Source organism: Callorhinus ursinus, unplaced genomic scaffold (assembly GCF_003265705.2).
Source record: "Callorhinus ursinus isolate GAN/ISIS: 27379988/994484 unplaced genomic scaffold, GSC_fseal_2.0 scaffold1, whole genome shotgun sequence".
Taxonomy (NCBI): Eukaryota; Metazoa; Chordata; class Mammalia; order Carnivora; family Otariidae; genus Callorhinus; species Callorhinus ursinus.
The window spans coordinates 64,046,610-64,177,831 of NW_027397063.1; the positions used below are offsets into that span (position 1 = coordinate 64,046,610).

General features: G+C 39.8%; 2 protein-coding genes across 8 annotated transcripts; both read left to right on the forward strand.

Annotated features, from left to right (window-relative positions):
• Window positions 1-15,277: 15,277 nt before the first annotated feature.
• ATP13A3 (ATPase 13A3) lies at window positions 15,278-110,851 on the forward strand. 7 transcript variants are annotated; one of them, XM_073895386.1, is made up of 35 exons: window positions 15,278-15,759; window positions 16,516-16,559; window positions 44,267-44,365; window positions 45,377-45,550; window positions 47,850-48,032; window positions 48,320-48,390; window positions 50,058-50,138; window positions 51,294-51,363; window positions 52,690-52,824; window positions 53,286-53,358; window positions 55,954-56,085; window positions 57,228-57,407; window positions 57,527-57,684; window positions 58,654-58,842; window positions 60,555-60,616; window positions 61,113-61,145; window positions 64,068-64,218; window positions 75,081-75,197; window positions 75,821-75,838; window positions 75,931-76,084; window positions 76,181-76,301; window positions 81,225-81,349; window positions 82,923-83,098; window positions 84,043-84,165; window positions 84,245-84,324; window positions 84,873-84,915; window positions 85,003-85,112; window positions 85,408-85,504; window positions 86,401-86,473; window positions 87,938-88,115; window positions 89,857-90,044; window positions 95,001-95,089; window positions 98,503-98,583; window positions 100,103-100,192; window positions 107,415-110,851. In XM_073895386.1, exons 3-35 carry the CDS (start codon window positions 44,315-44,317, stop codon window positions 107,610-107,612), a joined length of 3,804 nt encoding a protein of 1,267 aa, XP_073751487.1. In that variant the 5' UTR covers window positions 15,278-15,759; window positions 16,516-16,559; window positions 44,267-44,314; the 3' UTR covers window positions 107,613-110,851. The 7 variants fall into 7 exon arrangements, with proteins under 7 accessions (XP_073751487.1, XP_073751498.1, XP_025732239.1 ...); XM_073895397.1 differs by lacking the exon at window positions 100,103-100,192; XM_025876454.2 differs by lacking the exon at window positions 61,113-61,145.
• A 2,967-nt stretch (window positions 110,852-113,818) lies between these two features.
• On the forward strand, window positions 113,819-116,954 carry GP5 (glycoprotein V platelet). The gene is given in 3 exon segments (XM_025876493.2): window positions 113,819-113,861; window positions 114,831-116,512; window positions 116,515-116,954. Coding segments are annotated over 2 exon segments (1,722 nt in total). The 5' UTR covers window positions 113,819-113,861; window positions 114,831-114,832; the 3' UTR covers window positions 116,557-116,954.
• Window positions 116,955-131,222: the final 14,268 nt, after the last annotated feature.

Here is a 131,222-nt window from a genome sequence, read left to right on the forward strand (position 1 = left end):
TGCTGGTTCTTGGAGCAAGCAGAGTGGAAACCTGGGGATCAGATTTATTTTTTTATTTTTTATTTTTTTTTAAAGATTTTATTTATTTGACAGAGAGAGACACAGCGAGAGAGGGAACACAAGCAGGGGGAGAGGGAGAGGGAGAAGCAGGCTTCCCGCTGGGAGCAGGGAGCCCGATGCGGGGCTCGATCCCAGGACCCTGGGATCATGACCTGAGCCCAAGGCAGACGCTTAACGACTGAGCCACCCAGGTGCCCCTGGGGATCAGATTTAGACTTTGCTTCCCTTTCTACCACCAAGTTAATTCAGCTTGGGCAAGGCCTCTTTCAGAGCTGCCGTCACCAGGGTTGAATGAGATCATCCCTAAGGCTCCTTTCAGTTCAAAGATCCTATGCCTTTGGGCAGCCATTTCCAACATGTGCCTTGAGCAGCCAGAAAATGTCTCCAAGTCCAAGAATCTCACACTGCAGCCACGAGACCTAAAATCCCCAGACAAGCCTCAAGGCCTTTCTGGAGTCTTGGGTCCCCTTTGAAAAAGATCAAATAGGAGCTATAGAATGTCTCCCTAGAGAAAGGTAGAGCCCCATCTGTACAAAGAATGTTGTTCACAGCTATAGGGGGTTCATGGGGTTCTTGAAGCATCATCATGTGCACCCCACCCAAAGTGATGTGTGGGTTACTCTAAAATCAGTGCATCAAGGAGCCTTGTTAATGTCCCTTTGACTTTCTATTATGAAAATATGTCATACATTCAGAGAAATGGAAAGAATAGTACAACAAACTCCTTCATGGCTTCCATTTACATTTATTTATTTATTTATTTATAAAAAGATTTTATTTATCTATTTGACAGAGAGAGAGACAGCGAGGGAACACAAGCAGGGGAAGTGGGAGAGGGAGAAGCAGGCTTCCCGCCGAGCAGGGAGCCCGATGCGGGGCTCGATCCCAGGACCCTGGGATCATGACCTGAGCTGAAGGCAGATGCTTAACAACTGAGCCACCCAGGCGCCCCTTCCATTTACATTTTTAAAATGTTAATATTTTACTGTATTTTCTCTATCTATCTATCTATCATCTATCTTGTTTTGCTATCATCAACCCATTTAAAAATTGCAGATATCATGGCACTTTATCCCAAAATACTTTCCACCTGTATCTCTTAAAAATAAGAACAACACCGTTATCGCATCTAAGAAAACTAAAACTGATTCCACAATCTTATATCTAGTCCAAACTCAAAATTCTCTTCATTCTAAGAATTCCTTTTATATATTACCAGGATTCCAATCAAAGTTCACACATTGCATTGGATTGTTATGTTTTGTTGGTCTATTTTATTCTAAAACACTCCCTCCATGGTTTTGTTTTTTGATTGTTTATTTTCAAGATACTGACTTTTTGAAGGAGTTCAGACCAGTTGTCTTATAGAATGTTCCCACTTCTGGATTTGATTGATTGTTCCCTACCAGTGTCTAACTCATTCCTCCATCCCCTGCGTTCTCTGTAAACAGGAAGTTGGATCTAATGGAAATTTGTGAGTTTTAATTAAAGTATGACATCATCTGGGAAGGGGTAATCTGTTTTCTCAGCATTGACTGGATTAAACGTTATTTTAATTGTTGGCGCTTTGTAAACCCATCTTTAACCTTATAGAACACCATCCCTGATGTTTATCCACCTAGAGCAGGATAGCAGTGATATGTGGACAGAAAGGGAGAGAGGGGCACCTTTTCCTAGCAGTGAGGGGAGCAGCATAAATTTGGAGTTTGGCCCTGAAGGTGATCATTTTCACTCTTCAGTTTCCTCCTCAAAAAATTGGAATAATAATAATTTCCTTTTTAATGGATCATTGGGCTCAAATGACATAATAGATCAGAAAATTATTTCCTTGTAAAATGGAAGCAGATCTGCTTTAGGAATTCACCCCAAGTGAAGAGATGTCCTAGATTTATCTCAAGTAAGTGATCAAAGTATGAATCTATGTATCTATCTGTGTATGTATCTATGTATCTATGTAACTGTCTATTTATCATCTATCCATCTGGAGTGATGAATTTCTGATACTTCTCAAGAGTTACTGGAAAGAGTGGTGGGGTCAGTTTTTTCCAATGATGGTTTAATGGCAGTAGTTCTCAGTTGAGAGCAATTTTGCACTCCAGAGGACATCTGGCAATGTGTCAATACATTTTGGCTGCTGACATTTAGTGGTTGGAGGCCGAAGGTGACCCTACATATCCTATAATGCACACAGCAACCTCCCACCCAACCCCCCCTTCCAAATTGTCTAGCTCAAAATGTCAGTAGCGCCAATATAGAAAAACCCTGATTTAATGTGAGGCACAATTAAATATTGAACCTTAGTCCAAAATCCTGGACGAATCCTTCAAATAAATATTGGGATTTGAGGTGACTTACACCAAAATTCCATGCAATCAAATCGCAAATTATGAATAGAAGAAGAAAAAAGTGGAGATAAAAATGTTAATTATTTCAATCAACATAATTGCTATGGTTCAACTGAGTTTCCTTCCAAGCTAAAAAGAAATTAAAATCAGTTGTGTAGTTTTGATTATTAGAAAAGATAATTCCTAAGGGACATTCCTTTTCCTAAAATAAGCTATAACATCAAATTTTCAAGGAAAAATAGTGGTGTGATGGTGGGATGGGCAATGTTCTCATTATTTGTGCAAAAAAGTGCAGAAGTAAGTTCTATGTGGCTATTATAAACTACAGGCAAAATATTCAGATGAAACTTTGTGAGGGTGATTGTGGGCAGTAAATTAATATGATTCCACTTGGAGCCTTCTGATGGTCTAATTCAACGAAAGAATTGAATTATGCTACCTGGGGGAATATAAGCTTTACGTAAAGTGCTGCTGAACCATGGCCTGTAGCCCTTATTATGTTATTTAAAACTCTGTAAATATACTATTTCTTTTGACATAACATCTTTATTAAGATATTACTCACATGCCATAAAAATCACCCTTTTAAAGTATACAGGCCAGTGGTTTATAGCATGTTCAGAGTGGTAAAACCATCACCACTATATGACCACGGAATATTTTTATGATCCCCAAAGGAAACCCTGTAGACATCAGCAGTCACTCCCTATTTACCCTTTCCCTTGGTCCTGGCAACCCACCGTTGGTCTACTTTTTATCTCTATGGACTTGCCTGCACTGCATATATCATAGACAAGGAATTGGGGGCATCTAGATGGCTCAGTCTGTTAAGTGACTGACTCTTGGTTTTGGCTCAGGTAGTGATCTCAGGGTTGTGGGATGAGCCCTGGGTAGGGCTCTGGGCTCTGTGCTCAGGGCAGAGTCTGCTGGAGATTATCTTTCCCTCCCTCCCCCACCGTTGCTCCCCTCCCTGGCACCCCAAAGCACTCTCTCTCTTAAATAAATACAATGTTTAAAAAAAAAAAAAAAGAAAAGGAATCATATGATGTGTGGCCTTTTGTGACTGACTTCTTTTACTTAGCATGATGTTTTCAAGGTTCATCCATGTTGCAACATGTATCCATATTTCGTTTTTTTAATTGCCAAAGAATACTCCATTGTATGGATATAATATATTTTATTTATCAGTTGATGAACATTTGGATTGTTTTCACTTTTTGGTTATTATAAATAATGCTGCTATGAACTTTGGCATGAATGTTTTTATCATGAAAAGGTATTGAATTTTGTCAAATATCTTCTCTGCGTCTATTGTGGTGATCATGTGGTTTTTGTCCTTTATCCTACTAACATGGTATATTACATTTACTGATTTTCCTATTTTTTTAAGATTTTATTTATTTATTTGACAGATAGAGAGACAGTGAGAGCAGGAACACAAGCAGAGGGAGTGGGAGAGGGAGAAGCAGGCTTCCTGCTGAGCAGGGAGCCCGATGTGGGACTCGATCCCAGGACCCTGGGATCATGACCTGAGCCGAAGGCAGATGCTTAACGACTGAGCCACCCAGGCGCCCCCTATTTTTTTTTTTTTTTGAGTGACAACTTGGTTAAGCTATAGCTCCAGTTATTCAATAAAACACTAATCTAGGTGTTGCTATGAAGGTATTTTGTAGATGTTATTAATTCCAGAATCCATTGACTTTAAGTAAAGGAGATTTATCATAAAGAATATGGGTGGGCCTAATTCAGGCATTTGAAAGGCCTTAAGAGTAGAGCTGAGGCTTCCCTATAGAAGAAACTCCATCTAGGGCGCCTGGGTGGCTCAGTTGGTTAAGCGACTGCCTTCGGCTCAGGTCATGATCCTGGAGTCCCAGGATCAAGTCCCGTATCGGGCTCCCTGCTCGGCAGGGTGTCTGCTTCTCCCTTGGACCCTCCCCCATCTCATGCTCTCTCTCTCTATCTCATTCTCTCTCTCAAATAAATAAATAAAATCTTTAAAAAAAAAAAAAGAAAGAAACTCCATCTAAAAGTGCCCGTCTGTCGGTGCTGGGGACTAGCCCTGCAGATTTCAGCCTTGCCAGCCAGCCCCCACAATCATGTCAGCAAAATGCTTGCAATAAATCTTTCAATGTATGTCAATATAGTCTTCTTCCACTGACTCTAATTCTCTGATTGATTCCTGACTCTTACAAGGAGGTCTGAATTTATTGAAAAATATGTTCAGAATTCTAAACCTCCTTCTCCTGCTTTTAAGGGTATAGGATAATTTATTTGATATTTATTGAGTGGTACTACCTGTTGGTTATTGTTCTAGTTTCTGGGGCTATAGGAAGGAATAGGATCAAGAAATTTCCTATCTTCAAGAAGGTTACATACCAACAATAGCAGTTACTGACCACCTACTACTCTGGCCACATGTTGTGGGTAATAAAAAGGTGTATATGACTTTGCCTTCTCTCTTGGAGCTTGTAAATTAGTCTGTGAATATTTAGATTGGTATGGAGGAAGGTGGAGCTAGGCATGATTTTTATTTGTAGGAACACATACTTTCTTTTTTTAAATTAATTAATTTATTTCGGTGGGGGACGGGCAGACGGAGAGGGAGAGAGAGAGTCTCAAGCAAACATTGAGCTGAGCGTGGAGCCCAACGTGGGGCTCGATCTCAGGACCCTGAGCTGATCTCAAGACCTGAGCTGAAATCAAGACTCGGACTCTCAACTGACTGAGCCACCCAGGTGCCCCCTGAGTCTTCTTTAAATGTATGTATATATAAAAAAATGAAATTAAGTTTATAAATTTATTTAAATATACCTTAAAGAAATCACACAGCTTACAAAATTATAAAGGGAATGTTTAGTAAAGCCCCAAGAGGTTTTGCTTTGGTTGTCTTTACTGGTAATAATGAGTGACTTAAATGTATTTAAGGAGTGTAGTGACAAAGAACAGTGTGGAAATAGCGACACGTTTCTGGTGTTCTCCACCTTGAAGTCTTCCTCTCTCTCATTTTGTGCAGCTGTGTGGAGTTTGCAGAACTTCGAGCTGTTTGGACTGTGCTTCCTAGGCTGTATTAGATTACAGGTGACCTCATAGGGGAGGCGTGTTTTGGATCAACTCACTTTTGGAAATGTTTATGAAAGAAATTCTTTGGCAATGGGACTTTCACACAGGAGCTCAACCAGGGTCTCCTTAATTTACCCATTCCAGTGACGCATCTCTGCTTTGAGGAAAAAAAAAAAAACCTCAACCAGATGAGCACATGGGTTCTTTTTCTCTCTGACTATAAGGAAGCAACTGTTTTTTCAGCAGACAGAAGGTAACAGACAGCCTTCTGGTGATCTTGAGGTATTGACCCAAGGTTTATAGTGAAATGAAAATTTACCGACCCGAGTGGGGCAATCAGGCGCCCGTCTGACCTACAGTCCTTTCACTGAACAATTCTTTTTTGGTGCCAGGAGCCCAAAGGAAACAGTCGACCAAATGTAGCTGGGCTTGTTCCTCATTTACTCTGGTAGCCAGAACTATTAGCCCAAAACAGGTCACAAGTCACTAGCAGTCCCTGAGAGACTCATAGGAAGTAGCTGCAAAGGTCAGGGGAAGTTTTTAATGACTGTCCAGGAGGCCGGTGTGATAGGCTTTGAGAAACTTCTCTGCTTGGCATTTGGAAAGGACCATGTGGTGGAGATCCTTGGAGACAGAAAAACAGGTGTGGAGTTGTGAGCCTGAGGCTGGATCCTGTAAAAGAGGTGCCTTTGCTCTTCTGTACAAAAAGCCCAGGTCAGGGCACCTGGGTGGCTCAGATGGTTATGCGTCTGCCTTTGGCTCGGGTCATGATCCTAGGGTCCTGGGATCGAGCCCCACATCGGGCTGCCTGCTTGGCAGGGAACCTGCTTCTCCCTCCTCTCCCTCTGCCTGCCGCTCCCCCTGCTTGTGCTCTCTCTCTCTTTCTGTCAAATAAATAAATAAAATCTTTAAAAAACAACACCCCCCCCCAAGCCCATGTCTATAGAGGGGAATCATCTTGCAAGACTCAAGGGATGATCATGAGGGATTTCCAGCATTAACTTTGGAAACCTGAAACAATATCCCCAAGTGAAGAGTTGGGGTTGGGTTGAACAATCTGTGAAGTAATTCCAACCCTGAGATGCTGGGTTCTCATGAAGTCAGGTACATGTTTTTATAATACACATTTTCATGGATCATTTGTTACTGAAGCTTATATTTTAATGGGACTTCACTGATACAATTGTTATAGTACAAATGTTCAGGTGCAGTTACAGTCTTGACATGATTTTTCTACTTGTCTTATTGGCCCAGAACACAATTTCAGAACCAGCTTGACCCTGGGGACCACAGTCTCACCCCATTCAAACAGGCAGGATACTATAGAGCAGGGGTCAGACAACTTTTTTTTTCTTTAATTATTATGTTATGTTAATCACCATACATTACATCATTAGTTTTTGATGTAGTGTTCCATGATTCATTGTTTGTGTATAACACCCAGAACTCCATGCAGAGTGTTCCCTCTTTAATACCCATCACCAGGCTCACCCATCCTCCCACCCCCCTCCCCTCTAGAACCCTCAGTTTGCTTGTCAGAGTCCATCGAGGTCAGACAACTTTTTTTGTAAAGGGCCAGATAGTAAATATTTTGGGCTTTGCAGGTCATATGGGCTTTGTCATGACTAGTCAACTCTCCTATTGTATCACAAAAGCAGCCACAGATAATATGTAAATGAATGAGCATGGCTATGTTCCAATAAAACTATTTATAAAAACAGGCTGGCTTTGACTTGGCATTCTAGAGCGTAAAAGCACGGACTCTGGAGCAGATTCAGATCCCACCTCTATTACTTGCTAGTTCTGTGACCTTAGAGAACTTAGTTAACTTCTCTGTACTTTGGTCTTTTCATCTCTAAATTCATCATAGTATTTACCCCACAAAGATTAAATGAGTGTATTTAAAGTACTAAACAGTGTCTAGCAGATAGTAAATGCTGTTTAAATGTTTGTTAGATAATCAACCATCCTGTGAGGTGGGTAATGTCATTCCCATTAAAATTGAAATTCCAAGAAATAAATACATTACTGCTGAGAAGGCTAAGCCTTGAACACAGTTTTCCCATCTCCGATACAATTGCTCTTTTGTCATCAGAGATGAGATGGTTACATCTAAACACAGGGAAATTCCCTGTAATAGCAGATGAGGCAGGTCTTGTCCCTAAAGGGCTGTTTGTATTTTTCCTCTCTCCCCATCCACATGAGAAGTTCCTGTAAGCAGCAATGTGCTAGAGCTGGTTTGTGTTGGCTCATTAGAGCAGATTGCTAAGTTTTCAGGAATTTTGTGAGCAGCTCAAACTGTTGATAGCCTGAAACTGGCCATAGTGGGAGTATTTACACCAGGAAATTGGCAGGTGCTACAAATCCGGGCTTTTTTCCTCTTGGAGGACTGGTTTGCTAGCACATGACTGACTATATGCCATCAGTGAGCACTCTCCAGCAAGGGCCCTATGTTCCAAACAGTGAGTTAGTAAATAATATTCAGTGTCATGGTGACCTACTAGATCCTAGGGCAACATGGCCTGAGAAAAATGTGGGGCCCCTGGCTTTTGCTTCATGGCAGAGGCAAAAAAGATTATATACTCTGCTTAGCAATAGTAACAAGTCAGTAGGGATGCCTGGGTGGCTCAGTTGGTTAAGCGTCTGTCTTTGGCTCAGGTCATGATCCCAGGGTCCTGGGATTAAGTCCCACATCGGGCTCCCTGCTCAGCAGGGAGCCTGCTTCTCCCTCTACCTGCTGTTCCCCCTGCTTGTGCTCTCTCTCTCTCTGACGAATAAATAAAATCTTAAAAAAAAAAAAGAAACAAGTCAGTGGTAGCCCCTGGACTCTGATTTCTAGACATTTGACTCACAGCTCTGTTCCCTGTTCCTGTTCCAACACATACACACACACACACACACACACACACACACACACACACACACACACACATGCCTGCATGGTTCCAGCTAAATGGGGACAGAATAGCTTAGGTGGAGCTTGTTAGGCAAACATCATAATCAAATAACTTTTTTTTTTTGAAGTAGGCTCCATGTCCACCATGGAGCCCAATGCCAGGGCCTGAACTCAGAATCCTAAGATTAAGACCTGAGCTAAGATCAAGTGTCAGACGCTCAGTTGACTGAACCACTCAGGCGCCGCATTGAAGAACTTTTAATGGACACTTTTTCTAGGAAAGTCAGTGAGTGCTGTGGTATTTTGTTTCAGTCTTTCTTAAGGTGAAATCTTCCTAATCTAAACATGTGTCCTCTAACCTTTTGGGGAAGCATCAGAGGAGATACAAAAGAGAGCTGGAGTCAGTCAGAAGGACAATTAGACAAGTCACTTCCTCTTGTGAAGTTGTGAAGCTAATTTTTCATCTCTATAAAATGGGAATCATAACCATTTCACTGCTAGTCTGACAGTGGTTGTGAAAAGCAAGAATCATTTGCTATCTATTACCTGGAATTTTTGTCACTGAATACTGTCATGTGCTGGGGCCTCGGCTAAGGGCTGAGGATCCAGAGATGGGTTAGTTAGGTCCTTGCTTACAAGGAAGTCAGAGTCTGGGTGCTTAATCAGATAATCCAAAGTGTCTGGATCTTAGAGGATGAATCACTATGGTTTCATTTGGTCTTATTGGCAAAAAGTTTGGCCTATATCGGGAGCCAAGTTGCCTGGGTGGAATCCTGGCTGTCCTGTTGTTTCCTAGCTCTGTGAACCTGAGTGAGTTATTTCACACCTTTTCCTATTCTGTAAAATGTGATTTTATGCTTTCCTCAATTTCATTTGTAACCATAGAGATGATACTAGTACCTACTTCCTGGGATTGCTCTAAAGATTAAATGAGATAATCCATGTAAAATTTCCCCAGTTCCTTCACCTATAAAAAATACAGATAATAGTAACTACGACTTTTAGTATTGGCAATGTTGTTATGATCAAATCACACATGAAAGTGTTTAGAAGTATAGAAACAAAAATATGAATACAACATAAACAAACAGAAGATAGAAACTCTGAACAGATACTTATTCAAGGTTGTAAATGTGATTAAAAAAAAAAAGAAAAAGAAAAAGATGCACAGAAGAGGGATTCTTAGCCTGGGATTCAGGAAAGGCATTTGAGAGAGATGATTTTTTTTTTTAAAGATTTATTTATTTATTTATTTGAGAGAACGAGAATGAGAGAGAGAGAGAGTACATGAGGGGGGGAGGGTCAGAGGGAGAAGCCGACTCCCCGCTGAGCAGGGAGCCCGATGCGGGACTCGATCCCGGCACTCCAGGATCATGGCCTAGAGCTGAAGGCAGTTGCCCAACCAACTGAGCCACCCAGGCGCCCCTAGAGAGATGATTTTTTTTTTATTTTTAAAGATTTTTATTTATTTATTTAACAGAGAGAGAGAGAGAGAGAGCTCAAGTAGGCAGAGCAGCAGACAGAGGGAGAGGGAGAAGCAGGTTCTCTGCCGAGCAGGGAGCCTGATGCGGGGCTCAACCCCAGGATCCTGGGATCATGACCTGAGCCGAAGGCAGCCGCTTAACTGACTGAGCCACCCAGGCGCCCCTGGAGAGATGATTTTTGAGATTGTGAATTCATCCACTCATTCATTCATTCATTCATTCATTCATCTGACTATAAAATTTGATTACCATATGCCAGGCTTCAGCTACTGCGGGGTATGTAGTGATAAATGAAATCAACTCAGTCTCCGCCGGTAGCGGCACCAAGAGATGGCTTGGGAGGGATATTTTATGTACCCCTTCCCCATAATTCCCAATGTCCTCTCCTCCATTTACAAAAACGGACAACTAATACTCTGTCACTCTTAATTAAGTGCCACACAAACATAGTCTTGGGACAAACCCTCATTTCCTCTTCCAAAAAGATTGCCACTTTTAAGCTCCTTCTAGAAAAATTCTGGAGCTACAGCTGGTCCTCATCTTCACAGAACTTGAAGTCTGGTAAGAGAGACGGTGTTAAATACATACATAAACTCACATGTAATTACATTGTGTAATTAACGCTATTGATTAACATTGTGATAATGGTTATAAAGAAAATAAGTGGAGGTTATCAGAACATAAAGAATGAGTAGCCAGGGAAGACCTTTTTCAAGAACTGATGTATACCTAAGCCAAGAGCGGAATTTGTAAGAGCTAGCGAGATGAGGGAAAAAGGGAAGAGAAAGAAAGAACAGGTTTTGCAAAGGCCCTGAGGCAGGAAAGAGTTTGGACTGTTTGGGGAACTGAAAGAAGGCATACTGTGGTTGGAATGAGGTAAGGTGGGGAAGCAGATGTGGGGTAAGAGGAGGGTAGAGGAGTGCCAGTGAAGGACGAGCAATAGGCAGACCACATGCAACACTGGACCTTGTAGGTCAAGGAAATTCACATTTTATTCTCTGTGAAACGGGAAGCAATTGGAAGCCTTCATCAAGAGCTGTGCTCCGAGTCACACACAGTGATAAACTCTGGCTGCTGTGTGAGAAGGGGTTGGAAAGGAGTGAAGGGTGAAAAGTAGGGAAACTGGCTGGAGGCTAAGGCAGTATCCCAGGTGAGAGATGGAGGTGGCTCTTGGGTTATTCTAAGAGCAGTAGAAATGGAGAGATGTGGAAGACTTTGAAATGGACTTGGTATTGGATTGGAAAGAATGACTCCCAGGTTTCTGGTTTGAGCACTGGATGGGTAACTGTCTTTTGCTACGGTTGAGAAACCTGGGAAAAAGGCTGGTTTGGGGAATAAGGGCAAGAGTTGAGTTTTGGATAAGTGGCTTTATGAGGTAGGAGTGAGACATCGTGTGAGGATGATAGGACGTATAGCCCAGGGACTCTGAAGAGAGCCGTGGGTTACAGGTATATGGTTGAGAATTATTAAGGTGCACGCAGATGTTAGCTACAGCCATGAGGGAGAGGCCACAAAGGGAGTTGCATGTGGATCAGTGTTCTTTTCCTTTTTTGGGTCCCAGACACCTTTAAGAAGCTGATGAAAGCTATACTTACTTCTTCCTTTAAAAGTTTTTGCATTGAAATTTAAGGAATTTATAGACTCCTTGAAGCCCATTAACAACTCTTGTGAAGTTGATAGATGACAAATTAAACAAAGAGACGATAAAACTTGTGTAGAGACATGCACCCAGACTGAGCCCGGGGGACCAGCACCGTTTAGAGGTAGGTTAGAGGAAGCACCCACTCACTATAGGTTGACAGGGGGTAACCAAAAGGGAGGGGTGATTCCAGAAGGGAGTTAGGGAAACTAAGAGAAAAACGTTTCAAGAATAGGAGTTAGGGGCGCCTGGGTGGCTCAGTCGTTAAGCGTCTGCCTTTGGCTCAGGTCGTGATCCCAGGGTCCTGGGATCGAGCCCCTCATTGGGCTCCCTGCTCTGCGGGAAGCCTGCTTCTCCCTCTCCCACTCCCCCTGCTCGTGTTCCCTCTCTCGCTGTGTCTTTCTCTGTCAAATAAATAAAATCTTAAAAAAAAAAAAAGAATAGGAGATAAATCCTGAAGATAAGGTCTGAAAAGCGTCAGCTAGAGTTGGCAACAGGACTATACGTGTGAAGGGTGAGCTCTCTTGGGAGCAGGCACTGGCCCTCTGCCAAAACTGGAGTGAGGGAGAGCCACTGGATGCGGTTAACGTGTGGGTGTTTCCTCTTGGTGGTCCGAATGGTGAGGTAACGGTAATTGGGGGAGGCAAGCAGGATCGGGTATGGAGGGTGGAGGAGATGCCTCATAGTCCCTGTGGAAGGTGAAGTTAGAGCTTACAGGGACGCTGTGATCGTGGGTTGGGTCTTAGCAGGATCAGAGGAGGGAGTGGCTGGGCCCCGTGTGAGCGGCTGCTGGGCCCAGAATCATCATACGTGGAGAATCAGCAAGCCTCCCAGTACTTCTCAGGACTTGCTCCACTCTTTTTCTACTCTACTTGGCCTTCTCCTCCTTTCCTGGCTCTCTTTTCCCTCAGCCCATAAACATGCTCAAGCCTTTCCTAGTGACTCAGCATCTCCTCCAGTCAGTGTCCAAATTCTCTTCTTTCATCCCCAGGACATCTGTAGCAGAGAATTTCTTGAAACGTTCAATTGCTTTTTGTCTTCTTATAGTTTTTCCTTGCCCGGCTGTGTGTTGCCTTGCCCTGGGAATTTTGGCTGCTTCTTGAGGTCCATGATGGGGTCTTTGAAAAGCCTCAATGCATTGACAGGTTCATGCCAGATGCCTTGGAGGTACACAGGCAGCCAGAAGCCAGGGGAACTTCTGCAGCATTTTCTTTTTTAAAAGATTTTATTTATTTATTTGACAGAGAGAGACACAGCAAAAGAGGGAACATAAGCAGGGGGAGTGGGAGAGGGAGAAGCAGGCTCCCCGCCGAGCAGGGAGCCCAATGAGGGGCTCGATCCCAGGACCCTGAGATCATGACCTGAGCCAAAGGCAGACGCTTAACCGACTGAGCCACCCAGGCGCCCCTTCTGCAGCATTTTCAATGAGAGCACGTTTCAGGTAGTTCACTCTGGAGGCTGAGTGCAGGGTGAGTTTGTGTGAAGTCCGCTGTCAGGAGGCTGCTACAAAGGATGGCTGGAACCGCGCTGGTGGGAATGGAGGTAGGGATTGGAGGCTTATTGAGGAGGTGAAATAGATACGACTGGGTTACTGGATAAGGCAAAGGGCTGAATCAAGATTTCCAACTTTCTCGTTCTGATGACAGTAGGTGGTTGTAGGGATAGCTTAGGGAGAGGCCACTATGGAGCTAGTGGATGCGCTCAGTCTCTCCAACATGCTGAGTCTGGGGTACTTGTGTGATGTATCTAGATAGAGCTGCCAGGCAGGCAGGCAGGCGGGGATTTGGGTCTAATTTTTGTGAAAGAGGTCTGGGCTGGACATGGCTGACCCGGTAGTTGAAAACGTGAGGATGGAGGCAATCCCAGGAGAGTGGAGTGAGAGGAGCTATGGGGCTTATAGGGAATCTTGCATGTAAGGTGCTGACTCACGGTTGGTGTCACTTAAGGATGTCACCAGAGGAGGCACGGGCCTTACTTACGGAGACATGAAGAATTGGGAGAGTGCACTCCTTTGGAATCCAAGATAGTATTGAGATTCCAGAAGGTGAGAGTGATCTGGAGGTGTCAAAAGTAGCAGAGAGATCCAGAGAGATAGGCCAGAGGAGTACCAGCCCACTTTGGGAAAATGAAGGTCAGAGGTTACTCTTGCCTGAGCAGGGTTAGGGAAGGGTGTGTGTGTCGCGGCCGGGGGGGGGGGGGGGGGGAAGAAGCCAGACTGCCAAATGTTGAGAAATGAGGATGCGGGGGAGGTGGCAGGGGGTGCTGTGGGACAGGAGGGCACACACACACCGTTGGAGAGGCCTGCAACCTGCATGAGAGGCGGAGAAGCACTTGGAAGCTAACAGGAGAGGGCAGGAGAGGAGGGCTGGCACCAGAGTTTGGTTTTCAGACTTGGGAGACCTGAACTCGTTTAAAGGCCAAGGGGAGTGCTCGCTTCTGCAGCACATACACTAAAGGCTGAGGGGAAACAGCCTGGAGCCAAAGAGCCAGGAGAGGTGGGGGGAGGAGGCGTTGAGGGCTCAATCTCACCAAGTTAGCTTCTTAGAATTTGCCAACCCTTCCACACCCCTTATCTCCTGTAATCATTTGAATACTGTGAGGCTTGAAACAAACGGTGAGACTGTGCCCAGGGGTTGTGAAGAGAGATGTGGATCCGCTAGGAGCAGTGTGCTGTCTACACCACGTGAGGAAAAATGCGTGGAAACTGTTCAGCTCCACACAGCTTAGGGGGCCAGAAGCAGCGTGTTCCTGGCTCCCAGTGAGGTGACATCTGCGCCATGGACCAGATGAGGTGTCAGCATATGTCCCGGACCCGGGGCAGTAGCCCCAGGAAAGTGTCACCATGTGCTAGAACCAGAGCCTAAATGCTTTCCCGCTTCCTGGGAGGTGTCTCTTAAGTGAGGTGGACCAGGGGTGGGGCAGGGGTGCTACCTTCCCTTTCTCATGTTTAAGCAGCTAAGAGTTCTGTTAGCCGCAAGGCGTAACAATAATAACCCTGATGGCCGAGCTTCAAGGGCGCGGGCGCGGCAGGCTCTGGCAGAGCACGAGGCAGCAGGTGGCGCCTCCAGTGCGCGTCGCTGAAGGGACACCGCGAAAACCAAACGCGCGATTTGTATATCCGGCCGGGGCCCTGCGCCGAGGGGGAAGTATTTAATCTGCCTCCAGCGCCATCGGAAGAAACTCCTTTAGGCCAGAGACAGTGGGGTGGGCGCCTGGAAGCTTTCTCTCGCGTATGCTTCCCAGTCCTCCGCCCGAGGCCGGGTGCGCTGAGCTCCTTGTCAAAGGCGAATTACAGTTTTTTGTTTGTTTTTGGATGGGGGTGGTATTGCTGTTAAGGAATGAAGGACTTAAAGCTGGGATCTGGCTTCCTCTCCGTTGTAGCACAAGTTTCCTCCTTGATCTTGACTCTGGGCAAGTCTGTTCTAGGTCCCTCACTGGTCCTCAGTTTCCCTGTTCATTAAATGGGGATTTGTACCATGATCTTGTTTTTGCACGGCCAGGGTGGCAAATTCAACCTCCTCCAGGCCAAAAAAAACCACCGTGCTCCGTTGGTATGAATCACTCACGCAATTAACTCCTTTTAATCGTCAGCACCCAGCACCCAGCTATTTTGAAAGGTCCTCTCCTGCCCTTTTTTTCCTTCGCGGGTCTAAGGGGCTAAAGGCGAGGTGGGCAGGGCCTGCCCCATGGCCCCGCCCGTCTCCGCTGGCCCCGCCCCCCGACGTCCCCTCTGCGCCCCTTCGCGCTCGGCGCTGGGATGAGGCAACCACGTGACCTCACATCCGGGCGCGGGAGTCCTGAGCTTGCAGCGCGCGCTCCCCCGCCCGCCGGCTCTCCCCGCAGCGTGATCCGGGCGCCACGGCGGAGGGGAGGGGGGTTCGCTTCGTCGCTGGCGGCGGGAGGCCGTTTAGGAGTGCACACCGCCCCCCTCCCCTGCCCGCCCACCCCCGCCACCCTCCCTTGTTCTCGCTGTGTCCCGGCTGTACGCCGCCGCCGCCGCGGGCGCTGAGAAGGAGAGCGCGGACGCCCCTGTGCCCGGCTCGGCCGGGGCCTGGCCGCGGCGCCTCCCTCCCCTCACCCCGAACGCAGCGCGCGGCGGCGGCGGCGGCGCCTCGAATCCGAGCGACCCGCGGCCGCCGGCGCCCGCCGAGGGCGATGGGGCTGGGCTGAGGCGAGGCGGCGGCGGCGACAGCGGCGGGCCCGGGCCCCGGCCCCCCGCGGTCCCTCGGCTGCTCCGGCCCGGAGGCCGCCAAGGAGACGGCGCAGCGGCGGCGGGTGAGTGGTCGGGTTTTCCCGCGGCGCCGGGGGGACCGGGTGAGCGGGGCGTGGAGTAGGTGGGTCGTGGTGGTGATGGTGGGGGGTTGAAGGAGGTGAAGGGTGTTGTCAGGTACCAGCTGAGCTTCTGGTCGGCTCCTTGGGCCAGAATCCCGCATCACTTCCCAGGGGAGGTGCGTGGAGTGGGGAGGGGAGCGCTTAAGACCGCGGAATGTCTGCCTGGGACAGGTGAGGCGAGAAAAAGGGATCCACGTTGTGGGTGCGAAGGCCTGGTTTGGACACACTGCTTGCGTTGGGACTGGGGAGTGGGATAGTGGTCCAGCCCTTTTGGAAAGTCCGGGAGATGGTGTGGTCGAAGGGCAGGACGCTTGATGTGTTAATGCGGATGCTGCCTAAAGGCATCTTGAGTTCGTCCTTAACCTCGGGAGTAGTAAGAGCTTCTTGACATCACCGCATTTTATGGATGACTAAGTGAGGCCCAGAGAGGAAAAGTCACTTCTTTTAATTGGTTAAGGCCTCTCACTTTGACTCTGTTAAGTGAGGACTAGGAAAACCCCGGGGTCCTCTCCTCCAATACTTGAGTGCCACTCTCTTTATGGCCTTTACTTCTCCCCATTGCCTTCACAGGTTTAGTGGATGTATATTTAGCGGGGTTGTGGCCAGGGGAATGGATTGGGGATTGACAGTAACTCAGTTCGGGGCTTCCCAGTTTGGAAAGCTTTTGTGACAGGTGTTTATCATTTCCTCTTCCCATAGATCTGACAGAAACATCCTTGGATCTTGGTGTCTGGACATAGGAGGTATGAATCACTCACGCAATTAACTCCTTTTAATCGTCAGTGTCTTAGAGCTATATTTAGTGGTTACATTAGTGCAAAATGAATGGGTATGGAGTCGTAAAACTAGAAACAGAAACCTAGGTTCCCTACGTACGATTCTGAACTAAATAAGTAGAACATTTGTGTAATGACTATTTTAGTTCTGTGAGTCAGGAAGTTAGAATTTTTTTTTTAAATCCAAGAAATGCAGGAACGTTAAAGATGATTGCAAAATGAATACTGTTTTCTAAAGGCTTTGTTGCTAAAGTGAAGGTGTTCTGATTTCCTTGTCTTTTAAGGGGTGATTTCAGAGTTCAAAGTGCTCTGCCTTAGGTTAGATCTCAGCCTCCTACCAGGGCACATACATTTTGTTACACAGGAGTACGCGTGGAATTCTTTTCTCAAGAGGGTTGTTGCTTTGCCCAATAGGCTACAGTTGCCAGAATAAGTGTATGTGGATATCCCATTCTGGTTTAGCAACCCTTTCTTAAATGCAGATCAGTTCCTGGAAGTTCCAAATAGTACCTATTATTAATAATTGTTATGAAAGTTTACATTTGCTACTGTCCTTTTGCATTATCCACTGCTAGATCAGGTGAGCCTGAGACAGCTAAGTGAGATTTTTGAACATTGTTAGAAGCACAGCAAAGCTTGTATTTGCTCAGGACATCGGGTAGGAAAAGCGATGATGCTGGTTGCCTCAGTTTATAAGTAGTATAGTTATAAATGAAAATATGAAGTAGCCGTTTATTTTGAAAATACAGTTGACAGGCTTCAATTTGATGCAGTGTTCAAATTATGTAGTAGGAGGGCTGATTTCTTTGCCCGGGTCAACCAGAATGCTTTATTTGGGGTATGCTTGGTAATTAAAAGTTTAATTTATAACTGATTTGAGATAAATATAATAAATTCCTACATAGAGAGGAAAATAGTTTTACGGTAATTAGAACAAAGCTTTGTTAAGCCTGAATATCTAAACATTGTCTTCTGATAAGTTTCTGTGTGGTTTTGCTTATTAGATTTTGGAGCTAAAATACTTTTCTTCGTTTAGTTAGCCCTTAATAGTTCTCTTATTTAGGTAACATCAGTTTCCCACCTATGTCATATTTCAAATATGGATTCTTATATGGATAATAATTGTGTGTTGGTAGCTACAACATAATGTATTAGAAAAAGCGTGGACTTGGGAAATCAGACTGGAGTTTGATTTTTGACTTTTCGTAACTAGCTGTTTGACTTGGACCAGTGCTAATAGTTATTGAGTAAGCTTATTACATAGTAGGCTTTGGATTAAACACTTAACATGGATTATCTCATTTAAACCATATTTTACAGATGAGGAAACTTGAGGTTCAGAGATGTTAAGTTGCCCAGAGTCATACACAGCTGACTTGGTAAACCTAGAAATAGAAACTGCTTGTCACGTACAGTAACAGAGAGCTAAGATTCGGGCTGTCTTCAAAGTCCCTTATGTTGTAAGTTGCTTAACTTCCCTGATCATCAGCATCATCATCTTCTAATTCTTTTTTATTGAAAATGAATACTAATACTTATCTCAGAGAGTTTTGAGGATTAGCTGAGAACTTATGTCCTCCCTTTCCCCCTTCTATTCCATATACTAAATCAAGCTCTGCTTGTATAACATGGTGGTCTTGTAACCACTGTGAATATGAGGTTTTAAAATGTGAGTATATTTTATTCCCAAGATTAATAGTCCTAGGAGATGGGCCATGATCAGTGATATGGGGGCATCCTGTGAGACTTTGTCTTTATTCTGTATTTTTTCCCAGTGGTCTGGGTGATGGTGGAAATAAGAACTTTATACTTGAATGACAATGTGATGGTTGTAATTAGTAAAAATCTGGGAAGACAGAAGTAGAATTTTAAAATGATCTTGATTACTTGGTTTATCTAATGCTGGATTCTGTCCACTGGTATACTTGGTAACCTAAACTAACTATATAACTTAGTAAGTGGAAGACTTTGTGAATGGAACATAAGTTGAATAGGAGTTAGCAGCTTATCACTTAATGAAAGATAACACTCTTAAAACAATTTATAGTGGTATGCTAAAAGAAGATACATCTGGTGCTTGACATCTACCTGATACATCAGCAGAAGGTTTGTTCCAGTGATGAAATGCATTCTGAATGTGCTGTATAGCCATCTGGTTAAATCTCCAACCCAGAGATAGCTGATGGGATTTAATCTTTGGTTTTGGGACATAGTTTGTGTGAAATGAAGGTAAGTGAACTATGGAGAGAATAAATCTGTAGTCACTAAAACCATGTTCTAATTATTAACCCATCTAACTAGTCCGGGAAACATGCAAGAAGCAAGGAAATAATTGTTAGAGTCTTACTTGAATTTTGTTGACTTCATATTTTGAGATAGAGAAATAAGAGGACATTGGAATTAGAACACATCTTTTAAGAGGGGTGCCTGGGTGGCTCAGTCGTTAAGAGTCTGCCTTCAGCTCAGGTCATGATCCCAGGGTCCTGGGATGGAGCCCTGTATCGGGCTCCCTGCTCCGCGGGAAGCCTGCTTCTCCCTCTCCCACTCCCCCTGCTTGTGTTCCCTCTCTCCCTGTCTCTCTCTCTGTCAAATGGATAAAATCTTTAAAAAAAAAAGAACACATCTTTTAAGATTTATGTAAAAAAGCAAAAGGTTCTGGGTTTATTTAATCTGGAGAAAAGTAGGTAATATCTGTATGGTAGAATGTCCTGGACCTAATGGTAACTAGTGATTATATAAGCTATGAAACATTTGTATTAGTGGGGTGCCTGGGTGGCTCAGTTGGTTAGGCATCCAACTCTTGATTTCGGCTCAGGTTGAGCCCTTTGTTGGGCTCTCTCTCTAATTAAAAAAAAAAAAAGTAATAAAAAAACACAAGATTTGTATTAGTAAGATTAAAAATAGAGGTGCTGTGAAATGTCATGAATGAATGGTAATAAAAAATTATCACTTTTGTAATCGTGAGTTAAAAAACGGCATTAGTAAGTAGGGAGAAGAATGGAATGAAGGAAAGGGAGAGTTGATCAGGTAATCAAATGTCTGAGAATAAAGAAAGTTGAGGGTGTGGATTGCTGAAGAGTTTCCATAGAACAGTTCTCCAGAGAGAACTGTCCCAACACCAGATCTGGTAACATCTTAGACCCAAAGCCTCATAATGGGGCCTTTGTTAGGTCTGAGTTGTAAAACATTAACTCAAATAGCAAACTTTAAGACTGCCAAATTAAAAAAAGGAGTTATGTACTACAAGGCATCTCCCCAGGGAAAGAGGCCATATAGACCTTTGAGAACAGAGCTCCACAGAGACATGTTTCTTTGAAGGTACAGGTGAAGATACATCTTTTGCATTCCTGTCACCCAAGACCACTAATACTAGTATGAACTAAGAATGCAATAAAAAGTACCGTGTGTTTGGGGCACCTGGGTGGCTCAGTCGTTAAACGTCTGCCTTTGGCTCAGGTCATGATCCCAGGGTCCTGGGATTGAGCCCCCTCCCTGCTCAGCGGGGAGCCTGCTTTTCCCTCTCCCACTCCCCCTGCTTGTGTTCCCTCTCTCGCTGTGTCTGTCTCTGTCACATAAATTAAAAAAATAAAGAAATAAAAATAATCCAAAGGCCAGAGAAGTAAAATAAAATCTCAAATTTTCCTTTTAAAGAAAAGATGTAGACACATTTCACTAACCAGTATTTTCTATTGTTTTATTAATTATTTTTAATTTTTTATCATTTATTATTTTTTACTAACCAGTATTTTTAAATGAAAATAAGGCACATAAAATTCCATTAAATCAACCTAATTACACATATTTTTACATTTTATAATGTGACCAGGGAGAAAGAGAATGGATAACAGTAACACAGAGGATGGGGGAATGACACACCCAGAGACAGAAAGGGAAAGACAGAAATACAAATAAAATGTACATTAGAGATACATGAGGTTAACAGCTTGAGCCTTTTAGGACGTTGTTCCCGAAGATGCAAAATCATGGTATCTTTCTGTGAAAAGCCTGAATACAACATTATGTCCTTACTGCCTGCTGCTCTAGTTAAAATAAAACAGGCGGCAGTCCTCAGTCCTGCCCCCACACATTCTCCTCTCTCTCCCCCCTCCCCCCACATACACACACTCACGATACTTGTTTTGAATATGGTAAATGTTATTAAACCAGTAATAGTATATTACCATTTATTGAGCCTCTTATCCTCACAGTTCTCTAAGGTAGCTTTTATTCCCTCCATTCGTCAAATGAAGAAACTAAAAAAGGTTAAGTGACTTAAACCCGACTACAGAGCTAGTAAGTGATGAGGCTGGAGCTCAAAGTCCCTTGTATATGGCTCTGAAGCCCACATGTTAACCACTATACCATGCCCACTCCCGAGGCATCTTTGGCCACCATTACTTTTTTTTTTTTTTAAAGACTGGTGTTTTTTACTGTGCTATCCCAAGAGTAATGTTAAGGTTCAGGTACTTTAAATTTCATGAAAAACATCAACAACTTACTTAGTTTTATTTATCTGTTATTTTATTTTTAAGTAAACTCTGCACCCAAGGTGGGGCTCAAACTCACAACCGCAAGATCAAGTCTCATGCTCTAGTGACTGAACTAGCCAGGTGCCCCTGTAGCTCTTTCAAAATAATTCAGATTTTGGGCGCCTGGGTGGCTCAGTTGGTTGGGCGACTGCCTTCGGCTCGGGTCGTGATCCTGGAGTCCCAGGATCGAGTCCCGCATCGGGCTCCCTGCTCAGCGGGGAGCCTGTTTCTCCCTCTGACCCACCCCCCTCTTGTGTACTCTCTCTCTCTCTCATTCTCGCTCTCTCAAATAAATAAATCTTTAAAAAAAAATGCAGATTTTACTAGGAGTAGGGAAGACATTAACTAACATTGAATACAGCTGAGTATCAATCCAGAATTATACAAAGTACAAATGGTTCCCCAATACTCCCAACTTTATTACCTAGCCTTTTAATTATGCTAGATTCTTTGTGTGGTATAAAATACCCAATGTAACCCTGGAGAAATAACAGATTTTCATAGATATCTAATTTCTTTCTCCATTATTCACATTGTGGACTCTCATCATACATGCATTTAACTATACCCATTCAACTATCTGTGCTACATGAAAAAAGAAAAACGAGAAAAAAATACTTTAAATAATGATGGCAGGATGCCTGCCTTTACATCCTTGTCCCAGAGAATGCAATGAAGACTATAAATTTGCTGTTCCTCAGCCAGTCTGTAGTCCCATTCACCTGTCAAAAGATATCTTGCATAGCCAGTTATGATCCAGCTCACCAAAAAAGTAACCTATTCTAAAAGCTGGAGGAAAAACTGGCTGTTGGAATTGAAAAACAGTGTGTCAGTTAAGAACCAGTTTTCAAACTGGTATCTTCGTAAGGGACCTTTTCAACAGTAATTTTGACTATACAGGATTTCTACCTTAAATGAGAATTTAGGCCCAAAGCCCCCACATAAAAGGTGATTACACTTTACCCAGCTCTTTAGATGACAAAGAATTAGGAACTCAAACATTTGTCTTGTATATCAAAATAAGTTAATTAGTAATGCATTATTCATCCTATTTCACAAATGGGAAAAAGCAGAGCAACAGGGATGCTGTTAGAAGAAGGCACACTTGGGGCGCCTGGGTGGCTTCAGTCAGTTATGCGTCTGCCTTTGGCTCAGGCTGTGGTTCTGGAGTCCCGGAATCGAGCCCCGCATCAGGCTCCCTGCTCAGAGGGGAGTCTGCTTCTCCCTCTCTCTCTCTGCTCCTCCCCGCCCCCATGGTCGCGTGCTCTCTCTCAATCACTGTCTCTCTCAAATAAATCTTTTTAAAAAAGAAGAAGGCAGGCTAGACATATGGGAACTGTTCCATGACTTATTAAAAATGTAATAAAAGTCTGTCATGTGGGGCGCCTGGGTGGCTCAGTCGGTTAAGCATCTGCCTTTGGCCCAGGTCATGATCCCTGGGTCCTGAGATGGAGCCCCACATCAGGCACTCTGCTCAGTGGGGAGCCTGCTTCTCCCTCTCCCTTTGCCCCTCCCCCTATTCGAGCTCTCTTTCTCTCTGTCTAATAAATAAATAAAATCTTAAAAAAAAAGTCTGTCACGTAATCAAAAGCAATCCTTAACATTGGTTCTCAGTAGAAAAAAGAAAAAAACAGTGAGTTCTGAGATGAGCCATTACCACAGTACAAAACAAAGGCAAAAGTGGAAAGACAAAATCTACTAACAGTAGTTACTGACAAAAACTGTCTAACCCCAGATCCTTTACTGGCATGCTATTGCTTACTCTCCACACGTTTCCTTTTCTGTAAAAAGAAGGGACTAATCTATCACCTGTGACAATTCACGATTATTGTTTTCCAGTCTCACACTTCATTATTTCTTTTTTTTTTTTTTAAATATTATATTTATTTATTTGAGAGAGAGAATGAGATAGAGAGAGTACATGAGAGGGGGGAGGGTCAGAGGGAGAAGCAGACTCCCTGCTGAGCAGGGAGCCCGATGCGGGACTCGATCCCGGGACTCCAGGATCATGACCTGAGCTGAAGGCAGTCGCTTAACCAACTGAGCCACCCAGGCGCCCCACACTTCATTATTTCAATGTCCAACTCTCAAATTCCTTGTGAAGAAAATAGGTAAAAACTAAAATAGGAGTCAATTAATATAGCTTGCTCTCAGAGGTAGAACTGTCTTTCATATCACCACCCAAAAACAGTTACAAATATTTTTATTTTTTTCAAGATTTTATTTTTTTTAACTATTTATTTATTTGAGTGAGTGAGAGAGAGAACATGAAAGGGAGGGGGCTGGGGGGAGAAGCAGACACCCCACTGAGGGGGAGCCCGATGTGGGACTCGATCCCGGGACTCCAGGATCATGACCTGAGCCGAAGGCAGTCGCTTAACCAACTGAGCCACCCAGGCGCCCCAAGATTTTATTTTTAAGTAATCTCTACACCCAACCCGGAACTCAGACTTACAACCCCAAGATCAAGAGTCGCATACTCCACCAACTGAGCCAGACAGGCATCCTCAAATATTTTTATTTAAAACTTTTGAGAAGGTCTACATAAATCATCAAGTTCCACATCGTGTAATCGGTAAATTCTGCTTTACATAGTTAACTCACTTTTCTCAGCAATTCAGTTTCTTACCTAACTACTATCTGCGTATCAACAGATCATTTAAAAGCAAGATCCACAGGGAGTGAGAGAGCAAAACAGAAATTTCAATTAAGAGATTGATTACAACTCAGTTCATACACATACACAAATAGACTTTAAACACAGGGTACTTTTTTTTTTTTAAGATTTGATTTATTTATTTGACAAAGAGAGTAAGAGAGGGAACACAAGCAGGGGGAGTGGGAAAGGGAGAAACAGGCTTCCCGCTGAGCAGGGAGCCGGATGCAGGACTCAATCCCAGGATCCTGGGATCATGACCCGAGCCCAAGGCAGATGCTGTGAGCCACCCAGGTGCCCCTGGATTGATTTCTTTAAATGTGGGTCACCAGTTCTTCAAAGACCAAAGAGTTTTCATCCATCTCTAGATTATGCCTTAACTTCCCTTTTTTTTGTAAGATTTTATTTATTTGAGACAGAGAGCGTGCATGTGCGCACGTGTGAGCGAGTGTGCGCACAGAGAGGGAGAAGCGGACTCCTTGCTGAGCAGAGAGCCCGACTGGACTGACATGGGGCTCCATCCTAGAACTCTGGGCACCCAGGTGCCCCAGTGCCTTAACTTTTTTTTTTTTTTTTAAAGATTTTCTTTATTTATTTCACAGAGAGCGAGAGCAGGAACACAAGCGGGGGGAGTGGGAGAGGGAGAAGCAGGCTTCCCGCTGAGCAGGGAGCCCAATGCAGGGCTGGATCCCAGGACCCTGGGATCATGACCTGAGCCGAAGGCAGACGCTTAACAACTGAGCCACCCAGGCGCCCCAGTGCCTTAACTTCTTAAGCCATCAGTTTTCTAAGCTCATTTATAATTTAGTTTCAGCTGTGATTTCCTAAAGTGTCCCTTAAAAAAATTTTTTTTTGCCTTACTGTTTCACCAAGCGTAAGAGATGCAATCCTTATTTACATGTCAATTATAATAATGTGATTCAGTTTGCTAAGTTAAATATAAGGTACTGCAGTCAAGTTGCCTAATTTTGTCTGGAGCACTTAAATTATTTGAAAGAATAGACTAGGGGCACCTGGGTGGCTCAGTCAGTTAAGCGTCTGCCTTTGGATCAGGTCATGATCCTGGGATCGAGCCCCATATCGGGCTCCCTGCTCAGCGGGGAGTCTGCTGCTCCCTCTACCCCTACCTCCCCACCCCACTGGGTGCGCACACAAAAATAAATAAAATCTTTAAAAAAATTTGAAAGAGTAGACTAACCTAACAAATTCTCAGTTAAAATAGATTTTTATTTCATGGATCCTTTTGATATGAAAATAAGCTTTTTATAGTTGTTACCACTGCCTTAGAGTTCATTGATGAATGAATTTTAGCTAACCCATGGTTTTTTTCTGTTCAGTTTTTGGTGAGAAGAACAGAATAAAGTGCTTAATTTAGTTAGGTTCAGAAGCATCTTAATGTGTTTTTTTTCCCCGAATCCTTTCTTACCTCTGATACAGCCCATGGTGAATGACCTTTTTTCATGTTCCCTTAAAAGTTGTGGCAGTTACCAATTATTTTGGTACATAAGAGTTGTGATTTTTATAGGCAGGCAGGAAGGAAGGAAGCTTGGTTAGGGCCTCTTGGTTAGGCCTCAGGATTGTGGTGGCGGATTTAACGATTCAGTACTTTTTTAGTTCCTGTATGTGCCAAGCACAGGGCTAGATGTTGGATATATGTTGATGAATGAGTTTTGCCATCTTGAAGGTAAACAGTCTAGCAGGTGAACACAGTGCTCCTGCACTGTACAAGTCCTGAAGACACCATTCACACTGTATTCTTTGGAATGTGGCCCTGTGGTGTGGGCTTTAGTCTCTTTCAGTTGAAAAAAGTTCAGAATCTCTATCCCATGCACGTTAATTCGTATCTTTATCCTATCAGGCAAGGCCCTTCATCATAATCTGATCCTGTCCCAGGTTTTTAGCTCCCATTTCTAGCTGTTCCCTAGAGGCTACCCTGTGCTCTAGCTGGTTTAACTTGTATTCATGACATTTTCTAGGATTTCTCACCCACTACTTTTTTTTTAATTTTTATTTTAATTCTGGTTAGTTAACGTACAGTGTTATATTAGTTTCAGGTTTACAGTATAGTGATTCAACAGTTCCATACATCATTTGGTGTTCCTCATGGCAAGTACACTCCTTCATGCCCATCAGCTCTTTAACCCATCCCCCCAGCCGCCTCCTCTCATCTCAGTACTTCGGTGTGTGGTAATTCCTCTGCTTGGATTCCATCCCTCTGTTATTTTCCCTCTTTTTGCTGCCTGTTTGCCTGATGAACTTCACACCTTTCAGGTCTTAGATCAAGGGATATGATCTCCAGCATTTAGCACAGTACTTGTCACATGTAGACAGTGACTTTTTTTTTTAAAGATTTTATTTATTTATTTGTGAGAGAGAGAGAGAGCACACGTCGGGGGGGGAGGGGGGGCAGAGGGAGAGGGAGAAGCAGGCTTCCACCAGAGCGTGGAGCCCAATGCGGGACTCGATCCCAGGACCCTGAAATCATGACCTGAGCTGAAGGCAGACACTTAACTGACTGAGCCACCCACATGCCCCAGACGTTGACTTTCTAAAACATGACTTTTTATGAAATCAGATATGGTGATAAGCCATAATGATTTTTGCTAAATGCTAATTTAATATTTACACATTTATCCTGAATTATTAGGACACTTGGACAACATTGGTTTTTTTCAACTAATTTGCCTTTTCCTAAATCCAGCAATGGTATAGGGTATATTTGAAGATCCTACCTGGCTAGGATAAGGGCACTGTTTTAAGTTCATTGGAGAACATGTTAGTGAGACTTTCCAGAATGATGAAAAATTGGTCATAAATGGTCTTTCAGCTGAACAAAGCTTTTCAATCCAAGAATGGGTGACCTAAAGGATGGCAGTAGCACTAGTTCCAGTTCTCTTTCTGCCGGTAGTGCCCGGTGCTGCTGCTGTGCAGGAGTGGATGTAGTGGAGAGGTGAGAACCCTTGAGGGAAGCCCAGGCAGGAATACTCCGAGACCTTTCCATGGTAAAACTACGATGCCCACTTGCCACATCTCCTCTGTACTTTTTTTGTTTTGTTTTGTTATTTGGAGATTTATCTTCTATTTCTCAGCTTTGAGAAGTTATAATTTATTTATGTATTTTTTTAAAGATTTTATTTATTTATTTAATTGACAGAGACAGCGAGAGAGGGAACACAAGCGGGGGGAGTGGGAGAGGGAGAAGCAGGCTCCCCACCGAGCAGGGAGCCCGATGCGGGACTCGATCCCAGGACCCGGGGATCACGACCTGAGCCGAAGGCAGACGCTTAACCAACTGAGCCACCCAGGCGCCCCTAACTTACTTATGTAGGTATTTCTGAACAGAATGACTCTTCATGAAGAAGTAGTGGTTGATACTGAAGAACGTGGTGTTGTAGATGGGGGGTGTGCAAGGTTACATGAAGTCACCATGGGACCTGGGAGAGAGCTGGTACTGAGAGAGTTGGAAAAGCACTGGGATGAGTGTGGGAGCCTGCCAAAGACAAAATGTACTTGGTTGTGAAATTTAACCCAGAAAAACAGGAAGGATTTTACCCTTCCCTCACACCCCTTGTTTTGCTCTGTCTCCTTCATTCTCCTCCATTGCTGGGTGCTTGCCTGGTTTTCAGCCTTTAAGGTTTTTAGTCTGTAAGTCCAACATTGTGGGACAAATGTTCTGATTCTTACAAGGAGAGACAAAGATGGGAGCTATCCTCTGCTGGACGGTAGAAAGGACAGTCAAAGCATGGTGGAGAACATACTTGCCCAGGGTCTGGAAGGACTTGTAAGAATTTTTCAACCAGACTGTTAGGGAAGGGCATTCTTGGCAGAAGGAACAATGTATGTAAAGGAATGGAGTCAAGAAACAGTAGCCCTTAGAGGAACTACAATTGTGTTCTATATAGATGGGATGTGAGGTTTGTAAGAGGTGAATGATAACCATTGGTGAAAGGCAGGTGGTGTTGACAACTAGGAAGGGCCACATTCTGAGGAGTATTACATGTCTTCCACTTAGTTGTAACTTTGTCCTTGGAGCCCAACTGGGCCTTTCTTCTACTTTACTTCCCCATGGTAGGGAAACACATAGAATTGTGCATTTTAAGACTTTTCAGTTTTTTTTTTTTAAAGATTTTATTTATTTATTTGAGAGAGACGGGGAGAAAGAACATGAGCAGAGGGGAGAGGGAGAGGGAGAAGCAGACTCCCCGCTGAGCAGGGAGCCTGAACCGGGACTCGATCCCAGGACGCCGAAATCACGACCTGAGCTGAAGTCAGATGCTCAACTGACTGAGCCATGCAGGTGCCCCTAGACTTTTCAGTGTCTTGCTAGTAAGAGGATTGTTCAATTTGCTTAATCCAGTGTATTTCTTCAATTTACATGAGCAGGGGATGCCTTTTTAAAATTTTTATTTTGGAGGGGCTCTTACCAGTTTGGGAAATGCTGCTGCAGACAATGGGAAGCTATTCAAATTTAAAGCAGGGAAATGATCATGTCTGGATTATATAATGATATGAATGAGGGAGACTAGAGGGGGCATCAGGACCTGAGTTGAGGGCAGTGCCAATGGAGATAGGGCTTGGTGAAGTGGGTGTGAGAAAGGTAGAAATGATGACTAAGTGCCTCCTTGTGGATAGGAAGGAGTCTAGGATGACTTCCAAAGTCCTGGCGTGTAATTTTAGCAAATCATATTCATTTAAGGAGTAGAGGGAATAGTTCGTGTTAGGGGGTGGGATTGGAAGAAAGATAAAATGAATCTATTGAATTTTAGTTGTATGTAAACATGTATGGTTGATGTTTAAATCTGTGGGTCAGGAGCTGGAGAGAGATTAGTGCCAAAAATACTGATTGGCAGCTATTGGTAGCTTTCACCATAGATGGGTCAGTGGAGCCCCTCCTGGCCCTTTGTGTTGTTATAAAGAGAGAAGGCCAGAGAATATTAATAATTAAGTAGTGGGCAGAGGATGTGGTGGCTTGGGGAATATTAATAATTAAGAAGTAGGCAGAGGAAGTTAAAAACTTCGTTACCTGGCTGCCTGCCCCATGACCCAGGCTACTGTAATATGAAGTATAATTTAGCAGAATTGTGGGAGGTAAAAAGGTCATTGTGGGCCATCTTGGGAACCTAGTCAGTACGTCAACTACATTTGACTTTCAAATGAATTTTTGAGAAATAGACCCTTGAAAGATGGTGCTGTCTGCATGCTAATTCCTTAATTTGTTTGTAAGGCTTTTTGATATAAAGTCACCCCATGCTTGACTTTGTGGGAAAGTAAAAAAATGCTAATTTTGGTCAAGTGAAGATTATTTTTTTTCCTGTTTTTAAAAGATGATATTGATTGAAAACTGGTAAGTAGAGTAGGAAAGGCCTGTAAAAGTGTTTTGTAAACTAAAAATTCCTCTATTAATGTCAGTTACTTTTGTTATGTTTGGCATAGTACCCAAATGCATTGATTTTTTTTTTTTTTTTAAATCCTGGATAGTGGATTACAGAATGACCATAGGAAATGAGAAAGTTCAGATTTCTATGATGATTGTACCATGAGTAAGGCCATTATCCTCCTCAGCAGCAATTTTAAAGTGTGTTTTTGAAGTATTTGTTGAATGCAGATGTTAAGGGCTTTTCACTTCCTTTCTATGCTGAGTCAACATGGGTAGGTTTCAAATTGCGGAAAAGGAGTAAAAGTGGAAAGACAAATTTACGTAATTTTAAAAAGGTGATCGAAGTGCCTATCAATTATAATTGTAAATTAGCAGGATTGCACTTTTTGTACAGAATTGCTTCCTAGTGATTTTGTGCTTCCTTTGTGGTCAGGTTCAGGTCTTCATAATGTCTGGAAGAATAAAATGTGAACCATAGTGTAGTACAGATGATGAGTAAAACTGATTTTGCTTTCTTGCCAGCACAATACAGTAATCCTGAAGTGAACCATGCTGAGTTAATAAAGAAAAATTATTTTGGGTTTTGCTGTTAATAAGTAAAATGAACATCCCTGGATTCTGTGTGTAACTTCTTAACATACTACAAGACTTAGAATATAATTTTCCGTAATGTTTTCTTCCCGCTCCTCCCCCCACTTCTTGACTATTCCCTACCCACCCCCACCCCTTCTCCTCCAAGCCCTTCCTCCGCACCTTGCTGCTCTGTTTGGGTACCTGTCTGTGCACACTATTACTTTTTGTGCAGCTACAGTGTAATCTTTTTGAATACCTTTAATCAACAATTTCAACTCAGCACTGTAATACCAACAAAGTTTGCTCAGCTGAAATGACACAGTACTATGAAAAGTGAGACCAACTTCAAGCAGTGCATGCAATGACCACTGCATAATAATGGTCACCTGCCAATAGCAACTATAAGATTTTATCTAAACTATATCCTGGTTTCTGTGCAAACATGTGGATAGTATGAGTCTTAGAATTGGTGACTTGAAATTTTATTTATTATTATTATTAGTTTTTAAAGTAAGCCCTACACCCAGTGTGGGGCTTGAACTTAAGACCCCAAGTTCAAGAGCCGTATGCTCCAGGCATGCTCTACCAACCGAGCCAGCCAGGTGCCCCTGAATGTTTAAATTTAAATTTTATTTATTTATCTTTTTTAAATTTAAAATTCAGTTAGCCAACGTACGGTACATCTAGTTTTTGGTGTAGTGTTCAGTGATTTATTAGTTGTGTATAATAGCCATTGCTCATCACGTCATGTGCCCTCCTTAATGCCCATCACCCAGTTACCCCATCCCTCCCCTAAATTTTAATTTTAAATTGCTGATTGAAATGTCAAGTTACTAGGGATTTGGATTAACAGTATTACATTTTAGAAGAAATAATCACTACTTTGCATTAAAATGGAAGAAACATTCATTCATATATTACTTAACAAAAATCCTTTTTAAAAGTGTAGCTTTTATTTGGGCAGTTAAGCTCACTTACCAATTTGGGTTGTTTATACAAGCTGTTGTTAGAACTCTAGATTTGTCAATTCCTTACTGTATTAAATGCCAGAGAACACTTTCTTTAGTGCTTGCTTTAAAACTTGTTTCAGTTAGGTTTTTCTGCTTGTAAGTACTCCTCTCTACCCCCAAAGCACAAAACTCATATTCTCTATTTCATGAATTTGAAGAAACAGTTAATGGTAACATGTATGTATATGTACATGTGACATGCCTTTCTAATTGGGATTGTTGGATCAAAGTGTTAGAGTATTAAATTCTAATATACTGTTGGTTTTCCAAAAAGGTAGTACAGATTCACTCTTTTTTTTTCCCCCCTTTTTTTTGGAGGGGGCAGTGGGGGAAAGAGAGACAATCTTTTTTTTTTTTTTTAAAGATTTTATTTATTTATTTGAGAGAGAGAGAGAACGAGAGATAGAAAGCACGAGAGGGAAGAGGGTCAGAGGGAGAAGCAGACTCCCTGCTGAGCAGGAAGCCTGATGTGGGACTCGATCCCGGGACTCCAGGATCATGACCTGAGCCGAAGGCAGTTGCTTAACCAACTGAGCCACCCAGGCGCCCCAAAAGAGAGACAATCTTAAGCAGGCTCCACATCCAGCATAGAGTTTGATGTGGGGTTCAATCTCATGACTGACCCTGAGATCATAACCTGAGCCTAAATCAGGAGTCGGATGCTTAACCAGCTGAACCACACATGTGCCCCCAGATTCATTCTTAACAGCAGTGTATAAGGGTGCTCCTTTTTTTTTTCCAGTTTAATGGGCAAGTAGTGTTTTACCACATAATTTTATACTTTACCTCATCTTGTTCTCTAATAGGTTCATGTGCTCTTTAAATGTTACTCTTCTCCCCTCCCTTGCTTCACAACATTATAAGATCCCTAAATTCTAATTTCAGACAATTGTGAACTTGGGAGTGATCTTTGTAAAGGCAATAACATACCTGCCTTCTCTCCCCTCCATCACCATTATCATTTGTTTTGTGTTTGTGTCTTATTTTTCCATTGAGACACCTGAAACAGAGGCTGTATTATTTAGCCAACTCCTGCTTTCCCAGATTAGTACCTCCAGTCATACTAAACAAAAAAGTCTTAAAACTTCCCATAACCACTTTTGATCAGCTTTTCTATTAAGGCTACTGAAAACTGTCAGCCCTTTTCCTTACCAATGTTGGAACATCACCTAGTGGTGAGAGAGTGCAACAGCAAGATGCGTACAGAGGCAGTACTTAATGTAGGTAAAAACTTTCATGGTTGGAATGAATCATACAGACTATTACAACTGTCTCATTTCAGTGGAGAAGAAATTGAAACCATGTCAGGTGAAGGAACTTGCAAAATAGTTCATGTTGAATTGCCTTTTAAAAAACAAGTTAAAGCTGACTCTTGAGTTGTGTGCTCGTTCTTTGTGTGTGTGTGTGTGTGTGTGTTTGGGGGTAAAGTAGTTTATCTCCTACAGTTGCTAATATAGTAATGAACATGGCATATATGCTTACTTAACGCTTGTAGATGGATTAATTTTTTTTAGATGGATTAATTTGATTAAATAACTTAGGATTTGCTGCTATTTTATGCTGTGTCAATGGCTACTGCTTTTCCTCAGTGGAGCCAAAATGTGGAGGGGATGTAAAAGTAAATATAATCACATTCTCGCTTTCTAGAAATGTATTTGTTAAGGGGGCCTTCAAAATGACCACTTTATCTTGCCTGGGGTAAAAAAAACCTAATTGAGAGAGATCCAGAGAATCAGGAGAATGGTTTGATAGAGCACCATGAAGTGTTTTGCAGGTTCCTACAAGTTCACACCCAAGGTTGGCCATGCATTGTAGAATTAGAAGTTTATACATATGCTCAGCCTACCTTCTTTCTTTAACTATTTTAAAATATTATTACATGTAGATGGTAAAAAACATTGAAAAAGCACTAAAGTCTCTTCCTTCACTCTCACTCTGCAATACACTGCCACCACTAGTAGCCACTGTCTCCATTTGTTTTGGTTTTTGATTATCTTAGGGGTAGATGCCAGTTTTCTTTCTAGGCCTTTTTTGATAATGCCTGTTTTGAATATTCAATCTGTAGGACTGGTCTTATTGCAGTGATCCTATCTACTATTTCCTATTGCCTGCTGCAGCACTTTTCATAATAGATGCTAAGATTTTGAAATCAGTTTATCAGTTATAACACTTTTGTAACTCTCAGTTCTTGAATATGAAGTTTTGAAAAGTTATATACATGAGGAAGATTTAAGAGGAAATTTAAAAGTTTTAAGATCAAAGTAGCTTCGGGGCGCCTGGGTGGCTCAGTTGGTTAAGCGACTGCCTTCGGCTCAGGTCATGATCCTGGAGTCCCGGGATCGAGTCCCACATTGGGCTCCCTGATCGGCGGGGAGTCTGCTTCTCCCTCTGACCCTCTTCCCTCTTGTGCTCTCTGTCTCTCATTCTCTCTCTCTCAAATAAATAAATAAAATCTTTAAAAAAAAAAAAGATCAAAGTAGCTTCAATTAAATAAATCTCTCATTCATGTAAGTAGACATTTTAAAAATGCAAACACTGTATTATGTTGTATTTAAAACAATTTTTACAGTTTCCATATTTACAGAGCAAAAGTTAAAACATAGATACCAGTTGTCACTTCAGAGCTACTTTTTCCCATTTTTACTAATTAAATACTCTGCAATTGATTAATAACTCAAAGCCACTGTTTTGCCTAATGATGACACACTTACCACATGGAGTTTTCTCTGAATAAAAGAGGGTTGATTTGTTAAATAGAGTATTTAGTAAAAGTGATAAAAATGTATGTAAATAAGTACGCTGTAGTGTGGGCTGAGTTGAGCTCTTAATGTTTCTAATATTGATCCTAAGACAGATAATTACATTATTTTTCCTAATTATAACTTATTTTGTTTTAGCTATCGCATTGTTTTGTAACATACAAAAAAGTGTCATACAAAGACTGCACTTTACAAATGTAAATAGTCTTGGTTTGGTGTATATTGGATACAATGGTCTTCCTTAAGCCTAAACACAGAAACAAAAGCATGTATTATAAGAGAAAGTTCAAGATGGGAAGTGATAAAATGGGTATTCACTAGAGCTTTGTTAAAATTTAGCTGGTATCCTTGTAAAATTTCCATGTATTCATTAAATTATATTATGTCATTCTTATTGTTAGGAGCTGACTTGAAGTGTTAAGTTTTGCCCTCATAAATAGTTGTGACAGTTTGGTTTCTGTAGTTAGGAGATCGAGTTTTTTAAAAACTTCTTTTACACAAATACCTGTATAGCTATTAAAATTGAAGTTGTTCAGTGAGTAGATTAAGGATTTTAGATGTATTAGGGTATTTTCTATTTCAAAGGGAGAACTTGCTTTTTTTTTTAAGATTTTTAAAAATTTATTTGACAGAGAGAGACACAACGATAGAGGGAACACAGCAGGGGGAGTGAGAGAGGGAGAAGCAGGCTTCCCAGCAGAGCAGGGAGCCCGATGTGGGGCTGGATCCCAGGACCCTGGGATCATGACCTGAGCTGAAGGCAGACGCTTAACGACGTTGCCACCCAGGCGCCCCGGAGAACTGCTTTTGAATTGCAGGTTATCTTAGTTGCTGTGGATGCTACAGATTTGACAATGAAATAATATTCAGAGTGCTGGCTGAACTGTTTATACTTCAGGATCTTTAAAAAACCTTTTGCTGAGTGGTCCTTAAAGATGGGTTTGTCAAATTTTTATTTAACACGAGTAGGCATGTTTAAGTCTCAGGAAAAACATCTAGAACTACAGAGCCAAGTAGGATGATTCATTCTGTCTTTCAACTGTGCAGGGTGGCCCAAAAAGTTTTTATTTATTTATTTATTTATTTATTTATTTTTATTTCAGAGAGAGAAAAAAAAAAAGTGAGCGCATGCGCTAGCTAGCAGTGGGGAGGGGCCGGGGTACAAGGTCTTAAGCCGACTCTGCGCTGAGCGAGCTGGATGTTGGGCTCCATCCCATGACCTTGAGATCAGGACCTGAGCTGAAACCAAGAGTTAGACACTTGACTGTGCCCCGTGCACCACAAAGTGGCCCCAAAACCTAATGCAGTTTTAATTTCTAAAACTGCAGAGTTATGTTACAAACTTATAAAAAACATTAAGAATTTCTTTTAGAATAACTTAGTTTTGTGAATTTTGAGTAATACATTTTTAATTTTAGTTTTTTACTTCCATCTCTTTGAACTTGGCAAATACTGAAGTAAAAAACTAAAAATATGTTATTCAAAATAGCTTTCCTTGAAGTTTTACTCGAGTTTTACGAAATTACCAACTTTGTAATTCTGGGTACATACGTGGAATATCCTTAAAGAAAACCTCCCACACACATACTATTATAAAACTGTTGTTCCAACTAATAAGAAATTCAGGTTTGAAGCAAAGATGGCTTAGAGGTTTGGGGATTTCTGTGCCTGTTAGGCCAACTCCTCTTGTTTTAGGAAATGAGATATGACTAACTCTTATCCTAGAGCACTACAGGTGATTCTTAGTAATTATATAATGTGAAAAAAATAAGTAAACTTCCAAGAATTCGCATTTGATTAGTGAGATTTATTCCTGATAGCTTCACTTTGTCCTGTGCTGCTGTTTTTACTCACATAAAAAATCATGTTCATTGTAAATGCAAGGAAGGGTTTGGTTAAGCACAATAGCCTATGAGCTCCTTGCTATTTAGATAACATCAAGGCTGAGGCATGCACTGTGGAATTGGGACTTCAGTGTGCTCGCTAGATGTGACTTACTCAATAGTAGCTCTACCAGTGGCACAAGGGTATATCTTCTGAGAACCCATTTAAAGTCAGTGAATTTAAAAATCCTAAATTTTAATATCTTAATCATTTTGAAAACAGTTCAAAAAGAGTCAAAACAATATTTGGCTGAAAATTCTCATCTGAATGGATTTTTATGCTTAGTTTTATTTTTATCAATAGCCAGCTTTTGAAAGTGCTGCTGATACAGCAGTTGGGAAGAATGATGATATAGTGCTTTTGGTAAGAAAAATTTCTTTAATTTGTTTCCTGTGATCTAGAAATTGATTTGATTAAAAAACATACACTCCTGCAAGCTACGATAGTTATATTCTGAAAGTTAAATGGATTTTAGAAGTTTGATATTAATGCTTCAAATGTTCTAATTAGATATATGGTAGAATAGCTTAATATGTGTTTTTATCTTTGATAGGCAATATAATTTAAAATATATTTATAGATTTTTATCCTTATAGAGTCATAGAAATATTAGAGGCTTTCTATTATGTACAAGTTTTTAAAATTTAAATATACATTTATAATATATATTTTAAATGTAAGCTGTTGGAATTATTGTCTCATTGGATTTTATTAAAAGTTTATGTGAAAGTCTTGGTGAAGTCTTGATAATTTCCTGTGTGGTATAGTATGCTTAAAGAGAATAATAACTGATGGTTTTTAGAACAACTTTTTATTTAAATTATTTAAATTATTTTTAATGCCTCAACTTTGGTAAAATTTGGTAAGACAATAATTTGCCTTAAAAAGTAAGCTAAATTTTAGAGCAGTAACACTTAAAAAAAGAGTAATGAGATAAAATGGTCAAGAATTGAATTTATAAGAGTATGAAAAATAGATTGTTATAGGCAATGTATAATAGCTCCTTTAAAAATTACTGCAGTATTTTTTTGCTGTGGTCACTTTTTAACTCTAGAAGATGAGTTGATAATGTAGCTGTTTTAGACTGAGGTGAGCTCTGTCAAGATCTCTTTGGGGAAAAGGTTTTAAATAATTGTAAGTACATGAAGTTAATGAACACATTGAATATTAATGATAATTTTTCTAAAATTATAAAAACATGCTTATTCATCTAATACATTCTTCATTGAAAAATTAGGATTTACAAAAGTGGGGAAGTACATCTCTATTTCTAGGCAATGGATAAAAGACAAAAGTGAAGAAGAATGAGAGTCAAAACTCAGCAGTAAGAGACTATGGATAATGCCTGGTATATGATGTTGGGTCAGTGGATTTGGGATTTATAGAGGCAGATTTATGGCCTTTGGTGCCAGTAATGAGTATCTTCTGAAAATGTTTTTCTATATAAAATCTTCAGATGGGTGACTTTTATTTATTTCAGAACATTTTCGGGTGCCTGGGTGGCTCAGTTGGTTAAGCGACTGCCTTTGGCTCACGTCATGATCCTGGAGTCCCGGGATCGAGTCGCGCATCGGGCTCCCTGCTCAGTGGAGAGTCTGCTTCTCCCTCTGACCCTTGCCCCTCTTGTGCTCTCTCTCTCTCTCATTCTCGCTCTCTCAAATAAATAAAATCTTTAAAAAAAATAACATTTTCTATTACAATTTTTACATGTTAAAAAACAGTAGGAAGATTAGTATAATAATGAACTCTCATGTACCTACTACACTCAGGTTTTAACTCAGGTGTGGCAGTTACTAACTTGTGGCCATCCCATGACTGATAAAAATGGGGGTTTTTTAATTTTTAAATTTTTTTATTTGGAAGTAAGTTCAAACCTGTAGAAAAGTTGATGTATTGGTGTAAAGTGTTCATTAAGTTCCTTGATGATATTTCTGATATCTGCAGAATCTGTAGTAATGTCACCTCTCTTATTTCTGATATTGGTAATCTGTACCTTCTCCCCCCGCCCCGACTTTGAGTCTGACTAGAAATAATCACTTTTGTTGATCTCAAAAAAAAAAAAAGCCTTTGGTTTCATTGATTTTTACTCCATTTTACTGTTTTTTATTTCATTGATTTCTACTGTGAATTTCTCTTCAGGGCTTACTATGGGTGTAATTTGCTGTTCTTTTTCCACTTTTTTAAGGTTGATGCTGAAGTCAGGATTTTAGGCATTTCTTCTCTTCAGATTTTGGAATTAGTGCTATAAATAATTTCTAAATACTGTGTTAGCTGCATCCCACAAATTTTGATATATCTTCATTTTTTATTCAGTTCAGAATATTTCATAATTTCCCTGTTGATTTCTGACTCATGGATTTTTTTTAGAAGTGTATTTTGTTTCCAGATATTAAAGCTTTTCTACTTATCTTTTTGTTATTGGTTTCTGATTTAATTCCATTGTTTTTAGAACTTAACTTAGTATGACTTGAATCTGTTTTATGTCCTGGAATGTCATCTTTCTTGGTAAATGTTTTGTGCACGTGTTAAAAGAATGTATATTTTGGGGCGCCTGGGTAGCTCAGTTGGTTAGGCAACTGCTTTTGGCTCAGGTCATGATCCTGGAGTCCCGGGATCGAGTCCCGCATTGGGCTCCCTGCTTAGCTGGGAGTCTGCTTCTCCCTCTGACCCTCACCCCTCTCATTCTCTTTCTCTCAAAAAATAAATAAAATAAAAAAGAAAGAATGTATATTTTGCTGCAGATGAGTAGAGTGTTCTGTAAATATCAATTGGGACCAAATTGATTGATAATGTTGTTCAGATCTTCTATGTCCTTTGTGTATTTTGAAGATCTGTTAAATATATACATGTATAGGATTATTGTTTTATGTCTATCACGTTGACCCCTTTGTCTTTATGACATGACTTTATCCCTGGTAATATTCTTTTTTTTTTTTTTTAAATCCTTGGTAATATTCTTTGCTTTGAAATCTACTTTGCCTGATATTAGTACGGTTATTCCAGCTTTAATTTGAATAGTACTTGCATGGTATATTTTGTTTTAACTTTTAGCCTACTGTGCCTTTATTTTAGGTTGCATTTCTTATAGGCAACATATAATTGTCTGTAGTCTTGCTTTTTTTTTTAAGATTTTATTTATTATTTTAGAGAGAGAGAGCGAGCAGAGGGAGGGGCAAAGGGAAAGGGAGAGACTCTCAAGCAGATTCTCTAATGAGCACGGAGCCCAAGGCAGGGCTGAATCTTACCACCTTGAGATCATGACCTGAGCTGAAATCAAGAGTCAGACACTTAACCAACTGAGCCACCCAGGTGCCCCTGCAGCCTTGCTTTCGAAAAATAAAACTACAATCTCTGCCTTTTAATTACTGTTGAGACTGTTCATATTTAATGTGATTATTGATATTGTTAGGTTTAAATCAGCCATCTTGCTATTTGTTTTCTCTTTGTCTCATCTCTAGTTTCCATTTTCCTCCTTTTTTTTTTTGCCTGTTACAACAGTTTAGTATTTTTTATGGTTCCATTTAATCATCTTTGTTGATTTTTTTAGTTGTGACTCTGTTTTATTGGAATGGTTACGTTAGAGTTAATAGTATACATTTCTAACTTACTAAAGTTTACCTGCAAGTAATACTAAACTCATTCACATATAGTATAAGATCCTTAAAAGAGTATACTTCCATTTCTTCGTGCTGTTTGTACTACTGTTATGTATATTTACCCACATATATACCATGTCTGATGTCTTTCATTCCTTCGTGGAGATCCGTATTTCCATTTCCATTTTTCTACCTGAGGACTTCCTTTAACATTTTCTTTTTATGGTGTAGGTTTGCTCATGATGATTTTTTTTCAGGTTTTGTGTCTAAAAAAGTGTTTATTTTACCTTTGATTTTGGAAGATATTTTTGCTGGGTATAGAATTCTCTAAATATTTTTTTCTCAGTGCTTCAAAGATGTTGCTCAGCTGTTCTCACCTGCATTATCTTTAGCAAGAAATCTGATGTCATTCTTACCTATCTTCCTTTGTATATGTAACACATCATTTCCTCTGGCTCCTTTTAAGATATTTTTCATCACTGCCTTTTGTTTTTGAAAGATTTTATTTACTTGACAGAGAGAGCACAAACGGGGAGCTGCAGGCAAAGGGAGAGGGAGAAGCAGGCTCCCTGCTGAGCAGAGAGCCCAGTGTGGAACTCCATCTCAGGACCCTGGGATCATGACCTGAGCCAAAGGCAGACACTTAACCGACTGAGCCACCTAGGCGCCCTTCATCACTGCTTTTGAGCTGTTTGATAATGACATGCCTTGGTGTAATTTTTCATTGTTCATTTGCTTAGTATTGGACGTTTTGGATCTGTAGGCTTATAGGGTTTTTCATCTTATTTGGAAAAATTTTGGCCATTATATCATCACATATTTTTGGTTCTTCCTAACTTACATGTATATTAGGGTACTTGAAGTTGTCTCATGGTGTACTGATGTTATGTGCTTTTCTCCCTTTTAGTCTTTTTTTCTGTTCATTTTTCTTTTTTTCTTTAAAGATTTTATTTATTTATTTGAGAGAGAGAATGAGATAGAGAGAGCATGAGAGAGGGGAGGGTCAGAGGGAGAAGCCGACTCACTGCTGAGCAGGGAGCCTGACGCGGGACTCGATCCCGGGACTCCAGGATCATGACCTGAGCCGAAGGCAGTCGCTTAACCAACTGAGCCACCCAGGTGCCCTCTGTTCATTTTTCATTTTGAATATTTCTGTTATTTTGTTTGCTTAACCAACTGAGCCACCCAGGTGCCCTCTGTTCATTTTTCATTTTGAATATTTCTGTTATTTTGTCTTCAGGTTCATTAATTTTTCTTCTGCCATATTTAATCTGCTGTTAATCTCATCTAGTAAATTTTTTGTCTCAGATACTGTACTTTTATAGTCAAGTTGGTTTTTTTTTATATCTTTCATGTCTGTACTTAATGTGTTCAGTCTCTCCTCTTGCTTTTTGAACATATGGACTACAGTTAACAACAGCTGTTTTAATGTCCTTGTTGACCAGGTTTATTATTTGTGTCAGTTTTTGGTCTTTTTCTACTGATTAATTTTTCTCATGGGTTTTCTCTTCATACCTTTTAAGTTTTAATTGGATGTCAGATATTGTTACTTAATTGGGACTAGGTATTTTGTGTTCTTATAAATTCCTTGAGCTTTATTTTGTGAAGCTGTTATTCGGGAACAATTTATTATTTCATTTTTTTTTTAAGATTTTATTTATTGGCACAGCTGGGTGACTCAGTTGGTTAAGCATCTGCCTTTGCCTCAGGTCATGATCCCAGGGTCCTAGGCTTGAGTCCCGCATTGGTGTCCTTGCTCAGCAGGGAGCCTGCTTCTCCCTCTGCCCTCCCACTCCCCCTGGTTGTGCTTCCCCATCCTCTGACAAATAAAATCTTTTTTTTTTAAGATTTTATTTATTTATTTATTTGAGAGAGAGAATGAGAGAGAGAGAGTACATGAGAGGGGGGAAGGTCAGAGGGAGAAGCAGACTCCCTGCCGGGCAGGGAGCCCAATCCAGGACTCGATGCTGGGACTCCAGGATCGTGACCTGAGCTGAAGACAGTCGCTTAACCAACTGAGCCACCCAGGTGCCTCAATAAATAAAATCTTAAAAAAAAAAAAGATTTTATTTATTTGAGAGAAAGAGAGAGAGCACACATTCTGGGGGAGAGGCAAAAGGAGAGCGAGAAGCAGATCCCCCATGGAGCAGGGAGCCCAACACAGGGCTGGATCCCAGAACCCTGGGATCATGACCTGAGCCAAAGGCAGCTGCTTAACTGACTGAGCCACCCAGGCACCCCTATTATTTCATGTCTTAAGAGTTTTGTTATGTAGGACCAGAGTAGCTTTTAGCTTAGGGCTAATTTGATCCCACTACTGAAGCAACACCCCTCTGAGCGCTCTTCCTGAATCCTTGTGATTAATGAGGTTTTCCACTGTGGGTTGGTAGGAAGGAACAGGCATTCTTCTCAGCTCTGTGTAAGCCCTGATGAGTTTTTCCTCTTAATCCTTTTGGTTGGTGCTTTCTCTGGCCTTCAATAGTTTCCTCACACACGTGTGCTGAGGTACTCAGCTGGAGACTTGAGGGGGACCATCTGGATATTTTCGGTGTTCTTTCTCTGTACCAATGTCTTTACTGATAATCTGCCTTGCAGACCTGCCTACTTTGGTGTCTCCCCAGACTTAGTCAACAATAGCTGATCTTTTCTGCAGGGAAAGAGGTTGGGCTTGCTCATTCTCCCAGTAGTCTATAGCAGTAGGTAATGGCTCTTGAGAATAACTGCCACCTCAAGTCATATTGATTTGATGAATCAGGCTTACCATGGTGGAATGACTCCAGTAATATGCTTCATAGCTGTAATACTCCCCTAGACTGAGAAGCAATTTTTACTAAATTCCTCACAGGGTTTTGTACGATGATGTGGCTTATTTTGGGGATGTTGGACCAGATACCTCTAAGACTTCATTTCCAAGATGGCGTGTGTGTGTGTGTGTGTGTGTGTGTGTGTGTGTGATATGTTACATATAATGTATTATTAATATACATAATATATGTAACATAACTTTATATTACACACACACACACATATGTATATGTAATCAAAGTTTTGTGTTTTATTTCTGTAGAAATGCCACTCAGCCCTGACCCCCATCCCCAGGGCTACCAGAAGGTACAGAAGCTTCGAGTGCTGGTGCAGGAAGCATCAGTATTTTTTACTGGTCATTTTGTTGATGATATAAATCAAGAGATTTCAGTACTCTTATATATGGATTTGTTTAAAAAAATTCTTTTTATTAAAGATTCTATTTATTTTTTTAAAGATTTATTTATTTGAGAGAGAGAGAATGAGAGATAGAGAGCACAAGAGGGAAGAGGGTCAGAGGGAGAAGCAGACTCCCTGCCGAGCAGGGAGCCCGATGTGGGACTCGATCCCGGGACTCCAGGATCATGACCTGAGCCGAAGGCAGTTGCTTAACCAACTGAGCCACCCAGGTGCCCAAGATTCTATTTATTTATTAGTGAGAGAGAGAAAGCACAAGTAGGGGGAGCGGCAGGCAGAGGGAGAAGCAGGCTCCTCGCCGAGCAGGGAACCCGATGTGAGACTCAATCCCAGGACCCCAAGATCACGACCTGAGCCGAAGGCAGACGCTTAACCGACTGAGCCACCCAGGCGTCCCTAGATTTGTTTAAAATTCTGCAATTGGTTTTACTTGGCTATTTAACTCATTTCATGTAAACCTTAAATAACTATGGCTATCTTAGCACAAAATCTTCCTTACTTCATTTATTCAGCAACTACTTTCTAAGTGTCTGTCATGTGTCAGACCTGTGCTACATACTGGATAGACAAGTAGAAAGATGGCATCTGGAATGAGAGCAGTGTAATATTCCCACTGTGTTCTGCAGAGATCAGCCTAGCCTACAGCAGTGGCTATTTGGTCTCAGACTTTTATTTTTTTTTAAATCAGATAATGTGGGTTTTTTTTTTAATATTTCAGCTTTGTTCCTTTTTTGTTTTTTTAAAGATTTTACTTATTTATTTGAGAGAGAATGAGAGATAGAGAGCACGAGAGGGAAGAGGGTCAGAGGGAGAAGCCGACTCCCCGCCGAGCCGGGAGCCCGATGCGGGACTCGATCCCGGGACTCCAGGATCATGACCTGAGCCGAAGGCAGTCGCTTAACCAACTGAGCCACCCAGGTGCCCCTGGTCTCAGACATTTTTATAACCTTGAAAATTATTGTGACCTCTGAAGAGCTTTTGTTTATGTGAGTTATATCTGTTGATACCATATTAATTAAAACTGATATATCTTTAAGCATATTAACTCAATATTAATAAACCATAACAGTAATAAGCTTATTACAGATTAAATAATACTTTTCTGAAAAATACCTATTTTCCAAAAACAACAAAGATCACAAGGAAACTGGCATTGTTTTACATTTTGCAAATCTCTTTAATGTGTGGCTGAATGTCTAATATTTGAAGCTAGCATCTTTTTAAAAGGATTTTATTTATTTATTTGAGAGAGAGAGACAGTGTGAGTGAGAGAGCGCACAAGCCAGGGTGGGGAGAGGCAGAGGGAAAAACAGACTCAGGGAGCCTGATGTGGGGCTCCATCCCAGGACCCTGGGATCATGACCTGAGCCGAAGGCAGACGCTTAATGAACTGAGCCACTGAGGCGCCCCTCCAGTCTCCTTTTTTTAATACAGGAAAAAAATTTGTCAATGAGCTCAATGAATTTTCTCCTAGACAAGCATCATGGGTAGTCAAACAATTAGAAGATTGCTTAGTGGACTTGGAATCAGAATGGGGGAGTGATCTCTAATAAGGGTACACCTGCTTTAGGAATTGACTCTTGGCCAGGGATTACCATTCATGTAAAAGGTGCTCAGTAAATATTTGTTGGATGATTAATTTAATAATCATGGAGAGGTTTTGGGGTTGGTTTCACTGCTGGTGCTTTACCTTTTCACTATACTTCAAGCAATAAATTGAGTTGTGTGAAGAACTTTTACCTCAAGATGGTTAAACTAGATTTGTTATCTGAGTCTGGGGAATGAAAAGGGAAGATTATGTAGTAGTTTCTCGCAGAACTTAAATTGTTTTGTACCAAGGCTATTGCTAGTATAAGTTAATTGATGAAGTATGCCAGGTTTTGTGATGGTATATATCAGAACTAGCACACTATTGAAAATGTAATTAAAACCAGTCAGCACTTTAGTGAGTACTTAAATATCAGTTAAACTTTGATACATATATCACAACAAAGTCTTACAGTATGAAGTTATATAGTCTACTAAGATACAACAGAATTCCCTAATATTTGTTCTTCTTTCCCGTCAGTTGTCTTCAACTGTTCTGAAGCACAAGACCTATCAAACCACTGTAGATATGGACAAAGAAGAAAGGAAGACTATCAACCAGGGTCAAGAAGATGAAATGGTAACCGGTTTTTATAACTTATTTGTCAAGTGTGAAGAATTTATCTTTGTAATTTATTACTCCAGGGAAGTAGAAAAGTACACAAAACAACAACAAAACACTAAATCAATGTGCTTTCCTCATCCCAACTGCATTTTTGAATTGGGATTATGTAACATCTCTATTTGTTGGTTTTAGTATAATTCCTGTTTGAACTGTAATACTTAGAGGAGAGTAGTATGCTTCATTTTTATTTGACAATTTAAGTTATGTTAGTTAATGTTTTAAATATAATCCCAAATGTAAGATTTCTAATTCTGATTTATAAAAAATGTAAAAAAAACCCCAACTTTTCAGCTCTTTGTGTGTAGAAGGGGGGAGATAAGGTTGTCAGGTATAATATAAGATACCCCATTAAATGTGAATTTCAGATAATCAAGGAATAATTTTTTTATATAAGCATGTCCCCAAATATAGCATAGGGCAAGCAGAATTAATTTTTTATGGAAATTTAAATTTAACTAGGCCCTCTGCATTTTCATTTGCTAAATTTGGTGACCCTTGTGTTATGGTGGGGGAGGCAGTAACTGAAACAGTTGAAATAATTGGCCTCAAGAAGTCAAATTGATCAGTCACAGTCGTATTGAGACAGTTAGCTAAACATTTGGGAGAAAAAGTTAAAACTTACTTCATCTAAATGCAGTGTGATATTATGGCTTATGTCCTGGAACAGAAATAAGACAGTGGAAAAACTAGTGAAATTCTAATAGACACTAGGTTTAGTTAGTAGTAATGTACCAGTGTCAATCTCTTGATTTTGACAAATGTACCAAGTTAACAGGGCAAACCAGAGGAAGGGTATACAGGAACTTTCTGCAAATCTAAAATCATTCCAAAATTAAAAGTTTATTAAAAAAAAAGCCTACCTTTTATATGATAAGACTGTTAATACTTACCGGGAAAACAAAAAATTTTGGCAGTTACCTCTCCTATCATTTGATATTCAATTGTATGATCACCGTGTCCATGCAGGAGATTTATGGCTATAATTTGTGTCGCTGGAAGCTTGCCATAGTTTCTCTAGGAGTGGTTTGCACTGGTGGCTTTCTCCTCCTCCTCCTCTACTGGATGCCCGAATGGCGGGTGAAGGCGACCTGTATTAGAGCTGCAATTAGAGACTGTGAAGTGGTGCTGCTGAGGACTACTGTAAGTCTTTGTATTTACTGGGAGCTGATTATTCAAAAAGTAATATAATGCTTTTGTGTGTACTTGGTTCAAAATAATATATGAGGAGAATATCACTGATGGATATAATCAGGAATACTAATCCTAAAAGCACTTGTGTTCTAAGTGATAGTGATTAGAATATAAAAGAATCGTAAGGATGATTGTATCAACCCCTTCCTTTTATAATTCTTGATGCACTGAGAGATTAGGTGCTTGTCTTTCAAGGTCACCAGCCAGTTTGAGGACTGTATCAGATCTGTTACTCACTAGACCAACTGCCTTTCTACTATGTCATATTGTTGCTTCTCTGTTTTTTTTTTTTTTATCTTAATTGGAAGCATTTTATCAGAGGCTTTACATTTTTTTCCTTTTTTTTTTGAAGAAATCGTTTTTATTGAGGTATGATTGACATATGACATTTATTAATTTCAGGTATACAACATAATGATTCAATATTTGTGTAGATTGCAGAATAATCACAATAACTGCAGTTAACATCTGTTACCGTACACAGTTAACAGAAATTTTTTTTTCATGTGATGAGAACTTCTAAGATCTATTCTCTTAGCAACTTCAGATATACTCTACAGTATTGTTAACTATAGTCACCGTGCTGTACGTTAGATCCCCTTTTGACCTTTACCCATCTCACCCTCCCTCAACCCTTACCTCTGGCAACCATTTAATCTGTTGTCTTTATGAGTTCGTTTTGGGGTTTTTTTGTTGCATATATATTTTAATTGAAGTAGAGTTGCCGTAAAATATTATATTAGTTTCAGGTAGACTACCTAATGACTTGACATTTATATACATTATAAAATGCTCACCACAGTAAGTGTAGTGACCATCTGTCACCAAAGTTATTATATTACTATATTCCCTGTGCTGTACTTTTCATCCCCATGACCTAATTCTGTTATGCTGGAAGTTTGTACGTTTTTTTCCCTTTCACCTATTTCACCCATTCCTCCTTCCCCCTCCCTTTTGACAACCACCAGTTTGTTTTCTGTATTTATGAGTCTGTTTCTGTTTTTGTTTGTTTTGTTTTTGGTATTTGTTTTGGTTTTTGTTGTAGTATTTGTCTTTTTCCTTTTGACTTATTTCACTTAGCATAATACCATCTAGGTCCATCCAGTTGTTGCAAATGACAAGATTTTATTCTTTTTTTTTTTTAAGAGTTTTTATTTATTTATTTAGAGAGAAAATGGGGGAGAGAGAGCACATGAGAGGGACGAGGGTCAGAGGGAGAAGCAGACTCCCTGCTGAGCAGGGAGCCCGATGCAGGACTCAATCCTGGGACTCCAGGATCATGACCCGAGCCAAAGGCAGTCGCTTAACCAACTGAGCCACCCAGGTGCCCCAAGATTTTATTCTTTTTTATGAATGAGTGGTATTCCATTGTAAATATATATACCACATCTTTATCTGTGGATCAGTGGGCACTTAGCTTGCTTCCCTATCTTCTTGGCTCTTGTGAATAATGCTGCAGTAAACATAGGGGTGCATATATCTTTCTGAATTTGTGTTTTTGCTTTCTTTGGGTGAATACCTACCTGCAAGTGGATTACTGGGTCTCTTAGTATTTCTATTTTTAATTTTTTGAGGAACCTCCATATTGTTTTCCTTAGTGGCTGCACCAGTTTGCATTCCTACCCACAGTGCAGCAGGGTTCTCTTTTCTCCACACCTTTACCAGCACGAGTGACGACTTTTCTTTTTTGATACTAGCCATTCTGACTGCTGCAAGGTGATATCTCACAGTGGTTTTGATTTGCATTTGTCTGATGATTCATGGTATTGAGCATCTTTTGTTACTTGGCCATCTTTATGTCTTTGGAAACAGGTCTATTCCATCCTCTGCCCATTTTTTAATTGTGTTTTTGTTGTTGTTACTGAATTATATGAATTCTTTATATATTCTGGATATTAGCCCCTTATCAGATATATCTTTTACATGTATCTTCTCCCATTCAGTAGGTTGCCTTTTCATTTTGCTGATGGTTTCCTCAGAGGCTTTAATTTCTAGTCTCAGTATGTTGATGGTTAAATTAAGAAATTACTCATGATCTTGCATGGGATATTGTATTAGTGAAGTATGTCATAAAATGGTCAATGGAAAGCATTTATACATCTTCATGAAATGGTTTAACATTTAGTGAGTAGGAAGTGATGCTTTCTCAGAGACAAATCAATAATATGTAAAGAATGGGAATTAAAAGTGTATATAGGCCGTTATGCAATATACATAATAGACTTTTTATCCCTTTCTGTCTTGTAAGGATGAATTCAGAATGTGGTTTTGTGCAAAAATTCGCTTTCTTTCTCTGGAAACTCACCCATTTTTGAGCCCCAAATCTGTGACTAATAAAGTTTCAAATGGCCATGCTGTTCATCTAACTGAAAATTTGGCTGAAGAGAATAGGCATGAAATGAGTAAATATTCACAGACTCAACCACAGCAGGTATTGTGATCTTAATGTCAAAGTTTCTTTGAAAACCAGAATTCTTACATTTTATGCCATCATAGCCTATAATTTTGTGCATGCAGTTATTTTTGTTTGGGATAAATTTATACACATATAAAATATCTATTACTATATATAACACAGTTTAGGTACACTAGAAGAAGCAGATTGCATTTGTATGTGATCACTTTAATTTTAATAGATAATATATTTGTGTTAGTAAACTTAATCATAAACAAGTGATGATAATGTTTTTTGATGTAACATTTATGTGTGTTCTTCAGGTCCGTTTTTTCACCCACCACAGTGTAAAATACTTCTGGAATGATACCCTTCACAATTTTGATTTTTTAAAGTAAGTATTTTTCTTTTGTTTGGATTATATAATGAATGTCTTGAAAATGTTCTAGCTAAAAAAGAATTAATTGTAGTGTTACATAAAATCAAAGAGGTATTTATTGCATAACTTTTATTCACTTATTAACAACTCTCTAGTGTTACTTGAATACTTATTAACCATTATAGGATAAATCCTACTTGTAACTTGTACCTTGGCAAAATTTACATTAAAGTTTGAAACAGTTGATTCTCCAAATCCACTCTGAGTCTGAGTTCTTTTCTTTTTGTGGGTTCATCTCAAAGTGAATTTCGAGTACACTTTATAGCCTGTCAGAATATCTGAATTCTCATTTCCCAACTTGCTGACTGTTCCATCTATTTGTCCTTGAGGGATGCAGTAATAGACAAATAGAAATTTAACTTTACTGTGTGGATTAAGATTCAGACATTGTCAAATGTGTTAAGCCTTGAGTATGACAAATTGGAGGAATCCCTTAAGCTTTATTTTTTGTGGAGGCTTCAAGTTATGTGAGTATAGATTAATTAGGATTCTATTTTTATTGCTATTGTTAAAGTGATTATTATAAACACTCATTAAGTATCATTACTTGAATGCTGAAGGAATTCTTAATATTAGCAATACAAAGAGAATCACCTTATGAACATTTAAAATATTCATGCCTGGATTTTTTTCCTCAGACACTAAAGAATTGGAATATTCTGGAATAGCCCTGGGCATTTCTACATGCCTAGTTCTGAAGACCATTCCTAATTAAGAACTGTTGCCTTATAGAACACTGCCAGTGACCTGCCATTTTGTTTTTTAAAAAAAGACTTGGAGCTGATCCTTGCTGCTTTTGGAGAAGTTACCAACTAAAGTGGGGAAAAAATGTCAAACCTGTTTGCCATGTGGTGTTTGCCAACTGTAGAAACTTACAGAATTTAAACTTATCCCAATGATAGCTGTTAATTATGGAGCTTAGTTTTTCTAACTGAAAAAAGTGGAAAAGGATTGGAGTTCAGTGATGTACAAGACTCTCTTTAGAGTTCTATGGCCAGTATCTCAGTAAAAATAAGCATAATTAAGACATTTTGGGGGAAAAGTAGATCTGTTGGTTGAATCCAGTTAGAATTGTTACAGATTTTAGGCAATGCCCGTGACTCATAAATTCTGTACTTCTCTCCTAGGTTTATATTAGAACAGGGACAGATTTAGATGCTTTTGTAGAAAGAAAAATCAATGAATAGGATTTCTTAGCATGAAGCTTAAAAAATTGAAGAGGGAAAACTATATAGATAAAAAGAAAAAAATTATTTTTAGTTCGGAATTCTCAAGTTAGTCATACTTTAGTTTTATTAGTTTAATTATTAGTTCTTACAGCTTTGGTACAGAATTAAAGGATAATAATATTATTATATAAACTTGAGTATTTAGAGCCATCTTATCATGTGATAGATACATTGGATAATTTAGAATTTTGCATATTTGAGACTTAGAACTTTCATTATTGTTTATCTTAGGAATTTGAGATTTAAAAATTCTCATTCATTATCTCAGTTTTTGTTAAGGGTTTCTATTTGTAAGGAAGTCACGCTTTAAAATCAGGAATATAGAAAAATGAGGCATTAAGACATTTGGATATTTTAAACTTTGTTTAAAGTAAAAACTTTGGATTTATTTAGGGGACTGGATGAAGGTGTTTCTTGTACGTCAATTTATGAAAAGCATAGTGCAGGACTGACAAAAGGGATGCATGCCTACAGGTAATTTTTATCCAACTAAAGTTAGATCTGTTATCAAAATTCCTAAATAAAGTAGTATATATAGTCCACCCTTTTACCATATAGTTGTACATATTAACAGGTATTTATTATAGACATAGTAGTTGACAACTTACTCATGTTTTATTTGGGTAAGACTGTCTCTTGGTTTAAGAATTACAAAAATGTTAAAGCTGGAATTTTGAAGTTGATATCCCTGAAAATATACCATATTTCATCAATTCTGAGGTGCACATTTTCCCACATTTTAACATATTTAAAGGAGGGATGTGTCATATTGGGTGGAGTGTTATCCTTTACTTGAGAGCATTTTTATCTTGATGGCATATAAAATAATGAGTATGTCTTACAATTGATAGCATCTTAGATTTTCTGAAATGTATTGGGAATTGTAAGCATGAGCTAAAAATTTACCACAATGAGTATTTGTAAATTGGAATGCATAATCTTTATCATGTTATTCTTTGCTACAGTATAAAAATATACCAGTGTATTACATATTTTGAGAATAAATGTCATTTTCAGATTAAATTGGCAGTTTTTTTATACTCCTGTAGCATGTTTTTTCAACAGGTTAGGATATTAAAAAATTAATTCATTCAGACTTATACGTCATAAAAGGCAAGAATTGCTCATTACTCTTTCATATTGAAAGTACTACCAGGAGTTTAAGTTGGAAGGATTTAAACAAGTTTTTGAAAGCATTTTTTTTTAAAAAGTCAAATGTACAGTTGTTTTTGAAATAAATATTCTTAGTGTAGTATTCTCATTAGAAAAATAGTACAGGACCCCTCAAATATATTTTAGTCTCTTGCAAAAATTAGTTGCAGTTCAAAATTTTTGATTCCTGCCGTGTTCAAGGATGAAAAAGAAGGCGTTTGCAGACAGGGTTATTACAGACTAGTGGGAAAGATACTTGTCACACAAAAAGATATGAGGCTATCCAGTATTGACTACTTTAAGTACTGTAGGTAGAGAATTGAACTGTAGAAGACAAGTATGTAGAAACATGAATGTTTAAGTTCCAGATTTAAGAGCAGTCTGTGGTTTGAACCTTATCTAATGAAATGCCATCCCTAAATTATACTATTATTGTATAATATAATGTAACACCATTATTATGTTTTCCTGTTATAGAAAATTGCTTTATGGAGTAAATGAAATTACTGTGAAAGTGCCTTCTGTTTTTAAGCTTCTAATTAAGGAGGTAAGACAACATTTGTGATCAATAGAGTTGTCAATTTGAAAAGAGCCATGATTTAAGTAATATATTCTTGGTTTTCTTTTTCTTAGTTTCTGCCTCACTCTTTTTTTTTAATTGAAATGTAAAGGTAGTAACTCTGGTAGAGAAATAATTTGGGGGCCTAAATTACCTTTTTTTTTTTTTTTTTTAAGATTTTATGTATTTGATAGAGACACAGCGAGAGAGGGAACACAAGCAGCGGAAGTAGCAGAGGGAGAGGGAGAAGCAGACCCTCCGCTGAGCAGGGAGCCCTGTGGAGGGCTCGATCCCAGGACCCTGGGATCATGACCTGAGCCGAAGGCAGACGCTTAATAACTGAGCCACCCAGGCGCCCCCTAAATTACCTTTTTATTAATTACCTTATTAATTTGTTTTGCTTTTCTTGTCTGTAGAGTTTTTTTTACTCTCAGTATGTTGCACATGTAAATCTTGCCCTATCTTACAGATGTATACACCTGTCTTTTCTCTTTTCTTCAATTTTTTTAAACAATTTATCATATTTATTCTTAGAAAGTCTAGTTTGTAATATAATTCCGTCAGTAACTATCTTTGATCATTAGAAAACCTTTCCGCTGTTCTTTTATCTTTAAAATTGGAGTAAGTTCTTTCAAATTATCTTGTTTAATTTTAAAGTAAAATGGGACTGTATATGTGAAAGTGCTTTGAAAAGCATACAAGCATCAGTTTTAAGACATTTGGGGGAAGTTATTGAAATTGGTAGAATATTATGAAATTTGGCTAAACAAAGTCCATTGCCAGGATTCCCTTATCTCTTTTTCTTGTTTAGGTTTTAATCCTTAATTATTTCCATAGAGAATGCAAAACAGTGTAACTTGTTATCTCATATTTGTCTTCCCTGTAGACTCCAGTGAACCTTTGACTTATAGGATAATTGGTATTTGGAGTTCATAATAAGTAAACATTTGTTCCATTTAATTAAGAGTTTTATATCCTTTAGTAGCCCAGTAATTATTGGAAGTAAATGTACTTTATTGCTAAAGCAGAGTGAAGAACAGCTAAATACACATATTTTAGCTATTTCTAGCTGAGTCTATATTGGGTTTAGTATGTACCTAAATGGATGCAAATAATTTAAATTAAGCTTATTTAGCCAAATCCTGGTAGGTTAGTGGTAAAAAAGTACTATGCTAACATCTTGCCCTACTTTTTCGGTAGTACATGTTGCCCTAGGGTACTTACAGAGCTTATCCTCTAAATATCTTGTTTTATTTCTTAGAAGATGGAACATCTGTATGGTTATAAATTTGACTTAAAAATCTTGTTTTTTAGGTTCTCAACCCATTTTACATTTTCCAGCTGTTCAGTGTTGTACTATGGAGCACTGATGAATACTATTATTATGCTCTAGCCATTGTGATTATGTCTATAGTGTCAATTGTAAGCTCTCTGTATTCCATTAGAAAGGTAAGTCCAATTTATTATGGCTTTCACAACTGTATTTTGTAGTAACAGTGTAAAGTGTGTAGAATAGTACTTGGTACAAAGTAATACTCAGTATAGTTATTCTTTTGGGTTATATGAATATGTATTCCTTTCCTTCTCTTTTCAAGGTGGGGGAAGGTGGATGCTTTTTAGAGTTAAACTACCACTTGATTGCTTAGAGGCCATAGGGTGCTTACCACAGACTGGAATACTGGAGGGTTTATTTTATTGTTTTCAGGACTGTGTCATTAAAGTCCTTCTTATATTGTCTTGAGCTAATCATTGAATAATCTTTGAATCTTTTAGTCTTGACATTTTTAATGGCAGAGTAATATGCATTTACCATATTAACTTACCTTATTTTATGGCACCCTTGCTTTTTAATGTCTTGAAGAGTGGGTTTATATTAGCTAGTTTTTAAATTTTTTTTTTTTTTATTTCAGCAATATATTATGTTGCATGACATGGTGGCAGCTCACAGTACTGTGAGAGTTTCGGTTTGCAGAGTGAATGAAGGTAAGTACTTAAGGTAACTCTTGGAAAAATAAACCAAATAAGATACCCATTAAGCACTAATAACTAAAGCAAGACTAATATACATATACATTCATTTTTTTTAAAGATTTTATTTGTTTGAGAGAGAGCGTGTGTGCATGCATGAGTGGGGGGAGGGGCAGAGGAAGAGGGAAAGAGACTCGCTGAGCGGGCAGCCCCATGTGGGGCTGGATCCCAGGATCCCAAGATAACGACTTGAGCCAAAGTCAGACACTTGACTGACTTGAGTCACCCAGGCACCCTTGCACCCCTATACATTCATTTTTTAAGAAGTAAAAATAAGTGTTTGGATTGTACCTGCTTTCTGCGATTGTAACTGATTCATTCCTATAAAATGGTATTTTTATTTCTTACTATGTGACAGGTGCTATGGTTGGCTCTTGAGATGGAGTGGTTACAAGATGGACACAGTGCTTGTCATCATTGGACTTCAGTCTAGTTGGAAAGGCATAGTAACAAAGTGTGACAAATGCTATGATTAGGAGAGGTCAGAGAATTTAGATATTAGAGCTCATTTACTATAGGTGTCAGAGATGGCTTCTTGGAGAAAATATTTTTAAGTGGTTGAATTAGTCAGATAATAGGTAGGTGGGGGGGCAGTGAGAGAGGGAGAGAAAAGAGTTTTAACTGCCCAGTCTTCTGGAAATGAGAGGGAGCTCAGTCATTGTAATAACTGAAAGGAATTCAGTGTGCCAGATGCAGCAGCTAGATGATGGACAGCCATCTAAGGCATATTAAGGAATTTGACCTCATTCCAAAAGGCAATGGAAAACCATTGAAGGGTGGTGTTTGCCTTTTTGCAAAAATCATTCTGGCTGTTGTGTTCAGATGGGTTTAGAGGAGATTAATGTTGAAGGCATGAAATGGATCAAGGTGAAGGTTGTGGAGATGGAGAGAAATGAGGTGGGGCTGAAAGATACTTAAATGTGGGCATTGAACAGGATTTAATAATTGATTGGATGTGAGGTGATAGAGCAGTGTCAGGCTTGAGGGATGGGCATCGGTGCCATTTAATTAAATGAGGAACACTGGAGGAGAAGCAGTATTGTAGGAAAGGATAATGTTTTGGACACGTTAGTCTGGTGTGGTATTGAAGAGGTGGTAAAGGACATAAAGGAGAGACAACACAACAGCATGGGCCTTGGAGGCAATAGCCATTTTGATTGATTGAGAATACTAAATTGGTCTCCATTCTCTTGGCTCAGTACACTACATCCAAGCATAAACACAGTTTGGCCTGGCAGGTGCTTCCTTCTCAGTGCTTCTGGTCACTTGCTGCTTTAGTTGGGAGTATCTCTCTTCTCTGTTGGTGCTCATCCTCTTACTGGTCTGCTGCTGCTGAAGGCACTGGGGATGCCAGGACATTGCATTCAACTCGTGTCTTCCTTACCCCTTTGTAAAGTCCTAACAAGTCATTGGTATTTTGTTTCTTGGTATACCTGAGAGGAGTAGACTTTCAAGTGGCATTAAAGTTTTGAAAGAGTCAAAGTTTATTTAAAATGAAAAGTATTATACCTAGTTTGTGCTTAATATCATTAGAATTCTTTAGAAGTTGTTTCCTCATAGGTTAAAGGAAAAGAAAGGGAAAGAGTTCTTGTCCTACAGACTAACATCACAAATAATAGTTTTCTCTTTACTTACCAACTACCAGAACTCTTTTCTGAGCATAGTATTAAACCTAAGGGAGGGAAAGAATGAGAGTCTAAATGGAAGGTAGTCTTAAAGAAAAACCTCCTTTTGGGAAAACCTTTTCAAAAAGCATTTAGCTAAATTGAATATAATGTACAAATTTCTAAGGAAATAATGAACCAGATAAAATATTGCAATGTTTATTTTGTAAATTTATTTAAAATAGATCTAAAGTATTAGGACTGTCTTAGGAATACTGAGAAGGATTGAAATGTTACGAGTTATAAATAGTGCCAGGGAGAAAAAGGATGGTGTAAAAAAATTGCTGTTAAAAAAGAAAATACACTGGGGTGCCTGGGTGGCTCCATTGGTTAAGTGTCTGCCTTCGGCTCCGATCATGATCTCGGGATCCTGGGATCGAGCCCGGTGCGAGCCTGCTTCTCCCTTTCCCTCTGTTCCTTCCCCCACCATTCATGCTTTCTTTCTCAAGTAAATAAATAAAATAATAAAAAAAATACACTAAAATTTTCAATGCTTTCTCTGTTTCCAAGGAGTTCTAGAAATCTGAGCTTATTTACCTATTGCAGGGGATCTCATGTGTGGACTTACTGTTTTGTAAGAGGGCTGTTGTACTGAGTATTGAAGTCCAGCCACCTGTTTGGTCAGAAGGGCCTTGGCATCACCTGTGTGCAGGTGGCATCCTATCAGGGACAAACTGCCTGACATACTTAAACACCATGCTTTGTTACCCTAAGGCATAATAATCTTATTTGTTTTATTTTCATGTATTGAGATTGTCCTATTTAACTACATTATATTTCTGACTTAGTATTGAGGTCAGGTGACCTTCAGGCAAATCTTTTATTTACTCTTTTTATTTCAAGTTAAAGAATATTCAGACTTCTCTTTTTCTTTCTTTAAATCCAGAAATAGAAGAGATCTTTTCTACAGACCTTGTGCCAGGAGATGTTATGGTCATTCCATTGAATGGGACAGTCATGCCTTGTGATGCTGTTCTTATTAATGGTACTTGCATTGTAAATGAAAGCATGTTAACAGGTAAACTAAATGAGTAAAAATCAGATCAGTTGTTTTTAATGATACTAAGATCTAAGTAGTTACTGATTAAACTATTTAAAAACTATCTAGTATCTATAACTATAAAACTGTATTGCTTATATTTACTCATGAATGTCATGAATGTGATGGATAATGAAGATTTTTTTTTTTTTTTTATTTTGAGGGGACCAAATTCTGCATTATACCCAGTTGTGATACTAAATCATTATGCTGGTGTTCACTACATTTTGTGGCATACTTCTTTTGACATGAGGAAATATTTTATAGTAAGAGAAGAGGAAATAAGTCCTTTGCCTGCAGAGAATGGCAGCATATTTACTTCCCTATTTGATGTGTAAAAAGTGGGAATAAAGATTTTATATTTTCCTTAAACTGGGGGGAAGTAGACTTTGAAATGACTTCCCTTTGGAAATTCATAATCTGAAGGTAGAGTTTGATACCTTTTTATCACGTTTTCTTTATTTTTTGTCAGAGTCAATCTGGAAAGAAGTGATTGCTATGTTTTTAAACTGTTAAAGAGTCTTCTCTTAAAACACAGTCACACAAATATCCCCACATACTTGCCACCTTTGAAACAAGAAATGTGAATGCTACAGAGAATTAAAATTTAATGTTGAAGAGAGTTTGGCAGTTTGTTGTTGAGAGAACTATCATACTACTTATTTTCTCCACTCCCTTTCCTAGATGCCTTTTCTCTTTCTTCTGTGTGTGTGTGTGTGTGCGCTTGTGTGTGGATAGTGGGGGTTAGGAGTATTTCTTCACATCTCTGTGCTTGAGGTTGCAGAGTACTTTCCAGTTCAGTTTTTGGGGATAAGTGAACAGATGCTGGGGCTGTGGCAGCTACCTGGTCTTTTTATCTGAAATTTGACAAAATCATTTCCAGATTATTACTTTGACTCATAACTCACTTTCAGGACTTATTGTGAGAGACAAGACTTGATATTTTGGGGCAAGGAAATCGGTAGACAGAAAGCTAATTGAGTAAGCTTTGTTATCCACATAGGAGAACTCTTAGTAACTATTAAAATAGTATAACATTTAGGTTATTTAACAATTCAAGGTTTATGTGTTTGATACTGATTTCTGTGCTTTAACTTAGGTTTTTTTTTTTTTTTTTAAAGGAGAGAGTGTTCCAGTGACAAAGACTAATTTGCCAAATCCTTCAGTGGACATCAAAGGAATGGGAGATGAATTCTATAGTCCAGAAATACATAAACGACACACTTTGTTTTGTGGGACTACTGTAATTCAAACTCGTTTCTACACTGGAGAACTTGTCAAAGCTGTAGTAGTTAGAACAGGTAGAAAACATTTCATCTCTTCTTGCATGGGTTAGCGTATTTGATGCCTACTGAATGTTTAAAAAGAGATTCTGTTTTGGGAGATAATTCTCATTTTCTTCTTTCAACTTTTTTTTAAGGATTTAGTACTTCCAAAGGACAGCTTGTTCGTTCTATATTATATCCCAAACCAACTGATTTTAAACTCTACAGAGATGCCTACTTGTTTCTACTGTGTCTTGTGGCAGTGGCTGGTATTGGGTTTATCTACACTATTATCAATAGCATTTTAAATAAGGTATGTAAATGGTAAACTTTTAACAGGGTTTGATTCTTAATGATGGCATGTGGCTGCTGAGGGTTTGAAATGTGGCTAATGAGAATGAAGAACTAAACTTTTGATTTAATTTAAATTAACTATATGAGGGTGCCTGGGTGGCTCAGTTGGTTAAGCGACTGCCTTTGGCTCAGGTCGTGATCCCGGAGTCCTGGGATCGAGTCCCGCATCGGGCTCCCTGCTCAGCAAGGAGCCTGCTTCTCCAGACTCTGACCCTCCCCCGTCTCATGTACTCTGTCTCTCTCATTCTCGCTCTCTCAAATAAATAAATCTTAAAAAAAAAAAAATTAATTAATTAATTAACTATATGAAACTAGTAGATGTTATTTTAGAATCAAGTACAGATATAGAACATTTTCATCATAGCAGAAAGTTCTTCGGACAGCTCTGGTTTAGGTGGTCTTTTTCTTGTTCTCTTACGACTTAAAAAAGGGAGGGGTGACCCCATACTCCCCAAAAGCTTTGTTTTCTCTCTCTCTCTCTTTTTTTTTTTTTTAACTTCTGGGATATACAGCATTAAAGTTATTTGTGATTACTTAATTGAAGGTACTTCTAAGAGACCTCGTCAAATTTTCTTTTCCATCCCCTTTAGAGATGGGCATAGTACGGTGCTGATAGTGAGAATCAATATCTGATAAATGTGTATTGAACTTTGAAGTGTGTAGCGTGTGATGCATGTAGAGCTCTTAAAATGGAAATTTCCTTTAAAAATAGCTTTCATTCCACAGTGCATTGACAATTCCCTGAGCCGCCTATTTTGCAGCCTCTAAAGGGAAAAGAATTGTAAATGGTTGATGAATATAACTATATACACCTTGATATATAAAATTGAAAATGGTTTATGGGTTCTTCACTAAAGAAATACCCACGTTAGATGAGTAAATATTTGATATGGGGGTGGTTCTGACATTTATTTTGTGTTAATTGTAGGTAGAAATTGGGGTAATAATCATTGAGTCTCTGGATATCATTACCATTACGGTGCCACCTGCACTGCCTGCTGCGATGACAGCCGGTATTGTGTATGCCCAACGAAGACTGAAAAACGTTGGGATTTTCTGTATCAGTCCCCAAAGGATAAATATCTGTGGACAGCTGAATCTCGTTTGCTTTGACAAGGTTGGTTCAGTTTTGTAATCATTCTCAGAAGTTACTGTCAGAGCTTTTAAATACTTAGATTAAGGTTTTCCGTATGTATTCTCTATCAACCAATTTACACTCATTGTTTAGTGTTCTGATATTCCTCTTTTTCAGCTTTCTTGGCACATGCATCATTTTTGTATCTTTTTTTCACTGTTTTTTCTTTTTTTCTTTTTCAATTTTTAATACTTCGGATATTGGTTATTTGCCCACATCTGCAATTGCCTAATCATTCATATCCAGAATTATGCCTTGTAGTAGTCTTAAAAACTATATGATTTTTTATGTTTTTAACAGAGTAAGCTCCGTACAGATATATTTACTGGAATTGTATTGCTATTATGTATATATGTTTAAAGTTTGCTCTGTGATTTTATTGAATATGTTTCAAAATTATGAAGGTCACTGATTTTACGGTTTTATGTGAAAGTGACAAATTATGTACCTGTGTGAAATATTACTTGCCTCTTAGAGAGAGGGTTTTCCTTTCCTCTGCTGAAAATAGTTTTCTTAAAACTTTTATTTTGATTGAGAATTAAACATTGACCAAGAAACCTCCCATCAGGCTCTTCTTCGTAACTGATATGATAGGTATATGATTTTTGTGCATGTTCATTATTGAAGGAAAAAATGTGAGACATTTGGTTTTTTTAAAAAGTCATATTCTGGGGCACCTGGTTGGCTCAGTCGGTGGAGCATGCGACTCTTGACCTCCAGGTTTGAGTTCGAGCCCCACGTTGGGCATACAGATTACTTAAAAAAAAAAAAATCATATCCCATGACTACATTTCATATTTATTTGTTTGGAAAATTTCACTTACGCCTTTTTGGGAAACATTACTGTTAAAAATTTTAAACAGTCAAAAAAGTGGAGAGGATACAAGTATAAAATGCCTTCATTTACCCATTGCCCAGCTTTAACAGTTAATCAGCATTTTGTCAGTCTTACTTCATCTGTCCCCTCATTTTGAAGGTGGCAGCATCAGACATTCTTTCACCCAGTATACCTCAGTTTTATCTCTAGAAGATGTCAAAAAAAAAAAAATTACTGCAGTACCATTATCTTACCCCACTTAACAAAATTAATAATTCTTGGTGTTATCTAATACCCAGTTCTCATTCAGATTTCCTTGTCTTTCACAAAAAGTCCCAAATTTTACAATTTGTTTTTTTCTGTCAGAATCCAAATAATGATTGCATTGGTTATAATTAATCTATACAGTTGCTTTTCTTGCCCCTTGTCCTGAACTATCTTATTGAAGAAACCAGGTCATTTACATCCTGGATTTAGCCGATTGCTTCCTCTTGGTGTCATTTAACTTGTTCCTCTTCCCTTTTTGGCTCCCTCTGTTCTAATGTTTCCTTCCTGTGTAGGCCTTTATTGATTGATAGATTGATTGGTGCATTGTTCTGCTTTTTTTCATAATACAAGAACATAAACATATGATTCTACACATATGCTCCCTCTACCCGTCCAGAGGAACCATACTGTAAGGAATGTTCTGCACCCTTCCCTAACTTTAGTTATTTCCTGGAAGTTCTTCTTTATCAATATACAGAGATCTTACTAGTTTCCTTTGTTGACAGCTGTATTCTATTTTATTATGTATATGTAGCGTAACTTTTTGTGATTTCTGTTTTTGGAGGCATTATTCATACTTTGTACATGTGTGCTTTTTTTTTTTTTTAAGACTGGAACTCTTACTGAAGATGGTTTAGATCTTTGGGGGATTCAACGAGTGGAAAATACACGGTAAATATTAGCTAGATTTGATCATTTATTAGTTACTTAATAAGTGTCTTAATATATGAAACATTCAAACGTAAAGTAATAGGACAGCTGTGTACCCAACACCAAGATTAAACAGTTGACATTTTGCATATTGGCTCAGATCTCTTTTAAAAGATTTAAAATATCGCAGATACTGCTCAAGTCTTAATGTATCCCTACGATCATTCTGAAGTGTTCTATTATTATCTTTGCATGTTTTTATATTTTCTCTACATATACATCTGTCTCTAAACAAGACCTATCTGTAAATAAACATTTGTAACTGATATACCGTACATGTTTTTGCTGTTTCTTTGCCTCTTTAACATTGTTTTCAAGATTTATCCAGGTTGGTATGTATAGATCTAATTTATTAATCGTAACTATTGTTTAATATTCCATGATAGGATTAAACCATAGTATCTCTTCTATGAAGGGGCAATTTCATTGTTTTCTCCCTTTCCCCTTTCACAACTAGGGCTGCAGTTGCAGTTCTTCTACACAACTCCTGGTGAGCGTGTGGTTGAGTTTCAGTAAACTAGCTTCTTAAAGATGTCAGCTATAGGTTTAGTAGGGACTGCCTAGTTACTCTCTAAGTGATGCTGCTCATACTTTCTCCTTCAGTACGAATGAGATCCTGTTGCTCCAGGCTTGCCAAACTTAGTATTGTCAGAGTTCTCATTATTGCCACGTGGATAGATACAAAATGGTCTTTCATTGTGGCTCTTTGCAGTTTCCTCAGTACTTCATAAGCTGATCTTATTTTCACCTTTTTGGAAGGATGGTCATTTAGCATTCTTCTGTGTATTGTCAGTTTATACCTTGACACGGTTTTTCTTTTGTGTTCCTAGTCTTTATCTTACTAATTTATTACCAAAGTCCTTTGTATTTTTGGGTGGTAATCTTTTTCAGTACTATGCACTGCAAAAATATTCCAGCAGTCTGTCTTTTTACTTTTGTTTTGTTGTCTTTTGATGGCTTAGTAGTTGTGTTCATGTAATTTCCCCCCCCCAGAAGTCTGTGGGTTTTAGGTTTATAGTTGGAGAGAATATTGTTTGGTTGATGTAATTTCAGAGTTGTTACATCTTCTTGATAAATAGTGTTGTGACATTGTGACCTTATTTCTCCCTAATGCATTCTGCCTTCAATTCCATTTCATCTTATATTTCTATGGTTACACATACTAGCTTTCTTTGGTCTAATGTTTGCTGAGTGTGTTTTCTTTTCCATTGCTTTACTTTTTAATCTTTCTGTGCCATTGTATTCACATTTGTAATTTCAGATATATTGGAACTTATTTCTGCAATTCTTGCCCCAGTTCACACACACGTTTTCTCAAATTTCTCATATTTTCGTATATTTTCTCAGAATTTATACATTTTAATCTTTTACTGCTTGTCCTTAAACTATTTAACGGTTGTATTTAGAGTGTAAAGTTCATGGGTGTCTTTATTGGGTTTCTAAACCCCCCAGGAAACCCATGGATTGTAGAGTACTTTTTTTATTATTCCCCTCCCTTATTTATATGTATTTGTTGCACAGCATTTTATGATTAAGACTTAGGTTTTATACTGTCTGCATGCTGAGATTCCCTAGGTTCAGGACTATCTTTGCCAACCACTGCTGCTTCTGTCCCACTCCCCTAGACTGCACTGCCCTCTTCTGCAGCTACATTTGTTAGTTTTATTTTTCCATTTTCACTTTTGAAGGACGGCATAGCTGCATAGCTTTCCAGGGTGTCAGCTGTTCTCTCAGCGCTTTGATGGTGTGATTCCGTTTCTCCCTACTCCTTTTCTTATTGTTGTTTTAAGAGTACTTCCTTATCCTTGATTTTTGCAGTCTCTTTTTATTTGTGTAGGACTCATTTGCTTCTTGACTCCAAAGATTCATGCTTTTCTTAAATTCTGGAAGAATTGCAGCTTTTTTCCTTATTTATTTATTTATTTATTTATTATTTATTTTTTTTTTTAATTATTTATTTATTTATTAATTATGACCTTTCCTCCATTCTTTGTTTTCTCCATCTGGGAATCCTGACCATAGGTCAAACAGGAAACTGCATTTGGTTCTTTCCAAGGCTGCCTCTCCTCCTTTCCCCCCATGGTATCTTGTTCTTTTTCTAAGTCTTTAATTTAAAGGTGCCTTTTTTTGCACTCTTTCAGACTGCCATTCTATTATCTCAAATTTATGGGATTCTAATTCTGTCTTTGTTGTGTCTTTTGAGCCATGGGAATGTTTCCCAGTGCATTTTTAAATTATGAACTTAGGCTTAGCAGGATTTTTCTGTGAGATTTCTTTGTGGTTGTGTTGTGGGAGCTCCTCTGTGGAGAGTTTTGACTGTGCTTGGCCAAGAGTGGTATCAGTAGTGCCAGATGAGCTCTCATGTTACTTTCATAACCTGAGGATTTCTGGACCTGCAGCAGTGTGTATTCAAACCCGGATCCTATCCTGAGTGGTGTCATGGTTCGGAGTCGAGGCCCTAAAGCCAGACCTTCTGCGTTTGAATCCTTGCTCTGCCACTTAACGGCGTTGTTTAACCTTGGAAACTTACTTCGCCTTCTGTTTCAGTTTCCTCATCCATAAGATGGGGACAGTAAAACATCTTCCTGTGGTGTGAGGAGGACATGAATCAGATATGTTTAAAGTTAGTAGAACAGTGCCTAGCGCTTAATAAGTATTGTACAGATACTATTTTCTTGAACCTTGGGTGGGGGGAAAAAGAGATAAGCTTATTCTTAGTTATGCCTTTGGGTCTGTAGGTAAATTATTTTTCATATATTCTTTTTCCAAGATGCTCCATTCTTTTATGTAGTATATCCTTTTTTCCAAGGATGCTCTTCAAGAGCACTGCTATTTTTAGTGAAAGAGATCCTCTCAGTGTGAACTCCCCACTTTATACCTGGCCAGGACTTTGTCTTCTGTTTCTGTGTGGGTATTAAAGCCCCGGGGCCTTAGGGGACTGATTGGCTCCCTTCCCTTCTTCCTTCTCCCTCATGCAGTCAGCGTCACTCAGGTTCACACTCCTCTGGTTTTCCTTTCCTTCCATTTCTGGCACTTGAACATTTCCTTTTCTTGATTATGAGCTTGGTTTACCCTTGAAAAGATTATGTGTTACACATTCATTTTGTGTTTTTACAAAAGAGATTTTTATGTATTCTTACCTATCATATGCCTATAGGCAGGAGTTTTAATTATTATTTGGTATCTAGTATGTTCTGTGTTGGTTTGTCTAGTGTAGTTATTCAGAATCTTAGGTAATATGGTATTTTAGTTATGTATAATTTACATGGAAGAAAACGTTTTTGAATGCCAAAAACTATAGAGAAAATGGAAACATTTTATTTCCATTTTTTAATTTTATAAAACCTGAGTATGTATAGAATATTTATTGTCTTGGGATTTATGAATCTAATTCAGTGCATTTTCTATTTAGTTTCCTTTTGCCAGAAGAAAATGTTTGCAATGAGATACTGGTAAAGTCTCAGTTTGTTGCTTGTATGGCTACTTGTCATTCACTCACAAAGATTGAAGGAGTGCTTTCTGGTGATCCCCTTGATTTGAAAATGTTTGAAGCCATTGGATGGGTAAGTTCAACATTTTAAAGCACAAGTAACTTTAAGGAAAATAATAGTAAAAATTACCTTGCAGAAGGAGATTGTTTCTGCTAGTTGTTTTGATGACAAGTCTATCTCATACCATTAAGGGAACTGTGGAATTTCTAAAGATACATCACTGGAAAAAGATACATAGTTCTGTAAAAAAGTGTCTGTTTTAGTTAAATTAACTCACTTAAATACCTTTAATAGAGGATGACCTGCTCACGTGCCTGCTTTATGTTTATAACAGAAACTGGCTATCACCAGCATGGGGTAGTGGGCTTGAGTCAGTAAGATGATCTTTAGCGGCAACAATTGTTGACCATAGGTGAAAAGTATAGCCAGCCGTGTGTCTTCAGTGTTCTTTTGTCCCCATTTTCTACTTTCTGTGTTTACACACACACACACACACACACACACACACACACACACACACTTATTTGTTTATAGCTTTCTATTTGTTGTCATTGATCATTTTAATTTAGTGCTTGCTGTGTTTTCTGGTTACCATTTCACAGCATTGACTTCTTTCACAGATGCAATAATAACTTTGTTTTTAAAGTTCTCTCCTGGTTTCTGAATTAATTATTTTCTCTGGGTCAGTTTTCTTTTTCCCTCCCTATACTTGGTTTTTTTCCTTCATGCTTTTGGTTTTCGTTATACATCTGGATGGTACTTCCATATTTAAGAATGAAGGTTTGGTTTGATTTGATAATTCTGGGTAGCTACAGTCAGGTTTTTTTTTTTTTTTTTTACAGTCAGGTTTTTTTTTTTTTTTAAGATTTTATTTATTTATTTGACAGAGAGAGACACAGCTAGAGAGGGAACACAAGCAGTGGGAGTGGGAGAGGGAGAAGCAGGCTTCCCGCGGAGCAGGGAGCCTGATGCGGGCCTCGATCCCAGGACCCTGGGATCATGACCTGAGCCAAAGGCAGACACTTAATGACTGAGCCACTCAGGCGCCCCCAGTCAGGTTTTTATCCTTGCCTATAGTGTGTTAGTCTTTTTTCTTGAGATGTGCCTCCCCTGAGAGGAAAGGCTGACCAAGGGGAGCTCACTGTGTGCTGAGGGTGAGGTCTCTTCAGCAGGCATGGCTCAGTCCAGAGTTGCAGAGTTAGCATTTTAGGTTGCTCTCCTCATCTGCTCCCACAGTGCTTGCCTGGGCAGAGCTGTGTTCTGGAGTGCTGACCTTCACATTAGCAGCCTTCCTCTCAGGTAGGTAGTTCATATCTCTATAGACAGTGACCCCTGGTTTTCTTTTTTTTTTTTGCTTAGCTCCACTATTCTGGCTGTTAAGAAATATACCTCTCCTATATGTCTGCCTGTGTTTACTCTGAGCTGTTGCTATATTCATCAATATGTTTCAGTTTGCCTTTTATATTTATATTTGAAATCCTTTTCCTCTTTTTACTTTCTGTTTACTTCCGTAGGTTTATTTATTTATTTATTTTGTATTTGGTTAATGTTTTGACAGGGAGGGAGATGAATGACTGGATTAGTGTTTGGCCATCTTCTGATAGCCCAAAATAAATACTTTCAAATTTAATTCCCAAAAGGCCTGCAGAGAAAAATTTAAGAGTAAGGCAAAATAAGACTGATCAATTTTGATGTTCTCTAAATTTTCTCTAGCTGAACAGATTTTCAGTAGATTTAGTGTTTGTGGGTCTTAAAAAAAAACAACTGGCTTTATAATTAAGTTTGTATAATAGCATGTTTTTTTACTATGAGATGCCTTGATGCTTGATCTTACCACAAAGTATCAATGGAATGTTTCCACATAACCACACACTGCTGTTATGTGCTGTGATCGATGCCATATAAGATATATCTCAATTTCAGAGATGTTAAAACATGTCTTAGAATTGTATCCAGGGCGCCTGGGTGGCTCAGTTGGTTAGGCTACTGCCTTCGGCTCAGGTCATGATCCTGGAGTCCCGGAATCGAGTCCCGCATCGGGCTCCCTGCTCGGCGGGGAGTCTGCTTCTCCCTCTGACCCTCTTCCCTCTCGCGCTCTCTATCTCTCATTCTCTCTCTCTCAAATAAATAAATAAAATCTTTAAAAAAAAAAAAGAATTGTATCCAGTTGGCTAATTGGACACAGTTCCCTGCCCAATCATTTAAATTAGTTTATTGTTTCTTACATATGTGTATTTAATACAAGTTTTTGCTGGAATTCTTTGGCCAAAAATAAGTGTTTTTAAATTAAATTTCAAGCAGTTAGGGTAGTAGTATCTTAACCAGAAATGTTCAGTCTGAAACACTAAACTCAAATCTTTGTATCTCAGTGTGTGTTTAATCCAGCGGTTCTACTAACCATATCTGAGTTCCATGTACTTTTATTTTTTAATTTAAATCCAATTTAGTTAACATATAGTGCATTATTAGTTTCAGGGGTAGAATTTAGTGATTCATCAGTTGCACATAACATTCAGTGCTGACTTATTTCACTTAGCATAGTACCCTCTAGTTCCATCCATGTCATTGCAAATGGCAAGATTTCATTCTTTCTGATGGCTGAGTAATATTCTGGTGTGTGTGTGTGTGTGTGTGTGTGTGTGTGTGTGTACCACATTTTCTTGATCTGTTCATCTGTCGATGGACATCTGGGCTCTTTCCATATTTTGGTTATTGTGGACATTGCTGCTATGAACATTGGGGTACATGTTCCCCCTGATCCACTGTTTTTTTTATCCTTTGGATAAATACCTAGTAGTGCAGTTGCTAGGTTGTAGGATAGCTGTATTTTTAATTTTTTGATGAACCTCCATACTGTTTTCCAGAGCGGCTGCACCAGTTTGCATTTCCACCAGTAGTGTAAGAGGGTTCCCCTTTCTCCGCATCCTCGCTAACATCTGTTATTTCCAGAGTTGTTAATTTTAGGCATTCTGACTGGTGTGAAGGTGGGATTATCTCATTGTGGTTTTGATTTGTATGTATTTCCCTGATGCCCAGTGATGTTGAGCATTTTTTTATGTGTCTGTTAGCCATTTGTGTCTTTGGAGAAATGTCTGTTCATTGTCTTCTGCCCATATCTTGATTGGATTTGGGTGTTGAGTTTGGTGAGTTCTTTACAGATTTTGGATACTAGCCCTTTATCTGATAAGACGTTTGTGAGTATCTTCTCCCATTCCATAGGTTGCCCTTTGGTTTTGTTGACTGTTTCTTTTGCTGTGTAAAACCTTTTTATCTTGATGAAGTCCCAATAGTTCATTTTTACTTGCCTCTGGAGACATGTCTAGCAAGAAGTTGCTGTGGCCGAGGTCAAAGAGGTTGCTGCCTTGTTCTCCTCTAGGATTTTGATGGATTCCTCTCACATTTAGGTCTTTCATCCATTTTGAATTTATTTTTGTGTATGGTGTAAGAAAATGATCCAGTTTCATTTTTCTGCATGTGGCTGTCCAATTTTCCCAACACCATTTGTCGAAGAGACTGTCTTTTTTCCATTGGATATTCTTTCCTGCTTGGTGAAGATTAGTTGACTACAAAATTGAGGGTCCATTTTTGAGCTCTCTATTCTGTTCCATTGATTTATATGTCTGTTTTTGTGCCAGTCCTATTCTGTCTTGATGATTACATCTTTGTAATAGAGCTTGAAGTCTGGAATTGTGATGCCTCCAGCTTTGGTTTTCTTTTTCAACATTCCTTTGGCTATTCGGGGTCTTTTCTGGTTCCATACAAATTGTAGGATTGTTTGTTCCAGCTCTATGAAAAATGCTGGTGGTATTTTGATAGAAATTGCAGTGAATGAGTAGATTGCTTTGGGTACTATAGACATTTTAACAATATTTGTTCTTCCAATCCATGAGCATGGAATGTTTTTCCATTTTTTTGCATCTTCCTCAGTTTCTTTTATAAGTGTTCTATAGTTTTCAGAGAACAGATCTTTTTAACTCTTTGGTTAGATTTATTCCTAGGTATCTTAGGGTTTTGGTGCAATTGTGAATGGGATCAATTCCTTGATTTCTCTTTCTGCTGCTTCATTGTTACTATATAGAAATGCACCAGACTTCTATGCATTGATTTTATATCCTGCCACTTTGCTGAATTCATGTATCAGTTCTAGCAATGTTTTCCTGGAATCTTTGGAGTTTTCTACATAGAGTATCAAGTCATCTGTGAAGAATGAAAGTTTGACTTCTTCTTTGCTGATTTGGATGCCTTTTATTTCTTTTTGTTGTCTGATTGCTGAAGCTAGAACTCTTTTGAATAACAGTGGTAAGAGTGGACATCCCTGTCGTGTTCCTGACCTTAGGGGAAAAAGCTCTGTTTTTTCCTGTTGAAGATGATATTAACTGTGGGTCTTTCATACATATATATGGCTTATATGATGTTGAGGTATGTTCTATCTATCCCTACATTGTGGAGGGTTTTATCAAGAAAGGATGCTGTACTTTGTCAGATGCTTTTTCTTCAGCTATTGAGAGGATCCATATGGTTCTGATCTTTTATTAATGTCGTGTATCCCGTTGATTGATTTGCAGATGTTGAACCATCCTTGCCCAGGAATAAATCCCACTTGACTGTGGTGAATAATCCTTTTAATGTACTGTTGAATCCTATTGGCTAGGATCTTGGTGAGAATTTTTGCCTCCGTGTTCATCAGGGATATCAGTCCATAATTCTCCTTTTTGGTGGGGGTCTTTGGTTTTGGGATCAAGGTAATGCTGGCTTCATAGAATGAGTTTGGGTTTTCCTTCCATTCCTATTTTTTGGAACAGTTTCAAAAGAATAGGTATTAATTCTTCTTTAAATATTTGGTAGAATTCCCCTGGGAAGCCATCCAACCCTGGACTCTTGTTTTTTGGGAGATTTTTGATTACTGATCCAGTTTCCTTGCTGGTTATGGTTCTGTTCAGGTTTTCTGTTTCTTCCTGTTTCAGTTTTGGTAGTTTATATATTTGTAGGAATTTATTCATTTCTTCCAGATTGCCTCATTTGTTGGCATGTAATTGCTCATAATATTCTTTTATAATTGTTTGTATTTCTTTGGTGGTGGTTGTGCTCTCTCCTCTTTCATTCATGATTTTATTTATTTGGGTCCTTTCTCTTTTTGGTAAGTCTGGCTAGGGGTTTATCAATGTTGTTAATCCTTTTAAAGAGCCAGCTCCTAGTTTTATTGATTTCTGGTCTGATCTTTATTATTTCTCTTCTCCTGCTGGATTTAGCTGGATTTATTTGCTGTTCTTTTTCCAGCTCTTTTAGGTGTGAGGTTAGTTTGTGTCTTTGAGACCTTTCTTATTTCTTTTTTTTTTTTTTTTTAAGTTGTGTGTGTGTTTTATTTATTTTATTTTTTAATTTTTTTTTTTAAAGATTTTATTTATTTGACAGAGACACAGCGAGAGCAAGAACACAAGCAGGGGGAGTGGGAGAGGGAGAAGCAGGCTTCCCGCGCAGCAGAGAGCCCAATGCGGGACTCGATCCCAGGACACTGGGATCATGACCTGAGCCGAAGGCAGACGCTTAACGACTGAGCCACCCAGGCGCCCGAGACCTTTCTTATTTCTTGAGGAAGGCCTGTATTGTTATATACTACCCTTGTAGGCCTGCCTTTGCTGCATCCCAAAGATTTTGAACTGTTGTGTTTTCATTTTCATTTGCTTCCATGTATTTTTTAATTCTTTAATTTCCTGGTTGACCCATTCATTTATAGTAGGCTATTCTTTAACCTCCATGTATTTGTGGTCCTTCCAAATTTTTTCTTCTGGTTGACTTCAAGTTTCATAACATTGTGGTCTGAAAATATACATAGTATGATCTCACTCTTTTTGTACCAGTTGAGTCCTAATTTGTGACCCAGTATGTGATCTGTTCTGGAGAATGTTCCATGTGCACTTGAAAAAAATTATGTATTCTGCTTTAGGATGAAATGCTCTGTATATATCTGTTAAGTCCATCAGGTCCAGTGTATCATTCAAAGCCCTTGTTTCCTTGTTGATCTTCTGCTTAGATGATCTGTCCATTGTTGTGAGTGGGGTGTTAAAGTCCCCTACTATTATTATATTATTATCAATGAATTTCTTTAATTTTGTTATTAATTGATTTATATATTTGGTTGCTTTTCCAAGTTAGGGGCATACATGTTTGCAATTGTTGGATCTTACTGGATAGACCCCTTTATTATGATATAATGTCCTTCATCTCTTATTACAGTCTTTGGTTTAAAATTTAGTTTGTCTAATTTAAGGATGGCTACTTTTGGATGTCCATTAGCATGATAAATGCTCACTTTCAATCTGGAGGTGTCTTTGGGTCTAAAATGAGTCTCTTGTAAGCAGCATATCGATGGGTCTTGTTTTTTAAATCCATTCTGATATCCTATGTCTTTTGATTGGAGCATTTAGTCCATTTACATTCAGAGTAATTATTGAAAGATATGAATTTATATGTATCAAAAATGGATCTAAAAGCACTCTGCATTGGTTATCAGATATGGATGGACCTATACTTTTCCATGACAGCATTTGACCACTGAAATCCCAGACCACCCTAGGGAATGACTGCATTGGGCCAAGAACTTTTGCCATATCCATCACACTCATCTGAACTTTTTTCAACAGATTACCACCTCTTTCATCATTTGGAACTCTAAGAAACAGAACATTCTCTAATAGAGAACAGTAGTTGAAGGATTTGAATAAATTTTAACAATGCTAAATTTTATAAATATATAATTGGAGAGATTTGTCATTGGGGAAAGCAGTTAATGCTAACTTTTGGTTGGATAAAACTTCCTTTTTCTAAAAGAAAAAAAAAGAAAGATGAATTTAGTACTTTTGTATTACCTGTAAAATCTCTGTTCCTGTAGATTGTGTCTGTTCCTTTCTAGTCTTTGTTACTTTTGGTCTCTCTGCTTAAAGGGTCCCCTTTAATATTTCTTGCAAGACTGGTTTAGTGTGCACGAATTCCTTTAGTTTTTGTTCGTGTTGGAAACTCTTTTATCTTTCCTTCTATTCTGAATGAAGACTTCCTGGATATAAAGTATTCCTGGCTGCATATTTTTCCCATTCAGCATGTTGACTATATCATGCCAGTCCTTTCTGGTCTGCCAGGTCTCTGTGGACAGGTCTACTGCCAGCCTTATGTGTCCTCTTGTCTTGAGCTGCTTTCAGGATTTTCTCTTTATGGCTTTGTAATTTGCAAGTTTCACTTTAGTAATCTGTTTTTGTTGATTCTGAGGGGAGGTCTCTGTGCCTCTTGGACTTGAATGCCTGTTTCCTTCCCCAGATTAGGGAAGTTCTCAACTATAATTTAAGTAAACCTTCTGCCCCTTTCTCCTGCTCTTCTTCTTCTGGGACCCCTATAATATGGCTAATATTTTGCTTTATGGAATCAGTGAATTCCCTGAGTCTTCCTTTGTGATCTAATAGTTTTATTTCCCTCTTCTCTTCAGCTTCATTATTTTCCATACTTTTATCTTATATATCACAGCTTTGTTCATCCTCATTTTTGTGGCCTCCTCTTGGGACTGCATCTTGGTTATAGCATTTTTAATCTTGGCCTGACTGGATTTTAGTTCTTTTATCTGTATAGTAAGGGATTCTCTAGTGTCTTCTGTGCTTTTTTCAAGCCCAGCTAGTATCTTTATAATTGTTTTAAATTCTAGTTATGTTAGACATCTTAGTTATGTACATATTGATTAAATCCCTGGGTGGTTATGAGTACTATCTCTTTTTCTTTCTTTTGGGGTAAATTTCTCCATCTTCTCATTTTGTCCAGAAAAGAAAAGAAGAAAAACAACAACAACAGTAACAACAAGAAGGGGCGCCTGGGTGGCTCAGTCAATTAAGTGGCTGCCTTTGGTTCAGATCTCAGTGTCCTGGGATTGAGCCAGCATCTGGCTCCCTGCTCAGCAGGGAGTCTGCTTCTCCCTCTCTCTCTGCCCCTCCCCCTGCTTGTGCTCTCTCTCTCTCAAATAAATAAAATCTTAAAAAAAAATAACAAAAATGTCAGGAAGTGTTTCTGGTGTATGCTGTGTGCACTCTACTGTTGTGTTTTGGCTGCTCTTTCCCACTGGTCTGTCCTCTACGGAGTTCTTTGCTTGTAGCGGGGAGTGTTTGGATCTTTAACTTGGTGTGCTTTGATTTGTTTGTTAATTTGAAAAGAAAGAAAAGCCTGATCCAGGACAAGAGAAAAGGAACAGAAATGCAAACAGACAACAAACTGTAAGCCTGATTCCAAAGAATGAGAAAGAAAGAAGGAAAAAAAGTAAGGAAAGAAGAAAAGAGAAAAAAAAAAAAGAGGCCTGTTCTGAAAAACAAGCTAGAAGGAGACAAACCAACAAATGAACAAAAAATTTATAAGCCTGATACCCCCCAAAAAAAGATAAAGAGAAAAGAAAAAGAAAAAAAATATACATATAAAGTAAAAGATAAAAAAGTAGAAATGGAAAAACAAAACATTTAAAAAATTAAGGAGAAAAAAAAGAAGCAAGCCTGGTCCTGTTTCCACCAGAAGCTGACATTTTGGAGTACTCTTTTATCAGTAGACTTGGTACATGTGGAGGCCAGTGTTGGTCTTCTGAGGGAGAGGCCTGCTGTGCTGGTTTACAAGCTGACTTGCCCTTATAAAGATGCCCCTGCCAGGCCAGGGGCACCTTTAGTGTAGGGGACTCCAGCCTCCAGGGAGGTGCCGTGCTTCTCTCTGAAGTCTGACTGAGCTTGGGGTGGGGGGCGCGGAGGGATGGATGGTGGAGGAGGAAGAATATGGCATCATCCTACCCTCTTGTCCCTGGGGAGGGGAACTCCTGGCCACTGCTGTTCAGGAGGCCCTCTCAAAAAAGCAGATGATCTCGGGATGCCTGGGTGGCTCAGTTGGGCGTCTGCCTTCGGCTTGGGTCTTGATCCCAGGGTTCTGGGATCTAGTTCCCTGTCGGGCTCCCTGCTCCGCAGGGAGCCTGCTCTCCCCCTGCTTGTGTGTGTGCGCTCTCTCTCTCTCTTTCTCTCTCTCTGACAAATGAATAAAAATCTTAAAAAAAAAAAAAAATCTCTTGTGTCCCGGGCCTTTGTCATTTCCCTGTTCTTGACCTGTCCCCTGGCTGTTGGTATGCCTGGTGCCACAGATCTTCTGTATTTTATCTCTGCCCGGTGGCTGGGATTCAAAACTCCCAAGTTTTAAAGGGCCTGGCAAGATACAGACCCACTCCCCTACACCAGAGGAGAAACTCGTGGCGTGCCCAGCACCATCCTGTCCCAGAAAAGTAGTCACACAGTTAATACATGCCTGCTAGAGTTTATTGTGACGTACAGCGAAAAGCCGCGACTCAGTCCCCTACTCTGTTGTGTCCCAGAAGAGCAGTCTCACAGAGGCTGAATCTATTGTGGCAGACAGCGAAAAGCAGCGGCCAGGTTACCTGCACTTGGTGGTTTAGGTCTATTGTGGCTCACAGTGAAAAGCTGCTACAAGGTTATCTGCCCTCTGTGCACACCTCTGTCCCTGCTGTTGAGCTCTGCTCAGTGGCTACCAGCTGGCCTTTTGTCCTTGGAGAGGCAAAATATGTTCTTCCAAATGTACGATGGGAAGGGGGAGTGATCTCTCTCACATGTGACCTGGGGGATCTCCTCACCTCGGCTTATTGTGTGCTTCCCACCTGCTGCGTCCTTTCCCACTCTCTCCCTCTTCCTGACTTTGCCCCATGAAAAGGGTTCCCTTCCCCTTTGGGTCCCCTTGGCTTTCCTCTCCCCCAGTTCATGGCTCCAAACCTCACATCTGCCACGTCCTCTCCCTCCAACTGTGCAGATTGTTTTTTTTTTTTTTTATAAGATTTTATTTATTAGAGAGAGAGAGCACGTGAGAGGGGGGGAGGGTCAGGGAGAAGCAGACTCCCTGCTGAGCAGGGAGCCCGATGCGGGACTTGATCCCGGGACTCCAGGATCATGACCTGAGCCGAAGGCAGTCGCTTAACCAACTGAGCCACCGAGGCACCCTGTGCAGATTGTTTTCTTTCTCCCCCCCCCCACAAAGATTTTATTTATTTATTTGACAGAGAGACAGCGAGAGAGGGAACACAAGCAGGGGGAGTGGGAGAGGGAGAAGCAGGCTTCCCACTGAGCAGGGAGCCCGATGCGGGGCTCAATCCCAGGACACTGGGATCATGACTTGAGCCGAAGGCAGTCGCTTAACCAGCTGAGCCACCCAGGCGCCCCTGTGCAGATTGTTTTCTTAATCCTAGATCGTATTCCTACTTGTTCAGAATAGTTGGATGTTGATCTGGCTGTGTTCGAGGGACGAGGCCAGCTCAGCATCCCCCTACTACTCTGCCATCTGAATCCTTTCCTGGTAGCAGAAAATAATCCTTGGGTGATAGACTGAACGTTTTTGGTATTGCAAGAATCTTCTGTTTTTTGCCAAGATTGTCTAGATCAGCAGGTTGTAAGCAAAATGAGAAGTTTTTCTCTGTTTCTCTGTTTTTGTTTTTTTTTTTTAGTATTTTATTTATTTGAGAGAGAACAGAGGTAGTAAGAGAGAGCTCGAGCAGGATGGAGGGAGAGAAGCAGACACCCCACGGAGCAGGGAGCCCGATGCGGGGCTCAATCCCAGGACCCTGGGATCAGGACCTGAGCCGAAGGCAGATGCCTAACCATCTGAGCCACCCAGGCGCCCCTTTCTGGTTCTGTATTCCACTTCTAACCTCTGCTGCTCATTTTCCGTGGGTTGCCAGGACTTTTAAGTTTGCTTAAATTTTACTCTACTTATATTAATGATCTAGTAGTGCTCATTTATTTCTTGGGCACTGACTTTTTTTTTTTTTTATTACTGAAGATAGCCATAATATTTTTTGTTTTGTTTTGTTTTTAAAGTAGAACGAGTGAATTGAATTTTACGAAGTAATGTGTTGGGTATTTTCCTTTCAGATTCTGGAAGAAGCAACTGAAGAGGAAACAGCACTTCATAATCGAATTATGCCCACTGTGGTTCGTCCTGCGAAACAGCTGCTTCCTGAATCCACACCTGCAGGAAACCAAGAAATGGTGCGAAATCACGTGAAGTTGGATAATACTGTTGATGCTCATGCTTAATCCTCATTTTGAAATGTTGCTAGAAGATGAAATCACATGTCCTTTATTTAACTCTTATGCAGATATGCATATTTTAAATGCATTTATCCAAAACTACACACCTGGTGTATTGCAGGCACTAGTTGTATAAAACATTAATTAAGATTTAATTCTCATTACCATTACTTTTCCTTCCTATTTATTGAGCAGCTTAGTGCCTTGTGATTTAGGTACATGGTGGTTAATCCTTTTAAATTGAAACTGTATTCTTAGGATTTAGTAAAAAGAATATGTGAAAGGCTTTATTTTTAGGTGAATATCAAATCATGTTCCCCCTTAGTTTATTTTAGTACTTAATATGTTAACATTTTAGGATAGCAAAATATTTGAAAATATTCAAGGATATATTTTTATTAAATGAGAGGTAGTAGAGAAGCAGTCTTGAAACCTGACTATGAAATAATCAAAGCTCCTTGCAATTTTTTAAGTAGTGTTTTGCGGATGTATCAAGTTTTTTTTTTTTTAAACTTGAGTATGTTAATGGACCTAATCTGTACTACTGCTTCTTTATTCTTCTCCCTTTGTTTTACTTTTAGGAGCTGTTTGAACTTCCAGTAAGTAAAGAATGTTTACTTGTTACTTAAGTATACTTGCTTTAATTCTAAAAAAATAGTAAATGCTTTGTGCATCTTTTGAAATCACATAGGCTATTTATGAGATAGGAATTGTCCGCCAGTTCCCATTTTCTTCTGCTTTGCAACGTATGAGTGTGGTTGCAAGGGTGCTAGGGGATAAGAAGATGGATGCCTACATGAAAGGAGCACCTGAGGTCATTGCCAGTCTTTGTAAACCTGAAACAGGTAAGGAAGCAACTAGGCTTTGAGTGAAATTCTGGTATTTGTGTGAGCTTGTATTTGCAATTTTAACAATGACATTTATTTTTTCCTTTTTAAAAGTTCCTGTTGATTTTGAAAAAGTTTTGGAAGATTACACTAAACAGGGCTTCCGTGTGATTGCTCTTGCACACAGAAAATTAGAGTCAAAACTGACATGGCATAAAGTACAGAATATTAGCAGGTAAGGTTGATCTGTTTTGCTACAACTTATCCAATAATGTTTGTTTATATAAGTCATATACAGCAATTTATATGTTGTATTTATTAAATATTTATCCAATGTATGCAACTATACCTAATGCAGTGTTTTGTTTTGGGTGATTGAGATACAAGTACAGCTCTTCAGAACTCCTATCAGTTTGTTTGTTAAATATTTATTTAGTGCCCACTGTGTGTCAGGCATGTTTTAGGAATACAATTATGTTTTAAAATGTAAACATAATTCTCTTGTATTTTGTTTTTCCCAAATAACCTACTTGGTTTTGCCCAGTGGTTGGAACCAAGTATTATTTTGGTCAGAGTTTCATGAGGCACAATAACTAATTATACCAGTCTCCCCTTCCCAGTTCTCAAAGGTCGAATGACATTGCTATCATCACATTCACTTTTCTCCAGTCTTCCTCTCTCCAGTTTGTGTTCCACAGTGCCTCCAGAGAGCTTTTTAACATTCAGATCTAATACCAGTCTCCTACCTGGAATTCTAATAAATGGCTTCCCATCATCTACTGGAAGAATTCACCATCAGGAATATGCATCAGGAAAGAAACAAAACATGTAACCCTTAATTTGAAAAAGGGAAAGTGATAGAAGCAGATAAGAATCAGAAAAAGGCACACAGGGGCGCCTGGATGGCTCAGTCAAGTGTCTGCCTTTGGCTCAGGTCACGATCCCAGTACCCTGGGATCGAGCCCCGAGTCAAGATCCCTGCTCAGTGGGGAGTCTGCTTCTCCCTCTCCCTCTGCTCCTCCCCCCTGCTTGTACTCTCTCTCTCTCAAATAAATAAATAAAATAAAATTTAAAAAAAAAAGGCATACAAATGGCCAATGAACACATGAAAATGGTAATACACTTTAGTTTTTTGGGGAACTACAAAATAAAACCACAGTGAGACATCACTTCTCTCCTGAGGTTGGTGAAACTAAAAAGATTGATAATATCAAGTGTTAGTGAAGGCTTGAGAAAATTTTAACAACATACTGTTACTATACTATTGTAGATTCATAATAAACATGTGTAATACCTATCAAAATTTAAATTGCTTAAACGGTTTGACCCAGCAAGTGCAGTTCTAGGAATCCAGCTTGAAGAGCTATTTCTACATATGCATAAGGTCAGATTTAAATAGTGTCAATAGCATAACCAATAGGGCAGTGGCTAAATTATGGATTATTAACACTTCTTTTAGAATTACAGCTTTTCCCACTATGCAAAATTAGAGCGTTCCTGTGAAGCTGTTCGTAAGCCAGAAGGGCTTAAAGTGAAGAAACAATTACCATTTAATTTATTTAGAGAAAATTCTGAGTGTTTCCAGACCCCAGAAATAATCTCCCTTAAGCTATGATACCTTAGGACACATCTTGCTAATGCAGGCACAAAATAAATCAAGATGGAGCAAGATGCTCACAGACACAGTTCAGACCTATGTGGCTTGACGCTGAGATGCTGATTGTAATCCCCAGGGAAGGAGCTTGGGAGTGCCGCTCTCACTGCTTGGGAGTGCACTGCTTCTGAAATGGCTCACTGCAAAACAAATGCTGAATGCTATTTTTGCCTTTTGCCTTTTTTTCTTAATGAATGAAAAGTCTTCGGATTTCCTTGGGTTAGTGAAAACAAGTACTAATGTAGGTCTTTCATAAAAGTAAAGTGGCCTAATGCAAGCTTTTGAAAAGTGGGAGATACCTAAGTGTAAAGAGTTAGGGCAGTGTTTATAGTACAATCCTCTTTTTCTGAATGAGAACTAAAGGAGTGGAGTGGATAGCCAGCCAAATAACTAAAAGGAAGAGCTATGTTAGGAATTCTGCCTATTCACACAGAATGTTTGGGGGATGTGGTTTAAGTATAAACGTTTCAAAAAAAAAAAGAAAAGCAGTAGCCAGATGATGTGATGGATATGCATGGTTGGGAGGTATGCATGTAAAATACCGTGTTCTAATTTTTGTGAAGGGCATATCAGCTTCTTTCTCTAGAGCTTCACCTTTTGCCATTTTTCCCTTAAAGACTAACTATTGATTTGTCTGTAGTTCTTGAGCCTGTCCTATTCAGACATCCTTCTGTGCCCTTGAATAGGCTATTCCTTCTGCCCATAATATCTATCCCTGTCAACTTTTCTCTTTTTCTCTACTGCCTTTCCATGGCATCCTTAAACCAAGACCTTCACCGTCTTTCCATTCTATCTCATAGGGGCAGGTTTTGGCATTTCTCTTACAGCTTGAACCTTTATATCTTGAGTTGACTATTGTATTGTTCATTCATTAGGGGACAAAATTTCCATGACCTTTGTCATTCATTGGAAAGTTAGGAAACCATTAGCAGCCAGAAACTAGCAGGTCATGGAAAAACGGCAACAGTACTTGGACCCCAGCATTTCCCATTGGTAACGCTTTGTTCCTTGAAATGCATTTTCAGACTTAAAGGCTTATTTCTCCTATCACCACGAGCAGTATCATTTGTATTGTTTCCTAACTGTTCTTTAATACATTACCACCCATAGTTATAAATTATATTTCAAAGATTGTTTGGGTTTTAGTGCTATGTACTTAAAGTGCCTTTATTGAATTTTATGTCAACAAACCACTTGTTATTTCAAGTTTGGGATTTTGGTCCCTACCCTCAAGTCTTCTTTCTCCATTGGAAAAAAAAACATTTCTGGGGTGCCTGGGTGGCTCAAGTTGGTTAAATGTCCAACTCTTGATCTCAGTTGAGGTCTTGATCTCTGGGTCATGAGTTCAAGCCTCACATTGGGCTCTTTGCTGAGTGTGGAGCCTACTTTAAAAAAAAAAAAGAAAAAAAATCTGTGATATAATTTTGGTAGCTTGAGATTTCTTAAGAATGCAACCATCTCCAGGGTGCCTGGGTGGCTAAGTCATTAAGCGTCTGCCTTCTGCTCAGGTCATGGTCCCAGGGTCCTGGGATCGAGCCCTGCATCGGGCTCCCTGCTCAGCGGGAAGCCTGCTTCTCCCTCTCCTACCCACCCCCGCTTGTGTTCCCTCTCTCGCTGTGTCTCTGTCAAATAAATAAATAAAATCTTAAAAAAAAAAGAACGCAACCATCTCCATGATGATGCTGAAGCACATGTTATTTTTGCATGCTCGTCTCTCTCTTTTAAAAGATTATTTATTTATTTATTTATTTGAGAGAGAGTGAGAGGGAGGAGGGGCAGAGGGAGAGAATCTCAAGCAGATTCCGAACAAGTGTGGGACTCGATCTCACAACCCTAAGGTATGACTAGAGCCAAAGTAAAGAGTCGGATGCTCAACCAACTGAGCCACGCACACGCCTCTGCGTGTATCTCTTTGTTGGCATGTCTGTTTTCCCACAAAAACTCCTTAAGGGTGGAGATCATACCTTTTCAGCTTTGACCTCCCAGTGACTAGTAGTACTACTTGGTGTAGAGTAGATACTCAGCTTTTGAAGGAATAGCATCTTGATAACTGTTGATTATTAATAAGCATTTTTTTAAAGGAAAATTTTTTGTGTGTGTGCAGGAGGTGGTACTTTATTATCTAGGATATATTGGGAAGCCAGTTAATATTTTTAGGCAGGTGAGTTATATTGTGTATTATTGAGAGCAGTGGCAGGCTGTATTGAAGGCAGCAATAGTTGAATTAGATGTTTTGAATTGGGGAGTAAGTGATCGCTTAGGACATTGGTTTTGAAACTGGTGGTTACCCCACACTAATTGGATTTCAAATCAGTATACTGGGTTGAAACCACTACAGTTTGTTTATTTATTTTTTAAAGATTTTATTTATTTATTTGAGAGACAGTGAGAGAGAGAGAGCACATGAGAGGGGGGAGGGTCAGAGGGAGAAGCAGACTCCCTGCTGAGCAGGGATCCCGATGCGGGACTCAATCCTGGGACTCCAGGATCATGACCTGAGCCGAAGGCAGTCGATTAACCAACTGAGCCACCCAGGTGCCCGGAAATTTGTTTTTTAAAGATTTTATTTATTTATTTGACAGAGAAAGACACAGCGAGAGAGGGAACACAAGCAGGGGGAGTGAGAGAGGGAGAAGCAGGCTCCTTGCTGGGCGGGGACCCTGAAGCAGGGCTCCATCCCAGGACTCTGGGATCATGACCTGAGCTGAAGGCAGATCCTTAATGACTGAGCCACCCAGGTACCCCAATATTAATAAATACTGTAAGAGCCCCATCTCTGGGACCCATGTAGATCTCATTGTCAGACTGCTAAATAGTTTTTGTATCACACTTCCAGGATCAAGAATTTGATCAAGAGTCTAGGGACGCCTGGGTGGCTCATCAATTAAGCATCTGCCTTTGGCTCAGGTCATGATGCTGGAGTCCCAGGATTGAGCCCCATATTGGGCTCCCCACTCAGCGGAGAGTCTGCTTCTCCCTCTGATCCTCCCCCTTCTTGTGCTGTCTCACTCTCTCTCTCAAATAAATAAATAACATCTTTAAAAAAAATTTGATCGAGTCTTCTAAAATTCATCAAAGGCTTGATAATCCAGTATAACTGTATTGAATGTGCTTATTGTCAAGTTTTTCCCTTTTCTCTTAACATTTATATTAGGGTATATTGTATGGGGGGATATTAAAGCATAGATTCATTTATGCTTATTCATTTTGTGGGTAGAATACAAGATGAACATTCTTTAGTACTACAGGTGTTTAGTGTCTTACAAAAATAACATTTCCAAATTATCCTTATTTCTCACATTTCAGAGGGTAAAGTTTTATTTCAAAATATACCTCTTGGGAATTATTTTTCCAGATATAAATTTTTTGAGTTATTGAACACACACATTTATGGCTTATTCAGCATATAAAATGTTTCAATTTGTAATGGCTTTATTAATATAAAGAGAATCGTATCTGTTCTCTGGACTAAACCATTATGTGTTAAAATATCTTTTTCTGCAGAGATGTCATTGAAAACAACATGGATTTTATGGGATTAATTGTAATGCAGAACAAATTAAAGCAAGAAACCCCTGCAGTACTTGAAGATTTGCATAAAGCCAACATTCGCACTGTCATGGTCACAGGTTAGACTTTATAAAAGGACACAGGAAAAATTGAATGTGACTCTTAAAAGAGTTCAGGTTATAGGATATTGTGGAATGATCAGTTAGTTGTAAAAGCATATAGTGGCTCCTTCCTACCTTGCCCCATTTCAACTCAAAAAGTTTTTTAAAGGTATAAGATAACTTTGCAATACTCTCTTAAGGTCTAGCAAATTCTGTTTATAGAAACAGTAAAACGGTGAAGAGCATATTCTAAAAATTTAGATTTTGCTCCTTTTTGTTGCCCCTCTTTAATCATACATTTTTTATAGCAGTTATTTTGTGTAAGCTATTTGTAGATTTGTTTTCTCTACTAAAGCATAAGATTCTAGAGGGTTAAGAGAATGTTTTGTTCATTTTGGGGTCTTCTGCAATTTTTAGAACTGTGCCAGATGCATGGAAAATGATTAATAGATATTTGTTAGAATTACACTTTTGTGTGTAAGAGTATGTTTATTATCATTGCCTGAATGCATACTAGTGAAAATAGCTATTGTTTGATTGGTTTTTGATTTCTGACGACTATACCCAAATGATTCTCCTGGTGTTATTGTTGATATTAGATAATTCCCATTCCTTAGTGTGAAATTATGGCAGCTCTAAGTATTTTTTTCTTAGTAAATAATCAGAATTAAGATAATCATTTTATGGCTCTTCTCTGTTCACTAAGACTTACATGGAAAAGGCAATTGACATTTTTTTTGTTTCAGACTCTGAGATCCATCTAATAGCATACTTAACCACTATGTAGCTCAAGTAAAGAAATGTATTAGCATCCCAGCAATTCCTTGGTTCTAATGATTCCTCTTTCGAAGCACTTTCCATCTCTGTCTCTTCCCTCTCTTTCCCTGCCATGACAGACTGTGGCCTGTGTCCCATGGGGGTCTGTCTGGTCACAGGATGACACTGCTGGAAATAGTGTGTGGCAATTGGGGGAAGAAATCCTATTGCCCTTCAGTTCTGGCAGTGGTGGACTTCCCAGACCTTTGCCTGCCTCTCACATATGTTTATATTTTCTTGATCCTGTCCTTACAGGGCTTCTTTTCATTTCTCTCCTCATGACTGAGAGGATGTCTGTTTTCTCTTCATATCTTGTAAAGATTGTATTCTTGTTACCTTGCTTATCGTTTTGCTTTTGTAATCTGGTCCTTTTTTCCTGTGATATTAGGTATTCTTGTACAGACCACCAGTCACTTCTAAGTTATTTCAACAAATATTTTTTGAGCACCTATTTTGTGTGTATGTAGCACTGTGCCAGGTGTCGATGGGTATTACTAGTGCATAACTGAAAGATTCACAATGTATCTGGCTTTAAAAATTATAGTTGAGAAGGGTCTGACTGTTCAGCATATGTGTGCTTGAATTATTTGAGGCTTCCTTTGAAAAGTATGTTTTGATTTTTGTTAGTTTTAAGATACAAGAGCAATACTGTACATTATCTTCATTTTGCCAAGCCCAGTCATGGGGTAATAGATATTCTTGATAAGTATTAATTGTTGAATACATTTATGTTTCCATTTTAATTGTAATGTATTTTCAATATTTTGAAAATTAGGTGACAATATGTTGACTGCTGTTTCTGTGGCCAGAGACTGTGGAATGATACTACCTCAGGATAAAGTTATTATTGCTGAAGCATTACCTCCGAAGGATGGGAAAGTTGCCAAGATAAATTGGCATTATGCAGACACCCTAACACAGTGCAGTAATTCATCAGCAATTGACTCAGAGGTAATGTCAAGAACAATTTTCCCTTTTGAAGCTTGCTTATTTGAATTTAGTCTGAAAAAATAAAAGGTGGTGGTTGCATTAAATAGCACAACACAACAGAAAATAAATGAAAACAGATGCCTGGGTCATCGTCTCAGAGATTGATTCATTAGGACTAGGTAAGACCCAGGTACCTCAAATTGTGATATTTAGTCAAAGCTGAAAAGAACCATTTTAAAGTATGAGAATCCCAGATATTTATTCTATTTTAATTGTTTAAAAAGATTTATTTATTTGAGAGAGGAGAGAGAGTGTGCGAGAATGGGGGGAGGGGCAGAGGGAGAGAATCCCCAAGCAGACTCCCTGCTGAGCTAGGAACCTGATGCAGGGTTTGATCCCACAACCCATGAGATCACGACCTGAGCCGAAACTAAGAGTGGCCGCTTAACAGAGTGAGCCACCCAGGTGCCTCTATCCTATTTTGAAAGTAATGATAAAGGATGCAGATGGTATTTAGTCCATGCATTATTTCAAACCGAAGCTGATATTTAGCCTTTGTTTTTTTTTTTTTTTAATAACGACTATAGGTAGATTACCTTAAAACTGAATTCCTTTTACTTTTAATAAGTGTTAAACTTTCATTGTTTCATGTAAAATATCAAATGAAAGCATTTAGTTTTAGATCAAATACATATGTATATATTTAAATATTTTATTTATTTATTTGACAGAGAGAGTACAAGCAGGGGGAATAGCAGACAGAGGGAGAGAGAGAAGCAGGTTCTCCTGCTGAGCAGGGAGCTGGATATGGGGCTTGATCCTAGGACCCTGGGATTATGACCTGAGCCGAAGGCAGATGCTTAGCCAACTAGGCCACCCAGGCGCCCCAGAACAAATATATTTAAAATAGGATTGTATCACTTGTTCTGGCTTCCTAAATATTGTTTTGAATGTCTCATACACAGGCTATTCCAATTAAACTGGTTCATGATAGCTTAGAGGATCTTCAGGTGACTCGTTACCATTTTGCAATGAATGGAAAATCATTTTCAGTGATATTAGAACATTTTCAAGACCTTGCTCCTAAGGTTAGTGACTTGGGCTTATGTATGTGTATGTTCACATGAATATATTGCGAACAGTATTTTAAATTCATATTTTTTCCAGTTGATGTTGCATGGCACTGTGTTTGCTCGTATGGCGCCTGATCAGAAGACCCAATTAATAGAAGCATTGCAAAATGTGGAGTAAGTATTGTTTTTTTTTATTTTTATGGATTTTAATTTCATTTTCAAAACCAGAAAGGTAACTAATATTTCATGTATATAGAATTGCCACCTATCAGATAGGTGAGAACTCTAAAGTGCCTGTTTAAAAGAGGCTCATGTGCTCATTTATTTAGCTAAAGTACAATATCCACAATTCCTCTTCCAGGTAATATCTGTAAGATAGAGTTCATTTACTCAGCTTGTAGAAGTGACTTCATAGTTTTTGTGTTAAAGACTGTACAGGCCCAGGACCTTTGCTCTAAAGATTAGGAGATTGAAGTACCAGATGAAAAACTGACGTGCCCAGCTTGTGACAGAAATGGGACAATAACCTAGGTCATTTGACTTGCAAGCTGGTGCTGTTTGCAGAGCAACACGCCTGTGGTCCTTGTGATAAAAAGATTCATTAGTTCCAGTGGGCAGGTCTCAGTCTGTTAGCTCTTAATAATAACATATTAGAGAAATCTTAAGTTAAATGTTTGTTTTTAAAAAGTAATCAAAATCTTAATGTAATTTTTGTTTCTCAGTTACTTCGTTGGCATGTGCGGTGATGGTGCAAATGATTGTGGTGTAAGTATGGTTTTTGTGATTTATAGTTCTTTCTTTGCCTAAGTCACATTTACAAAACTTAATCTCTTTTCTTCTTCAAACCATTAGGCTTTGAAGAGGGCACATGGAGGCATTTCGTTATCAGAGCTCGAGGCTTCGGTGGCATCTCCCTTTACCTCCAAAACTCCTAGTATTTCCTGTGTGCCAAACCTTATCAGGTAGCACAGATTGAAAATGTTCCTATTATCTCTTCATGGCGTGCTCTATTAACATAGAAAAAAATTATAGAAATCAGTATGAATTTGTTGTAATGATAGTATATTCGATCTCTAACTTCATTAGCAACAGGTTGCTCTCTTCATCTCTTTTAGTTCTGCTTTGGTTTAGTTCTTTTGGTAGAAAAGTGCTTTGTCATAGCTGTTGAATGTTGATGTTCATCTGTCAAGATATAATTGTGATTTGGAAGAGGAGTTGAAAATACTTTTATTCACATGCCAACATTTGTTTTCACAGGGAAGGCCGTGCTGCTTTAATGACTTCTTTTTGTGTGTTTAAATTTATGGCTTTGTACAGCATTATACAGTACTTCAGTGTTACTCTGTTATATTCCGTAAGTACCGACATTACTTATAGAGATGGTGCTTTTGTTAAGGCATTTAAACCAAAAAATTGAGTATGTATGCATCCACTAATTATGGAACTTACGTAACTAGCTTCTATAAATTTTCCTTTAGTTTATTATATTTTGCGTAGCAGATTGAAAATCTTATTAATCTGGAATAGCATTTTTCTTTGAGGCTGACAACTGTGGCTAAAGCCTTGTGAATAAAAGATGATTGTATTCTCTTTTTTGCCTTTAGTGCAAATTGGGCATCTTTCTTAGAACTCTCAAAATGTCAAGCTGTGACATATTTCACATTTGTAGGTAACTCTGCTATACATTTACAGAAAAAAGCCAGAACGAGAAAGATGTTTCAGCAGTAGGTTGTAGGACTTTATGCATTTAGAGAGTAAGTGTAAACAGTGGGTCCATGGGTACTCCATCAGATTTTATAATTGAAGTGATCTCACTTTAGAATTTTCTCAAAACAGTAGTGACATCCCAGGGAGTTTTTATGAAACTATCCCTTTTCTACCATTTGTAGAAAGGGTCAGGAAGGAACTCAAAGCTTTGAGATACTAATTTCCAAGAGTGTTGAAAATTATGAGTAAAAGCTTGTGTTTTCTTTTTGTGAAAAAAATTAAAAGATTTTTATCGAATGAATTTTTAGGAGATGCCTTTTATATTAATCAGTTGTATCTTTGCAAATATATATTTCACTAAATATCAAAGGCAAATGTATTTTAATTTTTAAGCAAGTCCAGATGTCACTTTAAAGTTGTCATTATTGGTGGGGGGGGGTGGAGTGGGGAGACCAAAACCAAGGAGGAAAAATCCATAACCAGGGGAAAAGATACAAAAACAATTTCTGAAAACTAATTATGTTTTAAAAATTACTTCTGTAGATCTTAAGTAACCTAGGAGACTTCCAGTTTCTCTTCATTGATCTGGCAATCATTTTGGTAGTGGTATTTACAAGTGAGTAAATCGCTTTTATTATTGATTTAAAAGCATATGAAACTCTGATGTAACTCATTAAACTTTGGTAAATTTATATCAATAATTATAACACAGTGCATACTTCTTCAGATTCCCTGTAAATGCATTCTTGTACTACTAGTTGTTTTTATTTGCCCTAGTTGTTTTACTGTTCTTTCTTCATCTTTTTCTCCCACTGAGCAGAGAGCCCAGTGCAGGGCTCCATCCCAGGATCCTGGGATCATGACCTCAGCTGAAGGCAGATGCCTAACCAACTGAGCCACCCAGGCGTCCCACTTTAGTCCTTTGAAATTCAGAATATTACATCAGCCTCTTTGGGGGGCATCTTGATGTTGACATTTATGAAAGAAGAGAAACCAGTTACATGAATTTGTCTGGTTTGATGTAGTCTCATTAGACTCAGGCTGTGAATTCTTGGCAGGAATATGGCAGAAGTGATACCGTGTCCTAGGTAGCGCATATGAGGAGACAGAAGATACTGGTTTATTTTGGTCTTGGTGATTATATTAAAATAAATAATGATGTAATGGGATATGACCCGTTTAATCAAATAAAAATTCACAAGTCCATATTAGAAATAAGTAGGGAGAGAAGAGAAGGCTCTTCCTTAAAGTGCAAACTAATAAATATAGAAGGAGTGATGGATACAGACCATGGAAAGACTCTGATCTGATTGACCTTTTAAGCCAGATACTTCTTTTCTGTGCACTAGAGGTTGCTTATCAGGATCTTTGGTCTCTGCCTGCTAGATGCCAGTAACACTCCCTGTTTTGACAACCAAAAGTATCTCCAGACATTGCCAGATACTCTCTACAGGGCAAAATCATGTTGGTTGAGAACCAGTGAGTTAGACAGTCATTGGGGGATATTAAAACTAGCAAGTGAAAGTTTAATGAAGAACAGGTTTTTTACATATCTTTTTACAAATTAATTACAAAGAGAAAAGCAGAAATGTTATAGTAGAGAAACTTGGTGTGGATATCACCTTAATAAGTGATCAAGGCCTTTTTTGGTTACTGTTTATATAGCTTTCAACCTTTGTTAATGTCTTCTTTTTGTGTGTGTGTTACTGTCTTCATAAGAGGGAGAAATATGTATTTTTACAATAGCTTTTCAGTTAAAGAATCTGACAACTTAGTTAAACATATAAGGATGGTAATTAATGTTATAGTTTATATGTTTATGTTTAGTATTCTTTTTACTTGTATTTCTCTGAAATTCAGCAGGCTAATGCAAAAGTACTTGTGGGGCACTTTTGAAAAAGCCTAAATTGTTTACTTTTACAGATGACTTAAAGATGTATGGCATCTGGCTTGCGTTTTGGACATTTTTCGTATTAAAGATTTGTTAGACAAAAATGAATTTAAGTTCCTAAAGGAATCTCATTATGTATTTTATAGCAACTAATTCAGATAAAAACTTCTCTTTTTCTCCTCAATATAGTGAGTTTAAATCCTGCCTGGAAGGAACTCGTGGCACAAAGACCACCTTCAGGTCTTATATCTGGGGCCCTTCTCTTCTCCGTTTTGTCTCAGATCATCATCTGCATTGGATTTCAATCTTTGGGTTTTTTTTGGGTCAAGCAGCAACCTTGGTATGAAGTATGGCAGCCACAGTCAGAGTAAGTTGGTCAATACATTTAAAAAATCTGTGTGAAATGTGTGTAACATATATACATAGTAAAAATAAGTTTTAGAATTTATATAAAAGTTCGCAGGCAGCTTGATTAAACAATTAAAAATATTTGGCCTATATTTGACTTTATATCATGGTAGTAACTCCTTTTATTTTTAGAAAAGATGGTTAGGCAAGGTCCTCATAATCATTACCAAGGTAGTAATGATATCGGACCAGTTTCTTAATTAGCTACTGAGCCTTGCCTTCTTTATCTGTAAAACGAGAAAGTTGAAATTAATCAATAGTCTCTCCTAAACCCAGAATGTTTGTGTGTCTAAATTTTCTACCCCAAATTTAGGAAATGACATTTTAAAACCTAAAAAAACTTCTAAAAAAGCACTAAAGTACTTCTCTTATTTATAGGTAGAGTGTGCTATCAGTCACAAATTATGATGACATTAGTTTAATTAATTAAACATGTAACCCGGGGTGCCTGGGTGGCTCAGTCAGTTAATCAACTGACTCTTGATCTCAGCTTAGGTCTTGATACCAGGGTCGCAATGCAAATTCAAGCCCCACAGTGGGCTCCACGTTGGGTGTGGAGCCTACTTAAATTAAAAAAAAAAAACCACCACCAACAAACCGCAAAAAACATGTAAGCTATTCACTGAGGTAATTTTGTAGAATTATACTTTTAGATGCAAACATTAATTTATAGTTTTCTTGATGAAGGGAGCAAAAGTTGTCTTCAAAAGTTTTAGGAAACTTTGAGAAATTTAACATTAATGTTTGCCATATGTACATATAAACACTGCACATGCAAAGGAATAGATGGAATTGTTCTGGAGAAGCTTTCCAGAATTCATTTGTAGCAGATTAACATTTTGTTAGTACTTGCCTGTGCTTATGTAGTTAATGTTTTAGTAATGGGTGTGACATATATTTGACAGTCCTGCCCACCTGAAAGTAGAGCTGAGAGAGCACCACAGCCAGAGAATACTGAGAGTCATCTCAGTGCTAAGTGCTTTGCTAGGCATTTCCATGAGTCATCTTGCTCATTCCCCACAGAAACCCTGTGATGGTGCAGGTGGTATCCACCCTTACACGCCAGGAAATGGGGGCTCAAATTTAATATTTCCTCAGTTAAGCTAAAAGGTGGTAGAGCTAAGGTCAAACCTAAGGTCTGTGAACATTTACTATGTTAAAATTACTCCCAAAATTTGGTTTCTTTTTTTTTTTAATTTTAATTCCCGTATAGTCAACATACAGTGTTATATTAGTTTTTTTTTTTTTTAAGATTTTATTTATTTGACAAAGAGACAGTGAGAGATGGAACACAAAGCAGGGGGAGTGGGAGATGGGGAAGCATGTTTCCTGCTGAGCAGGGATCCCGATGCGGGGCTTGATCCCAGGACCTTGGGATCATGACCTGAGCTGAAGGCAGACACTTAATGACTGAGCCACCTAGGCGCCTCTACTTTCATCCCCAAGTTTAAAAAGTAAGAGGGGCTTGTTAAATATGAAGTTTCTTCTAGTTTTTTTAACTGATTGGAATGTGACTAAGGAGAAGAGACCCTCAACACTCTATTGGCTGTTCTATATATTTTACCTTGATATTGTTGGATCTTTTCCTATAAAAACCTTATTTCTGTTAATGAAAGTGATTCAAGACAGTTAAGGTAAAATTGGTTTCTTTTGGGAAATGAGTATTGTATTTAGTAATGTAAAAATGTTTTGTGTTCTAGTGCTTGTAATACAACAAGAAGCCTATATTGGAATTCTTCACATTTGTACAATGAAACCAATCTTGATACACATAATATACAAAATTATGAAAATACCACAGTGTTTTTTATCTCCAGTTTTCAGTACCTCATAGTGGCAATTGCCTTTTCAAAAGGAAAACCCTTCAGGCAGCCTTGCTACAAGAATTGTAAGTTTGGCATTTGTGATTTTTATCCTGCTTCCTTTCTTTAAAAATAATGTAAGAAGAGTAGAGTTAAAACTGTTCTCTCAAAGTGAAATAAGTCTTCACAAATAGAATGAACCTAGTGATTTAGATGTTTACAGTCTTGTTTTGTTCTCATGGTTGCTGCCACTCTAAAGTTGAAAATTGAAGCCACCAGTTCTAAACATTCTTGGTTTTCACATCCTATTGCTTCTGGCTCCAGCTTTTATTTTTACAGCCCATTGCAGACAGAGTTAGAATTAGAAATAGGAACAGAGGTTCTTCAGTTGGAACAGTGGGTATTATACTTTGCTTCTGGGTGGTCTGCACAGTACCAGCTGTCTTTTTCATCATTTTTGACACTGGCACAGACATTATTCACCTGGAATTCTTTGTGTCACCTTTGCATCCACTGCTGAAAGGGTCAGTTGAATGGAGTCTTGACTCATCGAACTATGGCAGTAGGAGATAGCATCTTGATTGATCAAAATTAGGGTTTACGGGAAAAATCAGTTACTATATATAAATTGCTAATTTTTAAAAAATTGAGAATATACTAATTAATATGTGGGATAACTTAATTATTTTCATAAAGAACTTTCGATTTTTGCGGTATCTTAGAATGAATAGTAGTTGAGTTTACAAAGCATTTTCACATTTATTTATTCTACACTACCTGGTTTGTAGGTCACATTTTATTACTTTCTATTTTGGACAGGTAAGACTGTACAAGTATCAGTAATATTGAAATCTGTTTTTCCTGTTTTCTTTTTTAAAAAAACCTCATATTGGGGAGCCTGGGTGGTGCAGTTGGTTGAGCCTCTGACTCTTGGTTTCAACTTGGGTTGTGATCTCAGGGTCATGGGATCGAGCCCCACATCAGTCTCCGCGGAGCGTGGAGTGTGCTTAGGATTCTTTCTCTCCCTCTTTCCCTCCCCCTCCAAAAAAATAGATGTTGGGAAAAAAACAAAACAAAACCAAAAACCTGATATTAGCTAACAAGTAGAAATTGTATTACTGAGAGCCATATTGGAAGCATGCTTTGGGACAAAAAGCCTTCCATAGAAGGTCAGTCACTTCTTCTAAGAGTACTTCATAACTAAAGTTAATTAAAGTTGACGTACATGTTTTAGTTTTAGTTCCATATTTTTAAATTTCAAGAAAATATTTAGCATGCCCAAGGGTAGCTAAAACATCTGTCAGAGAATAATGCTTTCTTTATATAAGAAAACTGGTGTTCAGACTGTTTGATAAGCAAGACAGCCGTGTCAGTAAAGTTAATTTTAGAGATCTAAGTAAATCTACCCTATCCATGCTTCTCCAGTTAAAAAAAGATTATTAATTGCCTGTTTTTAAAATGTATATTTGGTATTATTTGGAAAACTTCAAAAAATATTAAAGGCTTTGTATTCCCATTTAATTTTGTATTAAGATACTTTGTATTTGCATATAATTTCAAATTGAAATTTGAATAAATAATAAACTCAGTGATCACTGGACTATTTTTTTTAAAACGTAGTATAAAAAATTGTTTTAGTGAATATATAGCCACAAAACCTTTGTCCTGCATCTAAGCAGCTTGTGTGTGTTTGTTGTCAGATAAACAGAAGTGCACGCTGTCTTAAAACATGCCTCCTGAAAAATAAAATAGGAACACTAAACACAACATAAACGTATTTTGCTAATTTTCATATCTTGTCTCTTGGTCTGTCATTGGAGCCCCTTAATCTTGGAGTAACTGATGAATAAAGAAAGGTAGAAAAAAAAAGTGACAGAAATAAAGTCTAACTGTATAAAGTAATATACAGTATAAAGTATAAATAAAGCTGGGAATGAATGGGGAAAGGTTAAGGTTACTAGAGCTGACAAATAGCTTTTCATTTTCTCCTTTAGAATTGACAGCAGTTCTTTGTTAGGACTTGCTGGTTGCTGTTCTCTGTATCTAAACAGTGAAATGTATTAAACCTATATTGAGATTATTGCCTTTAAAAATTAATCTCATTCTTAGGCATTTCAGGCATTCTCGTCAGAATGTTTTTGTTCTCTTCTACTGGTTGGATTCTGAATCAAACTGAATTTCAGTGTGCGGTGACCCACTTTCAGCTTTAGCTTTTAGTCCAGTTATATTTTCTTCTTTGACCATGCTATCATTTCAAGGGCCATGATGATATGGACTCAATTCTTACACTGTCATTTAACTAGATGTGATCTCTTGGGATTTGGCTTTGGTTTTTGCTACACTTTCTTACTTGCCTCCTATAACTTCGTGCGTGTGACATCCAAGTCATTTCTCCGTCTGTGAAGATACCACTACTGAACTGCCAGTATCTCCTCATCTACAGGGTCTATGCATTTTTTCGTGTTCCCCTGCCATGCCTGAATTGGTTGGAACAGATAACCTAGAGGCCCTACAGGATAAGGTGGCCTTTCAAAGATAAGAAACTGAGTTAGGAAGTTGGGTTAGGAATACAAAGATTTGAAACTTGTGGTTATAGGTCAGAAGACCCCAGTTCATATTTTTGAGGAAGGAACAGCAAGAGAAGTATATATCAAAATCATGAACGAGTATTGTAGGTTTATTTATCCTATGTAAGGTTTTATTTTTGAGTCACATACTAAGGGGAATATAAAGGAAATCCTTTCTGGTGCCTGGTTTTGATGCCATATTCCATCAAAACCATCTGGTATCATTAACAAATCTGTGATACCATAAGCTGGGACATATTTAATAATAACTTGAATTTACCAATACTTTGCATTTTAAGGACCAAGTTCGTATGGTATCCTCATCATATCCCCATCTTATTAGTTAAAATACCTTGACTCCTAAGGACTTGTTCATGTTCACATAGCTTTGTGGTAGAATATAAATTTTTAACTTCAGGAACATTCTCCCCTGGTCTCCAATCACCACCAACACAGAATTTGTTTTGATTGCTGTCTTCTGGTGGAGAGTATTACTTGTACTTCAGTAGCATTGCTAGGACAGTCTAGGAGTGGAGAGCACAGTCTACTAGAAACTCCATAGCTTTCGAAAATGAATACCTGATTTTCCCATTCTTCGTTTCTCTACTGATCTTTTCATTTCAGTGGTTATATACATCTGCCAGCCATGCACAGTCCCTGTCAGACTCCTTTGAATAGCTCCTCTTTTTCTCCCCTGGCTAAACAAAGGAGAGGTTTAATTACTTATTTAATTACTTTTCTGCCTCACGTGGAAATCTTGGCAGGTTTTTGGAGGTGTGATCAAAGGAAGTGGCTCTAGGAGAAAGATGGGAAAATTTGAGAAACACTGTTGAGGTCCATGTAAGAAGTTTGTGAGCCTGAGTAAAAAAATGTTTTCTGGCAACATGTCAGGAACTAGATTGCAAATCTGTTTTGCTTATAGCTGTAAAAATGCAGTAAGATTTGGAAAACATTCAATATGGGCTATTACTGTTTTGAAATAACTTTTTCTGTCTCCATGTCTCTCTATTTGTATTCTGGCATTTGTATTTTCTGGCTTTTGTATTCTGACCATTTCTTCTTGTCCTTTTTCTGATTTTGTCTTTTGTGTGTTTCTGTACTTCCAACTAGCACTTTCTAAACACTTTTTCTTTAACTGACCACAATAACTATTTGAATTAACTTACATATTGCTTTGGTTGCTACATTTATTGAACAGAATATTATATTTCCTGTTTACAGTTTAGTAGTGTGTTTTAAAAAATAAAAGTCTTAAGAAGAACAAGTTTTTAAAAATCTAACATGGGTCCCAAATTTTTCATCCTGTTGGTCATGACTCATAATAAAAGTTTCCCCACTTTGGCATGAATGTTAATATAACTTCCAGCCTAAGTTGTTAGAACAATAAATATGTATATTAAGTATATAAAGCAATATATATTATTATGTTATTTTTACAGGACAATAAATATTGGCCTATGGTTTTGAACTGACATACTAACAGTGTTTATATTTATAAATGACTCGACTCTTACATTTAAAAATAGTATGAGATCCCTCTTTTACAGCCCGTAAAATAGGATATTAACTTCTTTACCCAATCTGAAGGCTTTATGATAAAATTTTGGTTTTACATGGTATTAGTAAAATTTAAGTTTCAAGATGACCTCAAATAAGAACTTGTAAATAAATGTCCAGGCCAAAGAAAAAAGGGAAAAAAATTGGGGGATATTATAATGGGGAAATGTCTGAGCCTTAAGGCTCATTATATAAGAGTATGCTTGTATATGTGCAAATGTATGCATGTATGTACACAGTTAACAAGATGGCCATGAGCGGGGAGTTTTATTTTTGAGTTAGGAAAGTAATGCAAAGTACTGCTGGATTGAATTTACCATTCCTAGCTACTGGAGCACGCGGGTTAGTCCATGTTTAAAATAGTAAATCAGCTCAGTTTCTGGGTTTTAGTTAACATTTTCTGTGGAAATATTTTTACAGAGGAAGTCATTGAGAAAGTGGGATTCACTTAACAGAAATATAATCAAATTAGAATGCTTCTATTTAGGATTATAACATACCAAATACTGGGAAAAAATGTTATTCAGTACTTTTATAGTCAGCAGTAATTAGAGCATACATGTTTTAAATGATAATCTCATTTTGCTCTACATAGTCTAGTCTCCTGTCTTTGAATTATATATGGGTTTGATTATCTTATAAAGTAGCTGTCTATCTGGGAAAAATAGAAATAAGTGTCCATAAAGATCTGTCTCATTTTTATAAATGCTGATTATTTCTATACCACATAAATGAATTCTTTGGGCCTAAATAATGTACCGTACTCTAGGAAATAACATAAAACACAGACTTTATATACTTCACCAACCTAAACAGATAGATTCAAAGACAAATTTAAGATTGCCAGTATGCCAGGTGTATTATATGCATTTTTATTTAAAGGAACTTCTAATTTAATTGTTTTACTTTCTTTTTCAGATTTTTTTGTTGTGTCTGTGATTATTTTGTATGTTTTCATATTACTCATCATGTTGCATCCAGTTGCCTCTATTGACCAGGTTCTTCAGGTAAGGGTTCAGCACATCAATTACTACTGGTTGTCTGAGGGTGATAATAAGTAGGATAGCAGTAGTAAGACAGTAATAGAAAAATGACACGTTAGTATTATGTGATACTTACACAGCCAAATGGGACTTCTGGAAGTTTGCTAGGGCTTATGATCTACCCCCTCCTTTGCTCTCATAGTACTGGGGACAGAGATTCAGCTGTCAAGGTCTTTTTCCCCAGGATCTCTTCTTTCTGAATTTTCTAAGATGCAGTTATATTAACCCAAATATACCCTAAAAAGAATAAAAAACATAAACAGCAGCTTTTATTGAGTCTCCTGGTATTTTATGTTTCTTTCCTGTTTCTTCAGTCTTTGCTTCTGGTTCCATTTCCTTGTCTACAAACAAATGTTCCTTGGTCTTTAGAAATAAAAAACTTTGACCCTGTTACTTGATCTGTCCCTTCTCAACCTACTTCTTGGAATAGTCTGTACCTACTGCCTCTTCTTCACTGTCCACTGAGTTCATCTTTTCATTAAAAGCTTTATGAATGACGAAATACTTGTTTTGTATAGAAGAATATGCACAGATATTTAAGTTATTAAGCATAATAGTAATAAAATAACACCCAGGAGTTCATTATCCAACCTAAAAAAAAGGCAACATTACCAATACCAGTAAGGCACTATAGCATACCTTTCTCCAAACACTCTGAGGGAACCACTATTGTAATTTTTTGCTTCATTGTCTTGCTTTTCAGTGTACACTTACCATGCTGTATGAAGCCATAGAGATAGTTTTGCTTGCTTTTGACCTGTATGACAGTGGTATCTTACTGTTTGTATTTTTCTGTGACTTGCTTTTTCCCATTAGCATTATTTTTAAGATGTATCCTTGTTGATATATACATTTCATTTTCACCACTATATAGTATTCCATTATAGGAGTATCCTTTCATTCATCTCTCCAGTCTCTGTTGGAAAATAATTAGATTGTTTCTAGTATTTTCCCATGTTCAGGGTTGGTTTATCTCAGGTACAAGCAGCTGTGTTATTGATTGAACTTTGAAGAGGTTGACCATTTATAGTCTTAACCCGCAGTGTGTATATGAGTGTCTGTTTCCCCATTGAGGGATTTAGATAAGCACTTTAAGCAAAAGAAGAAAACAGAATACAACCCATTTTTGTTTCTCTCCTGCCTCTTCTGCTTCACAGCCAAATTATTTCTTGAAAGAGTGCAACATTCGATTCACGTCTCACATACTCATCACATAGTTTGGCTTCTACCCCTGCCAGTGTAATGAAATTGCCCTGGTCAAGGCCATTAACAACTTTCTTCTTAAATCCAGTGGACTTGTCCTTTTAGTTTTTTTCCAACCTTACTTGACGACTAGGATTTGACAGGTTAGCCAGGCAATCATTCCTGAGACTCTCTCTACAATTTTGTGATGCTGTACTCCCTTCTGATTTTTTCCTACCTCTGTGACACTTTGTTCTTATTCTCCATGATGGTTCCAGACTCTTGTTCCTTAAATGTGAGTGTTCCACACATTTCTGTTCTTCTCTCTCGTGTTACTCTGTGTATTTGGGTGAAGCCGGCTCATGTATAGTGCTGGCTTCACCCATAGTATCTTCTGTGTTGGCCTAGATCTCACAACTGAGCTTTAAAACTGAATATCCACTGACATACTGAATATTATATGCATGGTTCACCTATCAGTTCTCTCATTCAGCATCTTGATAGCTAAACTTATCATCATGTTTTCCCTCAACCCTGCTTTCGTCTTTGTTTTTTTGGTACCACTATTTATCCAAGTCAGAAGTGTGTATATGTGTCCTTGTCTTCTTTTCTTTGCATAGTCAGTCAGTTGCTAAATTCTCCGTTTCCTTACTCTGAATCTATTTTAGTTTTGCTCCATCCCATTTGCCAGCTAGAGGGAAGCTATTGTTTCCTCTACTCACAATACTTTTAACACCAAATGTGTGCCCCACACCAACCAGTTCTCCAACTCTGGGAACCAACTGGGTATCTTACAGTTTGGTTCTTATACCAGCTACCTGGAATTAGCACAGACCCTCCAAGTTAAGGGCTCTGTCCGACAAGAGTGCTCCCCAACTTCAGATACTGGTTGCAAGTCCCAGGTCATCCCTTGTACTTCTGACTAATTAGTTATAAATCAGGGTTCCCAGAACTCCCTTCTCAGGTTTGATAATTTGCTGTAAAACTCAGGTTAACACTTATGTTTAGTGGTTTATAATAAAGGTACAGATGTACAGCCAGATGAAGAGGCAGATAGTCCAACGTCTGGAAGGGTCTTGAGCATAAGAGCTTCTGTCCCTGTGGAGATGGGATGTTCTGCCCTCCCAGCACATGGATGTGTTGGCCGAACCAGAAGCTCTCTAAACCCTGAAGTTTAGGGATTTTTTTTTTTTTTTTAATGGAGGCTTCATCATGGTCATGGTCAATTATTAACTCAGTCTCCAGCCCCTCTCCCTTCCATGGAGGATGGGAGAGTGAGGCTGAAAGCTCCAAGCTTCTAATCATGGCTTAGTTTTTCTGGTGGCCAGCCCCCATCCTGAAGCTATCAAGGAGCCCACCAAGAGTAGCGTCATTAGAATAAAAAACATCCCCAGGAAATTCCGGGGGATTTAGAAGCTCTGGGTTAGACATTCTGTTGCCACCATCACTCAGGAAAATACAAGAGTTTTAAGAGCTCTGTGTCAGACAGAGACCAAATAAATATTTATTATTTTGTGCCCCCATCACTAGTTTTGACTTTCATCATTTCTTGTCTTGATCACTATAGCAGTCTCCACCCCTGAAATCTTTTTTGCTGGACTCATAGGTGGTTTTTCTAAAACATATTAGATCGTATCACTTCTCCGCACCTAGCACAGTATTTTAGGTACTCAGTAAATATTTGTTGACTAATAGGTGAATGCATGAATGGGATTTTTTCTTTTTCCTTTTTTTTTAGATCTTAGAAATTAACCAGATTTTAAAGTGAAAACTTAGGCTGTATTTGTTAAATTGATTTGTATAATTCTTTTATGAATTTGTCTTTGTAACAATATATAGTGTTTTGAATGATACTTCATTAATCAGTATCTGCTTCATTGTTTAAAGACAGGATTTTATTTTAAAAATAGGAAATTGTTAGAAATTCGTGAACCTAGTAGAAAGCATCGGCTTTTCAGTCTGAGTAAATAGGATTTGACTCTAAGCTCAGTCACTTTACCCTGTTCTTTTAACCGTGAGTTACACTTTTGAGTTTTATCCTCTGAAAGTGGGTATACCTTGTGGCATTGTTAAGGATTGAGTAGATAATGTATGTGAAAGTGCTTGGTATGTAATAGGAATTCAGTAAATTTTGATACAATGCTGTAATATCAACTGCATACTACAATTTTAACTTAAAAATTTTTGTCTTACAGATAGTGTGTGTACCATATCAGTGGCGTGTAACTATGCTCATGATTGTTCTTGTCAATGCCCTTGTATCTATCATGGTGGAGGTAAGCATTTCAGATAATCAAATGGCTACGTTGCTGCTGTGGGATTCTTGGTGATTTATTAGTCCTGGGGGAAGAGGACAGGTAACATTATGGAAGCCCACAAAGAGTTTAAGTCTCATTTTAGTTAAATTGATTTAGCTCTGTCTTCTGACCTTTTCCATGAACTGATAATTGTCATATTAAGGAATATGATGTAGCTGCACTCTTACAGATAGGAGAAAATAAGCAGTGAGATAGCAAAAATTAGTGATCTGTAGAAAGGGGAGAAGATGGGTGTTCAGGTGGCCCCTAAACTAGTAAACCAGTGATATGAAGTCAGAGTGGGTGTGTACAACCAGAGACCTGTGATTTACAGTAAAATCTCCCATTTAAGGTAGGAAAGGAAGGAGGGGGCTTTCTCCATGAAATGTAGTAAATTTTAATAACAGTTTATTGAAAGTATAAAATAATGACCGCTGTGAACGTAATGGCACTGATTACTGGAACTTCCTCCTTGGGTATTTACTTGTGAGTTTGCTCTGGAGGTCTGAAGTCCTCTTTGATCCATTGTATATTATATAGTTATTCTCCTATTAGGATTGCCTTTAAGTTGACTTCTGTAAAAGGAGCTAGTAACTTCTCATTTGCTGCTTATTAAAAAAATTTTGTCTGTTCTCAGAACTATTATGATTCACTCCTACAGTAGCAATATATGAAATGGAAGAAGGAGATACAGTTGTGATTTTTAAGTGAAGGGTTTCTTCATAGGGCAGGCTTTTAAATTCAAACTAGGTAATTTGTGGGAAAATGTGTATACTTTGGTGATAATAGTTCTCGACTTGGAAATTTTGCTTAATTTGTTATCTTTCTAAAAGATGACTTGGTATTTAAATTTGGTCATAGGCAGCGTGGATATTAACATAATATCTTTCTAAGTTGCCCAGTGGAAAGTATTTTTGCTATTTAATGGACACTAGAAAGCACATCGAAGATATTAAATTTTAAAAAGCTTTCCTTTTTCTATAGTATAAGTTCATCTATTCACATGTTATTTAAAATAAAATTTAAAGAAAAACAATTTTTAGGGAATCCTCTCATCTCTTAATTTATGATTCTTGCTTACTATCAAAAGAATTATTTGTATTGGACTCTGATGAAGTCATACTCATTTATAGATACAGAATTAATATTATGTTAACTCAATGAAAATAATTCATTGTTAAGAAAAAAGACTCAGATTATAAGCATTATTTTAATTATGGGAAAGACCCAAGGATTTAAATAAAAGCCATATTTTGTGGAAATTTTAGGGGTCCCATTTTATCAAGAATTTTATGGTGACGTTACAAAAGTTTTCTTATAAAAAAAAAGTTCTGTTGTTATCCTTATCCTTTTCAAATATTAACTGAAATTGTCTATATGAAAACCAAGTCATGTTTTTCACTAATGATGCAGCATTGTATGAGCCTTTTAAAATGTGCATATTAATAAAGAATGACTTAGTCATTTTTAATTCTTAACTCACTGGAATATCTCTCAGAACTTCTTCCTTGACATGGTCCTTTGGAAAGTTGTGTTCAATCGAGACAAACAAGGAGAATATCGCTTCACCACCACACAGCCACCACAGGTTGGAAATCAGCACTTACTCTCAATTCTTCACGTGTATTTAGGCTCTTTTAGTTGTGTGCTCTGCCTTATGTAGGGTGGTGTTCTGTTGTGTGTTGCCTCAACCTTTTTCCCTGTGCCTGGCATTTCATTCCCTGTAAGGAGTCCTAGAAAATTCTTGGCAAACATTTGTTACAGGCTTTTCAGGACTTCAGAAATTTCATAAGTCTCTTTTCCATTCCAATCCTTATCTTCGCTGTGTATAAAGGTCTTGTTCTCAGTGGTGAGAGTTGAGTTTTCCATTTTCCTCTGGTGTCTGTTTACGGTTTTCATGAGTCCCGTTAGAACCTAAATGGGATTCATGTAAACATAGTTATGAAATGGGAATTGTTCATGAGTCAGAATTCAGAGGCCAAAAGTTTGAGGAATTATTTCTGATCTCTTGTCGGCAATTACTGTGCCTTAATTTTTGGGTGGATTTTTGGCTTTTTCAAACATAGGTTTCTCTTCAGAAAAATTTTCAGAGACCATGCATATCTTCATAGAAATCACGGCTTAGGACTTCTGATTTTCTGGATCCATTAGTAACGTGTTATTTGAAAGATATTCAAGCTCCATAGTAAGAAGAGAAACAGATGAATAAAACCCATTTCCTGGTGTTTGGATGTTGAAGTATAGTTACATGCTATAACATACAGTCCTATAGTATATAACTAATATATGTTATAGAGTATGTGTAGAAGCACGTGTATGTTACTTACACAACATACAAGGTAACATATAAGGTGGGTCTTATTTTTTTAAACTGGTACCATTGAATCAGCTCTGATCCAGCCCATTTGGATATAGAGAACTTGACAATACATTGTCTCCCCACCTCATCATCTGACCCATTGCTGTTTGTAGGTAGGTGATGCGCTTTTACACATATAAATTCTAAATCTTCCGTTCATCCTGAGGCGCAGGGAAAGCTGTCAGAGTTCAAGAGGATTCCCTGGCATTTCTGAGTTGGGCCTCTCACTTATTTTTAGCCTTCTTTTACCTAAGTAGCAACTTCCTGAGCTTTATTTTGGTAATTCAGCAGGCTTGATGCCCAGAGTAATGTCACAGATTGCTTTCTTTATAAGAGGTCCCGTGGAGTGCTGTTTCCTTTTCTACTGCTTTATGATGAAGAATGAGAGTTTGTGGTAGTGATGGGATGAGTCTGGCTTCAGCTTCAGTTCCTTTTTCTCAAAGCAGTGTAGTCATATTGCCACAGCTGTATCAGGGGCTTGTGTCCTTTAGCTAAATCTCCTCTGTGTCCAAGTTTTTTCCCTTTGGGTTACCTCACTACATGACTTCAAAGTGTAGATTCTGGCTCATATCGTCAGTCGTCATATGAAATGTTTGTACTGGCAAAGGCCCGGGCCAAGGGAAACATTGACATTGAGTTTTCAGCATCTCCAAAGAGTTCTCTAACTGTTGATCTAAACAGGAAATGCAAGGGCACCTGGCTGGCTCAATCAGTATAGTTGCCGACTCTTGATCTTGGGATTATGAGTTTGAGCCCAACGTTAGGTGTAGAGATTACTTAAAAAAAAAAAAATCTTTAAACAGAAAATACAGGTTCTGAGGAGGCATTATACCCCTATTTAGTTAAAAGTGGGTATCATAAGCCTCCTTTAAAATATTTGAATTGGAAATTTCTCCTCACTTTTCAACCAAAATTAAATAGAAAATTCTATCATTTTCTAAATCCCTGTTTTTCTAGAAATTTGTTAGTATCTGTCCTCATTTTTAAGAGTTTGTGTCTCTCATGTAAGTCCTACCTCTGAAGTATTCAGAGGAGAGAGTGAAGGTAGAGAGTGGTTTAGCATAGGCAGTTCCAACATCCCCTGTGTTTACCACTTTGTTCTGAGAATCACGGAGTAGACAAGAATTTTAGTCTTCAATTTCTGTAGTCATGATTAAGAAAACATTTTTTTTTTTTTTTTTTAAATTTCTGGCTTTAGAAAAGGGTTCTTGTAGGGGCACCTGGGTGGCTTAGTTGGTTGGGCATCTGCCTTCGGCTCAGGTCATGATCCTGCTGGGATCCTGGGATCGAGCCCCAGGTTGGGCTCCTTACTCAGTGGGGAGCCTGCTTCTCCCTCTTCCTCTGCTGTTCCCCCTGCTTGTGCTCTCTCTCTGTTGAATGGATAAATAAAATCTTTAAGAAAAAGAAAAGAGTTCTTGTAATGTTTTAGCACAGAATGATACACTTTCATCTTCTGACACTTCTACGTGTAATGTGGTTTCACTGTTCATATTTGTGACCCTTGAAGAACCAGTCAGCTAGTCATATACCATAAGGCTATGATTCTCAGTCAGAGACAGTTCTGTTTGCCCCTCCCCACCCCCGCATTTGCTGGTGTCTGGAGACATACTTGGTTGTCACAATTGGAGGGGGGAGCAGTTGCTACTGGCATGTAGTGTAGGTAGAGGCCAGGGATGCTGCTAAATAAACTTCCTCCAATAGTAAGCAGGACAAACCCCTCACAACAAAGATTTTGTTTGTTTTTTGTTTGGAGAGAGAGCAAGAGAGTGTGCATGAGTGGGGGGAGGGGCAGATGTAGAGGGAGAGAGAAAATCCCAAGCAGGCTCCATGCTCAGTGTGGAGCCTGACATGGGATTCGATCCCAAGACTCCTGAGATCATGACCCGAACTGAAATCAAAAGTTGGATGCTTAACCATCCAGGAGCCTCACCACAAAGAATTTTTAGTTCAAGATGTCACTAGTGCCAAGGTTGAACGTGAAAAAGAAAGTAGAGGTGGGAGCAACCTGCTTTGTCAAGGACTTCTGTGGCCACTGTAATTCTGCTCTGCCACAAACTCTCATTCCATGTCTGCCTGCTCTGTGCTCTTTTCTTCCAAGAATCCCATGGAGCTTCTCGGGCTGCAGCTCCCAACCATCTATATTAATTCTGGGGGGAAGAAAAACCCTATTTCTTTTTTTTTCCTTCCTTACCATATAGACCCAAGGGCCACTGAGTTGGGTTGAAAGTTTCAAAGCTAGAGGCCGTGGATTAGGCACCAGGTCTTAGACATTTGGATTGGGAAGTCAAGAGCCCTATCTGAAAATCTCTCGTTAACTTTTTCTAAAATATCTGGTGATCTACAAGGCACACTGTACAACACCTCTAGCATCCTCCCAAATCTTAACGTATTTCTAACTTCACTTTTTTTTTTTTAAGATTTTTTTTATTTATTTGACAGAGATGCAGTGAGAGAGGGAACACAGGGGGAATGGGAGAGGGAGGAAGCAGGCTTCCCGGTGAGCAGGGAAGTGGGGCTCGATCCCAGGACCCTGGGACCATGACCTGAGCCAAAGGCAGATGCTTAACGACTGAGCCACCCAGGCGCCCCTCTAACTTCACTTTTATACATAAAGAAGCAACATTCAGTTGACTTGCCAAGTCGTTAAGCATCTGATGAATGACAAGAGTTGGGAGTTGAAACTCAGGGTTTCTGATTTCAAGAAGAGTTTTCTATAAAGCTTTACCCCTGTTTAGGAAGATCTGTGCTGCATATTATCTTACTAAGAAGGATTTGTTAGTATACTGTGTCTGGTAAGCTGAGGCCACTTAGTGGTAGATGTGGACCTAGGATCATGTCATCATGTAGTTTAATCCTGCCTAAGGATTTGTGCCTGATTATGTTTTCCTTTTGCAGGGAAAAGCAAGTATTAGCTGTAGTCTTTATGGCACTTAGAATATTATTTGAACTTATTTAGATAGAACGCTAATTCTGATTATTGTCTTTATTTTATATTCAGGATTGGTATGGAAGAAGACTATTATGAAAACCGCAGTATCATTGCAACATTTTCCCACAAGCATGGCTTTATATTTTACATGCTACCCATGAAAACATTTCCTAAAAGTAAACTGGCATTGGTATTCTAGAACGAACAGTTTGGAATGGTCTCAGAAGCAGGAGAATTTTAGCTGTAGATCTTTTTGAAAGTTCTTTGTGGTCCCTCTGCTGGACTGTGGTAGCATCTTCCCCATCTTTGAAGGACATGCGTGGTTATTTAACCATTCCTTTTGGGAGCAAATGAGAAGGTCCAGTTGCTATAGCTATAGTGTTCTCCTGCTTCGGGGACTTCGGCCAAGATGTTTGGCGAGACCTGAGTGTTCATTCTAGGCCCTGTGATGCTCTACCTTTTCGCCTTCTTGTGACACAGAGCTTGCCTTTCTCTTCTTACTGTCTTCATCTCTCCCTTGGTTCATTTCTCATTCTAGCATGCCTGTAGCCCCTTTTCTTTTCTCTACCAATGAATTTTATTGTATTTGAGGATGTATGTGGTATGTTTGTGTTTGTAAACTAACAAACCTATGCTTGCCTATAGTGTATTTGATGTGTATGATATTTGGGGTAGGTGAGGTACAGGAACAGGATGTTTCTAATTATAGTGGAAGGGGGATTCCCTAGTGTTTCTTGTGACTTAATTTATTTTTTCTAAATTACAGCAAGTATACTCATTTTTAATGAGGAAATGAGGATTTTTAAAAAAATACGCACCTTAATGTTAAATGATTTCTATTGTGATTCTGTTTGCAATGAAATCAGTTTTAATTTTATTGCTTGCCTCACTTTCTACAGGTAGGAAACAGTGGACTTAGGCGTGTGTGTCTTAAGTTTGAAGACACTGGGCTGTGACTTTCCTTAACTCAGCCTGCTGTGCACTGTCTCATTGCCCTTCAATCTGGACAGACAAGACCTATATGTTTTTGCTTTTTTTTTTTTAAGTCAGCATTCACCATTAGCCTTTCCCTGTGGTCCTTTAACAGTGCTACAGGCTGTAAAATAAAAAGTGACAGCTTTCAGATTGATTTAGGAACGATGATCTTTTCCACAATTACATTGAAGAATTTAAACACCTTGGGGAAAAGATAGATCCAAGAAGTGAGTCTCCTCTTAGGTTAAATATTAAGGTGTACTGTATATGTGCCTACATGACATGTGTATGTGGACGGGAATTACAGTTGGCCCTTGAACAACACAGGTGTTAGAAGTGCTAACCACTCCCTTCCCTTCGCAGCCCCAAATCTGTGTATAAATTGTGACTCCTCAAAAACTTAACTACTGGGGCGCCTGGGTGGCTCAGTTGGTTAAGCTGTCTGACTCTTGATTTCAGCTCAGGTCATGATCTCAGGGTTGTGAGATCGAGCCCTACGTTGGGCTCCCCTGCTTCACTCGTGCTCTCTCCCCCCCTCAAGTAAGTAAATCTTAAAAACAAAAAACCCCTTAACTACTGATAGCTTAGTGTTGGCCTTACTGATAACGGTAAGCAGTCAGTTAACACGTATTTTGTATGTTGTATGTATTACATACTATATTCTTACAGTAAAATAAGCTAGAGAAAAGAAAATGTTACTAAGAAAATCATAAGGGGAGCACCTGGGTGACTCAGTAGGTTAGGCATCAGCCTTCAGCTCAGGTCCTGATCCCAGGATCCTGGGATTGAGCCCCACATCGGGCTCTCTGCTTAGCGGGGAGCCTGCTTCTCCCTCTCCCTCTGCCTGCCGCTCTGCCTGCTTGTGCTCTCTCTGTCAAATAAATAAATAAAATCTTTAAAAAAAAAAAAAAGAATCATAAGGAAGAGAAAATACATTTTCAGCACCATACTGTATTTATCCAAAAAAAAAAAAAAGATCTGCATAATTGGGCTTGCACAGTTCAAACCCGTATTGTTCAAGGGTCAGTTGTGTTTGTTATTTGGATTACCTGAAGAATCCTATTATCTAGTCTCTTTTGTATCTTAATGTCAGATATTTTCTTGTAGACTTCTTTTAAGGTGACGATTACTCTTTTTAGCTATGACAGTAAAGAGGCTACTAGATAAATGATCTCCAGTGCTCTCCCTCTCCCTCCCCCAACCTCATACAGCTTATTTTTGCCTGTGAATTCCTGCTACCAGTGCAGCTTGTGTTTTGTTGACAAAATAAACTAGAAGATCTTTAAAAGTTTTAAAGAGTTTTTAAAGTATTTTTGGTGTTCTCTCCTGGCCGATTTAGAAACATGTTTCAAAACATGTTATAGCAAATTTGCCTTCCTTGATGATGAAACCATTTTGGCTATCATCATTAGAATGCCTACCTCAGTTATGTTACATTTCATTTTGTGAGATTACTTCAATTGAGATTAAACCTAGTTTCAGCTTGAGTTATATGTTGATGGCACAACAAAACAACCTAGGATTTAAATTTTGCTTTGAAGGAGCAACAGCCAAAATAATTAGAAATTGACTTTTCTTCAGAGGTGAATATAACTAAGGTCTCAGTATAGTCATTTTAATTTTATCTTATTTCAGTGTTATTTAATATCTCAAATTTCAATTAAATTCTTGAGGGCCTATTTTGGATTTACATTTTTTTAAATTTTATTTGATGTTAGTCATCATACAATACTGAATTTACATTTTTGTATAATATAACTAGGGACTACCTTCTTGTTCTTCAAAGATTATTTATCTAAGATCACTATGCATTAAAAACATCAGGATTGATCCAGAAAGATTTTAATGCCAGCAGAGCTTTCTATAATGAAATAATACTAAGAAATAGTACTTGATTTATATCTTTCTGTGTACTTCTTTCCAATAGTGGAACACCAGGGGAAACCATTTATAAAAAGAAAAATTCTTTATATGAATGAAAATATGTGAAGTGATTGACAGTAAACATGATCTTAAGTTCCATTTTTGACCTAACAGTATTTTCATCATACTTTATTTTTTGAAAGATGACATTAACAGTAATAATAATATTTTTACACTGCTTTCTTGCAAAAATGATCAGCTGGCTAAATTGCTAGGAGCAATGGTATAATCTGGGATAGAATATGAGGGTTTCCATATTAAATATTAAAAATGTGTTCTTTCTGAATACTTTAAAGTTATTCTTAACACATTGGATATTTTGTGTTGTAGAGTCATAGAATCCAGATCTGCAAGTTATTTTAAAAATGTACACAAGAGGATAGGTACAAAGAACTAAATAAAATGAAATTGCATTGATAATTTAAAAAATGTAATCTTAAAAAATATGTTCCTAAATAATTGAAAGCTGACTTTTTTAAGTTGGATTTTTTTTCATTTATTTGTTGTATTCAAAAGTTTCCTCTTACTTTTCTGTGTTGATGTATTACGCTTTAAAAAAAAACTTGTTAAAAACAAGCAGACCTTAATCTACTAGTGTGTTCTTTTTTTCCCTTATTTTCTTAGGAGTCAGTGGATCGGTGGGGAAAATGCTGCTTGTCCTGGGCTCTGGGCTGTAGAAAGAAGATACCAAAGGCAAAGTACATGTATCTGGCTCAGGAGCTCTTGGTTGATCCAGAATGGCCACCAAAACCTCAAACAACAACAGAAGCTAAAGCTTTAGTTAAGGAGAACGGATCATGTCAAATCATCACCATAACATAGCAATGCATCGCTCTCGGTGGTATGCTAGTAGCAGGAAAATGTAATTTTAGGACATTCTGATCCTGTGTGTCAGAATGGCACCATTTCAGTTTATGTCCCTTCTAATAGCTGATATGAGAGCTTTTTTTTTCTAATAAACGGAACAAAACAAAAAAGATTGGCCCATCAGTTAAATTAATAATCATTCTGTAAAGTCCTATATCTTCATTCAGTAACTACATATTATATATATTTCCAGAATTTTCTTGTTACCCTCAGTGAAACTCTTTATATAGGGTACAGAAGAAAGTTGGTATTTGATAGGTTTTTAGACATTAGCTTCTGAGACTTGGTTTATCCATTTAAATTTATTTTCACAACCCCCTTATTAGAAAAAGTCCTTGTTTATATACTCGCCCTAAATTTGTGATTGGTAAATAAAATGGGTGTTAATTAGCCTCCAGTGAAAATAGGTAGAGAGCCTGTTTTCATTTGATTCCAAAATTTCTTCCAAAGAATTCCATATATACATACACCAGTTCCCTTTGATAGCCTAGGAGTTTTACGGTGTTGCTTATAGAACAACTCAGGTAATTTCCATTTATGGTTTTATATTTTCTGTACAAACTGCCTGGGTTTTATTTTTCTAATCAGCAAGGTGCTTCACTGCCTTCAGATGTCCCTCAAAGCTATTAAATGGATCTTGTGGTATGTCTGCTGTCAGTAGTATAATCTACTTCACTTAAATGTTGTAGAACCATTTTCACTAGGAAAAAAGATTATTTTTTTTGGCAGTAGTTGTAGATCTGTCTAATATCTCTTCATATCTTTTTTTTTTCTCTCAGGTTTTATATCATTTTAAATATTTTTATTTTCTGTGTTTTTAATTAATGACATAGGACAATAGTGCATTGGGTTTTGTTTTGTTTTAGTTTTTTGAGTTAGACTTTAACCTCCTAAAGTTTTTAAGGGTTGATACATGTCTCTCCTGTAAATAATGAGGCTTAAAGATGAATGAGTGGTTTTGAGTGACTGCTTTTTCAAAGCAGTATGAACTTGGGTGAGTTTGTTTTATGCCATTAGGTGGCGCCAGAGGTCAGAGCTTACCTTTTTAAGGAGATGTTTACAAAGGAGCATTATTTGGTTGTAAAAATTTCTGGGAGGAAGAAAAATTGAAATAAAGTTAAATAGACATTCATTGAGCCAAAAGAAATGTGAAAAGTATTTTTCACCTTTCTCTTCTGTCTGGTTATGTTTAAATTTTAAACAAAGTAACTTTAAAAATGCCTTTCTAGGTAAGATCCACCAGTTTGGCAAAAGCCCAGAGTTATAATAAACAAGGAAACTGTTATTGCTATAAAATGGACACTAAACTCCTAAAACTATGTGATCTTATCCTATGTTCTTCCTTAACTGGTAGCAGGCTTGTGCTTTCCACTTCCAGCTGATCTTTATTTTCCTGATAGATATTTACCAGTTTATCAGATGTTAGCCAGAACTATAGAACCACATGGTTCTCTTTTTTTATGCTGCAGAGACCTGAATGATGTTAGGTAACTATAGGAAAATGTAAGTAACACTCAGGATCACTGTTACTGCTATTGCCACTGATGATTCTTACAAAAATTGCAGTTTTCCATCAAAAAGTATAATATGATATTAATACACATTAGATAAGAACAATTGTTCCATGAATGATTCTATGAAGCTATGCATCTTAGACCTCTTGAGCTGTGAATTAGCACTGTTTTCTATAGTTACTTACTCTCTTGATCATTTTCTAATTTCCACATTCATTTTCAATATGTACAAGCATTATTCTTAAGTGGTTTCCCAGAATTGTAAATTTTATTCTTTGATTTAAATACTGAAGCATATAATTAAAGTAATTGCTAAGTAGCAGCTTAAAAATCCAGTTATCCGTTTGTATTTAACATCTTTAAGAGCATGATCATAAAGAGCTATATTTTTTACACCCTTCTTTTTTTTAACATTTAGATTTTATAAGGGTTTTATATCTCATTTGTCCATATTGTTTTCAAAGGAATGAGGTTTTTAGGTAGGTGGAAGAGCATTTGTAGGAAGTTGGATTTGAACATAGACAAGGTGGGTTGTTCAAGTTGCAGTTGATGGTTTCCAGAATGTTATTTGAAGAATGTCTGTGAATCCAGGTGTGAGTCCTACTCAGTGCCATAGATAGACTGAGTTCTCCCTCTGTAAGTCACCGTTACATAGTAATTTTGATTCTGAACTTCACATTAAATTATTTGAGTGTATACAGACCTAAATTTAAAAATCTGTACATATCTTATTTTGATGTATTAAAGATTAATAAATATTGCCGATTTAAATTTTATTTATGCACCTACTTAAAGGACAGAAATGTCCAGGGAAAGTAATTGTTAAATAATGATATGTAACTTTTTAACTTTTTAAATAAATAACAAGATTTTTAATGTGTGTCTCCCTCAGGGTTGTTTAAAGTTTTTTTTCTCCCTCAAATATAAATAGTGGTAACTATGTTTTGTATCTTCTAGCACCAACTGCTGTAAAGCAATGCTGCAAATAATGCTTGAATAAAAGTGGCTAAGCCAACAACAAAAGAAATACTTTTTATATTAGTTTTATAATTCTTACATTGGAGAGCTTTCCAAATTGCACTTGCATTTAAACAGAACTGTTGCAGTCTTAACTGTATTTCTTTTGTCTCCCATGTTTGTGAAGATAACTGCACAGTTTCAGAGGCATGGTAAATAACATATCAGTGTTTATGTAGTGTGTTCCCCAAATGGCTATAGATAAAATATCCAGAAAAGAGCAAAATTCAAGCTTTAGAAAACATTCTAAGATCTCACGCATGCGATTTTGACATATCTGAAAATAGGTTTTTGTATATTTATGGTGGGAGGTGGTTGGGAAATTTTGACAAAATGTGGGATGTTAATTTTTGTACAGTCTGTGGGCATTTACACATATTTTTAATGTAATAAAATTTGGTAATTATGTGCACATTAAATTAATAAGGTAGTTCGTGTTATGATTTGTGAATTCCCTAAGACTTTGGATTTTTTTTAAGTAACTTTATATCAGAAATGATACTGCATCTTTATATTTTTTAAAATGTATTGCTGCTCAAGAATGGTACCCTGATGTCAAAAAGGCATACATTCATAATTGTACATTCAGCACTGTAAATAACCTTATGAAATCTTTTTTTGGATTGAAGCTATTGAAAATAAAAATTTAAATGAATGAAATAACATTTTCTTTCTGTGTCCTTATACATTTATTTGCCTTTTAGCCAAATGCTGCCCTTCTGGATTTATTTTTCTACTTCATACTTTCGCATTTCCTTTTTTTAACTTTGGATTTTTGAAGGAAATAAATACCACATCCCACATAGATACCACATCATGTGTGTGACCATCCCGTGGAAACCCATTCATTAGATACAATGTAGAACCAAATGTTAAGTGTGAGGAGGTCTGAGGGAAATTCTGAAATGTTAAGACTAGAGGCTTATATAATCTATTAACAGTTGGGAAGATCAAACGCAGAGCTAATGCCATGTAACACATTGTAAGTTTGAAGTGAAGTGGCAGCCGTGGGTGCAAAAGGAGCACTCCCAAGGAGAGAAAAACTGTGGAACTAACCACTGGTCCTAGAAACCCCTGAGAAGGCAGGACTAGTGTTGCCTTTGTGCCGGGGTGAAAGGTCCTTCTGGGTATCACGGGTCCTACAGGAGGCGTGCCTCCTCTGCTGTGGCCTATGGGGCTGGCTGTGGTGGGATGTATTGGGTGGTGTTAAGAGTCCCAAGTTCTTCCCATTCACTGTGGTTTGTGTAACAAGTGGTGGGGGCACAGTTCTGCATGTCTCCCTCTCCCCCGCATGTCACTGCCAGGTGCGGTGTTTCGAGTATGTATTGCAGGGAAGGTTGGAGTTGGAGGAGTTTGGATGAGACCGTCACCGTTCAGAGTTGGAGTTGTGGCTGCTCTGCGAGTGCACAGAGGTCCCTCCAGTTCCCTGGCCTCGGAGTCTCCCCCTCACTGAGGAGAAAAGTGTGTCTCATCCAGGTAGACAGCTCTGCTTTGGAAAGGCCAAACCTGAGAAGCCAGGGTGACTTGTACAGAAGTTGCCTCTTGGCAGATTTCTAACCTGCTACGTGAATCCAAAATTCAAAGGACACGGAAACATGGGAGCCATTGACTTCATTGTTCAAAATACTTCTCAACACCTCATCCAGTTTTTCAGCAAATGGACTCAACAGTGTTCCTCTACTGACTGCAACTTCCATACCCTTCTGGGCATTCAGAATGTCCTGCTCTTTTCAAAGAATAAAAGTTGGAGGTCCTTCTGATTCAAGTGTTTCCTGGGGAAATAGGCCACAGAAGCTTACAAGAATCTGACACGAAGTCTCCCTCTGATTTAAAATCTACACAAATAGAATCCCATCATATATGTGTGCTCTGCTGTCCTTGTTTTACATGGGTCTGTGTATCGGAGGAAGATGTCAGCATCTGCAGCTCATCCATTCTTTTTAAAGTCCACAAGCCATCCCATTGCATAGATGTTTCATAATTTCGGTGACAACTTCCCTGTCGATGGCCATTTCGGTTTTCTTGTTCTTTTTTCTTTTCTACTACACACAACCCTGCAGTGTTTTTGTGCACGGTTATTTTTAAGTAGGCTCCACACCTACTGGGCTTGAACTCCTGACCCTGAGATCAAGAGTTGGGTGCTCTACTGACTGAATCCCCAGGTGCCCCGTTTTGTGCACAAATGTTAATGAGCTTAGACATAGGATGTATTTTTATCAGGGGACCTGCTGGACAAAGGATATGTGTATTTTTAATTTGATCGATGCTGCTAAGTTTCCCCCCACGAGTTGGCTCCAATGTATAGTCCACCATTGTAGTATGAGAATGTCTCTTCACACTTCTTAAAATGCTGGGTATTTTCAGGCTTTAAACATTAAAAGGTTATTCAGTATGGCGTTGGTGTGGGGATTATCAAATAGCCTGGAAACAGACCCGCACATTCATGAGATGTTGGCTCATGACTGTGCTGACATTGTAGCTCTGCAGGAAGAAGGGATTTGATTATACATATTTATATATATATATTTAAATGGAGCTAAGACAGCTGGTGATCTTAATGGAAAAAAATAAAATTGGACTCCACTCACACACATCATACCCAAGTATCAGTTCAATATGGATTAAGGACCTAAAAACAAAAGACAAAACTATAAAATTCAGTAAGGCATTATAGGAGAACTTTTTTCATTTTACCCAGGAGAAGAAAAGGATTTATTTCGATACAAAAAACACAAATCGTAAAAGATTGATAACTTTGTTTATATGAAGACTTATGTCCCATCAAAAGACATCATGAAGAAGATGGAAAAGCAAACCACAAACTAGCTGAAGATACTTGACACCTATAACTGACAAGGGATTAGCATCCAGAATACATAAAGAATGCCTACAGTTCAGTTTTTTAAAAGACATACATATTTTGCATATAGGAAAATGGGCAAAAGAAGCCAACATTTCTGAGAAGATGAAGCACAAGTGGGCATTAAAAATACAAAAAGATGCTCAAGTTCGTGAAATGGGGGAAATGAAAAATTAAAACCACACTGACACAATGACTTCATATGAATGGTAAAAATTAAATTTAAAAAATCAATTCCAAGTATGGGCAGAGCTGTGAGGCACAGGGACTGTCATACACTGTAGGTGGCATCATACATTGGTAAAGCTACTTTGGAAAGCAGCCGGATATTTCCTAACACCCTTCAACCCTGTGGTGCCATTTTCGGACACATTTGAGAATGTTTTTAGCCTTGTTATTCCTCAAAGGGGGAGAGGGGAACTGCAATAGAGAATTGGGGCAATGTGGTGGGAGAAGGAAGACTCGAAGGAAATGTGGTCCATCCGGGGGTATGGCTGCCACAATGATCCAACTGTGTCGCTAAGCTATCCTGGCATCACAGTCATAGTGTGCCATCTTATGGAGAAACCTCTCTTCTGTTTTTATCATTCAGCTTTGACAGTAGGATTTAAGTTACATAGGGTCTCTTTCAGTTTGAAGCTTTCATTAAAAACCAGAATATGTCCTCTGAGATAGGGTCCTTTCCATGACTTTTATTCTGGTAAAGTCTTTATCCTCAGGATGCAAGGACATTTCCCTCTTCCTTTGGAAAGTGCTGAGTCACTGGCAAAGCCCTGAGCCGTTCAGTTGCTTTCAGATACGGCACCATTTCAGGTAAGGTCAAATACTTTAAAAATTACTATGGGCAACTGAGGGCTTGGTTAGTCTGTATGTGCATACATTATAAAATTTTGTACAAGAAGGGATTTGTGTAAAATTACACTTGGGAAACCTTGTTTTGGCAGATTAGCATTACTGTGTATATTTCATATGTAATTCAATGCCACGAGTTTTTTGTTAAGCATCTTAGAAATGATAGCTCCTTATTTATGACACAATCAGAAATACTATTCTCAAATTCTAGCTCTGTGGCCGTGGTTAAGTTACTTACCCTTTCTGTGCCTTAGTTTCATCATCCATTAACCCGGGTTAAGAATAGGATCTACCTCATAGGGTTAATGTAAAGATTGAATGAATTAATGTAAATAAAACGCTGAGAACAACGAATGGCATAAAATGATAGGTATTCCCTGTTTTTCTCACTGTGGCTAACGGAAGGGGTTCGCTCTTTGAGGGTGTTACTGTTTTTGTAGAATAAGTACTGTGCCTATAGCATGATTGTGGTGAAAGGAATCAGGTGGTGGTTGCTGTTGTTTTTCCAGACTTTGCTGTTTCCGTCCTGTTGGTTATAGCCACCGCTGGGCAGAGGCAAGAAGAGCAGGGCTCCTCACCGTGGGCACTGCTCAGTGATGTCTGTGAGCCTCGATGCTTGAATGATTGTTTTCATTAGTTGTATGTAAAGATTTTAGAGTACTGGCTTTTAACTATAGCTTGAAGACGCTTTAATTTCAGTGCTTTAAGCTGAGAGTAGAAAATTGGTAGAACAAAAGAATGAGACCTCTCAGTGTAGAACCAATGTCTTTTCACCACCGGGGGCAATCTGCACTCCTGGGAAAAGAGGGATAATAGTCAAAGTCAGTGATAACCCTGGCGAAAGGCTCCGGCCTCTGCAGGGTTATCAGATCGAATCCGAGCGTTCGCCCTGGAGTGGCGCCTACAGACCTCCCGCTGTTGCCTTTTCAGACATGCTGAGGAGCACCCTGCTGTGCGCGGCGCTGGGGCTCCTGCGCGCCCAGCCTTTCCCCTGCCCCCCGGCCTGCAAGTGTGTGTTCCGGGACGCCGCGCAGTGCTCCGGGGGCGACGTGGCGCGCCTCGCCGAGCTCGGCCTGCCCGCCAACCTCACGCATATCCTGCTCTTCCGAATGGGACACGGCGCCTTGCAGAACCACAGCTTCAGCGGCATGACGGTCCTCCAGAGGCTGATGCTGTCCGACAGCCACATTGTCGCCATTGCCCCCGGCACCTTCCATGACCTGATAAAACTTAAAACCCTGAGGCTGTCGCGCAACAAGATCACGCATCTGCCGGCCGCGCTGTTGGATAAGATAGTGCTCCTGGAACAGTTGTTTCTGGACCGCAACGAACTGAAGGACATCGACCAAAACATGTTTCACAAACTGGTTAACCTGCAGGAGCTCTTTTTGAACCAAAACCAGCTCTCTTTCCTTCCCGCTCGCCTCTTCACAAATCTGGGGAACCTGAAACTGTTGGATTTGTCGGAAAACAATCTGACCCACCTGCCCCAGGGATTGCTCGGGGCACAGGCTAAGCTTGAGAAGCTCGTGCTCCACTCGAACCAGCTCATCTCCCTGGATGCGGGGCTGCTGAGTCGCCTGCGCGCCCTGAAGGAGCTGCAGCTGGACCGAAATCACATCCGTTCCATCGCATCGGGAGCCTTCGACCCGCTCCGGAGCCTGAGCTACTTGACTCTCTCCAGAAACCACCTGGAGTTTCTGCCCTCCGCACTCTTTCTTTATTCGCACAATTTGACATTCCTGACGCTGTTCGAGAACCCGCTGGAAGAGCTGCCGGAGGTGCTCTTCGGGGAGCTGGCCGGCCTGCGGGAGCTGTGGCTGAACTGCACCCGGCTGCGCACCCTGCCCGCCGCCGCCTTCCGCGCCCTGAGCGGCCTGCGGGAGTTTGGCCTGACCCTGAGCCCGCGTCTGAGCGCGCTCCCCGAGGACGCCTTCCGGGGCCTGGGCGCGCTCCAGGTGCTCGCCCTGCACTCCAACGGCCTGGCCGCTCTCCCCGGCGCCTTGCTGCGCGGCCTCGACGGGCTGCGCCGAGTCTCGCTGCGCCACAACCGGCTGCGGGCCCTGCCGCGCGCGCTCTTCCACCACCTCCGCAGCCTGGAGCGGATCGAGCTCGAGCACAACCAGCTGGAGGCCCTGCCCAGCGACGCGTTTGCGGATCTGCCCCGGCTGGCGGAGGTCCTGCTGGGGCACAATCCTTGGCGCTGCGACTGCGGCCTGCGGCCCTTCCTGGCGTGGCTGCGGCGGCACCCGGGCCTCGTGGGCCGAGCCGAGCCCCCGCGGTGCCGCGGGCCCGGACCCCGCGCCGGCCTGCCGCTCTGGGCCTTGCCGGAGGAGGAACCGCAGTGCCCGGGCACCCGCGGCCCGCCTCCCCGCCCCGCCCCAGCCCCGACCCGGGTGGCCCTGCCCGCGGCCCCCGGCCACACCGCCTGGGTGCCCGACGGCTCGGAGCCCTGGGCCCGCACGCAGCTAGTGGCCCAGGGCCAACGCCAAGACCACAGCCTGTTCTGGGGGCTTTATTTTCTGCTTTTAGCTACCCAGGCCGTCATAACGGGGATCATCGTGTTTGCTATGATTAAACTCGGCCGGCTCTTTCGAAGATTAATCAGAGAGAGAGAGAGCTCTTGTTTGAGTCAGTGGGAAAACCTTGCAACTAATTAAAACGTGGCCAGAGTATTGTCAGAGGTGGCTCTGGGGGAGAATCCAGCCAGACTGCCGCTGTCTTCCTCTCCCTTCTCCCTCTCCTCCCCTCTGCCCTCCTTCCCTCCCTCTCTCCCCCCCAATCCCACCTCCCAGGGTCCCTCCTTCTCCCTCCCTCTCCACAGAAGGAGTCTTTACATTTGTAAATTGTGTGTGTCTGCTTGGCCTTTGTGTACCCTTACACGGCGTGCCCCAGGGGCCATGGATTGTGTCTGGGCCATCCTTGGGTTGCACTTTCCCCAGGGCAGAGAGGGGTCGCCTCCCGGTGGAGGAAGGGTGCAGAGCCAGGTCTGTCTCCTGCACAGGGTGTCTGGTAAATGTTTATGAAATGAATGAATAAAATGAACTCGCTGGATCCCAGTGATGGTGGCTTTTCCCTGGGGGACAGGATGGAGTGTTCTCTTTATCTACGTTAGAAAAGCAGAACTCTTCCGGTTCTTTCCCTTGCCCTTTTTCTCACTTTATGTATCTCTGTGGGCTACTGGGGAGAGTGCTGGTTTTCCTTCCTTTGGCGGAGGAAGGAGGCCTAGTGACATACAGAGCGCAAGGCCTTCCTGCCAGGAGCTCAGCACCCAGTGACAGAAGCCCCTGGAGTCAGTGGTCCCAGCTGAGTGCCAAGGAGTAGGAGGAGGTAAGCGAAGCAGAGACTTTTGGGAGGAGGAGGAGCTCACGGGAAGGTCGGAGCCTATAGGGGGTTGGGTCCCCATAGTCCCTGTGTGTGCCTGCCAGAGACAGCTCTGTCTGCATGTGTGCGTGCTCTGTAAGTTGGTTTCCATTTCCTGGAACTAAATGCTACCTCATTTCAAAGCATTTATGGAGTACCTAACATGTGACAGGTGTTCATGAATGTAATGATAAGCTTGGTTTCCATTTTATTATGGTGGCATCACGTTCTCATTTAGTCGCCCAGCTGAGAGCCATAAAGCCCTTGTTGCTTTAATTGTATGTCTGTGCTTGCAAGAAGCAGTGGTTTAAACATTGGCCAGAGAGGACAGCCGTGGTGTCATATCCCAGCTCCACCACTGCATAGGGCTTTGGGCCAGACCCCGAAATTCTTTAAGCCTTGGTGTCCTCATCCCTGGAAAGGGACACATAGTACCTGCCCTCACAGAGCTTTTGTGAGAGTTAAGGGCAATAAATCATGTGCTGACTTCGCCCTGCATACAGTCAATGCTCAATAAATGTTAGCTCTTATTATTAAAGAGCAAGCAATTAGTCCTGCTGTCGTGATTGCAAAAGAAGAGCTTTGAGTCGGCTTTTCCTCTGTGCATGTAAAGGTGAGAGCAGACTTTCTCAAATGGGAGATTACATGAAATCAGCTTGTCTTCACCGGGGTTGGTCTCAGCCCTGCGTTGTTGGGCCCCGCGTGCTCATGGTCCAGAGCAGGGGGTCCTCTGAACAACGCCAATCGGACGTGGAGCAGGAAGAGCTGGGTTCCTGACATTTATACATGGACTTCTTCCAGGCCAAATTCAACTGGTAAAGCCTTCCCTGATGGCCCAGGCAGATTCGAGTGTTCCCTGCTGTGTACTCCCCTCTCAGGCTACCATGCACTAAGCACCCTCCTCCTAACTGCCGTGTGGTCGATTCACCCTTCACTTGGGGGCGGTGTGTGTGTGTTGATATATGCCCCCTGCACTGTAGGCTCCTTGGCCCTACCTTGTCTTGTTTATTTCCACTGCTGCACATTTTTGATGGACTAAAACCCAGACTTTTTGATGGAATGTGGACTCTAGTGCTAACCACTGTGTTCTTGGGCAAGCTACTGAGCAGCTCTCAAAGCCTGTTTCCTCACCAGGAGAGCGAGGAGGATGGTGGTCCATACGGTTGTTGCGAGGATGAAATGAGATAACCCAAGCCAAGTAGTGAATTCGGCAGCTGGTGCACAGGGGACTCAACGAAGTTGGCTATTATTTTGACTGTGAGCTACTTAGTAACTGTGGTGTTTCACATTCCTAGTGGTGCTTTTAGACTCTTAACTACACAAGTCTACAACCCTGAACAAGCTGAAATAATGCTTTGCTAGTTTTTAAGTTGTCTATAAATGATGGGACTCTGCATGTAGCATTCTTCAAACTTCTCCCCTGGGCTCACATTTTTTTTTTTTTAAGTTTATTTACTTAATCTCTACACCCAACGTGGGACTCGAACTCACGACCATGAGATCAAGAGCCTCATGCTCTTCTGACTGGGCCAGCCAGGCACCCCTCACATGTTTTTGAGATCTATCCATATGAAGCATTCGGCTCGAGTTCATTCATTTTAATAGCTGCATAATATTCTATTGGATGAATTTTCCACAACTTATCTGTTCTCTCATTGAAGGATGTCTATTCCCATTCTTTTGATTCCCCATTACTCCACATCCTTCTCAACTCTTGATAGTATTATAATTTTGAATTTTTTGTCAATCTGATAGGTAAGAAATGGTATCTCGTTGTTCTACCTTACATTTCCCTGATAACTAGCGAAGTTGAACTTCTTTTTAAATGTTTACATGTTTATTGGACTTATTTTTAAATGTTTAAACTTAAATGTTTAGATTCCTTCTTTTGAAAATTATCTGTGTATATACATGGGCCTATTTATAATGGAGCATTTTGTCTTTTTTTTATTGATTTGTAGGAATTCTTTTTTTTTTTTAAAGATTTTATTTATCTGACAGAGAGGGACACAGTGAGAGCGGGAACACCAGCAGGGGGAGTGGGAGAGGGAGAAGCAGGCTTCCCGCGGAGCAGGGAGCCCAACGCGGGGCTCGACCCCAGGACCCTGGGATCATGACCTGAGCTGAAGGCAGACGCTTAACGACTGAACAAATAAATTCATTCTTGCAATCCTATAAAGTAAACCCAAGCCTAATCACACATTTAAAAAATACATGTTGGATTCAGTTTGCTAATGTTTTGTTTAGAACTTTTATTATCTGTTCATTAATGAGATTCCTTTGAAAAAATTTTAAAAATAATATCTGACTAATTTTGACAGTATAATCCAAATCATACAGCCTCATAAAGTACGTGGGGACAATCTCTTTGGGAACAGTTTGTAAAGAATTCGATTACATTTTCCTTGAATGTATTCTAGAACTCCTTTCCAAAACCACCTTGGACTGGTTTTATTGTGTGTGTACCAGTTATCTATCACTGCATTAAAAATACCCCAAACCCTAGAGGTTTCAATTTATTTTCTCACAGTTTCTGAGGGTCAGAAATCTGGGAGCAGCTTAATTGGGTGGCGGTGACTCTGGATCTCTCATGTGTTATCTCTGAAGCTTGGCTGGGACTATAGTCATCTTGACAAGGGCTGGAGGGTCTGCTTCTCACGTGGTTGGCAGTCCTTTGCTGGCTGATGGCAGGATCTTTGCCACATGGCCCTCTTCACTGAGCTGCTTGCGTGTCTTGAGACCTGGTATCCCCCAGGGCATCCCTCATCCTTCAAGAGAGAGCTATCGGGACAGAAGTCACAATGTCTTTTTTAGTTTAGCTTGGAAAGTCACAGTTCCTCCTCTGCACAGCACCCTCCTGGTTTACGTGGGTCCGCCCTATTTGGAGCAGGAAACACCTGTTCCCGGAGCGTGGGTCCCGGGAACAAGGACTTCGTGGGGGCCACTTTGGAGCCCGGCTCCTACAGTATGTGTACATTTGTGTGGCTTGTTTTTAACTACTGATTTCACTTCTTCTGGTGGTTAGTAATCTATTCAATCTTCTATTTCCCACTTTTGTTACATTATATACTTTTTAGGAAATTGTTCATGTTGTCTCTAAGTTTTCAAAATTGTTAGTCTAACATTTTTCACATATTTTTATTTCTATTTTGTTTTAAAATCTCTCTTGTATGCGCAGTTGTCCTTTTCTCGTCCCCACTATTGTTCAGACCCGTCTTCCCCTTACTTGATCCATGTTGCACTATTTTTTCTATTTTATTAGCTTTTACTAAGAAACTAGGCTTCGGGACAGCCCTCTATGGTATGATTGTTTTCCATCGCGTTCGCTGGCAGCTTTCATCTTTATTCTCTTCTTCTGTTTCCTTCGAGTCTATGTAGTTGTTTCTTCCTCGTGACTTTGTAGGCGGGATTCTTAGCCCATTAGTTTTTGTCTGTTCCTCTTCTTCAGGATATCTGTCTTCCCAAGGTACTGCTCTACCAGCAGCTCCTGTTTCAGGCTGGGATATTGCTGTCCATGTTTGGTCTCCATATTGGCCCCTTCTGCATTTTCTCATTTCCACTGTGAGTTTTCCTTTGAGCTCACTTATTTAGAAGTGTACTTTTTATTCTGATTTTTAGGAAACTTTCCTGTATTGACTTCTAACTCAGTTGTGGTCTGTATGATCCCATACTTTGTCTCCATTTTTTTGTTGTTCTTTTTTAAAGATTTTATTTTTAAGTAATCTTTACACCCAACGTGGAGCTCAAACTCACGACCTGAGATCAAGAGTCACATGCTTTACTGTCTGAACCGCCCCTGTATGATCCCAATTCTTTGAACGTTTTTGAGACTTGTTTTATGGCCTAGTCCATAGGCAATTTTTGTAAATGCCTCTATGTGCTTGAGAAAAAAAAAATTCTTTTAAATCAGGTTCATGGGTCGCCTGGCTGGCTGAGCCGGTGGAGCATGCCACTCTTGATCTCCGGGTCCTGAGTTCGAGCCCTAGGCAGGGTGTAGAAGTTACGTAAAAAATAAATAAATAAACTGGGTTCAGGTTATTATACCTCCATTAAATAAAGCTTGTTGGGGTACTGGGGTGGCTCAGTCGGTTAAGCATCTGCCTTTGGCTCAGGTCATGATCTCAGGGTCCTGGGATCGAGCCCCGCATTAGGCTCCCTGCTCAGCGAGGAGTCTGCTTCTTCGTCTCCCTCTGCCCCTCCTCCTGCTTGTGTTCTCTCTCTCTCTCAAGTAAATGAATAAAATCTTTAAACAAATAAAGCTTGTTACCTATGTGTTCAAGACTTCTGTAACCTTACTAAATTTTAGTTTGCTGACCTGCAGAAAAAAGTTTGTGAATTTCTTAAGTTCCTATTATAAGTCTTATCAGTTTATATATATTGTATATATAATGCATATATAAGCATTATATATATATTATATATAATTGTATATAGCCACATAGAAATTTATTTTATTTTTTTTTAAAGATGTTATTTATTTGACAGAGTGAGACTCGGCGAGAGAAGGAACACAAACAGGGGAAGTGGGAGAGGGAGAAGCAAGCTCCCCACCGAGCAGGGAGCCCGATGTGGGGCTCGATCCCAGGACCCTGAGATCAGGACCCAAGCCGAAGGCAGACGCCTAATGACTGAGCCACCCAGGCGTCCTGCCACATAGAAATTTAAAATTCCTGATTAATTTAATGTTTTATAAGGTTATTTATGTAGTTTTTTTTAAGGTCCTGAGGTTTTATACGTTTTTTAAAAAGTTGTATTATGTAGTGTTAGTTTTTATCCCTATAGCATTTTCTTTTTAAAGTCTATTTTATGTGGGATTTTTTGTTTGTTTATTTGTTTGGTTTCGTTTGGTTTGGTTTTGTAGCGATACCAGTTTATTTTGGTTAGTACCTCTATGGTATATATTTTTCCATTCTTTATTTTCACCTTTTCTCTTTGGTTTTACTTTAGGTGTGTATTTTGTAGACAGCATATAGTTGGATTTTCCTAAATTTTATTTAGATAACATCTTTCTGTTAATAATTGAAATTGCTCTGTTTACATTTATTTTAGCTGCTCACTGATGTATTGTTACTGCAGAGTTACTCTATGTTTTCGATTTCCCATTTTCTGTCTTTGCTTTATTGCCCTTCTCTTTTCACACCCTCTGGTAGAATGATAAATTTATATTACTCTCTCTCTCGCATATATATATATATAATATATATATAATATATATTATATATATATAATTGTCTGTTCTTTTAGTGATTAATTTTTAACATGCATATTTAATTATAAAATTTTCCAACAAATTTTAAAGTATTCAATCTTTCTTTTCTTTTTTTTTTTAAGATTTTATTTATTTATTCAGAGAGAGCACAAGCAGGGGGAGCAGCAGAGGGAGAGGGAGAAGCAGACTCCCCACTGAGCAGGGAGCCCGATGTGGGGCTCGATTCCAGGACCCTGAGATTATGACCTGAGCCAAAGGCAGACACTTAATGGACTAAGCCATACAGGTGCCCCATCTTTTCTCTTTCTGAACATGCTGTGGATTTTACTGTCTTCACTCTCCAGTGAAACACACAACCATCTTCAGTATCTTGTTATTTAACTTTGGGTTTGACCCTTTCAAACTTGGTTAAGGATTTTTCTTTTTTTGTAATTGAACTTAATCTTTTTTTTTTTTAAAGATTTTATTTATTTATTTGAGAGAGAGAATGAGAGATAGAAAGCACGAGAGGGAAGAGGGTCAGAGGGAGAAGCAGACTCCCTGCCGAGCAGGGAGCCCAATGTGGGACTCGATCCCGGGACTCCAGGATCATGACCTGAGCTGAGGGCAGTCGTTTAACCAACTGAGCCACCCAGGCGCCCTGAACTTAATCTTCTGATGTAGTGTAAATTTCTGCTCATATGTGTTAGGGTGAACCAAATGAAATTTCTGATATTCAACCATTTTTAACGTAAAAAACAACAGTTTCATGTGGTTCAACTTTAAAGTCCCAGCACCACATGCCGTTTTTCTAAAGGTTATGTTTGTACTTAAATTCCACTTTAGGGGCACCTTATTTGATAACTTCTTAAGAACCGGGATACAGAGAGTATCCCCTTTTCTGAGTCTTTGCCTAAAAATTTCTTTATTCTTCCTTCACACTTGATCGCTAATTTAGCTGGGAATAGAATTCTGAATTCAAATGATCTTCTTGCACCAAGGTTGTCAGTGAGAATTTATTATTTAGAATTGACTCATTGTTTCTTTTTAGAAGCCTTTATGATCTTCTCTATGTCCTTTATGTTCTGGGGTCCAGCGTGGGGCAGTAACATGTCTTTCTTTTCTTTTTTTTTTTTTTTTAAAGATTTTATTTATTTATTTGACAGAGAGAGACACAGCGAGAGAGGGAACACAAGCAGGAGGAGTGGGAGAGGGAGAAGCAGGCTTCCCGCGGAGCAGGGAGCCCAATGTGGGGCTCGATCCCAGGACCCTGGGATCATGACCTGAGCCGAAGGCAGACGCTTAACGACTGAACCACCCAGGCGCCCCTATGTTCTGGTTTCAATATGATGCACCACGTGTTGCTCTTTATTTCATTCATACCTGCTGGGAACATCCAGGGTTCTCAGGAGACTGGTGTCCTTAGGTTTTGGGAAATTCTTTTCTACTATTTCCTTCATCATTGTTTTTCCTCTCTTTTAATCTTTCTTATCTTCTCTTTTTTCTTCTCTTTTTAGGCTCTCTCTTGTATTTTCTGGAGACTTCTCAATGCTGTCTTCTAACACTTGAATTAAAATTTTAATTTCTGCAATTGTATTTTTAATCTCTGTTCTTGTTGTTTAATTGTTCCTTTTTCTAGATACTTGTTTTATAGATGCAGTCTCTTTTGGATTTTTTTTCGGATACTAGAGTTTAAATTTTGCAGTTTTTAAAGTTCCCTTTTATTTTCTGAACTATCTGTTTTCTCTGGGATTTGTGGTTGTTGCTGTTGTTTGTTGTTTGCTTCCCTTAAATCCTTGTTTGTCAGTTCCTATTTTAAAAGTGAGGCAACAGGGGCAGCCAACTTTGAGAACTTTGTACATGTGGGCAAGTGTTGTGGGCTGGCAAGCTTCATTTTAGGGCTCTGGGGTAGCAGGCTGAGTATTATACTAGGAATCTCTATAAGCTAGAATGTTCTTAGAGGGTTGTTTTCTCCAGGACCTTGTAATTTCTTTAAATAACTTTTTTGTTTGTTTTCCTAGGGATGGATGTAGAGGCAACTGTTTCATGTACTGGCTGGTTTTTACTTCCATAACTCATCTCATCTGTCCTGGTGTAATCAATCTTCAGGCCTCCATATGACTCTGTTAGAAAAATGGGCTCTCTGCTCACGCTCGCTGGCTGTCACTTCCTCTTCTTCCTCACCTACATTCAACTGTTCTGGTCCATAAACTTGCTGAGGTCTCCAATCCGCTGATCCTCCTCTCCCATTCCCTATGATGTTGTGGGTTTATACCATTTCAGTGCCTTTACTGCCATCTAAGTGAAATCCAAGGAGAGGGAGAGAGGACAACTGGGTGTCACCAATTTGCATATTTAACTGAAAGTCCACCCATTTCTAGTTTACAGGTTTCTAGCCCAGGAGTTTCTTTGACTGCCCCTGGGCAAAACTGAGTCTTCCTTGTCCTGGGTCCTGGGTTCCTCCTGTACTTTGGGATCCCCTATCCCCCCCATCCTCCATTCCACCCCCATCCACTGAGAGTTGTAATTGGCTTCTCTTTCTGGAACCACTGCAGGTTGGGCTCTGAATCCCTACTGACATTGGGACTGAGCAAGTCTGTTTGGGGAGAAGTCACTCTGGGCTTCCCAGCTTTTAAAAATCACCATTACTCCCAGGGCGTGCCAAAGGCAGGGAGATTCCAGAACTCTCTGTCCAGTAGCTGCACACCCCCCTCGTTAGGCATTTGGAATGTTACAAGATGATTTCATCAACATCATAAAGAGACAAGCATTAGTTGCATTCAGTGTCTGGATCCAGAGTACCGGGAACCTGAGATGCCTAGGGGAAAAAACAATGAGCAGCCTCTGCCCCATGACACCCTTCCTCCATCCCTTTCTACCTCTCTCGGTGCTTCCTGACTCTTACTACCCCGACACAGATATCAATATTTCCAAGTCCAGCCCTCAGGAGGCTTTTGTACTACAGCTGCTGCCACAGTCAGCTTTGATTAAACATCAAATACATGCCCAGCGCCATGAAACCAATTTTCCTAGCCCTCACAACTGCCTCGGGAGGTGGGTATTGTTATCCTACTTTACTGATGGGGAAACTGAGGTCCAGCGTGGGGCAGTAACATATCTAAGGTTATGACTGGCAGGTCTGTCATGGGAGGTCCTTTCCTGGCTTCTGGCCTAGAGCTCTCCAAGATCCCACCCCCACTGCTGCTTCTGGCATGGATGGCTAAAATGGCCCAAGCCGGGACCTGTTGACTGCGGAACACAGGCACCCGGAGGACACTCAGTGTTCATGGTTGTAGGCATCCTGACTCAGGGATTCTAGTCCCTCCAGCTTAGCGGGGGGCCCCTGAGAGCTGAGCATCATTTGTGGGGCTCTTGGCTGGTGAGGAGGAAACAGAGAGGAATACAGATACAGAAGAAAAAAGGGTAGGGTGGTGGAGAGGGGGGGAAACAAGGGAAAAAGGAGCTGGAAATATTTTTTTTTTCAAATTTTGTATTCAATTTAGTTAACATATAGTGTATTATTAGTTTCAGGGGTAGAATTTAGTGATTCACCAGTTGCATATACCACCCAATGCTCATCACATCACGTGCCCTCCTTAATGCCCATCCCCCAGTTACCCCATCCCCCACCCACCTCCCCTCCAGCAGCCCTCAGTTTGCCCCCTAGAGTTAAGAGTCTCTTCTGGAGCTGGAAATCTTAAGTTCAGGCCTTCATTGGGACTTGCTGCAGGCCTGGCCCTGACCCCACAGGAATGATCCAGAGCCCACAGGCGGCGTCCATGCGTGGTGGGAACAGCGGAGAGTTGGTCTCAGATGTGGGTCTCAGCTCTGCCACTGACTCAGTTCCCCTCACCAGGGTGTGGTAAGAGTTAAAGAAGGTAATGGATATAAAAATGCACTGTAACTAAACTGTTCAGCACTGAGGGCAGGGTGGTATCTGCTCCATTGTCTCACACCCAGAACATCACTGGGCCACTGCCTGGCCCAGGGGAGACCCAGGGACAATGATTGTCAACAGAGGATGCAGAGAGATGAGGGATGCTGGGTGTGTCTTCTTGGCCAGCTTCTCTGTGGCACTGTCCTCCCTCCACAGTCCACAACCCAGAGTTTCTGTACCAACCCCACCCCCCACGCCCCAAGGGCCACAGCAGTTACCACCTGGATTGAGGCTGCCAGACCCCCAGCTTGTCTCGGGCAGAGGGCAGAGAGCTGGGCCTCTTCCCTGGCTCTAAACTTCTAGCAATTTATGTTTGCTGTAACATCAAAAGAGAAACGGAAAATGTCAGCATTGCTGAGTTTTTGTCCCTTCAAGCTCAAGTTCAAATTCAGCCTCAGCTCCAATTTTTTTCAGTTGATTTGTGGCACAGGAGTAGAGGAGGTGGTATCAGTGAAATTCTGCAGGCCATCAGCTTTGGGAGTGGCGTTGTTCTAATAAGTTATTGGCCTGGTGACCTGTTCTGATGCATTTAGTGGGAATAGTCTGTCCAAGGTTGAACCTTGGAGAACCTTCCGAATGTGTTGGACCCCTGTGTGCCATGACCCTCCCATTACCCAGTACCCCTTTCTGGTCCAACTAAAGTAACTCCTGGGCACCGTGAGATCTATTAACGTTTCCAGTGATGACAAATACAGTGGGGTTCAATTTAAGGAAGGTTCTTCTCTGTTCAGAGCCATCCATAGGAAGAAATGAGCTGCTGTGAAGGGTAGTAAGCCTCTAAACCCTAGCGGCAATCAGGCAGAGGTTGGGTCTTTCCAAAAACAAAGAAAAGCAAGCCATCAATAAAAGGAAAATACTAGCCACATTTTCTGGTCTCCAGGCCTTGTACAAGCACATTCTTCGTGTGGATCCCTTTTCCTGTCTGTGCCAGGGCTCTCCTTGCAGAGCCTCGAAGGATCCATTCAAATGTAATGTATCTTCTCACGGGCAGTTAGTTGATCCCCGTGCCTGCCAAAGATGTCCCTGTCCTAAGTCCCCAGAGCCCAGGAACACAATTTACCTGACAGGGCCAAAGGGACTTTGCAGAAGTGATTGGGTTAAGACCCTTGAGATGGGAAGGTTATCGTGAATTATCCAGGGGAGCCCAGTGTAATCACACGAGTCCTCCTAAGTGAAAGGAGGAAGCAGGAGGTTGGAGATGAACACTGCTGGCTTTGAACACGGAGAAAGGGCCGTCAGCCAAAGGAGGAAGGCAGCTGCTAGAAGCTGGAAAAGAGGATCGTCTCCCAGAGGCTCCAGAAAGAACCCAGTCCTGCTGACACCTTGATGTTAGCTCAGTGAGACCCACGTGGGGTTTGTGCTAATTTGTTACCGCAGTAATAGGAAACTAACCTTTCCCATTTTCTTGCCTCCACGATAGCATCTGGCACATTTTGCTGTAATTCTATGTGTACTGATCTCCCTAACTGGGGGCCTTGGGATAAAAGCTATCCATTAAATAGTTTTTCTGTCATGGAGCTACGGGGCTTGGTGCATAGCGGGTGTTGAGAGTCAGCTCTCACCTGAATGCTTATGTCACCCACAAGCTAGCTTCCGCAGTGGGACCTGACACATTAGCTTCAATGCACACTGTGTCACTGGGGGGTGTCTCACCCTTGACCCTATTGCCTTTTACAGAGTTAAATATTCTTCCTTACTAATGTTTGGGAAAATCAGGATTTGCCACACATGTTTAGTTGTGAGCCACAGGGTGCCCATAGCTCTGCTTTCTCTGAGCAAGTATGGCCTTCCTGTGTGGGTCTTTGAAGCTCGGATCAGGGAGTTTAAGCACGAGATAACAGAAAGGAGAAGGGCATGTGCGTAATGATTTGAGATGCTGGCCTTCAACTTGAATGTCATGTTCAATCCTGGGGATCCACAGCAGTTGAGCGGAAAACATGTAGTAGAAAATAACTAGGATGGAGAGGGGCTTGGGGAAGGACTCAACCCAGTCCCATGGAAACTTGTTTAGAGAGCCAGTGGTGTTCAGCCCAGAACAGTGAGGATTTGCGGGTGCTGGTCACTGTGTATAACCAGTTAAAGGGTTGGTATGGGGAAGAGGAGGGGATGCGTTCCCCAAGGTTTCAAGGGATAGAATGAGGACCAGTTGGTAGGAAGTACAGGGTGAGCAGGGGAAGAGATTTTGCCTGAGTCCAAGGAAGAACCCAGTCAGCACCATCCAGGGTTGGAATGGCTGGCCACCTGGGGCTGTGAGCTGTCTGTCTCTGGAGGAATTCAGCCGGGGACTGGGCAACCTCAAGATAGAAGGAATTCCAGTGTTTGATGGAGATAGGTGTGAGGCTGGTGAATGCTCATTAAGATCCTTTTTCCCTCACACGGTCTGTGATTAATCGACCCAGCCCTGGGTTGAAGTGGGTGGATATGGGTGTAACCCACTGCCTAGGCACTGGCCACCGGAGACGTTGGTCACGGCCTCGTTGGGCTGACCTGTGCTGAGTGGAAGACCAGTTTGCAGGCATTGTGTTGGCGTGGGTGCTTAGTGCCCTGGAATCAGTCCATGTTCTCAAACACGCATAAAACCAGCTGCAGCTTGCTGTTCCGGGGTTGGGGGGTGGGGGGGCTCTCACCGACCTGCAGAGACCTCCTTGGGTTTTATAGTCCCAGATTTCTTTGAAAGGCTCAGTCCTAGGTTCCCACATGGTCCTGACAGGGCTGGCCCCTAGCCAAAGTGTATGTCTGGTTTTCTCACACCCAAATGTTCCATCTGCTACTGACCAGCTTGTGTGACCTTGAGTCAATTCTTTCCCCTCGCTGGGCCTCAGACCCCCATCTATAAAGTGGTGGGTCTGGACCGGAAGGTCCTTCCCATTCTGATGCTGCTGGAACCCTGAGTCTAGGTCTTGAATGGAATCACTCTGCCTCCCATGTCTGTCCATCCACCTCTGTCCCTTCAAAGACACATCCCTGCCACCTGACGCTCCCTCCCACCCCCAGGCAGCCCTTAAATGGCTGACCCTGCTCACCTAACATATAAGTGGGAAAGGGCCTTTCCCAGAGCAGGTGGGAAATCAGGGTAAGCGCCTGTCCCTGCCCCCATGTGCATTCCCACGGCCCACACCACGCTTTGCAGAAACGCACGTTGCCTGGTGGTTCTCATGACTCCTGGTTGGAGGGAACCCTGGCGAGATTCTGTCGGAGTCCCTCCTTCAGTCTGTGCCGTGGCTGGGCCCAAGGCTCCCACTGACTGGGATCAGTGTCTGTGTGTCCCCAGCTACCTGCTGGCTAGTCGATGCTCACAAAGACAAAGCTCATCCTCCGGCATCAAGCATGGAGTCTCATTTTTCCTAGTGCGACAGCGAGAGACGTCCTGCTCCTACCCCCACGGATGGCCGGGAATGGGCGTTCTTGCAACAGTCATGTTGAGACACAGGTGAGAAGGTGCTCTGTGAGCTGCCAAGCTCTGTGGGGGGAGTTACTGCATCGGAAAGTCCACTGGGCACCCACGGTTAGTGAGGCAGGTCCTCTCCGGGCGGGACATGGTCGCTCACTGGTGGCGCTAGGGTTGGACATGCTGAGGTCAGGTGCTTCCCGGAGAGACGGTGAGCAAGAGAGAGAGATTGGGAAAGAGAGTGCGAGCGTGTGGACTCCTGCCTTGGCTGTGCCCCTCACTGTATGACCCTGGGCAAGTTCTCCCCTCTGGACCTAGTTTCCTCAAATTGAGAAGGTTCCTTTTGATGGCAAAGCCATCCACACATCCCTTGTGTGGGTGAGGCTCTGTGAGCTCAAGGATCTTCTCCGCCTCCCTGGGACTCCTGGACCGCGCTGCCCTGGACAGGTGGGAGAGGGGAGGCAGCAGAGAGCCCAGGGTGGTCTGGGTGGCTCGGTGATCTGATGAGGGGGCCAGCAGGGCAGTGGACAAGTGGACCTTCCTGCTCAGGCTGCCCCCCCCCACACACACACCTCCCTTCCCGAGGAGGAGGTGTCTGTGAGGAAAGTGGGGTTGAGTCACAGGCCCCTGAGGTGTCACAGCTTCCGGGGCATGTCATCCTCCTGACGGGCCCGCAGTGCCAGATTCTTAAACAGAGCCCAGCCCTTGGGACTCGGTTTATAGATTGAGTTATGGGGTATCTCTTAAAGGCCCAGTTGAAAACCATTTCCTGCATCTTCCTTTCTTTTTGAGGAATTCCTGTTTTTGCTCAGATTAAGCAGATGGTTCCTTTGTCAGGCACTTAAAGACTCTCTCTTTTTAGGTAACTGAATTTCCTAAGAGGGCAACTCCAGTGTGGGTGGGTTTGTATTTTCTGGAGAGAAGCCAGCACCTCGATCCTGGGCTGAGGAGCAGGGTGGCCCCCTGGCCACCTGATGTTGTTTAAATGTTCCGGTGAGGGGAACGACATTTAGGGGAAAAGTGGTAGAAGGAGACATGTGATGTGGCCCGTGCACTCCTCCTGAGGGCCTACAATCGGTCCCTTGGACAGGCCAGAGGTGCAGAGAGCTGGGGTCCAGACCACATGTACTGGGCCCTCTGCAGAATTTGCTTCCTATTTTATGGCAATTCCCATTGGCCCATGGAGGAACGTGGTAAGAAGTACCCCATGGGGGGGCGCCTGGGTGTCTCAGTGGGTTAAGCGTCTGCCTTTGGCTCAGGTCGTGATCCCAGGGTCCTGGGATCGAGCCCTGCATCGGGCTCCCTGCTCGGCAGGAAGCCTGCTTCTCCCTCTGCCTCTGCCCCTCCCCACTGCTTGTGTGTGCTCTCTCTCAAATAAATAAATAAAATCTTTAAATAAAAAAAGAAGCAACTCCGCAGAACTCATGGCTCTGTGTGTTGTGAGGA

Bases quoted from the DNA above. Each gene is read 5' to 3' on its own strand.
- ATP13A3 (XM_073895386.1), top strand. From the start codon at position 44,315: ATGGACAAAGAAGAAAGGAAGACTATCAACCAGGGTCAAGAAGATGAA. The intron at 76,302-81,224 runs GTAAGGTTGATC...CTTTTTCTGCAG, and splicing joins AAAGTACAGAATATTAGCAG to AGATGTCATTGAAAACAACA. The intron at 86,474-87,937 runs GTGAGTAAATCG...TCCTCAATATAG, and splicing joins TTTGGTAGTGGTATTTACAA to TGAGTTTAAATCCTGCCTGG.